Source organism: Molossus molossus, unplaced genomic scaffold (assembly GCF_014108415.1).
Source record: "Molossus molossus isolate mMolMol1 unplaced genomic scaffold, mMolMol1.p scaffold_m16_p_8, whole genome shotgun sequence".
Classification (NCBI taxonomy): domain Eukaryota; kingdom Metazoa; phylum Chordata; class Mammalia; order Chiroptera; family Molossidae; genus Molossus; species Molossus molossus.
The window spans coordinates 106,163,440-106,306,921 of NW_023425402.1; the positions used below are offsets into that span (position 1 = coordinate 106,163,440).

A 143,482-nucleotide genomic window follows, 5' to 3' on the forward strand; every position below is an offset into this window, starting at 1 on the left:
TTGTCCCCGGCCCTGGTTGGTCGTGCGGGTGGCAGCCACTCGATGTGTTCCTTCCACATCGATGTTTCCCTCTCTCTCTTCCTCTCTCTCCCTCCCACTCTATCTGTACAAAAAAATTGAAAAATGTCCTCGGGTGAGGATAAAAAAAAAAAATAAAAGTGATTTTCTAAGGCCTCGTGTGTTCTCCACACTCTCCACGGTTCAATGGGATAACAAAGAGGAACGAGAGTTTGCTATCAAGCCAGGAATAAGAACATGTGATGATAAACCGTGTGGTGCTGACCATAAACTCTAAAGGACTTTGCATGGGAAAACTCTTTGCAGGTCTAGTCAGGGAGGGCTTCCAGGAGGAGGTGGTATAAGATTTGAACACAGGTGTGAAAAGCATTTGTTGAAGTGAACTGATTAGGTGAAGGGAAAGTGAGTGGGCCTTCTAGGTTAAGGGAGGTGTGAGAGAGTGTGCAGAGCAGGGGTGGCCTGGTGGAGCAGTAAAGTGGGAACCCCTTCATCATTTCCATTCACAGGGTGCTACACAGAGGGCCCAGTGAAATGCAATGAAGCTACAAATGGAGTCCGTCCTGGATGGGCCACTGCATAGAATTCATTAGCTGCAATATGCCATATTTTATGAGTACACAAGGACACTTGCCATAAAAGCAAACCACAGGGTTATAATCGAGCTAAAAACGTGCTCAGAGGCAAAGGATACACTGACAAAGGGCACCAGAGGTGAGGGCATAAATGAAAAGGGCAGGCAGTGGAGGGTAGGACATCATGTTCCGTGACCCTGTGGAGCAGTCATGGGGTCTGTGCAGGTGGTGTGCCTTCCACAGCTGCATCGCTTCATCTAGAACAAAGGTGTGTGAGCTTGGAGTAAAGATTAGAGGAGAAATTAATCACTGATTGGTGAACCTGGGGGTTTGCACAAAAGCAGGAACACCTATCTTGAGTGAATGAAAAAATAACAACAAATAGCATGGGATGTTCCACACCACAAGGACTACATGTCCAAGCTTACACGTCCTTCTGCGGAGGCCATTTCTACCAAGCTAGTACTGCTGAGTACAGAACATCCTTCAGCCACTTGTGCATGCCTGCATGCACGCGACAGACATTTGCGGGGCGCCTGAATGAGTCCAGGTGCTATGCCAGGTCCTGCAGGAGCCAAACGAGACACGGTCCCCACCCTCAGGGAACTCACAGGCCAGCTGTGGTCCTGTGCAATGAATATGCACACAGGGAAATGCGAGACAGGCAGCCGCGAGAGGCACTGCAAAGTAAAGTGTGGTGCTGTGAGCGGGTGCAGGGGGGAGTCTGAGCAGCTCACAGAGGTCAGGGACTTTGCTCTGAGCAGAGCAATGAAGGATGGAGAGGAAGGCATGGGGAGCAGGGCGGGGATCCGCGGGTGTCAGGCCTGTGGGAGGAGGCGGAGTGGGGACGGAGAGGGCACTGCTGGACGCGGGGCTGTGGCAGCCAGAGGCGCTGGTGAATCTGTGCGGGGGAGGGGCAGAGGGCTGCCACTGCCAAGGAGATGGGGGAGGAGTGGCCGGAGAAACAGGAGAAGCCAGGACGCTGGAGTGTCACAGCAAAGGAAAGCACGCTTCCAGAACGTGGGCCCTGAGGCTGCGGAGCCGGCACCGAGTCCGGGCTGAAGCAGGGACAGAGGAGCAAGGTGCCCCCTCCCAGAAGGGAAGTGACCCACAGAACAGCTCAAGCGCACTTTTTCTTTCCGAGGGCATCACATAAATGACGACTACATCGGAGCCCTGAGTTCTGTTGGAGAAGCACGTGGATTTGATGGGTATGAAGCCGGACTGTTCCCTCTGGGTGTAGTTTGGTGCGGATCGTGAAGGACGCAGGGCAAACTGGCCGACTTCGCTTCTCAAGTGCGGCCCGAGGGCGTGGGGTTCGGGGCCGGAGCAGAGAAGGGCGCCTTTTCTAAAGTCAGGAAAATCTAAGTGTAAAGCAAGAGGCCTCAGTCCGACTGCCTCCTGCCCACAGGTCTTTGCTGTTAATTCCACACCGGGAGCTGCTCTCCCACGGCGGGGCCTGCAAGAGCACCGCGAACCAGCCTCAGGCTTCTTCCTGGCTGCGGAGCAGGGCCTGGCCCAGAGCCTCGCGTACCGGACGCCGTGTCCGCACTCCCGTCTCGGCTGGAAGGAGGTGATCAGCTCTTCCCTGGAAGGAATGTCTGATGGGCAGGGGAGGCAGGATGCCAAAAGCTGAGTAGGGAGCTGAGTGTATGAGAGAGGACAGCACCCAGGAGGAGAGGGGCTGGGGTCACACTGACAGACTGTCTTTATCACCTTCTCCAGGTCCGGCGACGCTGAGCAGCACGTTGCTACGGCCAGAGGGGGGTGTTCTTTGGGGGAGAAGGGTCCTGCTGGGCACCAGGATTTCGCCAGGCCTGTCTGTGGCGTGCCTGGGGCAGCCCCTGAGTGCTGATGGCAAAGCTGTCAATGGGCCTGGTCTGAGGCATGTGTGTCTGGTGTGACATGCTCCGCGCCCAGCAGCTCCGTGCCCTGTGCCTCTAGAGTACCCACCAAGCAGCCGCAGGGCTCTGCTCTCCACAGGAGGGTGGGCGGTCAGGCCGACGCAGGCTGGACGGCAGCCAGACGTGTGTTTTCCTAGCATCAAGCCTGGGCCAACTTCTAAATCTGCCAACTGCAACTTGAAGACTGTATTTTGAGATCTCGTCCCACCCTGATTTATTAATGCCTCCTCCCCAAATCGGGCTTTTTCATTCCACACCGTTAGTGTGAATGCACCCTAATGTCTGCTTGTAGAAGTGCACACGCTTAAAACCCTCCTGGGGAGAAAGGGAAGTAAGTGAAGACATAGGCAACATTGAGAACAACTCCCCTAAGATTCGTGGCTGATCACAGCGAACTACACTTCAGTCTCTTTTTTTCTTTATTTTGGTGTGTTTCTCTCTTTCTTTGATTGTGAGCTCCTTGAGGCAAGGGCTGCCTGAGATCCTAACTCATTACTTGACATAGAAACAGGTGTTCTGTACAGTCATGTAAAAGAATAGACGGATGGACGATTTCTCTCGCTGTGGCTCAAGCCCTGTGCCCGTGGACAGCTGGCAGATGACAGAGCTGTTTCCATGTCTTTGTGACCTGGGCCACTAGACAGAAAGCTAGGACGCAGGTCTGTGGGCTTTGGCAACATTCTCAGTTCGAGTCCTTAACAATTCACATGCTGAGTTAGGTGTCTGACATCTTAATCCTTTAGGTCTCGCTAGTTCCCAGTGTGTTTACTCCAGAGACATGTCTCGGCACTGCCTTACAGTGAGACAAGTTCCAACTTCTGTGCAGAGGAGGCACGTTTCGGGCAACGGTGGATTTATGGCCTTTTTTTTTTTTTTTTTTTTGAGGAACATGGTTTCTTTCCCACACCTTCCAAATCCCGAGAAGATGAATGATGTGATACTGAAGTCTTGTGCCATTGTTTGCTAAGAAGGATCGCTCACCATGTGGGTGACGAGGAGCAGCCTCTGATAAACCTGTACTGGACACCGGGCCTGAGAAACGTGCCTGTGCCCCTTGACCCCGCTGCTGCCCTTGAGGACTGACAGGGGATGTGCCGAGTCGCCAGGGCAACACCCGGGCGTGCACTTGGAGTCGGATGGTTTGGACTTTCACCCTCGCCAGTCCCTGCTGTGGGATGCACAAGCCACACAAGCTCTCAGAGCCTCGACGTGCTCCCTGGAAAATCAGACTGACGCCTCTGATCGTGCTGTGGAACCAGAACAAAACGACACTGCTCAAGAAAAGTTTGGTGAACATTATCTTATTCTATTGCTGGTGGGAAGTGATCTTGATCTTCTTTCTCACGAGTCGAGGTGAAGTTTACATGTCTACCCCTGCTTTCTGTCTTCTTTTCCCTGTCCCTTGTTTACGGAATCCTAGAGACTGTTTTCCTCCAGATCTGAAGTGTCTGAATTAATGGTTTCCCCAGTCACCCAAGCACAGTGGGTACTCCCTCTCATTCTCCTTCTGTGTGGTCCTTAAGAAGGTGTGTGCCCATCGCCATTACGTGTGAGTCTTGCATAACATCTTGCTGCTGTCACAGTATATAGATATATTCAATGAGGAGCTTAAAAAGTACTTAAAGAGCCCTGGCCGGTTGGTTCGGTGGTTAGAGTGTTGGCTCATGGACCAAAGGGTTGATTCCTGTCAAGGGCATGTAGCTTGGTTGCAGTTTGGTCCCCAGCCCTGGTTGGGGTCATGTGGGAAGCAACCAATAGATGTGTCTCTCTGACATCAATGTTTCTCTCTCTCTCTCTCTCTCTCTCTCTCTCTCTCTCTCTCTCTCTCCCCCTCCTTCCCTCCCTCTCTCTCCCTCCCACTCTATCTGAAGACAAATGGAAAAATATCCTTGGGTGAAGATTTTTAAAAAAAGGACTTAAAGGGCCACGAGAGCCCAAATGAAGCTGGAACTAGATTTGATGTCAGATGATGATATGAGACCTACACTTCCAAAACTCTGCCAGAGTTCCTCTCGGTCATCTACACTTGGTTTGCATTTCTCCAACGAAACATGAGACTAGCACTCGAATCTACCCTACCATGTAGAGATTCCATGCCAATGTGTGCAGACAGTGCTGAACAAAACAGAAGCGACAACCAGGAGCATAAGAAATTATGTGAAAATGATAACGTCTTTCAGGGCAGGGATGACACTCAAATGGACTAAAAATTGGCTAGAAGGAAGAAAACTTCGCAGAGCTTGTTTTTGAGATGGTCGTGCTCACGACAGATGACTATGGCTTTTAGGTCAGATTTTTGGAGTCTTTTAAACCTAAAAGGAGTGATCCCTTTAAATTTTCTTTCAGGACATTTTTTCTCCTTTATTGATTTTTTTTAGATAGAGAGAGGAAATGAGAGGGAGAGAGAGACAAAAACATTGAAGAGAGAGAACATTGATTGGCTACCTCCTGCATGCTCCCCACTGGGGATCGGGCCCACAACCTGGGCATGTGTCCTGACCAGGAATCAAACCAGTGAGCTCTTGGTGCATGGGTTGATGCTCAACCACTGAGCCACACCCGCTGGACTTTTTTAGGACTTTTTAAGTTAAATTTGATTACACTCTTAAATTTGTAATCAGATCAGAATCCAGACTCATAAATGTTACTGTCATTTAATATTTAATATCTGTGCCCTGGCTGGTTTGGCTCAGGGGTTGGAACATCGGCCTGTGGACCAGAGAGTCCCGGGTTCGGTTCCTGTTAAGTACCAAAAAAAAAAAAAAAATTAGTATCTGTGATTGTTCTGATCTAGATATCAGGACTCTAGAGTTAGAGGAGATTCCGCATTGTACTTCACCCTGAAATGTCCACGCGAGAACGTTGCTCTTGGACAGAACATGCTGGGAGGAGGTGGGTGCACATGCTTTTCACGAGGGAAGAGCGAAACTACCCCGGATGAGCCTTCACTGTGAGCGTCTGCAAATTATGTCCTGATGATTTTATTAAAATTGAAGAGTGAAATCCTAAAATTACAAAAATCCCCATGGAGAGCTAATGACCAGGGTAACAGCAGTGTGACTTTGCACATCACCAATTCTCTTTCTCTTCCACCCTGCACCCAGTGAGCCAGAACATCATCTGCTGGTGCCCTCAAGCTGTGCCCACGGCCTCATTAGTCCTCACCCCATCATGGTTCTCCTGGTCCAAGTGCCAGCTGCCCTCTGGGAACGTAAGAGTCCACCCGCTGGTCTCCCTGCCCCCCCAGCACAGCATGCAAACTCTGTCCGGTCTCTCCTCTGCCCAGCATCCTCCCGCGACTCCTCACACCCTCCCGAGTGAGAGCCTCCGTCCTTGCTGCGGCCTGGGAGGCCCTTTCTCTCTGACCTCACCGCTGCTAAGGTTTAATCCCTGCCGCCTTCAGTCAGATCCCCAGTGTTTAGAGCAGTGTTGGGGACCTAGTAGATACACAACAAATATTTATCAACAAATGAATAGCGATGGACCTAGAAGCATTTCCTGGAAGTGACTGTGTGCTGGGGCCGGTGATGGCCCCTTTGGGTGGCAGACAGGAAATATGGGTAGGTCTTGATCTCCATCCTCTTCAGGACGGGGCAGTGTACTGGTCAGGACTCACGAGTCACATGGGATAGAAACTGCACTCCAGCTTAGCAAAAGGGAACTTGGTCTCTGAGAACCGATCCCCAGGAAGCGTGAGGCAGGAGCTGGAGCCCAGGACTGAACATCTGCACGACTCTTGCTCGCTGTCCGGTGTCCTCCTCGTGTTGGCTTCATTCTCTCGAATGGGGCCCCTCAACGCTTCAGCCGGAGACGCAGGCCCCCCTTGGCTGCTGTCATGATGACCGGTTTGCAGGTTTAGAACCCCAGGAGTTTATTCTCTCACAGTTCTGAAGGCCAAAACCTCGGAACCAGTTCCACGGGGCTGAAGTCAGGGCTGCAGGGCTGTGCTCCCTCCAGAGGCTCCAGGGAAGTGTCTGTTCCTGTCTCCAGCTCCTCGTGGCTGCTGGCCGCCTCGGCTTGCGGCTGCATCGCGCCCATCTGTCGTCTGGGTATGCCACATCCGCTTCTCCTCCTCAGGAGGATGCAGGCGATGCCATTCGGGGCCTGCCAGGCAATGCAGGACGATCTCTCCATCTCAAGATGCATAACTGCAACACATCTGCAAGGACCCCCCCCCCCATATATGGTAACGCTCACATGTTCCAGGGATTAGGACATGGGCATCTTTGGGGGGTCATGAGTTGGCCTACCACAGCCACCACCCTCTAACATCCATGACTGACAGGAGCAAGAAGAGCCTTTTCCTCCAGCTCCAGTTGGAAAAGTCCGGACTGACTAACCAGGCGTGGGCCACTGGGGATCCTTGGACCAATGGGAAGGGGGCAAAGAGTGTTCGGGAGGCAGCACTAGAGCCACTTGGTTGGAGTGCCGGGCAGACAAAAGCCATAGCTTGGTAAATGGCAGAAACACAGCACAATTAGGGAGTGATACAGGAAAGTGTGCATTTAAACACCAACACGGGGCAAACTCCAAGGGCCCTGGGAGCTCACTGAGCTTACCAGACAAAAGCAGAACGAACCCTCCCCGGGAACCAGGGGAAAGATTTCCCGAAGAGTCGAAGAGTCGGCTGTAAGGCTGTGCCTTGAGGCAGCAGTCAGGCCCAAGGCATGGATGTGCTGTTACTTTGTTTCAGAAAAGGGATGCTGCGTTTGTTTCATTAGTCTGCAGTTCGCTGAACGATCCTCCCCTCTCTGCAGAATGGCACAGATCTGCTCAAGTCTGAGTTGTCACGATGGAGGGCTGAACTCACCATTAGGTTGTCAGCTTCGGGCAGATCAGGTCTGGGAGGAAACCCGGGCGACAGCAGCACAGTCGGGCCCGCCCGGAGCAGGTGTCCTGGCCGCCTCCAGGGGCGCTGCAGTCCACGCGGAGGAGCCCCGGCGTCTAAGGCCGGGAGCTGACCACAGACAGGTGGGATCCGGAACGGGGAGGCCGTGGGCAGTGTTAATATGGTTGGAGGAAGCACGGCCAGTCGGGTCCTTGGGCTGGACTCGTCGCGTACTTAGGGCTGCCGGTTAAACTAGTCGGTGGCTCCACTGACGCGACAGCAGGAGCCACAGTATCTCGGGACAATGAACCTCTTCTGGGTGCACGGGGTGTGTGTGGGGAAGGCCGGGGTAGGCCGAAGGAAAGGCCTTAACGTGCAGATGGAGGTGAAGGGGCCTGTCCCCTGCCCCCAACGTTGAAAACAGGTATTTATTTAAGTGGACATGGGGTTTTCGTGGGCTTGGCAGCGACTGGACGCAACGGGCCATTATCTGAGCCAGAAAACGAGAGAGGTTAGACAGCGGGAGAGACTTTCCAGGCCACTTCGTCCCGCACAGTAATCCCCAAATTTTCAGAAAGGGCAAGCGGAATACGGGGCGATCAGGCACCCTGAGCGCAGGGAGCCGCCCCCGCCCCACCCCGCCGCCCCGCCGCCGGCAGGGGGCGCCCGCGCGCGGCTAAAAGGCGCGGTCCGTGGCAGGCGGCCTCAGTGCTGAGCTCCGCGGCCGGTACGCGGGCGGAGAGGTCCGCGGGGCCGGGGCGTGGCGGGCACAGCGCAGCGCGCACGAACCCGCACGGACGGCGGGGCCCCGACGGCAGCGCCTCCGCACTCCCCGACTCCGTCCCAGCGCCCAGCCCGCCGCGCACCCCGCGCTCCCGATGGCGCTCAAGGCCGGGGCGCCCCGGTGCGCGTGGCGCCCGCTGCCCTGGGCGGCGCTGCTGCTGCTGGCGGCGCTGCTGCCCGTCGTCTCCTCGGCGGGGGCTCCAGGTACGCGCAGCCCGGCGGGGCTGCCCGGCTCTCCGCGCCTCCTCACCGCTTCTCTGTCCACCTCCGTGCATCACCCACCCCGTCTGTCGCTCTGGGGACCGCCGTCCCGCTCTGTGCTGGCTGCGTGTCGTGTCACTAACCTGTGCGTCCTCATCGCTCGCGGGTCAGGACCGCTGGGGACTGGGGACGCGGAGTCTGGGCACTCGGAGTCCCGTGCGCGGGAGGAGGGAGCAGGGACACGCTTGGCGCCAGGGGATCTCAGTACCCTCACTTTCAACTTTGGCATCGAACTTCCAGAAGTCGGGAGACGTCAGCCGTCCAACTTCCCGGGAGGATTAAGGAAAGCGTGGGGTGGGGGGAGAAAAGCGACTCTTTGGAGTTGCCGCGGGGGTGGGTTGATGCTTCCCTTCACCCAGAATTTCCCGGACATCCTTCTTCCCTGCGGTTCACCTGCCCGAGGCTGGGGTGCCGTCGGTGGCAGAGGGGTAGAGCAGACTCCAGAGGCGGGGGAAACGCTGCGAGCTGCGGGGCGGTTGGTGACTTGGCGCCCAAGGGGAGCCGCGCTCTTGCAGGGACCGTGCATCCCGGTGGGAACTCAAGAGCTGCGAGATGACATTTGTTTTGAGCACAGTGAGAGGGAAGTGGGAGAGACGCGATGGATGTTTTCTTTGGGGAATGAAATGTGAGCAAAGCTTTTCAGAAAATGCTGGCATGCTGCTGTCAGATTTCTTGTAGGTCTCCCGCAGAGAGACAACTTGGTGGTGCGTTTTTTTTTGTTTTTTATCCCCACGCCTTTGGTGGTCCTCGTTCCCACTTCCTGTGCAGGCATTTTCACACTTGAAACTGTGTGGCTTTTAAGTCATGTCATCGGTGTGCAGGGACCCAAGGAGTCGACGTTTTTGTCCCTACTCTTGCCCCTCAGCTGAGTTATAAAAATTCAGATGCGATTTCAGTGAGAATGATGCTATTCAGTGTCTCCCTTGCTCTTTTACTACAAGGGAAAGGGGAGATGTGGGGAGTCGCCTTGCCTTTTGATTCTTTTTTGGTGGGTAGTCATGCACAGTGCTTGCTTCAGGTGTGTGCCAAGTGCGGGGGTGCCAAATGCCACTTTTTCTTTTCATAAAAGACAGTACCAGTTGTAGGTTTTGTTTTCCTCTCTGTTAGCAATGTCTAGGAGAGCAGTCACTGAATATTTTGTACAGTATTGAACAAGAGTAAAACTACTTTAAAGCTTTCCGATTTCCCCACCTACAACCCATGTCTTTTTTTTTTTTTCCTAAATTAAAATTTTCTGAATGTTGAAAGAGTTTGTTTCAGAAAACGGACAAAAATGGAACCAGCGCCAACTGGCTTCATGATGATTAGAGCTTTATTCTTGTTAGATTTCACCTGCCTGTGTTTCCATGTGAGTGTGTCTGAGGTCAGGGCTCTTTGCGGCATCTCCGTCTCCGGCCTCCTGCTCTCTAGTTACTGAGCTGTGAAATGTTGGAGCTGGAGCTCTTGATGGCTCTTCTCTCTAGTGGGTTGACGTCGGATTTGCAGTAAAATGATGACCAGATTAGAAATGCACAAAGGGGGAGAAGCACATTTTGAAATAGATCTTTACTGCATTTAAATGAAATAATAGAAGGAAGAAAGACTTAACCTGCCGAGAGCTCCCCATACTGTGAAAGAGATCACGGGGCATATAATTTATTTCATCTGTTCCTCGGGAAGGCTTCCTGTCTGTATTCTGGGTCTGCCAGCAAGGCCATGGCCACGGTGCTCCCTCTCTGGCTGAATTAAGGCATGCACCCAGCAAGCTGCTTGAGTCAGGCACCCCGCCCCCACAACCGTTGGGGCCAGAATCCCTGTAATGAAATCACGAAGAGCCACATTAATAGTGGCAGACCACCACAGCTCAGAGGGACTTTCCTTAAAATAGAAGTGATTTGAAGGACACATTGAAGTCTAAATAAACTCTTCAACTTGGTCAATTAAAACATAAAACAAAATCAGCAAGTGTTCCCCCCCGCCACTCCACAATGGTGCTTTCCAGGAGACATTTTTCTGCAAACATGTGGTGACACATACATTTATAGTGGTTATCTTAGGGTAGTTATGGGTGATTTTATTTTATTTTTCCTTTAAAGCTTAAAGACACTTTCAGGGAACCTGCAAGGTCAAAACTGTTTTCAAAGTAATACTAAGATGCTGTCTGCCTTTCCATCTTGTTGACATTTGCAGGGAAGGTACACGAGCTTGGTGGATAAAACTGCTGGTGCTTCGGCATGAATCTAGACATTGGCACCATAACAAACTAGTGGTCATTGCATTTTCAGCCTTTGAAGTTAAGAAAATATATGTCAGTTTCAATTAAGAATGTCCTTGGTGCAACAGTAAAAATGATCAATATGACCAAATCTCTACTCTTGAGTGCATGTCTTTTTCATATTCTGTGTGAAGAAATTGGAAAGGCACACAAAGCCCTTCTGCGGACCACCCCAGTTCACTGGTAACCCCGAGGAGAAGCACGTGTGTGACAGTTTGAGTTGTGAACTGAATTAGCTGCTTTACCCCAAGAACATTATTTACCAGAAAGAATGACTGCAGACAACCCAGTTATTCTGACTCAGGTAGTTGGCAGACAAGGTCTCAAAAATGAACAAAGGGGGCCTGCCTCTTCCAGTAAAATAACTGCTGGTATGCCTTACTAGAGATAAAACATGAGCTTTCATGTGAAAATTAGAATTTTGCCACCTCCAACATCATAAATTTGAAAGCTTCTTAATGCTTAAGAACTTTTCTAATGATAAAACATGAGCTTTCATGTGAAAATTAGAATTTTGCCACCTCCAACATCATAAATTTGAAAGCTTCTTCATGCTTAAGAACTTTTCTAACAAGATCAGTGGTGATATAAATGAATGTGATCTTTAAATATTGTGTTATAAAACATGTCAACATTTAGGTGATCTGCATAACCAAGTGAACCAGTAAATCCAAATGAGAGAGGCAGAGAGTTACAAAATCTTTCCTGGCTAAGTGATCTATCCAAAGTTTAAGAGCATCCAATGGACTTTTAACATAAATGTGAAAATGTTTTTTATATGGTTTCAGTTTCTACCGAAACTGAAGAAACTAACCTTGAAGAAACTGCTGCTTGACAAGTTTTGGTGTAGTATCAAAGGTTTTTCCAAAATTACCCATAAGGCTGTTGTAGTACTTTTCCAACTCCATACCACCAAAACAGCACACTGTGGTAGACTCAAGAGATAGCAGGTAGACCCTGCTGTCTTCTCTTAAAGAGATTTGCCAAAATGCAGAGCAATGCCACCCTTCTCATCATTTCTCTTTGTTTCAGAAAACAGTTATCTCTTCATAAAATACAGTTTCTTTATGTCAACATGAAATGCATTACTACTGCTATTTCAAAAATAGCCCTGGCCAGTTTGGCTCAGCGGTTAGAGCGTCAGCCTGCGGTCCGCAGAGACCCGGGTTCGGTTCCCGCTAAGGGCACGTACTTCGGTTGCAGTTTGTCCCCGGCCCTGGTTGGTCGTGCGGGTGGCAGCCACTCGATGTGTCCCTTCACATCGATGTTTCTCTCTCTCTTTCCCTTCCTCTCTCTCCCTCCCGCTCTATCTGTACAAAAAATGGAAAAATGTCCTCGGGTGAGGATAAAAAAAAAATAAATAAATAAATAAATTAATCAACACAGAGTGTAACCTCTTTCTAGTTTTAATTTCTAGTCAGTAGATATGGGTAGGTAAAGCCCACATGAACACCTTCGGTAAGATCCTCGTTAGCTTAAGAGTAGAAAGGAATCTGGACAACAGAAACTTTGATAACCACTGGCTTGTAGAAGGGAAGTAGGTTCAACGACAAGACACCTGGTTTGGAGCCTTGGCCCTGCCGTTCACCTGCTGCATGGCCTGGGGCCAGGTAGTCAGCCTCCACTAGACCAAGTGAATGGGTGGATTCCTTTCATCTGGAGAAGCCCTCAGGAGCTTTCTTGTGGCCCTGATACCTCCAGCTTTGGAGCGTTTCCCCTCTTACTTCTGTTCTCCCTGAGAGGAGGGGGTGAATATATCCTTTCCTTGTACCTTGTGCATTGGAGCCCACCCAGATGAAAGAACTATTTTATTCATCATTGGAGCGCACGGTTGTAACAGGATTGCAGTTACAATTCATGTCCCTGGAAAGATATCACCAGTCAGTTTCAGAACATTATCACGGCGTCTCACCAAGACCATCCGTATCTCTAAGTCACAAAGGCCCATTCCCTGAAAACAGACAGGGGAGCAGGGGAGGAGAGACAGGTAGTATTACTTTCCGATTGCTGTTGTAACCAGTTACCACACACTTAGTGGCTTAAAACCAAACAAATTTATTATCCTATAGTTAGTCCTGGAGGTCAAACGTTCGAATGGGTCTCAGCGGGCTGAAATCGAGGGCTGCGTCCCTTTGCAAGCTCCAGGGCAGAATCCAGCCTCACCTTTTCCAGCTTCTAGAGGTGCCCATGTTCCTCACTCATGAGCCTTATCAGCGATCACTCCACTTGTACCCACACATCTCTGATGTTCCCATCCTCCCTGTCACTTACAAGGACCCTTGTGATTTCATTGGACCCATGGCACAATCTCCACATCTCCAGACCCTTAGTGTAAACCCCTACGTCCCTTTTACCATGTGAGGTCACATTTTCACAGGGCACAGAGATTAGGCCGTGCACATCTTCGGTGGCCATTATTCTGCTGTTGCAGGGTGAGGATGGGCTTCAGGGGGAATAGCCATCACTCTTTGTCGGTTGAAGGGCAGACTTTTTTTTCACTGTTCCTTATGGAAATTGGAGATCTCTTGAGTTACAATGAAACCTCCCATAAGGAGCTTCTATGTGAGTTAGAAAGCACAGAGGTGAGCATTTAAAGGTATAAAAATAAAGGAGATAAAATAATATATATGTAGATATATTTACTTGTTAATAGAATATTTATGTTAGGACACATCAGAAACTGAAACCTTGGGTACCTTTGAGGAGAACTGAGTAGCTGGGTGTGGGGAGGCACAGTGACTCATTACTTCTCTCACCAATTTAGTGGACACGTGCTAGAGCATTTGGAAGCAGGGAAGTATTGGTTGTACATACGAGTGAACATCCTCTTTTCCTTCTGGAAGTGATGCTTGTCTTAGTTACAAAGAATATAAATTAATTCATTTGGAGGGAATTGTGTTATTACTAATTAAGAAATATTCTCCAGTACGGACCATGGTGAAAATTTAGAAATTTTGAATATGGAATTCAGTGCCTTTGAGGATTAGGCCATGTCACAAGGAAAACAGACTTTTCTCCCGGTTCCTTTTCTGCTCTGCCCAGGTGGGTGGCAGCACTTGCGCCCCGCGGCCCTTAGAGGGCGCTCCTGGCCTTCCGGAGGCGTTTCCACCGCCTGCTGACCCCAGGAGCTGTGGTTGTCTAGAGTTAAGAGAATTAGGAAAACATTCAGTTGTCTGCTTTGGCTTCCCCTTAGTGTCTGTCTTTTTTTCAATATTGCTCCTTGTTATTAATTTTCCACTGACCATTGGTGAGAAAGAATTCGAAGCCTAAACCTAAAGCTGGGTCAGCAGCCCCTTGGCAAGTTCTTGCCAAAGCTGCAGCAGCTGGTGGACTGTGACGGGACCAGGGACACTGAGGCATGTAACTGCCTCTTGGGCACTGAATGTCAGTTTTGAGTGAGCTTTGATTAATCGGTCTCATTAAGTATCCTCCCTCCACCCTCAGGGGATTCTTTTCTATCAGGGAAGAGTGATGCAAATTCTAAGGCAGGTTTACAACAGCAAAATGCGTGCAGAGCTGTTCATGTCTGCGACTCATATTCGCCTATTGTGGTTTCCTGTGTGGGGAGGAAATGATTAACTTGTAATATCATCACAATCTATAAAGTACAGTCTACTTAATTCTATTTTGATGTTTGAGTTCTTTGGTGTGCATTTTAATCTCTTTCTAATAATAACTAGCAGTTAAAAGTGCCACAGAGTTTACTATTCCCCTGTGTCATTTCACTTAATTTTCACAGCAGCCTTGTGAGTTGGTACCATTCTCCGTTCAGAGGGGCAAAGTCAGTCATCTTCTAGCATGTGGCGGAACCAGGATTTGGACCCCATGGTTCTGGATCCAAACCCCACACTCTCTGGTCTGCTCAGGGGACCCTTCTAAGTCTGCGCTCTCCTCCCATTGCTGTTGGCCTCTGGGAAGGGTTGTATCAACTCTGAAGCGTGTTCATCTCAAGTAGGGCTTAACTCAAGGTGAAGGTGCAGGCAACCCTACCCCCTGTTACAAAATGTATTTGACATTTGGATATAAGCAAGATCCTCACTGTGGGAAGTGCCCTTTGCTTAGTGGGTCCTGGGACAACTCGACCTTGAGGCCAGTGGCCTGGGTCTAGTTGGTTACATAAACCTTCAGCATTTCATTCAGTGGTTGTCTGGGAATGTTTGGTCCGCCTGATGGAAGTCACAGCCCTGAACCTGTCAGCCGTGAATTTTAACCAGAAGGCTCCCAGAGCTCGTGTGTTTGCAGCAGCCCGTGTGAATCAGGGGCGGAGGGTGGGGGCGAGGATACAGAGAGTGGGTGCATGTTAGGACAGTTCTCGGGGAGTCAGACTGGAAGCTCCAGGCCAGCCAGATGTGAGCTGGGTTTTGACAACGGCTGGGCATTAGTTAGAGAAGGAAGGCAAGGAAGGACATCTCAGGTGGAGGAACCGACCCTGCTGCAGTGTGAAGGGCCAGAGTGTCCTGGTGGCTCCTGCGACGGGCCCCTGGGTTACCGTGGCGTTCAGGGTTGGAGGGGTCAACAGCAGCCAACCCAGAAAGGCCCTGGAGTTTGACCGTAATCCAAAGCAGCCGTGGCCAGCAAAGGCGTGTCTGCAGTGTGGCACGTCACTGGGTCGGTGGAAGGTCGCAGGAGCAGCTCAGTGGAGGACAGTGCTGGTGGCAGCCAGAGCGGGAGGTGATCTCCGTTCAGTGCACTTGGGGGTTCCTTTATATCTACTTACGCATTGGGGGGTGGGGGGCTTCTTCATTACGATATAGGCCAAGCTGTCTGTCTTTCTTTCAGTCCATCTGAAATGGCTCACGTGCTCCAGAAGAGTCCCATTTTGGGGCGGGTTCCAGGGCGGCAGGAGTCTCAGGCCCTCGCCTTGGGCAGATGGGCGGACTTGGCAGTTAAAGGGTATCAGACGGTTCAGTACAAGGCTTTGGGGTCTGTGGACAGAACGCGGTGTGGTTTCTCCAGGGAAGAGCTCTGTGTGAGGAATTTTAGGAGTTACAAAATCTTCCAGTGGCAAGTCACTTGGATTGAGGAAATCCGTGGATATAATTTATGTAGATTTTTAGTCTAGAGAGTGACACTCCACTCTGAAGGTCACCTAAACATTGAGTCATTTCAGGGTTCAGAAGCTGTTTGGTCGAGGGCAGATGGTGGGTTAGAGCCTGCAGACCCAGACTGGGGATGAGCCTGTGCTGTTCTCCAAAGAAGGGGGGCAGTGGGTCCCCTAAGGGCCAGCACTGCGGCGGGAACTAGTCAGCATCGCAGCGAACAGTGTGACCAGATGTGTGTCCGTGGCTCCTAGTCTGGAGTGACAGCACGTCGGTCTGGGGATGAAATCCCACTGACAGTCACCCGTGGCCAGAAGCCACAGGCCGGGCAGGGTGAGAGGCCAGAGGCCCGAATGGTGGGCGTGGCCTCCCAGGAGCTGGGGAGAAGCATTTCCTCCAGGTCAGGCGTGGCAGCCGGGTGGGCTGTGTTCTGGGGCCCGGGCCCGGGCTGCGGGTCACAACAGACGGGCGGTCTGGGTGATGGAGGGAAACTGCCTCGTGGCGGTCTCACGAGGGCAGCAGCCTTGTCCTCGTGGGTGCTGTAAAATGCAGCTCAGCCTCTCCACCCGCGGTGGCGCAGCCGTGGGGTCACCGCACTGAGGCTTCCGCACGGAGAGGCCGGCTGGGGGTTCTTTCGCAGAAGCCGCTGCTCACGTGTCCACCGTGGCTCCCTTTGGAAGGACACCTGAAGTGTCCTCCACCTGGCGTCCCTGGGGTGCGCTCTGTTCTCCCCGGCATGAGGCCAGCGCTTGTAATGGCACCGTAGGCGTAAAAGGCTATTTTCAAAATGGTTTTAAAAGTTTTTGAGATACAGAGAGATGCAAATTAAAACAATAATGAGGTATCGCCTCACACCTGTCAGAATGGCTGCCATCAACCAGTCATCAAACAACAAGTGCTGGTGAGGGTGTAGAGAAAAGGGGACTCTAATACACTGCTGGTGGGAATGCAGACTGGTGCAGCCACTATGGAAAACACTATGGTGTTACCTCAAAAAATTAAAAATTGAACTGACATTTGACCCAGTGATCCCGCTTCTAAGAATATACCCTAAGAAGCCTGAAACACCAATCAGAAAGAATATATGTACTCCTATGTTCATAGCAGCACTATTTACAATAGCTAAGATCTGGAAACAGCCCAAGTGCCTATCAGTAGATGAATGGATAAAAAAGCTGTGGTACATATACACAATGGAGTACTATGCAGCTGTAAGAAAGAAATATCTCTTATCCTTTGAGACGACGTGGAGGGATCTGGAGAGTATTACGCTGAGCGAAATACGCCAATCAGAGAAAGAGAAATACCACATGATCTCACTTATTTGTGTAATATAATGAGCAAAACAAGCTTATGAACAAAATAGACCCAGAGACATAGAAAGGAGTACAGTTCAGACTGACAGACCTGGGGGGGGGGGATGGGGATACAGCAAAGAACTTATATGCACGTATGTGTAACCAATGGACACAGACAACAGTGCTGAGAGTGGGGTGCGGCCTAGAGAGGAAGGTGTCTAGGGGGGAAATAGGAGAAACATCTGTAACAAAAATAATTAATAAAAATTGCAAAAAAAGTGAAAGTTTTTGAGATAGTTGAAGACTCACATGCAAGTGTAAGAAATAACACAACCATCCGGTGCCTTCCACCAGTTTCTCCCAAAGCGAACACCGTTCATAACAGTGGTACGATCCATTGCGTGTGTGTGTGTGTGTTTCTATGTAAGTTTACTCTGGTTGTAGAGTGTGTGACCACCACAGTGAAGACAGAACATTCCAGCAGAGGATCCCTCGTGCTCCTCCTACAGCCTCATGCCCCTCCCTCGTCCTCTCCACCTCAACCCCGGCAACTGCGAGTCTGTTCTCTGTCGCTATGATTTTGTCATTTCAGGAATGTCATGTCAATGTAGTTGTGCAATATGTAACCTTTCGAGATTGGTAAAAACCTATTTTCAAAAACCATTTTTGCTCCCTCTGCTTGAGGTCCCGGCGTTTTGTATGCTCTAGGGTATCACGGTACGGGATTCGGCAGAGCGGGGAAGTCCTGCCACTGCCCGGGTCCGAGCCACCTTACCTGGATTATTGCAGTGAGCTCCTCACTGTTCTCCCTGCCTCTGTCCTCTCCCTCACGCTCTGTTCACAGAACAGCAGACACAGTGATTCTCACGAAACATGAAGTCACAGAACCTTCTGGATGCTCCCATCTCTCTCAGATAAAAACCGAAGTCCTAACAGGTTTTCAGGACAGTACATGGGCACCTTCTACACCACACCTCCTTACTCTCAGCTTCAGCCCCTTGGCTGCCTTGCTGGTTCTCTAAGGTGCTAGGCACCTGCTAGCCCCAGTGCCTTTGCACTCGCTGGTCCCTTTGCCTGAACAACTTCCCTTAACATCTATGGGTGGACCCCTCACTGTCTTCAGGTTCTTTGCGCAGCATCATCTTCTCAGTTAACGGTGTCACCCTGTCCCTACCTCCGGCACTTTTTATCCTAGCTTTACTCATCACCGCCCGATAGTTCAGTTGCATTTGATAACTGCCTGCCTTCCTCCTCGGGAAGGTGAGCTCCACGAGGGCAGGCCATTTTGAGGGTTTTGTTCACTGCAGTCTCATTGCCTACAAAGCTTCCTGCAAACAGCACCTGCTTAGTCAATGTTGGATGGGTGATCGGATGTGCTTTCTTTGGTATCAATTACATGTGATGGACATTAAATATATTTATGTAGGTGGACGTACACCAGCAGGCTACGCGGGGGTGAGGAGTGTGGGACAGTCCCCCGCATCCCTCTCAGCCTAACCTGTGAGGTCAGCGCACGAGTTGGGAAGGGCGCTGGCTCGTGTCGAAGTCCAGTCTGAACCAGTTTCCTGGGGCCGTGCTAACGAAGGACTGCAAGCTGGGGGGTTCCAACCACAGAGACGTAGGCTTCATACTTCCGGAGGTTGGCCCCCTGCAGTCTGTACACACTGCAGGGTCACACTGTCCCTGAAGGCGCCAGAGAGAAACCGTGTCTCTTCTTGGCTTTCGGTGGTCTCCAGCAGTCCCTTGGTTTGTGGACACGTCACTTCAGTCTGTGTCCATGTCACTTGGTATCCTCCCTGTGTCCTTAAGGGGACTGGTCGTACTGGGTTAAGGCCAACCCTAATCAAGCATGACGTCATCTTCACTTGATTACACCTCCAGAACTCCCATTTCCAAATCCCACTCCCAGGTACCGGCAGCATATCTTTTGGGGGAACGTAATTCACCCACAGCGTACGGCATGCCAACCACGTGATCCCTCTTGAGTAGGTGAAAGAATTCACTCCGCGGCCAGCACTGACCCACAGCTGAGATGTGGGAGCCATGAGTCACTGGGTGGTACTGTGTGTGCTGCACTGTCACCCAGAGTTCCAGAGTCCCACGCACACTCAGTGGGCCCCGGCCACAGCTCAGGCCTGGCGAGAGCCTTCATTCACAGAGTTAGTAATTAAGTCGTTAACTCAGCTTCTGCGGGCAGCTGGGTGTGCTGGGCTCCGAGGCACAGGCCACAGATGCTTGATACTAAAGAAGTTGGATCAACGCGGCAGTAAGTAACGGCACTGACCATGATGAGTGCAGCAAGTGTTCGGTTCTGAATGTTTTTACATTGATCTACAGAGAACCATAAGGTCAGCAAGAGAAATCACAGAATGTGTCTGAGGACTTGCCTGCAGGGTGCACTTCCATGTTGAGTCCGTCCACGCTTTCTTCCTTTTCAGTAAAATTTGTCTTTCTTACGTAGATTTTCTTCTCTGGTGGAGACCTGTAGCTGCTGAGGTGAGGCAGCCTTGCCCCGCCGACGTCTGACTCTTCCACAGCACGTGGGGGAGCCGCCATGCTCTCTTCTGCTCCAACAGATGCCCGGCCCTGCTCTGTTTTAAATACCATTTCCTACCCCACCCAACCCTTTCCTTCTGTTATTTTCTGAGTGATTGGAAGAACTGAAACATCTTCTTGTGGTCATTAACTCTCAGAGTCCAAGAACCACAGCCAACGAGGAGAGAAAGGAGGGGCAAGAAACACGAAACTCCTTGACTTCCCTGAGACCTGAGCCCATCTGACGCCACCGCTGCGTCGTGGCTGCGTTTTGACTCTGACACCGACGGAGGAAAGGGTCTGGGAGACGAGACACGGGCTACTGTCTGGGCAGACGGCGTGTCTCCTGCACAGAACATCAGGGTTGTTTGATGTGGGGTCTCCGGGTTGAGTTCCAAAAGATGCTCTGAGATTGTAATGAATTTTCATTACAGGAAGCAAGTCAGAATATTCTAAGGGGGTGGGGGCTGGGTCAGAGTCACAGAGAGGGCCCGAGTCAAGGTCCTCTTCGAGTTCAGGCTGTGGAGAGCAGTGGCCAGGGCTCCTCTCTGCATCCCAACAATGCCATACTCCTGGTCATCCTAGCTGGGGAGGACTTTCCTTCCCCGCCCTTCTGACCCTGATAATGCTTGTTGTTAGGGGTGCTCAGCTGAGAGTAAATGCTGATACCCTTCCTCCTCTTTGCATGAGATTGAAGGCCACTGCCTGTCTTATGTATCGGTTACTGATTTGCTTGTATTGGTAACTCTATGTCACTGACCTGAGTAGCACATTCATGATGTTTACCTTTGAAGATGGGGAAAACATGTTGAAATCTGGGTGGAAATGTCTAGTCATAGAAGGTATTGAAGACCACAACCGAGAGGCAGATTGAAGAAGGATGGTTGGATTCAATGACCTAATAAGTTTCCTTTCAACTCAGAAGATTAAAAACAATTTTTTTTCTTTATTGATTTTAGGGAGAGAGAGAGAGACAGACAGACAGACAGACAGAGAGAAACATCGATGAGAGAGAACATTGATTGGCCGCCTCCTGCATGCCCCCCACTGGGGATCGGGCCCACCACCTGGGCCTGTGCCCTGACTGGGAATTGAACTGCTGACCTCTTGGTGCATGGGTCGACACTCAACCACTGAGCTACACTGGCCGGGCTCAACTCTGAAGATTTTAAAATTCTACTTCAAAGTACATTTCCCAAGATTGAGGAAAATGAGGACCCGAAGCCTGCACCGGCTGTGTGAGGACAGAGATTGGCCCAGGGCCCAGGTACTGGGAATCATGCTGGTCATTTTTTATTGCTTTTTCGCCCCTTTGTCTTTTCCATCATTATCTATCTCCCCCATACCATCTTTCATCTCAGCCACCACCCTCCTCTTGATTGGGTTTTAATTGGGGACGTGGCCCTTCTTCCTCCTACTGTATCTCACATTTGTCGAGTGATTTATGATTTTCTTTCACATTTTATTCTTACATCAATCCTTTGAGGGCAGCCGTAGAGAAGAACCTAATTAAGTTTGATATCTGCAGAGAGAAACTTCAGTGGTATATCTGCTTTGTTTGGGGGCTGTGAGTGGGGGTGGACACTGATCTAAATATAAGCGGAGAAAAATGGGTTCTTCTCGGCCTTCGTTTGATCTCTACTCTTTCTTCCATGATGCAGCGTATCTCCTCTTTATCACTAATATTTCCGATTTAAAATGTCTTCTCCCCAGCCATGCCTCAGACATCTTTGTTCTTTGGGTCCCACTGGAGATGTCAAGTAGATAGTTGGACAGACTGGAGCTCAGAGGAAAAGTTGGGGCTGGAGCCATCAGCATATGGATGATATTTGCAATCATAGGACCAGATGTGTTAAGTTAGCGGGGAGAAGGCTGGGCTTGGAAGCATTCGCATGTCTCGAGTTCTGGCCAAGGAGATGGATGACATGGAAGAGAAAGCAGGGAGTAGGGTGCCCTGGGAGGCAGGAGACTGTGGGGAGAGGGAATCCAGGAGAAGAGGTGCTTCCAGGAGCAGGAGCACTCAGTTCTTGTTGCAAGTAGAGTAAGTCAAGGACAAAGAGAGGAGGATTTGGCAACATGGAGTCTTCTTGACATTCACGCTTGCTGGTTCAGTGCAATGAGCTCACGTATTCCTGTGACTTAATTCAGCTTCAGCTGTTGTCTTTCAGTTTTATATCTTTAATTTGATTTCTCTCCAAGCCTACATTTGTCCCTTTTAGTTATAATCACAGCTGAGAGACAACGAAGGATAGTAGAAAGAGCATGGTTTCTAAGACTCAGATTCCCCATTTATAGAAACCGAAGCACAGCCCAGGGCTGGAGATTTAAGAGCTCATGGTTATGATAATGTGGAACTCTTTTTAATCTCCTCTGGATCCCCAGTGCCTAGCTCAGAATCTCACACATAGTAGGTGCTCAAAAATAATCTGCTGTAGAAGTAGATGAAATGGCTGGCACTTGGTAGGTGGACAACAGATGTCCAGTCTTCTCCTTTACTTCTCTATTATTTCTTTATCACAAATGACCCTGTTGCAAAACTTGACCCTTTTGCTCGTTAGGTATGTTGTGTATTTTTTCTCTTCATTAAAAGATTATTTGTCTAGCCTGGCTCAGTGGATTGAGTGTCATCCCATTGACTGAGAGGTCTTGGTTCAATTTCTGACCAGGGCACATGCCCAGGTTGAGGGCTGGGTCCCCAGAAGGGGGCGTGCAGGATACAGCCGATAAATGTTTCTATCTCTCCCTTCCTCTTTCTCTAAAAACAAAAATCAATAAAAATATTTTTTAAAAGAGATTATGTGTCTATGCCCATTCATAACCATTAAGTGATTATCTGAAATATTTTAAAATGTTGTAATATTAAAAATATTTTAAAAAGTGATTTTTGTTAGGAATCTGAGTTGTCATTGGGTCCATGTGGTCTGGCTTCTGGTCATGTCTGCATCGCTGACTGCCTCATACCTACCTCGCCACAGCACTGGTTTGGCCTTTCTTCTGAGGATATTTTTCAGGGAGCTTTCTGAGTAAGATGCGTGGTGATTTTAACAACAGCAATGCCCAAGTGTTTGACACAGTTAGACAATGATTTTCACATTTTGGGAATGGGAATGAATTTTGAGGGAGTTTTTTGATCGGCATGCCAAGCAGTTTATAAGTAGGCTGAGTTTAGGCTGGACGAGCAAACAATGGTAATTCTTTAAGAAACTATTTCTCAGCAGCAAATTGAATTTGAAGAATGTGCAAAAGATCCCACAAAAACCAGGAAAGTATTGGTTTCTTGTCGGCTCTCTGATGTTGGTCAACAGCAGGCATGAGTCCTACATTCCCTTCCCATCTGTAGGCATTTTCTCTTTAGGGTCCCTTGTTTTCTTATTGTTGTTATACATAAATATACCTATGGGATTCCTCCAATTTCATTTCCCTAACCATTCTGGGAAGCTCATGGCTTAGGTGGGAAACATTCTTGTTTTTTCTCCGGAACAGTAGCTTTTGCTTACATCGGTTCCTGAATAAAATGGCCAAGAGTTTAAAAACCTTAAATCCTAATGACCAAATTCTGCCAGCTGTGCTGGTAAATTCACTCTCATTTCTGGCTGCATCCTTCTCCGGACAGATGTACTCACTCAAGTCCATGGCATAATGACAAAGAGAGCACTGACATTGAATCCCTTAGAAACAACACGCAGAAAGAAGTTAACGTTAAAACAAAGCAGCTGTCATTTAGAAAGCGAGAGAAAGGGAGACCTGAGTCTATGGATTCAGGAACGATGACACTGGTTAGCAATGGACTGATCTGCTGAGAAGGCAGCATCTTAACAACAGTGGCTAAACAGGAAAGGGAAATGCTCATCTCACTCCCCAATAAACCTGGGAGCAGAGAGGCTCTGGGAGACCCAGGACCTCTCCGTATTTCTGCTCCTGTATCCCAGGCCAGGTCATCATTCTCAAGCTTGTCACTTCATGTTCCAAGATGGCTGCTGCCCCTCTAGGTATCATGCTGACATCCCAGAGTGGGGAAAAAGAGGAAGATATAAAGGGCTTATAGACGATATAGAATGTTTTTCAGGCAGTGGCAGCAGCAGTAACTTCCTCATAGGTGTCATTGGCTGGAATTGATCACGTGACCACCCCTAGCTGCAAGGGAGGCTGAGGCTCCTGAATATCTGCATCCCAGCTTCTATTGTAGAAGAAGGCGAGGGAGGAGGAAGAAGCTGGGTGTGGCCCTGGGGAACTCAACCCAAGTGTCTACACGGCAGTGTCTGAATTCAATGCAAGCTACTAAACTGTTACAAATTAGTTGGAAAACTTCACTTGAATGAGACTAATGAAAATGTAACTTGCCCTGGCTGGTTTGGCTCAGAGGTTGGAGCACCGGCCTGTGGACCAGAGAGTCCTGGGTTCAGTTCCCACTAGGGGCACATACCAAAAAAAAAAAAAAAAAAAAAAAAAAAAAAAAGAAAACATACCTGTCTCAGAAAACATCTTAAGAAAGAAGGCAGATTCATTCTAAGAGTATCCTTTAGGTATGAGAGTTTGGTTTTAGTTTTGCCACTGTTACTTTGAAACAGAATTCCTTGCTCCTTCATTTTATTGTCCATTTTGGTGTTTTTCTGTTTTGTAGGTCTTTCCTGTGTTGGGGGAGGGGAGAAAGAAGGTAAAGAAGGGGAATACTGTGAGGTAAACTATATCAACAAATATTTAGTCTTTCTCTCTTCACCTGTTTCCCCGAATACAAACCAACAACCTAGAATCTAGAACATTCTGGGCAAACTTTGTCCATAAGGAGCCAGTACCCTTCAGGTAATGAGAGCATTTGAACCACAGCCTGTGTTTAGCAGCATCGCAGGTTGTGTGCGCCGAGGGAGCTGGGTGGGAGTCGGGGCCAGCTGCAGGGCAGAGGGGTTTGCAAGGAGGACAGCGTTGCCCGCCGCATCGGGCCTCTTCCCTTGGGGAGTCACCGTGTGCCGGGAGCCTGGTGACCTCGTGCGTGGCCGGCCTACGAGCCGCACGGGAGGGGCAGCTCACTGAAGCCGAGTGCAAGGGTCACCTCTCTCCGGACATGTGGCCACCGGAAACCCCCAAGGTGGAGAAGCCGGCACTGCCACAGAGGGTCCGGCACTGACAGTCCGGAGGGAACAGAAGTGATTTGGACAAACTACTTACAGACAGAGAGGTGGCTGGCTCTACCACTCGGCTCATTGAGCTGATGGGGAAAGAACGTGATCACAATTGTATTCGGTGACCGTCCAGGGCGCCTAGAAGCACGTCGGCGTGGGCGCTGGCTAATCTGGCCTTTCGGTGCCCACAAATGCCGCTTTGTTGTCATGGGAATACTGGAAGAGCCTGGAGTCGGGCACAACCACGGGAACCCAGGTTCAGCGGAGGCCATGGCAGAGGTGAGCAGGAGGACGCTGAGCCCAGCCTCCAGCCGGAACCTCTACCTCTGTTCATGAGGAAACGCTAAGGGCAGAGTGACGGGTGCCCGGGCACAGACAGCTGAGGGCAGAGTGACCGGTGCCCGGGCACAGAGAGCTGAGGGCAGAGTGACGGGTGCCCGGGCACAGAGAGCTGAGGGCAGAGTGACGGGTGCCCGGCCACAGACAGCTGAGGGCAGAGTGACCGGTGCCCGGGCACAGAGAGCTGAGGGCAGAGTGACGGGTGCCCGGCCACAGACAGCTGAGGGCAGAGTGACGGGTGCCCGGGCACAGACAGCTGAGGGCAGAGTGACGGGTGCCCGGGCACAGACAGCTGAGGGCAGAGTGACCGGTGCCCGGGCACAGACAGCTGAGGGCAGAGTGACGGGTGCCCGGGCACAGACAGCTGAGGGCAGAGTGACGGGTGCCCGGGCACAGACAGCTGAGGGCAGAGTGACCGGTGCCCGGCCACAGACAGCTGAGGGCAGAGTGACCGGTGCCCGGCCACAGACAGCTGAGGGCAGAGTGACCGGTGCCCGGGCACAGAGAGCTGAGGGCAGAGTGACGGGTGCCCGGGCACAGACAGCTGAGGGCAGAGTGACGGGTGCCCGGGCACAGAGAGCTGAGGGCAGAGTGACGGGTGCCCGGCCACAGACAGCTGAGGGCAGAGTGATGGGTGCCCGGCCACAGACAGAGTGACGGGTGCCCGGCCACAGACAGCTGAGGGCAGAGTGACCGGTGCCCGGGCACAGACAGCTGAGGGCAGAGTGACTGGTGCCCGGGCACAGACAGCTGAGGGCAGAGTGACCGGTGCCCGGGCACAGACAGCAGCCCGGGGCACGGGGAGTGTTCTAGCTTCTCGCTCCTCTGGTCTGTACCCTCGCCAGGTAACTAGGACAGCACGCCCTGGCGTGGGGTGGAATCCAGTCAGTCACCGTGGCCGGGGCAGCTGCCTGGCTTTTGCGGAATGTGGGCCAGGGATCAAGTCCAGAGATCCCTGGCGGCCCCGATCACCCGAGGGACCCGGTCGTCTGCTTGCCTTGCGTCTCTCTGACAAGAGGGCCGTGCCGTGTGGCCCCCCTGTTGTGGGTCACAGGTTCTGTTTGCAAAGCTCGCTCCGCTCCCTGGGGAGTATTTTGAGTTTAAAGACTCCAAAGACCTAGATTTGGGTTTCATTTTTTATCCTGTGATCCCTGGAGAACCATACTGGGTGTGGAAAACGTCTGTCGAGCGCCACGCTTACTGGGAAAGGTCAGAAGAGGAGCCAGGCCATTCTTTTAACACCCAGACTGTCTGCCCGACCCGCGTCCAGGTGGAAAATGCAGTCAAGCAGCTGCAAATCTCACCAGCATCAGTTTTATTTCAAAAGCTTGCAAAACAGCCTCTCCTTACTTTCTGTTTTTTGTTTTTTTTTTGTCTTGAATGAAGAGTTATAATTATTTAGCAAATGTGATCCCAGCATCCATTTGAAAAATTGTTTAAAACTCAGTCATTTGGGTGTTTTGCCCACATGTTGCCAGCCTTCTGGATGCTTCTACAGTGGAATATTCTCGTGCTGTCTGGTGTCTTGTGGATTGCTGACTGTTCCCATCTTTTCTCGGGATCCTAGTCTCAAAGTTGAATATGACGTTGATTCCCCAAGCTATACTGCTGTGTTAGTACAGCTTAACCTTTCCTGGCTTATTGATTGGATTTTTGGTCAAACACTCATGGTTTCACTGAGATCTGTGTTTTCTTCATTTCAGAGTCTGGGAAGTATTTGGCGGTTTCCAGTGGAAAAGTAAAACTTGAATTTCAAACAAAGACGAAGCAGGGAGACTTACATAAACACAAGGGTTCGCTGCATTAGAGAGCCCTCCTTGGTATACTTAAATGATTTTTGAATTTTGGGGGTTTTAAGAGTCTAGCTTATTTCAAAAGCCCTTAACATTCCTTTGGGGGTTTTCTTCTTACCCAAGGCCATCCTCTCCTGTTCCCCAGTGACTGCCAGGCTGGGTGGGCTGCAGGGCGCTGAGCTAGGGATGCAGCCCCCCCCCCCCCCCGGCCGTGTTTGCCTTTACTCCTTTGGGTGTGTGTGCACTGGAAGCCTTTTGGGACCAAATGTACTGACTGCTGGGGTTGCTTCAAAAACTACTTTCGACTTTCATAGGACATCTTGATTAATAGTCCCTTCATCCGTCAGGGTCTGACTGCGAGTGAAAAACCCAAGCTGAACTGATCTAAATCCCAGAATTTCTTGGCTTGTGGGGGCGCATATTGGGAAGAGCCGGGGTTGAGCTGGCTCTGGGGATGCCTTGAACCAGGGCTTCACTGGTGGATGAAACTAGTCGGTGTCCTGAACTTCTCCTCTTTATTCTGGGAAAAAGCCCTGGACGGGGTTCCCTCTCTAGGACCACGATTGTGTTCACCCCTCATAGATAAGCCTGCACCCCGAGGCCGAGCGGCGATGTCTGAAGCAGAGCAGAGAGTGGTCAGACCCCGCGTTTCACTTCATCCTCACTCGGTTTGGAACTCACATGGACCGCCCGAGAGGCAGTGGGGCCTGTTGGTCTGGAAGGGTTAGGCCAGAGCTGGACATGTGTACGCTGTTGGTTTTGCTGGTAGTTGAAGCCCCTGTGTAGCGTCCCACACTCCCCTCCCCGAAGCCGTCCTTGGTTGGGTCTTCCCACTTCCTGGGAGCCAAGACCAGTTTTTTCCAGCATTTGAGTGTCTTGGGGGTGGTGGGGAGGATGGAGTTGGGGTTTGAGTCTTTGAGCAGAGCTGCACCGAGAGTCTCCGGGGCAGGGCAAGCTTTGGGTTTGGTCCTTCGGAATTCAGCATTCCTCTCGACCTGCAGACCTTCGCCGCGATCCCAGACCTCAGCGGGTTCTGAGCATTGCCAGAGGGCATTGGGAAGGGGTCCGGTCAGCACGGCGCTCCCCCTGGAGTCAGGTAGGCCAATGGACTGAGGCTGGCAGGCCGGCGTGTGTGTTTCCTCACACACTGTTTTTAAAAAGTTGAATTAATCACCAAGTGGTACACAATTTGGAGATTTCATACCCCCCCCCCCAAATCAGGATTTCTAGCTTCCTAGAAACTGCCCCAGAATATCGAACAATATGGGACCCGAATTCCATTTGTCAACAGGTGCCTGAAAAGTAAATCACACCTTCGATGGAGTGGACACACCCTAATGTGTCTTCACTTATCTGCTTGAGCTTTCTGGTCCTTGGAGGTGTTTGGGTTGGAGACCCTGGGTTGATCACATTACTCTAAATCCTCCTGTTTTTCTTGAATCCTTCAGCATTTTAAGTGAGGACCAGATATGTGGGCATACTGGGTGCCAAGAGAGACGCCGGACTGGGAAGATGAGGGAGGGCCAGGTGGGCATGTGCCCCTGTCAACTGTGACAAGTGGGCCATGAAGACATCGGTCAGATCAGTCTGGCCCTGGAGACCTAGCTCAGGACTCAGGCTTCTGGGGGCATTGTCAGCCCCGGAGGATCCCTCGAAGCCCCTCTGCCGAAGCTGAAGACCCTCCGAGGTCGGGCACTGCAGAGCCCCTGCAGTCTTGGTCACCAGCTTAGAGCAGAAACACGCCCATACTTTCATCCTGGAACCACACTGCTTGGGTGAGAGCCGGAGGCTGGAGCTAGGTCAACTCCAAAACTCCGGGTGCGACAGTGCCCTCCTGTCCCGTTCCCGAACAGACCAGTAGGGGTCACATGGGAGCCTTGGCATGGAGCTGTCTAGCCTGGCAGTTACCAGGTGTCTGAAAGGTCACCAGAATATCATTTTGCCACTCCGTACCTGGCAACATATTGTTGACTCCAGATAAAGGTCACTTGTGTGAAGTAGAGAAATGGCTCTGTTGTGGAATGAAATGCTCGAGTCCTAGCAGACAGCGGTTTCCTTCTGTCCGGAGCACCTTGGCGTCTGTCTCCGTTCAAGGACAGCCTTGAGTGGGGAGAGATAGGGAAGGACACGGACAGGAAATTCTTTACCTAGAATCCCTCCGGCTGCAGCTGCAGCTCATTTCCTGCTTTTCCATCCCGTGGAGGTGGAAACACAGCTTGCCACACTCTTCCCCTGTCATGCACGCGCTTTGAAGAACGCTCCAATGTTCCCTGCACTGGGCCATTGCGTTCCTGTTGTATTGACTTTGGGGTCGTCCTTTTTCTCTTTAGAGAGCCAGTTCACAGGAGCTTTGAAGAATGTACCCATTAGAAAAGATGAGAAGGCTGAACACTATTACAAAAGGTCACGGGCTTCGTTTGTCTGGCGAGAGGATGTTCGGTTGCACGTTTCTGAGAGCACTTGAACACGAGTAAGGAGCCAGGTCGCCATAGCTCATCTCTAGCTACCAGGATGTGGATCCTGCAACACAGGACGCAGCATGCGGCCTGCGTACCTCGAAACCAACTCCACGCTCCTTATGCTTTTACTTCCATTTCAGGGATGGGGTCATGAGACCCACAATGTGATAGGGAATAGAACACATTGTCATGTTTCTGGCCCCAAGAATAAGCTTTCGGAACCCGAGTTCATGCACATTGATCCGCGCCTGCCCGGATCGCTGTTCCTTAGATGGATGGTGGTTTGACGAATTCACTGAGAGCGGAGGCACTGGGGGGTCTGTGTGGGCTGGACTTCCTCTTCTCGTCCAGTCCTCTCTGAGCAAGACCTGGAGGACGTTCCCTCGGAACTAGCATCAATCACTACATCAGTCTTAAATACCAAAGCTAATGGGAACCCAGGGAATGAAAATCTCTCCTACACAAGTCACTGTAGCATCTTTTTACCTGGCCCAATGTGTGTGTGTGTTGGGGGTCCGGGTGAGAGGAGGGGGTGAGGGTATGTTGTCCTCAAGCCTTTAGAGGATCTTACATCCAGAACTGGTTTCACTAGGAGATTGGCACTAAGGTTGCCCTGAAGGTGTGTGTGGTGTCAGGGACCTCCAAAGCCTTTGTGTTCAAAATCCACCTTCGTTAGGCAACTCTGTGAGGCCTAACACACTACTGTTGGGAAGTCATTCCTAAGGCTTTGTTGTGTGGGTGCAGATATCCCTGGGAGCACGAGTCACTTACTCCGTTTCTGCCGGGGGGGGGGGGATGTGATGAGGACACCGGCACAGGGGAGGTGACTGTGGGTGGGGCAGCCCAGAGAGGAAAGAGGTGTGGGAAGGTGGGGTAGATGGTATAGGAACCGGTTCACACAGCCACGGAGACTCCACAGCTCGCTGGGAGAGCAGAGGCTTCCTGATTAATTCATTGGCAGTGACTGTGGTCATTGGTCCTTCAGGAGCAGCGACAGAGCCGGAAGGTCTGAGAGCTTGGGCAGACTGGGCTTTGACGGGGTACAGCAGCCTTGGCCTCTGGCTCCCCGGATGCACCTTGGGCAGACTGGGCTTTGACCGGGTACAGCAGCCTTGGCCTCTGGCTCCCCTGATGCACCTTGGGCAGACTGGGCTTTGACCGGGTACAGCAGCCTTGGCCTCTGGCTCCCCTGATGCACCTTGGGCAGACTGGGCTTTGACCGGGTACAGCAGCCTTGGCCTCTGGCTCCCCTGATGCACCTTGGGCAGACTGGGCTTTGACCAGGTACAGCAGCCTTGGCCTCTGGTTCCCCTGATGCACCTTGGGCAGACTGGGCTTTGACCGGGTACAGCAGCCTTGGCCTCTAGCTCCCCGGATGCAGCCACGTGGCTCTGGGCAGTCCCCCTAGCCTCCTGCTCCAGGCCCCGCTGCCTCAGCTGCAGGGTGGAGGGAGTCAGCAACACCTCCCAGGTTGTTGTGAGCACCTCCTGCAGGGAAGGGTAAGTGGGTGCGGGTGGTAGACACTCAGTAAGCCCCCCTCGATGTACAAATGCGGGTGCAGGCAGTGCTGAATGGAGACACTGCTGGCCGGTGCTTGGTCACGGGCAGGAGGAGAACGAGGACTCAGGTGGAGATCTGACGGTGAGCAGAATGGACGGATGGTCTCTAGGTCTGGCAACCCGACCGTATTGGCTCCCTGCCCTTTTCTTTGTCCATCTCGCTGCAGCTCCTGGAAGGTTCTGCGTCTCTCCTTACGCTGGGCTGATGCACCCGCTTGAATAAGGATTCTCATGTGAGTTAGAAATTACTCTGTCATGTCCAAGGATAGATGCAAAGCACCGCAGGGGAGGACACTGAGTGTATCTATAAAATGTTCTTCTGTTCAGGTGTCAGTAATGAGAGTGCGTGGTTTTCAGGCCCAGGCCGTCCAGTAGAGTGAACCCCAGGTGTCCACGGGAAAACGTGAGGGTGTTGGGGTTCCGCAGGTCCCTCGCTGCAGAGGGTGTGTCCAGGGTTGAGCTTCTCTTAGGAGGGTTGGCACTGAGCCCTGAAGCGCAGCGTTGTTCACAGATTCGTTTGTTTTCCTTCCTCGGGAGAACCGCCCGGCCGTGTTTCCTCCGTGTTTTCCGAGATTTGCCGTTTCCGCGGCCTTCGGGTTGGCGTGGAACAGCGGATTCCGGGAACGATTTCTGCTGGTTCGGGAACTAGGGGTTGGAACTGGAAAAATTAGTCGACAGATGGCAGAGAAGGAGGGGAGACTTGTGTAGTGAAGCCTTGGGAGAAACGAAGGGAACTGAGGAAGGGGAACCCCAGTCCCCTGGCAAAGAAAATCCTGACGTTGCTCCTAGCAAGGAAGGGCCAGTGAGAGCAATCGCAGTGGAGCCGTGATTGCTAATTTGACACGCCCAGAATTCACTGCGTGCTGTCTTCATCGTCTCCTTAACCATGTCCTGGCGGGCAGTAGGTGTCCTTGTCTGTGACCTCTCCCATCGCCGCTTACAGTGGTTCTCGACCTTCCTTTAATACAGCTCCTCATGCTGTGGTGACCCCCGACCATAAAATTATTTTCGTTGCAACTTCTTAACTGTAATTTTGTTTTCCGATGATCTTAGGTGACCCCTGTGACAGGGTCGTTCGACCCCCAAAGGGGTCGCGACCCACAGGTTGAGAGCCGCTGGCTTAGAGGAACCTCACCTCTGAAACTGGGGAGGGACCACTTGGTGGGTTTCTATCCATCCCCATAGCCCAATGTTGCGCTTTTGTCGCCCAAGTGGACTTTCTTTCCCTGATGCTTTGAATTCATCCTTTTCGTGCCTTTAAAAAAAATTAAAAAAATTTTTTATTCCTCGAGGTTTCCTGGCAGGGTCACGGGAGTTCCGTCCTTTTCTATTTGTTGTTTAGGGCAGTTTGGGGAAGAGTGAGTGATGTATATTAGAATCAGCCATGCCTATCTATGCAGGAGTTTCATCAGTGTTAAAAACACATACTAACCAATCTATGTGTCATCACGAAACCCTCTCCCTTCCTTCCCTTCTTTCATGAGTGTCCAAAATCATTTTTCTTAATGTTAGTAAGTTTAAAGGGTTCTGGGTTATTTTTACTCTCTCCCCACCCCCAAGAATGCCTTGCATCATTGACTAATCAGTTTCAGATGCCAGTTTGCCCCCAATCTGACCGTGGTGTGACTATTTAGCCCATATTTATGTTGTGTGACATTGCAACATCAGTTACATGTTATGTTTCCTTTGGGTTATTTTTGAAAATCAAGAATACTTTTTAAGAACCTCGTAACTGAAGATAAAAGTGTAAGTGTGTTTCTTAATAACTTGCTTTTCTTTTTCTGTGACAAAACAGGGACACATTCAAATTACCTACCTGCAGATAAAACCAGAGGTTTACCTACCTTTTAAGGTGTTGAGGATTCTGGCTTGTTGTCTTTGTGGAAACAGATGCTCCCACTATTTCATTTTGGATACGATGGATGGTCTCCCTGATCACGAGAGTTTTATGTTACTCTTCTCAGAGGTGGTATAAAGACGGTGTCACCGTACCATGCAAAGTACTAAGAACTTATTTAATCTGTAGGCGCCTCTAGAAAATATGTCAAATTACTAATTCTATATTCTTGCACCAGCAAGGCAACATAATCAAGCCAGAGAAGGGCTAGAGTTTATTTCAATTGGTTTCACTGCGGGTTTAAACGTACCACCCACAGTCATCCAAAATACTTAATCTCGTGGGTTTGGTATGTTTGCTTTGCTGTCATACTGTAATGATGTCCAAACATGCCTGTGCTTAAAGTCCTCATGACCAGACAGATTAAAAGCCATTTGCTCTTTTGCTAACAATATCCGAGAACACTGGAAGAAATTCGCTTTCCCCGTCTGCCATTCCCATAAGTTGATAGTTGCGCTTTTGCATAGCTGACCACCCACTGAAGCCAAGGCACGTGAAACTGCTGTCCACTAAAATGGGCCTGAAAGTCACGTGGGACCCACCCAAAGATGCTACCAGTAGACCCGTGGAGCATTACAACATTGCCTATGGGAAGTCACTGAAAAGTCTTAAATACATCAAGGTGAATGCGGAGACACAATCCTTCCTTATTGAGGATGTGGGTAAGTGACGCTCCGGTCTTGTTCCCCGTCCGAACTAACTGTGCACCTACGTTCTCGGTCCCATTCCTAGGATGACTACTCGTCCAGGTTCATGTGGTTGCTTGGGAAGGGGAAGCCAAGGTCACGAGTCTATTGCTTAACAGCCTTCAGGCTGCCAGTGGGCTTTCCCGGCCCGCACTTGAACTCCAGTGCTCCCGGACTCCCTCCAAATTAACGTCGGAAACAGTTTCTGGTTTCCCTTGATGTGCTTTTTTTTTTGTCTCATAGACACTTGACTACTGAACGACTCTGTAGTCAAATCTCGAGATTTCTCATCAATGAACCATTTGATAAGTGGGGATGACTCAGGTGATGTGTCCCTGTAAAGGTGTGTCTGCTCAGCCACATCCCATCACGGACATACTGTTTCCCCCACTCAATTTCATTCTGGAAGTTTGGAGTATTGTAAATTTTGCCCCAATACATTGCTGCCTAAGTGCAGGTGTGGATGGTTTTGAACTTGGGCTTTGGGTTGCCTCCTGTGGGTCCTCTGTCTTCTGCTCTTTTGACCTAGGATCCTAGTGAACCCATTTACGGTTCAGTCTCCTCATGGTCCGACCTCACGACGAGCCATGAGGAAGTCACAGAGTCGGTGTGTGTGGCGTCCAGTTCTCCCCGGGTCGTGTAGCATCCGCTCCCTTCCTTCAGTGCATCAGGGTCAACAGTGCTCCTCGGTTCCCACACTCGGCCACACGGTCCCTCGCGGTCTCTGAGTTAGAATGTCAGGCTTTCTGGGGATCAGGCAGAGGTGCACAGGACGGAGATAAAGGGGGTCAGCTTCCCTTCCTTACGGTTCCAGCTAAACACATTTCTCTGAATCTCTTCCACATCCCCACGGCCCCACAGAGCCAGCCGCAGGGTCACATAGAGGTCCTGTTGGACCAAGCGCACGAGCAGGGTCACATTTGCTTGCTCAGGGCTTGGGTTGCTGGGATTGGTGCAGAGAAGAAAGGCAAACAGAGACTTAGATCTCACCCGAGAGCAGTGTCTCCCCAGCAGCTCTGATGAGTTAACCCCACGGGAATCAGAGACACGTGGATTACATTTCTTCGAAATACAAATAAGTGCAGAAGGAAGAGAGAAAGCTCCTGGCAAAGCAAACTTTTATATTCTGTCCGAACCTGAAGCATTTCCCGGGCAGGTCGGCAGGTCGTGCCAAACCCTAAGTGCCACCAGGCCTGCGACGGTCAGACAGAAGTCATGCCAGTCTTGAGCACAGCAGGTGGCTGTGTTCCTGGCCTCTGGCCGGAGAACTGGGGTGTGTTAGAGGAACACCCCTCACTCCGAGGAGTGTACCTTCCATTAGTGCTTTGATAGAACTAACTCTAACGTCTCCCAACGTCCGTTCCCTCAAATGCCTGCCAACTATCATCTCTGCAAGGGACTGGCACCTTCACTTACCTTTCCTAAGACGATCATTCACTTTGAGGAAAACCATCACCAACAGTGTTTTGCTTTTCAAAGCGGCAAGTTCAGGGTCTACTCAGGTCAGAACCAGGAGGGAGACTTGGATTCCTTGCTCATCCCAGCAACTTCAGGGGCGCAGCCAAGGACACCACTGCCCTTTGACCTGGGCCCCTAGAGTCGAGTCAGAAAGCGAAGCCCAGTTCTTTCAAGATTAGCATTTCCAAGGTTCCAGGAAATATTTTTCTAGCTGTTTGTTGAAATAGTCAAAGGCCACATGCAGGCATAGTCATGGGAACGTTTTATTGGGAAAGGAGAACATTTCATGAAGCTTTATTTATTGCATGAAGATTTCCCATGTGCTGAGTTGTATGAGTTCCACTGACATTTTCGAATTGTTTCTGAAGATTTCCATTTGCAGCTTCCATGGGGAGATATTGTCTGTAGTTAGGGACACTGTAGGTTAAAACATCTATTCAGCGGACAGAGCCTTCCTATTTCCTACATTGATTTCACATTAAAAAGCGTCAAAGCTTTTTTTGTTGGTTGCTCATGAATCCAGGTTTGTTTCCCACTTTGTACCAAATAAATGGTGTGTTCTTTGGTCAGGTGTATTTCAGATGCATGAGAGGAATGTTAGTATTCTGATTTTTTTTTTTTTTTTAAGAAAGAAAGCTATAGTGAGATGTGTAGCTTAATTCAGATGTTTATATTTGGTTGTAACTGGTATGAGGAAGACCGCGAATCTAACTGTCGTTCTTGGAGATTTGAAACGGTGGCTTGATATAAACCATCTGTTTCAGAGCCGGGGGTGGTACACTTTGTGCTCGTAACTGCAGAAAACCACAGTGGAGTGAGCCGGCCCGTTTACAGAGCTGAAAGTCTGCCTGGTAAGTCTCACCTGGAATCAGAGGCTGTATGTTTTGTTACTTAGATTGGGAGAAACACCCATCCCTGCTTCTTCGGGTCAATACAAGTTTAGAATCATGAAAGAGTTACTGAAAAAAATGAATTAGATCTGTAGAGCAAGCTCAAAGACTGCAAACTAGGAGAGATTTATCCCTTCTTTTAAAGTCATTTAATGCAGATTGTTAGCCTTTGGTCCTAAATTTGGGGTACTCACTAGAGTAAGCCAAGTGCAAAAGAGGAAACAGATGAGCTGCCCATACAGTTTGGGTGCTGAGTCACTAAAATGGCCTGAGGTGATCCTTTTCAATCTTGTCCAAAAGACCACGTAAAGATGCGTTAGGGATGCTCTGAAATGTGGAAATCCTCTAGTCCTTGTTTCTAACTATCAGGTTGCGTTTTCCTAATTTAGGAGGTGAATGGATCAAGATTGATGGTTTTCCCATTAAGGGTCCAGGACCATTTAATGAAACCGTCACAGGTACTACTTGCTCCTTCGGTTCATGTCTTCACTGAAGCACCATCTCGCAAGAGGGTTGTGCTTCTGTCACGCTCATGTGCTCACAAACCTTCATCCAGTCCCCATCGCTAAACTAATGCACATGCCACACAGTGTTGGTCAGTCTGCTGTGCGCCTGGTGGACCGGACTGCGGCCAGTGTCGTTCATTTCTCACCGTTCTGTCGTGTTCTGGTGTGGGGACCTGTCTGTGTCTACGTCTGGGGGTTCTGTTGTGCTGTCGGTAAACAAATGTGAGGGCTGAGATGGCAGTCCTGGCCTGATGAGGACATTTGCCGCTGTTATCCGTGGACGGCGCAAACAAACGGGACCCACCGAGCGGCGGCTTTCATCGGCTGATGCTGCATCTAGTCTTTCTCTCTTTAAAACCAAGGGCCATTTGGTGATACATTGGCTAGCCTGCCTTCCATCTCTGCTCCATATTTGTCTACCTGTTTGTTTTATCATTTGAATGTTGATGTTGTCCGATCATGATGTTTTACTTGTTGAGAGAAGTATTGATACTTCTGTGTGTTCCTTGAATATATTTAATCAATGGTGAAAAATAACGCAAAAAGAATGCAGTGATTTTAGAGGGTGCTGGTGACTCTCCCAAGGCAATAGGGAGAGGAACTGTGTTTTATTTGCATGAACCGTGTTTTAAAATACATCAATCTTGTGTTGTTGAGAGGAAGGTGAGTATGTTGAAACCAATGACTGTTCAGCTTCTCAGACCTGAGCTGATGGGTGTAGGCAGCATTCAGAGCTCTTTTGTATGCAGAAGAAGGGAGGAGCAAAACAACATCTTCTTGTGGAAGAAAGGTGACATCTTCTTCAACAAGGTTGGATTTAATGTGAACTCGAGGTGTCGTGATGGAGATGTCTGTGGGTGATTGGAGATGAGGGAATGAAGCTGGGAAGGAAACGGCAGAGAGGGACAAGGATTTAAGAACCACGCTGTAGAGTGAGAGTCGAAGTAGAGAGAATCCACGAGAGGACAGCAATTAGGAGAGACGAGCAGGAGGCTAGGACCAAACTTCGGAAGACATTGACAGCAAGGTAGTCAAGAAGGTAGTACACCTAGGTAGTGTGCAAAATAGGACACGTTTGTTTCAGAGGTTGTCTACCCTGAAGACACAGATGTAAACATTCTCAAAGACGGATAAACCTTTACTGACAGATGTACTGTGCCTTGCATTTGAACCTCATATTTTGTATTTTAAATGACCATTTCATTTTCATCATCTTCCTGATAAGCCTTTTTAAAAATTATATATTAGTTTTATAACAGGTAATTTTCTTGCTTTTTCTTAAGTAATTGATTTTGTATGCCTTCTTTAATAGAAATGTGTGTGCGTGTGTGTGCGCGTGTGTGTGACCTTTCTGAGTAACCACGTGTTGTAGAAACCCTGGGAATCGGGAATCACAGACAATCATGTTCTAATTCAGTATTGATTTTATGCACTGTGAAAGCATTTGCTCTCCCTCTGCAGAAGCCTGCATAGGCCCGGTTGCCAAAGAGCACTTTGCCGTAATACATGATACCGTACTTGTCATACATTATGATAAAAATGATACTGGAGGAAATTGCTGGCTGAAACCATTTGCAGCATCTGATATAAAGCAGACTTAAAAAAGAATGCATAGAATTGCTTACAGTGCTCCAGAAAGAAATCACATTTTGTTTTTAAATAAAAAAATAAGAAGAATGTATGAGAAATGAACAGTTAGTAACCAACATGTATGCATATTTTTTATGAAACTTGGAAAACATGCTTTGTTATTGTCATGAGGAGTGGTTACTAGATGATAACCCCGTCAAACGAAAAGAGGATTCTTAATTCCATGCATCTTCATTCACAGCTGGGATTTGTCCTGAAACGCAGACATTGGTGTCAGCACCTGGTGTAAGGCCCCAAGAGTTTGCTTTAGTGCCTTGACTCTTAACACCTCATGTTCTTCCAGTGTTTTATTTGAAACCAGGAGGAAATCGACTCTGAAACAGTGGCTTCAGTTCAAATTCTAGAAGGCCTCCTTTTGCTGGCAGAGACTATCTTGACCTCGTTGTCTTAAAGATAGGACTGTAATTGCTTAATTCATTCAGCACCTGTGGTTTTCCAGGCACAGGTCGAGGTGCTAGAGACAGATACAATGGTGAACAAGATGCGCAAGGGCTCGCCTTAGTGAAGAGCGTATTCTTGTGTGAAAGAGAGGTAATAAGCATGTAAGCGTAAAGTATGTGTATAATCTGTATTAGTTTGCTAGGGCTGCCATAACAAAATACTGTGGACTGGGGGACTTAAATAACAGAAATTTATGTTCTCACAGTTTGGAAGCTGGCAGTCCAGGATCAAGGTGTCAGTAGCTTTGACTTCTCCTGGGGTCTCTCCTGGCCTTGGAGATGCCTAGTTTCATTCTGTGTCCTCACGCGGTCTGTCCTTGAGAGCACACATCCTCGGTGTCGCTTTGGGTGTCCAAATTTCCTCATTTCATAAGAACAGCCATCAGATTGGATGAAGGCCCCCTCCTAATGGCCTCATTTAATTTAATCACCTCTTAAAATGCCCAATCTCCAAATACAGGGTTAGGATTCAACATATGAATTTGAGGCGGGGAGTACACAATTCAGCCCATGTCATAATCATAAATTCTTTGAAAAACAGACAGCACTGTGATAGATAGCAGGTGTGTGTGGGGGGCTAGAGTCCTGATAAGATAGCAGCACCTGCCACCTGGGGACCGCAGGGGTGAAGCCACGTGAGAACAAAGACCTTCCAGGAGTCCCGGAGGCTGGCAGGTTTCCCAGTGTGAAAACTCTTAGAACGTAGACTATGATGGGACTAAGTGAAAATGTAACTCCACAGCAGAAACCTTGGCTTCCTCTTTGGGTAGCTCATCTCACATGTTCCCGTTAGGAGGTTTTCTTTGTATGTAAATGTGAAATCCCTCCTGTTGAGCTGTAAATCCAATTCTCCTGGTTTTGTTCCACAGAAGAGATGCCTAGGTCCTTTTCCATGTCAGAATCCCATTCTTTACCTTTTCTGTCCCTGGATCGGGGCTAATCTGTTATGCAGAGATGGGCACTGGGGGTCAGGAGGATGACAGACGCCGAACTCTGCTTGCGATCAGCCAAGGATGTGGCCACCCCTTCATTTGATTTGGCCAAGTTCTTATCTGGAAAATTTTAGTCCTCGGTGGGGTCATAGGTGGTTTAAATCATGCTGCCTCTGGGCAGCATCAGCTAATACTGGAGCCTGATCATGGGCCTGCTGCATGCCAAATTATGAATCAAAGACTGTCTCTTCAATAGTAGATTCATTGAAGTCTTTGGCCAATGGGGAATGAATAACATCTGTGGCATTATTTTATTGTGCGATTTTAAGTTTTATTACGTGTGCAGTTTGCAGGGCAAAACTCAGTTTCTGGTTTGTGGCCCGGATGGCGAGCCCCTCAAGGGCAGGGCACTTGGATTTACTCAGCGCTGCCTGTCCAGGGTCTGGGACAAGCACATGGCACGTGCTCAATAAATGCCTGTTTGGCAGAGATGCGTTTGGAGGCTGCTTCCGCTGCGTGAGCGCCTGGTGTCTGGCCGGGGAGATGGGTACTGGCCAGAGTTGGGTGCTGAGTGACGCAGAGCTGTCTGCAGAAGGTCAGGGTCACCTGCCTAGTTCAGCTGCTGATTCTGGGCTGGTCCTGGGCAGGCCAGGTTGTCGGCCACAGAGTGGTGCTGTTATTAATCAGAGATCCTAATTCTTGCCTCTGGTTACTTGGAGGGGCCTGGGTGAGGAATGGCGCTCAATGCATTTGTGAATGGGAATTCCTCAAGGCCGATGGGCTGTGAAGAGGAGGTGTTGGCACACTCAGATCTGTCGGTGAGAAGTCCGGGTCACCGGTGATGTCTGCAGGTGGAGAAGTGGGCGTTGGTCTCAAACCAGGGCTGCAGCAGCAGCCTGTGTCCAGCGGAGTGGAAGTCCGGCAGGGCTCTGAGCGAGACCAGTGGCATAACCAAGCTCGAGCCCTGGGGGGTCGGATTTCTGAGTTCTTATGGTCCACAAGGGCTGGAGGCCCCTCTCATCGCGCTGTCCAGATGCAGTTTTATCCAGTGCCCAGTCTTGTGGTTGTGGGCATTCTGGGCCCCTCGTAAGGGCATTCCCATTATACCCCATTTCCTCGGTCTTGACATAGCACTTGACATAACTGTCATGGCTGACAGTGACTCCATATTGGATTGTCAAAGGGGTCCAGAAAGTCCAGTCTGCTCTTGCTCTCTGTAGTCAGGCAGCCAGGCTGTCGGTGTGGCTGACCGGTTCTTCCTCCAATGGCCTTACCTTGGAGCATGAACACGGGTCAGGGGATGAGTGTGACGGTGGATCCGAGGGGCACACGGACTGACTTCCCCTGACGAGCTCCAGGCCCTCGGCTACTTAGCCGACGTGTCCTGTAAGTGGTGGTCCGTGGCCCAGAAGTCTTGGACGGTGCTTCTAGGTGCTGCAGACCAGATCCCTCACTAGAGGTGTCTGTGAGGCCCGGGGCACCCTCCCAGAGCAGGCACATGCTGGGCCACAGTGTGGTGGCCTATGACACCAACTCCACAGCCAGGGTCTGTGACGTGGAGGGAACCCGGGCTGCAGGGTCACAGGCTGGTTCTAGCACCGGCTGATGCCCACCTGCCGGGCTCAGGGTCTCCCTTAACCTTTCTGGGCTTCACTTGCTCTGTCTGTAAATGGGGTGCAACAGTGTGACTGAGGATGTTTGTCACCTGCCTGTAGCTGGTAGGGATCCGGTCAATTGTGAAGGTCAGTGATCTGACAGACACTACTCCAAAATGAAGAAAGGAGACTCCCTTCCTCCTCATGGTTAAAGAGCTGGGCCCACCCAAATAGCACGTGAAACTCAGTAAGTAGTTAAAAGTATTGGGTGGTTTATGGGAGAGGAAAATGTGGTGTTCAAGAGAGATGTTAGAGTATTGCAAACATCGGTGTGTGGTGGAAACGTTTTGTGGTTCATTCACAAATGTCTCAGGAGGGCCATGTGTCAGAACTCGCCCAGAAAGGAGCCCTTGGCAGACAGGTTGGGGAGGCGTTTGCTGACCTACCTTGGTGGCCGGTCAGTCAGCGCTGGGTCAGGGGCAGGGAATTCAGACTCAGAGTGGGGACAGCAAAGCACATGTCCTGTCTGTGTTCTAGCTGTGACAGTTCACCTTCACCCCTCTCCAACTCATACCCCCCCACACTCTCCTCTTCCTTACCATGTGGATTCACCCCCAGTGCACCTAAGCTCCGGAATCGCACCTGGCCCGACACAGGTGGGAGCCGAGTGTGTGGGTCCAGGCCGTCGAGGTGATTCTGATTGACCGTGAGAACCACTGCAGCCTCGTGGGCTGGCCTCCCTGCTGCCCATGGGCCAGGGTCCCTGGCTGCCTGAGCCTTGATGTTTGGAGGCGGGGAAGCTGCCCGGGCTGAGGATGGGGAGGGAAAGGCCAGCGAGCACGTGGCCTGCCGTTGCAGGGGCCGAAGATTGGGGCCCTCTTTTCAAAGCTTGGAGGTCAGGGCAGTGAGGCATCAGGGGCGTCAGAGGACAAACCACGTGCGCTTCTGTAGACTGAGGGACACCTCACGCTCTGCTGGGCCGGGAGGACGTCCTGCTGGCTGAGACCAGGCCAAGGAGGGGACGGCTGTGCCCTCGCCTCCCTGCCAGCGAAGAGCAGGTCGGGCTGGCTCAGAGCAGTCGCTAACTGTCAGACGCTGACGGGGACAGTGGCCATGCTTTCAGTGTGTGGTGCACAGAAGTCATCTGGAGACAGACATCCTCATATTTGAAAAGGGTTTTAATGCAAAATCTGGGACAGTAAGTCTGTCTCTTTCCCCTCATGCCTGGTTCTTTGGAATATATGTGCTCAGTGTTCCTTGTGTGCAAGGCATTGTGGTAGAATCTGTTATGTGACCTTGGGTTCCACTCTGGAGGGGGCCACCCACCCATCCAGTGAATCTGATGAGGGATTTTGTTTTTATCACGACCACAAACACAATGAGCAATCCGTGTGTGCTTCGTTTATGCCAGGTACGGTACGCAATGCTTTACGTGCCTTATATTACCACAGTCGGCTACACACTGCCTTTCAGAGGAGGAAAATGAGGGTCAGTGAGAGTCCCCAAGTCTCATAGCCAGTGAGTCATCGGTTGGGACCTGATCGGAGAGCCCGTGGAAGCCCACATCAGAAGCCACCATGTGGAAGTAGCATGGAACTGGAAATGGACAAAACATCATGTTCAATTTGGGATTTTTTTCTTTGGGAAAGAACAGATTTTGATCTTGTGCGATTTTAGAATATTTGCCAGTTTGTGTAGCTGACGATACCCATCAGGAGAGGTGCCCATCTGGCTGTCTGAAGTCTGTTCTAACCTAGGTGGTCATTCTTCACCCCATGGACCTGCCGCGTGGACGGCGTGTAGCTAATGTTGTCAGCCAGTTCTGAGTGCGGTCCACGGGCCGACGTGCGGATAGCCATGGAGGGGCTGTGTCCTCAGGCTGGGACACACTCGGAGGGTGGCGTGTGGCTGCTCTCTGTGTCGTGACTTCCTGTTTTCAAGATAAAAGACTTACCGGGATTCATTAGAAAATTTCAGAAGGCTTCTTTGAGGCTATTCCATCCGGCTTAGAGAAACATTTAAAAAATTTTTTCACCAATGAATTTGAACCATCTGGATAGTTGTTCTCAGTGCATCAGCTTAAAAGAGGATTCCCAGGTGATCTATAACAGATCTATAAAAGATCTTTGGCAGCATGCATAACCCAATGGTAAGGAAAGGACACTTTTTAAGTACTTGAAAAAAATTGTGGTTGGCTTTTCTAAACCCGGTAACTTGGAAGATAGAGGGAGGGCGGGTCTAGAGGGATGGTGTTCTCACCTCACTCTGGCTTTCGGGGTCACTGAGTGCTGAGCAGTCTGGGAACCGCTCGCCCAGGGGGGAGTCGTGGGCAGGAGGCCCTCTGTTGTTCATTTGCTACCTGCTGAGCGTACTGTCTGGTCCATTAAACTCACACACACTCTCACACATGCACACACACACATACACACACATGCATACACACGCATACACACACATGCACACACACACATGCGCACACACACACATGCGCACACACACACATTCAGTGCCCACAGTGCCAGCCGCTATGCTTACTGAAGGGGGCCTGTCCGGCTCAGACCCTTGTTCCCCATTCATCACGGAAGGGTTAGGTGGTTGCTGGGGTGACATGTGGAGTGGTGGGCAAGCATGAATGTAATGGCACTAGTTAGAGAAGCATGGAACTTGGCATCAGAGTGGTTGGTTGAATTTGGGTCCCTGCTTGGCACTTTTAGTAGCTGTGTGGCCCTGGGTCAGTCACTTCAGTTCTTTGAACCTCCGTTTTCTCAGGGAGATTATGACATCTCTCCTACTTACCTGGGAGCTGTTTTTTCTTTTTTTGTTAATCCTTATCCGAGGATATTTTTCCATTGATTTTTTTTTTTTTATTTAAGATAGAGTGGAAGGGACGGAGGGAAGGAGGAAGGGAGTGAGGGAGAGAAAGAGAAACATCGATATGAGAGAAACACATCGATTGGTTGCCTCCCGCATGACCCCGACCAGGGCCAGGGATCAAACCTGCAACCCAGGTATGTGCTCTTGACTGGAATCGAACCCACGACCCTTCGGTCCAGGGGCCGTCACTCTAACCACTGAGCCAACCAGGCAGGGCACCTGGAGCTGTTTAAGGACAGTGAACGTAAACCACGTGAGAGCTAATGACAAACCGTAAGTCTCTGTGTAAGGTGTGCTCGGGGTGCTGGCAGGGGCAGCCTCAGCCCTGTGTCCACAGCACGCTCAGCAGGCCTGGCCCTCTCTTGAACCCTGGTATGGAGAGGCCAGACAGCAGGCTGGAGCCTGGGGTGAAAGCCCATGCAGACTGAGGGGGCAGCTACTGCCCCTGCCAATGGGTGGTGTGGCTGATGTGGGCCTGGCCTGGGTCGGGACAGAGCCACAGGCTGGGCGCTTCAGGCAAACACTTGTGCCATCTGGTACCAAGCTCCTCGCCCTTGGAACCTCAGCCCTTCCTCCTCCACAGGGACCCCATCAGTTTAGGAAATGCCAGTGGTCTTTTTTCCCTGCTACTGTTTTTCCAGTATTTTACTGTTGAGTGTCAGGGGACACGGGAGCAGAGCCCGCCACACGCCCCAAGGCCAGCAGCGATGGTGCGCTCCCTAGGATCACGTCATCGCAGGACGCATGGCTGGAAGGGTCCCGGGACTGGAGCAGAGCCACGGGGCCGAGGACGCTGCTTCTGAGCAATCGTTTATTTTCCAGTCGATTCCTGCAAGACCCAAGTACAGGAATGTGTTCGGTAGATTTGCCCATTTTGATGGAGAGCATCCCAGAGCGTTGCTTTCTGCCATGGAGGGGGGCATTGCTGGGGACACAAAGGACTTTAGGACAAGAGATGCGGGGGTAGCGCTGAGACCAGTCAAGGTGAACGCAGTACCATGGGCATCTGTCCCATTTAGTGCTGCCCCTCAGGAAACAGACCTCGGCAGCCATGTTGGCTGCATGGTAACCCTGCCGGTTCCACCCAGAAATACAGGCAGTGCAAATGGTCTGTGGCAACTTGAGCAGCAGTCATTTCTCAACCCCAGTCGCTGAGGTTCTCTTGTGGTATGAGCTTTTCGTAAAAGTAAAATAAACATCGCGTGTTACTAAGAGAGATCATTTGCACCTTACAGAACTTTTTATTTATTTTTTTTTTTTTTTTTTTTTAATTTTTTTTTTTATTTTATTTTATTTTTTATTTTTTTTATCCTCACCCGAGGATATTTTTCCATTTTTTTGTACAGATAGAGTGGGAGGGAGAGAGAGGAAGGGAGAGGGAGAGAGAGAGAGAAACATCGACGTGAAGGGACACATCGAGTGGCTGCCACCCGCACGACCAACCAGGGCCGGGGACAAACTGCAACCAAAGTACATGCCCTTAGCGGGAACCGAACCCGGGTCTCTCCGGACCGCAGGCCAACGCTCTAACCGCTGAGCCAAACTGGCCAGGGCCCTTACAGAACTTTTTAAACATAGGCCGACCCCTGCCCCCAAGTGGGCACCCCTTGAACTCAAACCTCAACCTCAGGTTCATCCTCAGAGCCACACAGATAGCATGTGATGTCACTCACGAGAAGGTCTTCTGTTAAAACCGAATTTTTTGTCCGTGGTGATAGCTTGCAGTGGAGGCACACAGGGGAATAGTGGTTCAGGAGCTGTAAAGAGAATGAAGCAAAGTTTTTAGCTTCCTTTACAGTTTTTTCTCTCAACTGCTATTCCCATGCTTATGGCCCATGTAAAGTCTACTCCATCATTTTGTATAAATTGGAAAGTGACACGAACACGAATCCTGAAAAATTAAACTTGTTTATGTGTTTTGTGCTGATGAACAAACATCTGCTAACTAATATTAAAAACAAAAAAACAAAGCTTCGCTGTTGATGAGGAAGACCGCTGCTCCTTGTCCAGATTTTACTTTTCATAAGTAGTTTATACAAGGTATTTTCCCCAGGATTTTTAAAAAAGTGATTCTTACCCTGCCTCATGCAAGGTCTGTTGGGCAGTGACACACGCTGATGAGGACGTTCAAGTCCTCTCCCATGATACAGTCACCCATGGACAACTCAAACACTTAACAAGACGGGGCTGCTCGGGTCTTTCTAGAAACATTGGACATCGCATTGTTATGGGTATGAAGCAAGGGATCCCTAATGAGAACTCATAGAGAAGTTAGTTTATAGGATTACGACTGGAACTCACAGGACTGATCAACTCACAGGTGTAGCATAGGAACTCATATGTTCAATCAATGCCATTATTGAGTTGGACTCTCAGTACTGAGCACTTTGGACACGTTGTTTTCTCTTGAACGATGTAAATGAGCACATCTGTCATTTCCATAGTCACTTGGAGGTCCTAGGTTTTTACAGAAGCCAGACCTGGACATTGAGAGCTCACCTTGGAACCTGAACAAAACTGCGGTCAGTTCAGTAGAACCCCAACAAAAGTGCAAGGAGAAGTTGTATGCAGTTAGTCCATTGGCTACACTAAGCGCTACTTTATACAGTGGGGAAAATATCTGTTGAACTACTACGTGGCATTCTCTGAGAAGCTTAGGGACGGAGGGCCCAGCGACTGGTTAGGTAACTCCAGCTAGTGTACAGATGGAGATTCCCTTCGGTTGGGTCCAGAACACTGGAATCACGTGTCTGGCTTTCAGAATAACCATCTCCAACGGCTCTTTATTTATCGAGTCATTGAAATGTATACTAACTCATGACATTAGATTGTGTTTTTATGTCTTAGCCGAGCTGGGAATTTTCCATTCTAATAAAATTAGGCAGCATTGATGATGGGGTTAAGGGAAGTAACTGGCTGACATAACTAGAGAGACACTCACTAGCCTAACGGGACCCCAAACAAGAGCTAGGATGTGGTCCACTGTCAGAAATGGACAGTGTAGTCATGGTGTGGTCTATAACCCTTATTCCCAAACTTACCAGTTGTTCATCGATGGACAAGCAAAACTTTAAACACTAAGTCCTGGCCACCAGAATGCTTTGCTTTGAGAGAGCAGACAGCGAGAGTGTCTCTTGAGACTGATCATTTCAGCAAGAGGATTTCTCGAAATTGACGGATTCAGCAAGAAACTGAAATAGCAGCGATAGCGGGGCAGGAGCATGACTTGTCTGGAGGGGCAGACGTAGCCATGTCAGAAAAATCGAGATCAAAACCAGAAGGCAGTAACTATTTAGCTCGTAGTGACTCACCGGCAAGGCCAGGAAAGCCCGTCTTCACAGCTTGACAGCGAAGCAGCTCGCGGGGCAGGCACGGATAGCACACAGTGCATGTTTGCTGTGTTTGCACGCTGACCGTCCGCTCTCACCAGGGAACACAGAGTTGTGGACTTCAGGGGGCGAAAGGAAGTAGATGAAAAGGACATTGGTAAAACACTCAAGATTTCTGGCTGGCGTCTCACCCTGGGTATGTTTTCATTTGACGTCCCAGAGATCTCTTGGTCCAAAACATGAGAGGAATATGTGCACGCGGGGTCCGTGCCTTTGGGGAAAATGTTCTTACTAGAATCGCTTCCCGAAATGGGTGTTTAAGCCCAGCTGCTGATGCTGCCGCTCAGTCTTCGGGCAGACTCGATAGGCCCGCGGTGGACTCTGAGGCCATACTGTTTAATAGTGTCTGTGTCGTGTCCTCTTTAAGAAAAGGAAGTGCCAAACAAGCCCTTGCGTGTCCGAGTCCGATCCTCAGACGACCGGCTGTCCGTCGCGTGGAAGGCGCCACGCCTGTCCGGAGCCAAGAGCCCACGCAGATCGCGGGGTTTTCTTCTGGGCTACGGGGAAAGTGGCAAGAAGATGAACTACGTCCCGCTGACGAGAGATGAGCGGACACACGAGATCAGGAAGCTCGGTGAGTTGCTGTGCCCTGGAGCTCAGAGTTGGTGATCTCTCCGCCAGTTCGGCTTCGGAACCTCGTTCGTGACCGACCTTATATTTCCGTTGTAACGTTTACTTTCCAGGTATTATAATTCTTCAAAATTATGTTCTCTGTTCTGTCGTCCATCTGTGCTTCCACCCCTTTTTTTCTTAAATCCTCACCTAAGGATATTTTTCCATTTTTGTTCAGATAGAATGGGAGGGAGAGAGAGGAAGAGAGAAACATCAATCTGAGAGGGACACATCAACTGGTTGCCTCCCACATGACCCGACGAGGGCGGGGGATGAACCACCACCGAGGTACGTGCCCTTGCCTGGAATCAAACCTGCGACTCATTGGTCCGCGGGCCGACGCTCTAACCGCTGAACCAAACCAGCCAGGGCCCTCCATCCTTTTAACCTTCAGTTAGTGGCAGGACAGGGCTGCCTCCAAGTGCCCACCAGCTGCCTCCTGACCCCAGAGCCTGGATCCCTTGAGTTGGGCCCATTTTCTGGACATGAGACGGGACCTAATGCTTTTTACATCTAGGCTCTGTGTTCACCGGTTGCTCTTTAAGCCTTGTCTTAGATCCTGGGACACGGGACCGTGGGTCCCAGCGAGATGTAATGTGGGGACACCCAGTGAGGCCTGCAAACCAGGCCCGCTGTCCTCCGTCTTTGCAAACCTTATCGGATGAAGGAGGCGTTGGCTGTGGAAGCTGAGGGAACATTCGCTGTGCCCGGGAGAGATTCTGTGCATCAGTCTAGACGGGGTCAAGGCCTGACCTTTGCTGGCCTTGTTGGGTGACAAGCCTGGACATGGGACGCAGGCCCTGCTCCAGGGCTGATGCTTATCCCTCACGGCTGGTGCTTCTGGTGTGGGGACAGCGCCCGCTCCCGCTCTCTGCCCTCCTGTCCTGTACTTGATGAGTGTGGCAGGCGCATTGCCTCCGCGTGGCTCCGCCCCTTCGGTCTCCTCCTGGGGAGCCAGCTATAGAGCACGCGTCCTGCTCAGCTCCTCGGATCTCAGCAAAGTTCCTCTGATTCTGGGGCTCGCTAGTCAAAGGACACTTGCCCCGTTTCTCCGGCTTAGTTCGCGCCAGCGAATGCTTGGGCCCCACTGCTTACTCCGCCTTCCCTCCCTACCGGGGTCCGTGCTCGGCGAGGGAGAGGGTGTGATTCACTGGTAGCCAGGCGATGCTCAGCTTCTGGGACACACGCAGTGGCGGGCTGGGATGGAAGGAGGCCAAGTAGCAGGAAGGGTGGACCGCTGAAGGTCTGTGTGACATCAGCCGAGTCACCAATGAGAAGGCAGAGGGTGCCCTTTGGCACCTACTTAGTTATAGGGTAAGATCTTCTCTCACACACAGCAAGGGACGGGCAGACGGGGCACCCAGACAGGACCGGCGTGGAGAAGCAAGGGGGAAGAGAACCCCGCAGCGAGAGCCCCCGGGGCTGCAGCTGCCGCTGAGTGCGGTTTGGAGCCCAGCCTGGGGTGGTGGTGGCGGGACAGGCCCACCTGTGAAGAAGCCTGGCGGGCGCAGGCTCCTAGCTGCATGAGCGCAGACCCTGTTTGCTGAAGGCAGGCCACACGGCATTGCGGGCTCCGGACAGGCAGCTCCGGGCCCCGGGACTCCCCAGGCCGGCCCCTGGGCTGCATGGCGGGCCCTGGCCAGGGCAGGCTGGGCCCGGTGGGGCACTGGGGGGACGGCCAGGCTGCAGTGGCCCTGAGACAGCCTCCGAGGTTCCGTCCGCTGCCCTGTTCAGCCACCTGCCCAAGACTCTTGGCAAAGTCCACTGAGTTTCCATTTCCTGTCCTCGTTTTCTCGGGAGGGGCCCTGGCTCACCCGAGGACAGCAGGGTTTTTGTTTCTTGCTTGGATTTGGGCCAGTGTTGAAGACTGGTCGGAGGTGGGCTCCAGTCTCGGCCTGAGCGGCCAGTGCAGGCTCCTGGACTCCCGTTATGAAGGTCTCGGAGGTGGCCGCGAGGACCGGTCTCCCGGAGGCGGGCTCCAGCGGGCCGGAGCGTGGGGCGCAATGAGGTCCCCGAGGACGGCGGAGCGGGCCTGCTGTGCTGTGGGCCGCCTGTCCCCTGAGTTCATGCACCTGAGGATTTTAATCCCGTTTATGGCAGAGATGCCATCGGAAGTGGTTCTGCAGAGAATTCGGACCCTAAGGAAACTTGGCGAAAAGGGAGCCTGAGGTCCTGTCAGCTGAAACCCCACCCTAAGTGGTTCACTCAATTTCTCATTGGGTGTGTTGTGCCACCAGGGACTGGGTCCCCGCAGTCCCTCACAGAGACAGACAATAAACAGAGTGGAGCTCCCGGTGAAAGGAGGCCCAGGGGACAGCGGGGGGCTTGGCATGGGTGGCAGAGGACAGAGCAGACGCCACAGGCAGAGGTGGGCCCGCACAGCAAGGAAGAACAAGTGTGCGACAGCTTGGTGTCTTTCAGAAGTTACGACAGACCTTCAGAAATCCAGGCTCTCGGGGTTTCTGCCACGTTACACACTTGAGGTTGAATGAGGGGGACAGAGGTACCTGGGGGGTCATTGGGGTCCCTGGGTTGGTGATTCTGGGGTCATTCTGAAAATTTTCTCTCTACGCTACATTCATAATCGAAAGCACAGAAAGGTGTGCTTTTTATGCCGCCATGTGTTGAACCCCGCACAGCCAGTGTCGGGCACTTTCTGGGCCCTGGCTGCCCCTCCTCACCTGCTTGTTCAGAGCCTGGGGTTTGGGGCCCTGCAGACCTGCTGCTTACTCCATGACCTTGGGTGGGTCATCCCACCCTGGGAGCCGGCCTCCTCATCTGAGACAATGCGGGCAGGCAGCCCCCCTCCCCCAGCCTTTGTCAGGACTAAATGAAGAATTGACGGGAAATGCTTAGCACAGCGAGAGCTGGCCCCGCCCACGTGAGCTGCCCTTCCCATTTCCTGCAGCACAGAACCTCTCCTCCATGGTAGTCTTGGGCCAAGTTTAGTTTGGAGAGCTCAGCAAATCAAGGATCTGGGCATTAGAAAATACTCTAAGAAACACATTGGAAATATGTAAAAATGTCAATGGTCAGTTATTCATTTCTCGGGGTTCTTTCAGGTGTAGCTATCTGTGCACGCTCCTGGATAAATGGCAGGTTCTCCCGTTGTTGACTCGGGCGTAGTTCCAGAGGAACGAGCAGGTCCGAAGGGAGGCCTCTGCCGAGTTCAGTTTGATGTTCTGCGAGGGCAAGCGTGGGGAACCAACGGAGAGAACAATCCAGAAACGAAGAGAACGTTTAAACGCACCCGTTTGCTCTTAGCAAATCTCCAGAGCCTCCGTCCAGCGGATCCGGGCTGGATTTGGGGTTCGAAGGGCGCATGCCCCACTGCGCTGCTGACTCGGCACAGGGCTGCTCCCGTCTCCTCTCCCTTCCTTCTGATGACAGATCGAAACAGTCACCCCTCGTCTGCATTTTAGAAATAGAAAGAAATTGGGGGACTTAGGTGGATAAATACACTATTCCTTTCTTTTTAAAACATTGTTCATCTTTCTTTGATGCTGATGAGCTAGAAACCCATTTTTCAGGGATTCTATATAACGATCACCTTCGTGTATCCTAACATAATAGCGTTCTGGGTGAATTTAGTTCCTACCGTGTTCTCATCTTTAGTTGCCTGGAAGAGGAGGGGGTGCCCCAGAAGGAAGAGCTGGGGAGGGGGCAGGGGCAGGGGACCGAGCACAGGGGGATGTGTGTCCCGGGAAAGCCGACGGCAGAGCCTCATCGCCTGCTCCTTGGTCCGCAGCCTCCGAGTCGGTGTACGTGGTCTCCCTGCAGTCCATGAACTCCCGGGGGCAGAGCCAGCCCGTCTACAGGGCTGCCCTGACGAAGCGGAAGATTTCAGGTATGTTTCTAAGGATGTAACCCATGGTCTAGTGTGGATTCAGTGCTGTTCCCCAGCGTTGCTGGCTGGGTGATGAGTTCCTTGGATTTCCTTGCGTGTAAAGGAAACAGCAGGGCCGACTTGGACACAGCGTGTTTCTTTTACACTCAGAGGGTAGAGTATTTTTGTGGTAAAATATAATATATTTCCCTGTATATTTGAATGTCTTCACTGTGCACTACATTTGCCATAATATGAGCAGCCAAACATTTATTCCATGTAAGGGCACAGTGCGATCCACGTGGGAGCTGTCCCCCGGTGATAGATGTGAACAGAGAGAGAGAAGGGGGGACGGGGTGGCATGCAAGATTACAGTCACACGTTATTTCAGCTCCACTAGAGTGACAATGGCATAGAGAACAGAGAGAACAGATGTCGTAGTGGCATGCAGATAGCCTGACCTCTGCTCCCGTGCCAAGCGAAGGGATACTGTTTCCAGCCATTCACAGATACTTTTATAGTACTCATATATCAACAAAGTGCATACACCTTTTCTGGATCATGCTTCTTATTTAAAGAGCCAACTTATAGCATAATTATTTTCATAAGCTTATAATTCATTTGTTAATTATAATTTTATATTACATTATATATATTACATGATATTTTATAATTTAATATTTATCATAATTTTTACATTGTATAACAGAAGGTCCACATACACCATGTTTCATCTTTATTATCTGTTAATTTCTGCTCTAGAAGGTCCCTCTGCCCTTTGCCTAACAGGCTAAATATGTCCACCTTTCCCTACTTGTACCTCAAGCCACAAACAGGGTCCCTGAAAGTGGAAAAAAAAAAAGAACAGAACAAACAAACAAACAAAAACACACACAAAAAGCCCAGGAGACTCAAAAGCAAAACTGCATTTCAGTTTGCTAGAGTTGGAACAGAAACTGTCAGCTCTGTGTCTGTGGCGTGTTCTACTGGAAACCGGCAAACCGAATTCTGCTTTGTAATTTGTCTCGGAACCCCACGCTCTGGAAGGTGAAGACACGGAGCCCGATGGGATCCTTGCTGTTCGCACCAGAGTGCTCACTGCATCCCTGATCCCGAGGAGATGCTGAGCTTGTCCGCCCCTGAAGTTCTGCTCTGCGTAAAGGCTGTATTATTTCCCAGAAACTTAAGCGCATGTTGAGAAAATACCGAGTTAATTGGAATGACTTTGACCAAAACACAGCCTCCCTTTCGTACTGTGCTTCATGTCCATTGTGCTGGCAGCTTTTCTTTTTTTTAATCCTTGCCCGAGGATATTTTTCCATTTATCTTCAAAGAGGGTGGGAGAGAGAGAGAGATTGATGTGAGAGACACACATCGATTGGTTGCGGCCCGCATGACTCCGACCAGGTACATGCCCTTGACAAGAATCGAACCCACGACTCCTTGGTCTGCCCACTGACCCTCTAACTGCTGAGCCAAACCAGCCAGGGCTGGGCTGGCAGCTTTCCAAGCGAACTGCCCATTTCTTAGACTGTTTAAGAAGGGCAGGAGTGGAGATTATTTGACCAATCAAATAACTGCTTAACTTTCTATTTATTGCATTTCATCTACATCAAGCGTACGCAATTTAAAAATTGTACAGGACGAATAATGAACTCTGGAGGCCAGAGGAAAAGGGCAGGGCCTCTTGTTAGGGACCTGCACCCCACTGTCATTTCAGAAGAGGACGAACTGGACGTCCCCGAGGACATCACTGTCCGGGTCATGTCATCCCAGTCGGTGCTGGTAGCCTGGGTGGATCCTGTGGTGGAGAAACAGAAGAAGGTCGTTGCATCAAGGTGCTTTTCCTTATGTCTTTGTCTGTTATGTATGAGCGATGTGGGTTTTCTGGCCCCGAAGAGACGTGTGTATTTTCTCGAGTGATTTTATTTGCTGACGTATTGGAATGCTATCCCTGGTCTCTGGTGCTCAGCCTTATCTGGTGTCTGCAGAGGTCCTGGATCCCATTTCTTTCTTCACCTCCATTTGCATTTGCTTTGCCTCATTAATGCTCTATTCATGTGCAGAGGAGACCGGCCCCTGGGGAGGAGGGGCAGCCCTGAGCTGTGGCAGTAGGAAGGCTCTGTGCCGAGTGCCAGGCACTGGCTAATGCCTGGCAGACAGGGTTCCTCTGCAGACACTCTGCAAGCACAGGATTGCTTCGTGTGGAGTCCATTTGCACATACACATGAATCGGCATTTTTCTTCTGCCATGACGTTGTGCTGTTCTGTTTTTTTGTTTTGTTTTGTTTTGTTTTGTTTTTATGGGTTTGCAATAGCATACAGAAGAAAAGCCAATCATTAGGTTAAAATAATTTTTGTGTTAAGAAAGCCACTGAACACCATGTCTAGTTAGTGGTAGATTAAAATAGTCATCAAAAGTTTGTGTGTCACGTGACTTAACCGTGTCTACAGTCAAGAGACGGCCACAGATTTGGTGGTCTAGTCATTACATTATATGCAATTTTTTGAACCTATCTGCAACCAGGAAAAGTGAATGTGCTTTAAAAAATGAATGAGATATAATGCTGAGTAATGTATGTAATATGTATAGATCCTTTTACTTGACTTAGGTATAGTTTCTGTCACTGCCTGTTGGTACAAAACCATCTGTTTCCTCTGGAAGACCTCAGAAGGTTCCGTGTCTCTCCCCCCAGCCACATGCCCTCCTCAGCGAGGAGTGTTCCTGATTACCTATGGACTTCGGTTTCCAGCATCTTGATGAAAACCAAAGAGGGCTTGAGTTTTCTGAACAGAACCCTTGTGTTCATTGGTGTGTGCGTCTGCAACCGAGATCTCATCCAGACTTAGTAACTGTCATAATGAACAGCACATTTTTAATGCATCAAGCGCTTTCTACTGCAGAGTGTCCACAGAGGCGATTTCTTGGCAAAGGAGCCCAGTAGATGTCATTGGCAACACCCAGGGTGTTGAGGGTGACCTCTGCCTGGGGCTGCGGAATGCTGTCACCCAGCTTCTCTCCTGTCCTGCTCTGTTTGTCACACGTTTTTGCTCCTTCTCATGGTCATAAGTCCACTCAAAACCTCATGCTGCCTGCCCCTTGACCTCCCAGGAGACGTGCCCGATTTGGAACGAAGTGAGTCTTTTTGTCTCTCTTTTCTGGAAAGCCTAGCTACGCTGTGCCAGTTCTGATTCTTACCTCTCTCTTTCCGCACCACACACACGCACAAACACGCAGGCACATGTGCACACAGGTCCCCGCCGGGGCACTTGCCTCATCAAAGCCATCCCTTCTCCCCACCCCCTTCTGAGTCTCTGCTTCAGCTTTTGAGCAGAAAGACTTCGGTCTTTAAGAGTCATCTTTCCTGGTCGGCGCCAGATACCTTTGCCTGTAACTTGAGTAGATTCTTTGAGCCAGTACCACAGTCACAAGTGTAGATTTTTCTCTCTCTGGTTTCCCTGTTTCCCTCCGAAGCCATCACTTCCTGGAAGGAAGCGCATCAGGGAGCCTGGCGTCGGCCGCAGAGAGCTGGCACCGAGTGCCCTGTGGCCCTGTGCTTCCTTACAGGCAGCACACCGTGCGCCACCGGGAAAGGGGGGAGCTGGCACCGAGTGCCCTGTGGCCCTGTGCTTCCTTACAGGCAGCACACCGTGCGCCACCGGGAAAGGGGGGAGCTGGCACCGAGTGCCCTGTGGCCCTGTGCTTCCTTGCAGGCAGTACACCGTGCGCCACCGGGAAAGGGGGGAGCTGGCACCGAGTGCCCTGTGGCCCTGTGCTTCCTTGCAGGCAGTACACCGTGCGCTACCGGGAAAAGGGGGAGCTGGCGAGGTGGGATTACAAGCAGATCTCCAACAGGCGCGTGTTGATCGAGAACCTGATTCCAGACACCATGTATGAATTCGCAGTCCGTATTTCACAGGGCGAAAGAGATGGCAAATGGAGCACGTCTGTCTTCCAGAGAACTCCGGAATCGGGTCAGTATGGAAATGGTCTTTGGATTTTTCAATTTGGAATACCCCTAAAATCAGATTGAAAGACAGTTTAAGCAGCCAGTAGTGATCAAGGCCAGCATAGGCATTTTTTAAAGTGATACTAAGCCTAAGTCTTGGTAGTGTGTCTCTGCATAGACCCAGAGAAGTTAAGGAACTACTTCCTTGGGTCCATGTGACATCCTTCCTTGGCTCTTGTCATTAGCTTGTTATTCTGACACAGCACCTTAGACCCCAGGGTGGAGCATCCGTGAATCCCCCATGTATGTGAACCCCCACATTCCATGGCTCCCCAGTGTAGGGGTGACTTCTTTCCTCAGGCTGAGGCTGTATTGGATTCCAGGGGAGAATTCTGCTCTGCATCCAAAGTTACAGTTATTTTCTTTAAAATTGTGTCTTTATTTTTATTTTTTATTTATTTATTTTTATTTTATTTTTTATCCTCACCCGAGGACATTTTTCCATTTTTTGTTCAGATAGAGTGGGAGGGAGAGAGAGGAAGAGAGAGAGAGAGAGAAACATCGACGTGAAGGGACACATCGAGTGGCTGCCACCCGCACGACCAACCAGGGCCGGGGACAAACTGCAACCGAAGTACGTGCCCTTAGCGGGAACCGAACCCTGGTCTCTCTGTACCGCAGGCCGACGCTCTAACCGCTGAGCCAAACCGGCCAGGGCGTGTCTTTATTTTTAAAAGCCTGGATTTTCATCCTTGTCTATTTCAGTATTCAGCAATGAGAGAAACTCAGAATTCCTAAAAGCATTTCTCTAGATATGTCTAAGCTCACTCTCTGAGTTGGTAGAACTGATGTAAATCACTCTGTGACACAAGAATCCATGCAGAATTCTCTCTCATTACCATGAAGGTTAACACAGTCGCTCTTCAACAAAACTGCACTTAAGGACTGCGAGTCACTGATTTTTAGAATACGCAGGAGGACATTTTTAAACCTGGGATCCTTGACCTTCCTTTTGTAGCTCCGACCACAGCTCCTGAGAACTTAAAAGTCTGGCCAGTTAATGGCAAAACTACAGCTGTCACTGTAGCGTGGGACGCACTGCCTGAGACTGAGGGCAAAGTGAAAGGTAGGATGCTCGTTACTCAATGTGTTCAGTGCACAGGGGAGGGAAATCCCCCACACGTATATTGACTCTGATAAACACGGGTTCCCATCACAGGCCTGGTGACCGCACCAGAAACAGGGGAGCAACATACCTCTGTGAGGTGCTAACTCAACAGACGAGGATGGATTTGGGTGCTGCTATAGGAGGGGAGATTTTTGTATTTAATTGCATGGGTATGACATCCTAACCTTTAGCTATACACATGACCCCTTGTCTTGCATGGGTCTTTCCACTGTGCCAGTAAGATCACGGGAAGAGGAATGAGCAGGGCGCCCTTGGGACCATTAGTGTCTTGAATGGGACCAAAAATATCTTTAATGGGTTTGAAAACTCAAGTCAGGAAATCATATGGAAATTTTTTTTTTTCCTATTTGTCAGCCTTTTAAATTAATTACTTTTGGGGAGTTGAGGAAAATATGACCTTAAAATAACAATACTGTAGGTTTAAAAATAGGATAAAATATTCACAAATAGAATTCAAAAAGTCTGTTGAGAATACTAAATAAAAGCACAAACCTTTTTTTTTTTTAAATCTTCACCTGGGGATATTTTTCCATTTATCTTTAGTCAGAGTGGGAGGGGGGGAGAGAGAAAAACATCGATGTGAGAGAGACAGATGGATTGGTTGCCTCCCGCACGACCCGGACCAGGGTGGGGGACAAATCGCAACCAAGATATGTGCCTTTAACCAGAATCAAACCCGTGACCCTTTGGTCAGCAGGCTGATGCTCTAACCACTGAGCAAAACCGGCCAGGGCCAAATTTTTTCTTTTTACTGTAAAAACGTTCAGAACCTCTCAGAAGTCTGTAGGAGATATTGTAGCGGGTCGTACTGAGCTGCTTCCTTGACACCACTTTATACAAGTGTACCCTAAGGGTACTTCTATTGTTACACAACCTTGAAAGACAAGTTTAACTCTTCAGAAACTATGAATCTTAATATCCAGAAACTATGAAAAGTTTGTGTAAGCTTAAAGAAATCCAGAAAATCACCACTGATCTCCTCTGAGAATTTCTTAATTGAAAAAAAATGGATAGGTCAGGATGGCGGCGTAGGTAAACGCAGTATCCGTCCTCCCACAACCACATCAAAGTTACAAACTACAGCACAACCATCATTCAAAACCGCCTGAAATCAAGCTGAATGGACGTCCTACAGCTACGAAATTAAAGCAGCAGCCACACTGAGACTGGTAGGAGGGCGGAGGGGACGGGCTGGGCCCACACCCACGTGTGGCGGATACAAATCAGGAGGACACCTCGGCTGGGAAGGTCCTCCCTGAGGACTGAGGGGTCCCCGTCCCACACCAGGTGCCCTGCTCAGGGTTCCAGTGCCAGGAAGAGAATCCCCATCACTTCTGGCTGGAAAACCAGCGGGAACTGAGGCTCAGGGAAGCTGAGGTGGCTGGAGCCCCAGGCAGCTCCTTAAAGGGCCCTGCACGGACTTATCGGACTCTCTCCCTCTGAGCTTGGAGGGGAGGCAGCTCGAGGGGCGCCAGAGACATACAGGGAAGAACTGAGCTGTTTGGCACTGGAGCGAGGGCCGGAGAGGGGGCTTTCTCCGGGAGAAAGTGCTGTCAGAGGCCTTTGTTCCTTTGGAGAGCCCTTCCCTGGGGTGACAGACAGTCACCATATCTGGGACTCCAGCAACCTGGCTCACACTGGTAGCCCCGCCCTGGTGACTCCCTGAGGCCCCGCCCCACCCAACTTTCAGGCCCACCCAAGCTGTTGCCACTTGCTTAACCATAGGATTGGCCTGTCTTGGATCCTGCTTCAGGTTTTTCTAAAATCTCTCAAACAAGCATCATCTGGGCTCAGATAGCCCCATACCGCTCGTTAAGTAATACACAGAAACAAACACAGAGAGGCAGCCAAAATGAGGAGACAAAGACACAGGTCCCAAATGAAAGAACAGAACAAAACTCCAGTAAAAGAACTAAGCAAAATGAACATAAGCAACCTAACAGATGCTGAGTTCAAAATACTGCTTATAAGGATGCTCAATGAACTTAGTGAGAACCTCAGCGAACTTAGTAAGGGCCTCAAGAGCATAAAAAAGGACCAGTCAGAAATGATGGATGCACAGTCAGAAATGAAGGAGGCACTAACTGAAATAAAGAATAATTTACACAGATTCAATAGTAGAGTAGGTAAAGCCAAGAAGCAAACCATCAATTTGGAATAAAAGGAAGCAAAAAACACCCAATCAGAACACTAAAAAGAAAAAAGAATCCAAAAAAATGAGGATGGTGTAAGGAGCCTCTGGGACAACATCAAGCATGCCTATATTCACATCTTGGGGGTGCCAGAAGGAGAAGAGAGAGAACAAAAAATTGAAAACCTATTTGAAACAATAATGGCAGAGAACTTTCCTAACTTGGTGAAGGGAACAGACATATAAGTCCAGGAAGCACAGAGAGTCCCAAACAAGATGAACCCCAAGAGGCCCACACCAAGACACATCATCATCAAAATGCAAAAGGTTCAAGACAAAGAGAGCATCTTAAAAGCAGCAAGAGAAAGGCAGCTAGTTACCTACAAGGGAGTTCCCATTAGGCTGTCAGCTGATTTCTCAAAAGAAACTTTGCAGGCCAGAAGGGAGTGGCAAAAAATATTCAGAGTGATGAAAAGCAATGACCAACAACCAAGATTACTCTATCCTGCAAAGCTGTCATTTAGAGTTTCCCAGACAAGGAAAAGCTTAAGGAGTTCATCACCACCAAACCATTATTATATGAAATGATGAAGGGTCTTTTTGAAGAAAAAGATAAAATATATGAACAAACAAAATGGCAATGAATACATATCTATCAACAACTGAATCTACAAACAAAATGAACAAGCAGAACAGAAACATTCTCATAGATACAGAGAACATTTTGTTGGTTGCCAGATGGGAGGGGGGTTGGGGAAATGGGTGAAAAAGGTGAAGGGATTAAGAAGTACAAATTCCTTGCTAGACTGACAAACCTCAAAGGTAAGGGGGGTTTAGGGGTGGGAAGAAATAAACCAAAGAACTTATATGCATATTTGCATAACCAATGGACACAGACAACAGTGTGGGGAAAGACAGAAGGGGGTTGGGATTGGGGAGGAGGAGGTTAATGGGGGAAAAATGAGGAACATCTGTAATACATTCAACAATAAAGATAAGTTTTAAAAAAAACCAAAACACTACCTGGAAGACTTCTCTGAAGAACTGATATTTATATTAGGACTAGAAGTGGACATATGGCAAATGGTTCAGATTAAGGGCTAGTAAGATCATGAATTTGGTTCTGGGCATGTTGACTTTCCTTTAAGACTTTCTGGCCCTGGCCCGGTAGGTAACTCGGTTGGTTAGAGCATCATTATAGCAAGGTTGCAGGTTCATCCCTGGTCAGGGCACATACAAGAATCAAGCAATAAATGCATCAATAAGCAGAGCAACAAAAAAAAAAAAGAAAAGAAAAAATGAATACTTGTCTTTTGTATACAACTGTAAGTTATTTGTTGACCTAAGGACCTTTTCATGGAATAGAAGGAAGATAGACATGAGATAGTCATTACTGAACGTAATGTTTTCTCACTTTCCAGTTTTTAAAAGAATATATTGTACTTTTCTTGCTCAGTTTTTCCCCAGTGGAATAAATTAGAAACAAATGAAGAGAAGAAATATTTAGTTGGCCCTTTTAAATCATTCTTTTTCTAAAAAGTTGAACGTTGACTCCTTCTGAATTGAGTGTTGTTGTGATGTTGCAAAGGCTTCTGGAAAATGAAAGAGGACAGTTTTTGGCTCACTCCTCCCTTTAGTTATAAGAAAATCAATCATTGCTCCTTGAGCACATTGTCACCGTGCTACTGAGTCTCCTTCCCTCTCCACACCTTAGTTTCTCTCTCTCTGGTGAAAGAAGCTTCTGGGAGCCCATTTAATATTACCAGAAATAATAGCAGCTGCTGCGTTTTTATGTCCAAAAGAACTCACAGCTCTTACCCCAGCTTTAAGTAGTTCTCATAAAGGTGTAGTGGCGGGATTGAAAATTCATAATTATACTGGGACATTTTTTATGTATGAGAAATAGAAAACACAATAGAAGAATATACTTTGACATGGGTAAATTTTTTCCAAATGAACTGAATCCATAAAAAAAATAAAAATCTAAATTTCCAAATTGCATAGTGCATTCTTTTAATTCTGACTTTTGACCACTACAAATGACTAGTTTGTTCGTTTTCAACAAGAAAAGAATGTTGCTTTTTTTTTTTTTTTTTTTTTTTTTACAAATCCAGCTAAAGCATTTTTGGTGGGCAATTTTTAAATTAATATACTTTTTAAAGATTAGGTCTTAGGTGGAAGAAAATATCTTCCGTGCGCCCACAGGAAGCATGAGAATTGCTTGGTTTTTCTGTAAGTCAGTTTTTTTGGTCAGCTCCTGGCCATATTAATTTGGTAAGTTTTGTAAATCTTGAGTTCACTGGGAGGAAACAGGCACGGCTGTTTTTAGTTGAGGGTGGAATTGTGCTTTAAGGCACGGCGTCCTCATGTGACAATATTTCCATATAAGCACAGAGATATGTTAGGTCCTAGGACTGAATTTGCTCTGATTGTCAGTCAAGGGCATTAGATGTTTATAGATGGAGCCAATTAAAGATAGAAGCACTAGATACTGCATAAATCTATGACTTAGCAACTTTTCCTCACAGTTGAAAATACTGTGAAATATTCTTACCTGCATATATTCAGAAGTTTTTATCATTCCTACAAAAGGGAAATGATATTCCAAGCATGAAATTCAGTTGTCCTAACTTAGACCCAAACAGCCCAGGCTAATGAACTGGAACTTGAAGACGGCACAGGGCTTCAGAACCAGCCCCTAGCAGCCGCCACCTCTTGCTCCACGGTTTCTCCCATTCAGGGCGTATTAATTCTGTCCTAGTCAACTCCCCTGTAACTACCAAACTCGCTCTAAATGTCTTTGGTAAAGTGTATGCAGACCGGCTTCCGGGGTTCCGTACGTTGAATTGGCAGAGAGTGGACCGTGGCAGCTCTCAGCCCGGGCCGGCCCCAGGCCCCAGGCCCCAGGCCCCAGGCCCCAGGCCCCAGGCCCCAGGCCCCAGGCCCCAGGCCCCAGGCCCCAGGCCCTAGGGGAGGCTAGCACACCCCCCGCGGCTGCGCCCCGCTGCCTCCTCGCGTGCACCGCTAGAGCATGGGTCTCAGTGAGGCCCGTTCCAACCAGTCCTGCGCGCACAGTCTGTCTGCTGGACACAGGACTGTTTTCAGGTTCCGCCTTCCAACCGCCTGCCAAATCATTTCAGAATACATTCTTTCATACGCCCCGGCTCTCAAGCCATTTGGAGCAAAGTCCCTCACCTATCCCGGAGAGACGACCTCTGCCCTAGTGGACGGTCTGCAGCCTGGGGAGCGCTATCTTTTCAAAATCCGGGCCGCAAACAGGAGAGGAATGGGGCCTCACTCCAAAGCCTTCGTTGTCGCCCTGCCAACAGGTAAGCATGTGTGTTTCTCTCTTCCCCTCATTTTGCTTCAGGTGGTGGGTGTTCCTGTGAATCATGGCTCTTGGGTTTTCATGATGTTTTGGGCTAAGTTTGCTCCGTGATTTCTAGAACGTTTTATAGTCTCTTTAGAAATTAGTCTCCCCAAAGCCTAAAATGTTGATTGCTAATAACACTAATGACTATTACCATATTACAGAAACATGAATGTATGAGTTATGTGATTAATCGTACGTATGTCACTGTGTGATTTGGAGTTTCTGGTGACGGGGGAGGAACGTATTTACAAGTATAATGTGACATTTTTGACTGTTAGCTTTCTTGAATTTCTAAATAGCATTTGAAATGTTTAGTTTGTGTTCCATTTCGGTGACCTTGTTTGTCTGATCAGGATCAAAATGAAGCAAGTTAATGACCTCCGGAAAGGGAGCCGGTGCTTCTGGAGGGTCATTTCCTCTCTGCTTCCCCTCATTCACACCAGATAGCGGCAGCTCTCTCCTGCATTACATACTGTGAGATCCCCAGGGCACCCGGATAGCATGCAGTTCTGTCCTGGAAGAAAAGAAATAGATGAAGTTTGCTCTCCCTGGATTCCCCTTTGCTATACAAATTCCCCTTCCCGACATTCTCTCTCCTCACTCAGTTCTGCTCGCAAGGAAGGGTGCATTGAAGGTACACAATGTTTTGCCTACCTCAGGAGTCTTTTATTTTTGGCTCTATTTTGGAATTACAAATGTATTCATTAAAGAGATTTTTTTTTATCCTCACCCGAGGACTTTTTTTTTTCCATTTTTTGTTCAGATAGAGTGAGAAGGAGAGAAAGAGAGAGAGAGAGAGAGAAACATCGATATGAAAGGGACACATCGAGTGGTTGCCACCCGCACAACCCAACCAGGGCCGGGGACAAACCAGGGTCGGTTGCAGAACTGTATGCAACGAGGTACGTGCCCTTAGCGGGAACTGAACCCGGGTCTCTCTGGACCGCAGGCCGATCCTCTAACTGCTGAGCAGGGCCCATTAAAGAGATTTTGATAGAGGAGGAGAAGAAAAGTAAGGACATGTTAGTTTGTAATGCCTCAAAAATTACAAATATGTCACTCACCCAAGTCACTTGCCCGTCACACAACACATCCCCATGTCATTATGAGTAGAAATCATTCAACATTTTACGCCAGGTTTCTATGAATTTCCTGCTTACTTTGTCAAGAATGGCTATGATACATTTGTAACACACTGAAAATTAGTTTTATTAACAAAATCCTCTATATGATCTTGCTTTTGCAAAATCAATGGATTACTTCAAAGTACTCATATGAGAATTCCTTCAAATCATAAGCTATGGCATAACCTAAGTCAATATATAGAAATTCAATTCACACATATTTTCTAGAACTATATTTAAAGCAAAAGAGGACTTTATTTTATTTATTTATTTATTTTATCCTCACCCGAGGATATTTTTCCATTTTTTTGTACAGATAGAGTGGGAGGGAGAGAGAGGAAGAGAGAGAGAGAGAGAAACATCGACGTGAAGGGACACATAGAGTGGCTGCCACCCGCACGACCAACCAGGGCCGGGGACAAACTGCAACCGAAGCACGCGCCCTTAGCGGGAACCGAACCCAGGTCTCTCCGGACCGCAGGCCGATGCTCTAACCGCTGAGCCAAACCGGCCAGGGTGCAAAAGAGGACTTTAAAGGAGATTGCTGTTAATGTTCTGAAGAATGAGTGGTGATTAATGCCCAGTGTTAAATGCGTCCACGGCCATCTGTCATGCTTGCTTTGTGTTGCATAGCTTTTGAATTTCCTCTTCGATGGCAAATTTTTAAAACTCTGTTCTAGGCAGGACCAGCGAGTCTGATGCTCAGCAGAAAACAGACCCGGAAGAGAGCTGGAAACCGGGGACCCCGGAGTCGCCCTCTTCTCCCAAAGCCCCGGCTTCCTCAAAACACACCCCTTCGCCTGCTTCTCCCCAAGGCCGAAATGTCAAGAACCCTCTTCTTGACTTGAAAAACAAAATACTGGTCAATGGTGGGGTGCCCAGAAAACCCCAGTCGACAGAGCTCACAGATGAGGAGGAGCTGAATTCCCAAGGGGACCCACCAACCTTGCCATCGGAGACTCAGGACCAGAAGCGACAGCAGAGGCCACCCAGCAGAACTGTGCACCCCCTCCTTGCTTCTGGAAGGACTCCAGTGCGAGTCCGAACCCCAGCGCTGCCCCGAAAGGAAGGTCTGGATAAGCCTGGCTCTTCCCTTCCTTCCCACCCTCGTGTGGGGGCCTCTGCCTCTTCTGTCCCCCACACCCCCACGGAAGGCAGCCCTCGGGGCCCTGCCAACCTGCCTTCCAGCTCTACGGACAATGATTCACTGGATGAAGAGGAGGGAGAACCAGCTGCAGGCTCCCCCCACCTCAAAGACGCCTCCTTGGAGCGTCTGCGGCCCAAGAGTACATCCCCTGCCCGGCCAGCCCAGTGGCCCAGCCGCCAGTCGGCCTCCAGTGCCCCGCGCAACAGAAGCCCAGCGCACCATGGCACAAAACCGGCCTTGCCCGCTCGGAGGGCTCCCCATTCTGAGGTTGGGGAGGAAAATTCAAGGGCTTCAGCACCACCGCTCTCCAGGGGCCGTAAGGATGGTCACGATGTCCCAGCCGCTAAGCTTAGTGCGCCAACACGCCCTACCAAGCCGTCCCCGGCCTCCTCACGCCTCACCTCAAGGACGCAGGTCCCTGGGAGAGGGGACATCGATGGTGACGATGACGCAGAAGATGAAGGGAGGCAGGCCGAGGTCACGGCCCAGACGCTCCGGGCCCGGCTGCCCACAGGTCCAGCCGCCTCTGGCCATTCCAGTGCGCACAGGAACAAGCCCTTTGCTGCCCATGGTAGATACCCGAACAGGTTCGGCTCTGGCCGAGGACCCCGACTGCAATCCTCCAGCTCCCCGTTGTCCACCGTGTCTCCCCGAGTTTACGCAAGGGGGAATTCTCACCCAGCTCCTGATCTTAGGCGTGGCTCCGGCATCCACGCGGAGGAGAGCGAAGCAGAAGACGAAAGGCCCCTTTCAGCTACGGTGGTGCAGGACCACGTGCCTTCCTCCTCCAGGCAGCCTGCCTCCCGGGGCATGGACCACCTAAGAAGGGGCCCCCAGAGAGGCTCGAGCCTTCCGCGGAAGCAGCCCCTGGCAGAGAACCCCAAATCCGCGGGGACCTGGGCAGCTGCGCACCTTCCGGACACATCTCTGTCCCCTAAGGCGCAGGATGTGCAACAGAGCACAGATTCGGGTGAGGAACGGGATTCTGTCAAAACGCTGAGGTCCCCTGCTCGGCTGCCTGCAGCGCAGTCCCAGCACCACCCCGGCTCCAGCGCGCCCAGAAGGAAGCCCGCGTTCCCCCAGGCTGGGCGTCCACACCCTGCGTCGCAGGAGAGCACCTCCTCCGACCCTTACGCTCACTGGTCCAGCAGCAGAGAGTCGTCCCTCCCCACGAGCTCCCGAGGGGCGCCCCCCACGTCTCCCCAGAATCAGAATGAGGATTCCGAGAGCAAATATGGTGGAAACCAGGACGACAGCACAGAAGCAGAGGCCCAAGGTGTCCAGGCGCCCGCACATTCGGCCGGGGCCAAGGACACCACCGCGGCCCTTCCCAAGCACCGCCAGGTGGAGGCTCCGACCGGGAGCACCGGCTACAATCATCTCCGCAGACCCACGGGCTCCTCCCCGAGGCCCGGCAGGCCCTATGCCCCCGCCCGCTCCAGGGTCCCCGGCCGGGCAGGGCCCCAAGCGGTGGAGAAGAATGACAGGGAGTCTCAGGCCACACCATCCAAGAAGGAGCCCCTGACGTCTAAATCTCAGCAGTCCGTCTCCGCCAAGGAGGAGGATGAAGACACTGGGATTTTCAGAGGAAAGGATGAGGACCCACTATCTTCCTCTGTTTCAAAGTGGCCCTCCTCCGTCCCCAGGGGCAGCAAGTACGCAGATGGGAACAGTGCTGAGACAGAGTCTGCCACTGTGCCTGCTCCCCGCAGAGGGAGCTCCCCCCAGGATGAGAACCCCACTCTGAAGCATCCTCCTCCTCCAGGCAGCTCCCCCAGAGACTCCCACCTCCCGCCCAGACATCCCCCTCGCAGCCCTGGCGTCCCCAGTGCCCCTGTGGGCACCCCTGCCCGGCCACGTTACACCACGCGCGCCCCTCCGGCCTACACCTCCACCACCCCCATGCTGTCCCTGCGACAGCGAATGATGAATTCAAGGTTCCGGAACCCTTTCTCACGCCCGCCTGTGAGACCCCCTCTCAGACAAGGTATTTTGTTTTTAACTCGCTTTTTCATTGCGGTGTTCAGTAGTGTCCATAGCAATTACCCAGAAGCTCCTTTCTATCCAGCTCTGCTATACCCAAGCACCGTGTGAGCAGCTTTGCAAATGACGTGATTTCGTCCTCTTAACTGTCTGGTAGGGTTTGCAGGGTTTCTCTGATTTTCAGATGAGGGAGCGGGGGCAGAGGGACCTGTGTGGCTTGCCCGGGTCAGACAGCTAGGAAGTGACTGAGCTGCAATCCCAACCCCAACACGGATCCACAGCCCTCGGTCACTCCACTAGCTACATTGCCCTTTGAATTCCTAGGCGTATGCTCTTCGCCTGTGAAAATGTGTCCCAGACATGATGCCAAACTCAGGTTCCTGTGTTTGGGTTATTTTAGTTGTTCACATGTCAGGGTACATTCAAGGAATGCAGCAAGAATCAGATACGTCCTGTGTACCTTGATCATGTTCTTGTTGATTCTGCATGCAAATCTCAGCCGAACACTCCCTGGGGCAAACTCAGATGTCTTGGCTATGAATTGCTTAGATGTTGCACTCAGTGAATGTTGTTTAAAACCTGTAGAAAATACATGTTAAAAACGATTGTCACACACACTTGTAATAGGCAGATGTGTGACTTAACACTGAGGACGGAAAGTGGACAGCTATCATTGTGAACTGGAGTCCACATGGACCTCAGGGCAGGACTGAAGGTATTTCCCTTAAGTCTTCATTCAGTTAAGTGGCACCTTGCACTCCCCTTGCATGGAATCAGGGCTTAATAGAACCTTTCTGAATGAATGTGTATTAGTATTTGTTCATCTGCACAACGTATTGTTAGTTTAGCCCAACGTAAAGACGGAACACGTGCCTCACGTCAAGGCCAGTTTTCCATTAAAATGGACTATTTTAACAAGCCTAAGACCCTGATAACAAATGTAAAACGTGCCCCTGTACATAGCACTCAGTCAATATTTACTTTTCATTAACTATTTGAGCAAACGAAATAAGTCTCTGACCTACAAATTGTTGTCAGAGAGCCCAAGTGCTTTATCCCACAGAGGGGCTGGACCACAGAGTACTCCCAGCCGGGCCTTATCTGACCTGTAGCCGAGATGGCATGAGATGGAGAGGAAGGCAGGAGACAGGGACAGACAGACACAGCAACCGAAAGGGCTGCTAACTGGACCTCGTACTTCCTCCCTGAGCAGATACTTCCCCAGCAGCCCCATGGAGCTCAGCAAGCTGAGTCAGCACTGTGCACTTGGGCTCGGTGACTGATGATGAGCCGGCCAGAAAGAGTTGACGAGCTTAGTAAATCCGCTGAGAAGTGCTGGGCAGCAGAGAACATTTTAGAGACAATTTTCTCCGTCCTTCCAACCCTACGCCCCGCCCCCAACTTCTGACTGGTTAAAATAAAGCTACAGCTACTAAGGCCTTTAGTCTTCATCTGGGTAATTTACTGCTGCTGAACACTCCCATTTCCCCAATACTGTCAAAAAACCGTGACTTTACTGTACTCTTTTTAAAATTTAATAATTATTTTTTTAATGTTTTTAATTGATTTAAATGTTTAATTGATTCTTTTTGCTTGTTTATTGTGTTTTGTTTTGTGTTTTTTTGTGTGTGTGTGGTTTTTTTTTTTTTTTTCTTGGTACGTGCCCCTAGCGGGAACTGAACCTGGGACTCTCTGGTCTGCAGGCTGGCTCTCCAACCGCTGAGCCAAACTGGCCAGGGCTGTTTTGTGTGTTGTTGTTTTGTTTTTTTTTAGAGAGAGAGGATGGGGAGAGAGAGATAGAAACATGTGAGAGAGAAACATCAGTTGTCTGCCTCCTTCACACTCCTTACTGGGGATCGAGCCTGAAACCCAGGCATGTGCCCTGACCGGGACCTCTCAGTCCATGGGACCACACTCAATCCACCGAGCCACCTGGCCAGGCCTTCACTGTAGTCTTGATTGACATTCACATTCATCACGTAGAGGTCACAGTTTAGATTATCGTTATCTCATATACATGAGCTATTGGGTTAAAATTCTGTTTAGTGTTTCTCTTTGAAATGATGTGTTGCTGCTTATAGACTGGTATGAAGCCAACTTTGCAGGAATGTTGCATTGACCAGGTTATTTATTGTTTCTGTACTGTGTAGGTTATAATGGCAGACCGAGTGTAGAAGCGAGAGTACTGCCTGGTAGTAACGGAAAACCGAGCGGACAAAGAGTTATCAATGGCCCTCAAGGAACAAAGTGGGTAGGGTAAACTTCTTTCCACATCTCAGTTGTCCTCATGCTGTTGGGAAGAGAAAAGTGGTGGACGTTGTGTAACAATAATGAAGCAGCCTTTTTCCTCTTTTCCTCTAGTCTTAACCACTCGTCTGTCAATATGCTATACTACATACATTGCTTCCAGCAATCAGAAAAATCTTTGATTCTCCTGACTAGTTTTTCTTCTCATAGTCAATAAGCGAAGGCATGGGCCTTTGTTTCTCATTTGCCTCGACTGGCAGCGAGCTCAGACGAAGGCATAGCCTAACCACAGCAGTGACATAGAACCCGAGACATGGCCCCGCACACGAACTTCTAATTCCCCACTTTATTGTTTGTTTACTACTCAATTAATAGTACACATCTGTTCTGTAAATTGTCCCAAACCCTTTGTGAAAAGGAAGGTAAAAATGAACAAACAAGAATCAATAGGCAAACTGCCTGAATCACATGGGCAAGTTTGATCTGATCACCTTTTGAATCTGTCAGTAATTATTGCTTGTCTAAAATAAGAAAGAAGTCTCAGTATTGTATGTGTGTTTAAGCTAAATGGCTAACTTCTTAAATGACTAAACATTTTAAGATACATGTTTAGGGATTTGGGGTGCGTTGAGCAGACACTTTATAATATTCCGAGATTTAAAATAGTTTTTGAAAGAATAAATAAGTTATTCGTGGTGGAATTCCCAGTCAACACTTCCCATTTATAACCGTAAGGTTTAGGAAAACATATTGAAAGACTTCATGAAATGTTTATCTAAAGATACATCTTATCATTTCTCAAAGGAACAGAAATATATTGCAGGAAGAATGCATATTACAGCAAATGTCATGTAAACACTTGTGAATTGAACTGTAAGGGTAGAATTTAAAAGTAGGGTTTATATCAATGAGCCTTATTTTACTTACTGAGCCAAGACCCAATAAAGTGGCCTCTTTGCAGGGTTCCTTCACTGGCCGAATGGTACAGAGTCGTGGTTCTCAAATATTAGTGAGCATCACAGTCACTGGGGGTTTGTCAAATATGGTGTGGGAGGGCCAGGTAATCTGCATATCGGACAAGTTCCCAGGTGACACTGAGTCTGCTGGGCTGGGATCATACATTGAGAACCACTAGTGTGGAGCATGAGTTTGTTCTTTTTTTTTTTTTGTATGTGCCCCTAGCGGGAACCAAATCCAGGACTCTCTGGTCCACAGGCCAACGCTCCAACCGCTGAGCCAAACCGGCCAGGGCGAATTTGTTCTTTAATAGAAAGTTTTTTTGTTTGTTTTTGTTTTTTTTTTTTATCCTCACCCGAGGATATTTTTCCATTTTTTGTAGAGATAGAATGGGAGGGAGAAAGAGGAAGGGAGAGAGAGTGAGAAACATCGACGTGAAGGGACACATCGAGTGGCTGCCACCCGCACGACCAACCAGGGCCGGGGACAAACTGCAACCAAAGTACATGCCCTTAGCGGGAACAGAACCCGGGTCTCTCCGGACCGCAGGCCGACGCTCTAACCGCCGAGCCAAACCGGCCAGGGCTTTAATAGAAAGTTTTATAATTCCTTAGAATATAAGCTTTATGCAAACATACTATATAGGGCAATTTAATTACAAATTAAGTTGTTTTTGTTGTAGTAGCTTTGATGTTTAACATTAACAGTAAAATAGAAACATTTCATGTTTTTAATACATTAGTAATACATGTTCATTGCCAGAGGTTAAAACAATTCAGACAGATATGGAAAAAATAATAGCATTTCAAACCACTTTCCTTCTTTTTTCAATCCTCACTCGAGGACACTTTTCCACTAATTTTCAGATAGAGTGGGGGGGGGGGAGAGAGAGAGAGAGAGAGAGACATTGATGTGAGAAAGACACATCAGTTGGTTGCCTCCCTCATGACCTCAACCAGGTCCGGGGATTGAACTGCAACCCAGGTATGTGCTCTTGACCAGAATTGAACCCAGTGACCCTTTGATCTGAAGGCCGACGATCTAACCTCGGAGTCAAATCGGCCAGGGCTCAAACCACTTTTCAAAGTTAATCACTGTTAACAGTTTGGGATATTACCTTCCAGATATTTTTTTTTCTGCAGTTTTATACTTATAGAAACACATAAATATTTTTTATTTTTGAAAAATAATCAGTCCTATAATCTGAGTTCATATCATTATATGCCAATATATATAGAATTTTTCAGTCCTTTTCACTGGCTGCATAATATTCCACTACATGGATATGTCATAACATATTTAATTTCTGCCCTCCATAAGTGGATTGTTTCCTACTTTTCAGCCTTACATACAATGTACTAAATGGTAAAAGTATTTTTGAACATTTTTTTGTATATTTTAGAAACTTAATTTACATCCTGTATGGGTAAGCAATTATGAAATATGACTGTTTTATACTTTATTCTTATTAAACCTTATGAAGGATGCTGACAAAAATAATGTTTCCTACTTACTTTAGGGCAGTGGTTCTCAACCTTCCTAATGCCCGACCCTTTAATACAGCTCCTCATGTTGTATGTGGGTGTATCTGCACGTGGACGGACCCGCCTGGAGATGGATAGAGGAGCGGTGTCTCGGTGCCTAAGACCATTGGAAATATGTGTTTTCCGATGGTCTTAGGCGACCCCTGTGAAACGGTCATTTGACTCCCAAAGGGGTCGCGGCCCACAGGTTGAGAACCGCTGCTTCAGGGTTTCCTTCTGTGGAAGCTTCATGCATGTATTTATGTGGTTGGATGAATGTGAACATTTTGAAATGTCCAATATAGTCTTTACTCTGTGTCGTGGATTTAGGTCGTGGATCTTGATCGTGGGTTAGTATTGAATGCAGAAGGAAGGTACCTCCAAGACTCACAAGGCAATCCTCTTCGGGTGAAACTAGGAGGAGACGGCCAAACCATTGTGGGTAAGTGAGAATGGTCCTGAAGGAACAAGTGTCCTGGCTTCGCTGTGGAATAACAGCTCTTTCCCTCCTCTCCCTGATGTTTAGTGGCTACTCTCGGTCTCGTTACTTTGGGCCAGGTGCTTTTTTCTTGATATAACTGTCAGCAATTCTTCCAATACAAGCCACTGTCTTAGAAAAGGTGGTACCCAGCTCTGTTCTGGAAATTGGCAGCCGTGAGCAGGAGTCCAGACCCTGTCTGCTGCCCGTTTCTGTGTGGCCCGTGTGCTCAGAAGGGTTTTTTCGTTTCTAAATGATTGCCAAACAAATCAAAGAATAGTAATGTTCGTGACGCGTGGAAATGATATGAAAGGCATGTCTCAGTGCTCAAGCACAGAGGGTTATGGGGACCCAGGGCTTTTCCTGCCCTCAATGGCAGAGTTGGGTGGTTTCAACAGGTACTGTCTGGCCCATCAGACTTTAAGTGCTTACTCTCTGTTTTTTACAGAAAATATTTGCCACCCCTGGTCCAAAGTAATACGTTTCTCCTTAGGTGTAGGAAGGAGAAAGAGAAAAGAATTACTTTTCTTACTAAAGACTAAGAGTTATTTCAGGGTAATGGGGCCTATTGATGAACTGTTGATTAATTTAGATAAGGTAATAGAAATTAATGGTCAATATAGGAAGTCCAGAAATTTCTGGGTAGCAGCAGACATTTCGACCTCAGCTGATACCCCTCTTAATTATTTCTTTGTCTCTTTTACTAATTAAAATATAAGAATAATACATTTTATGAAGACACTTTCCACTTGTTTTTTATTTCCTCTGATCATGTCCGCTCTTTGCACAGACTGTATATGATTTTGTTTCAGATCTGGGAGGGACCCCGGTGGTGAGCCCTGACGGGCTCCCCCTATTCGGGCAGGGGCGACATGGCAAACCCCTGGCCAGTGCCCAGGACAAGCCAATTTTGAGTCTTGGAGGGAAGCCCCTGGTGGGCTTGGAGGTCATCAAGACAACCACCCGTGCCCCCACCACAACCACGAGACCCACCACCACCCCTCGGCCCACCACAACCCTGCGGCCTAGGATCACCACCCACCGAACCACCACCACCATGCGCCCAACGACCACCATCCGAACCACTACACAGACAACCACCACTACCACCACCACCCCCGTCCCCACCTGTCCCCCTGGGACTCTGGAGCGGCATGACGAAGATGGCAACCTGATAATGGGCTCAAGTGGGGTGCCGGAGTGCTACCCTGAAGAAGGTAACCATCTCCATTCTTATGGTAGCCCAGGTAACTGGCCTGCTACCTTTCAGGGGAGGGTCCCAAAGGCTGCAGGGAGCAGTAGGGTGCACGGTGGGCTGGAAACTAGGGGGTTTCTAATCCTACAAGGTTTGTTCAACAGCACTGTACCACAGCTGGGCTGTCAGATGGAGCAAATAAAAACACTGCCCGGGACATGCTTACATGATACATTGTTTGCTATTTACCTAAAATTCAAGTGTAACGGAGCCTCCCATGTTCTGTCAACCCTTTCCACAACCCGTCAGAAAATTAGCTAAAGCACGGGATGTTCGTTTGGACCAGCATTTCCGAAGTCTCCCTGGGTATTAGAGGGTTAGTACTTGTTAGATAGATAGATGGATACATATATATGTATGTATGTGTGTGTGTGCGTGTGTGTGTGTGTGTGTTTCTGTGGTTATGGGATTTAACCAAAGTTAAATGCATTTCTTACTGTTGGATCATTTGTATTGTGAATTTCCAAGAAAAGCCGTGTTTCCCAAGCACGTTTGGCGGCGGAACCCTTTTTTGATCAGCAGGAGGGCTTTGCCCTGGGGGACGGGGGCTGCACCATTTCGCTGCTTCGTGGTACCCAGTCGGGCTGTCCTCTGCCCGCGCGTGTCGCCCCCGACAACTGCCTGCTCCCCCTTAGACAACGGAGCTAGGACACTTCGGTCAGGTCGTGGTGGAGCCGACACGTCGTCATCTTTGCTGCCGCGTCCCTGTTCCAGCTGCTTCGGAAGAGGTCGCCCTGCATTTCTTCAGGCTTGCAGGAGACAAGCCCGCCTTCTGCCCCTCAGGTCCAGGTGGACCGCAGTGTCTGTCTCTAAGCTAATGCAGAGTGAAGACCCCCTTCCGCCGTCGTCTGCTGCCCAGAATTCTCACACAGCACCGCGGACCGCGATGAGCCCCAGGCGGCGTGAACTCGAAGGCCGTGGCCAAGGCGGGAATTCTGTTTGAAGTCTGTCTTTGCACGAAGAAGTTCCAACTAAAGAAGAGTATTTCACACATGAAAAATCCCCACCGAAGAGCAAGGAAACATGCTGAGTAAGAGGAGCCCTGGGGAGGCAGTTCCCTCCGTCTGTGAATGTGAATCCGAGTTCGCCTTCGGACGGCAGGTATGAACGTCGCGTGCATTTTCCTTGACCTCTTCTGCACACATTCAGGTGTTTATGTATTTCTAAAACCTGAACTATGGTTAGAATAGATATTTACTTGATAATTGGTTGTAAACAGAAAAGTGACTTTTGGATTTTGCTTTAATGACTGTTATCAATATTTTGAATTTTCTTTTGTCTGCTTTTATATAGGCTTTTAGATGTTCTTTCCATTGACTTTGTAATTTTTGGCCTTTTATTTGGCATGAAAGTTGATATTTTTCTTGGCATGTTGTTTCTCCTTTGCAAGTCATGATATATATACAGGGGTGGGCAAAAGTAGGTTTACAGTTTTGAGTACATGAAACAGTTTTTTCTTGTATTATTATCTACTAATTTTTGTATTATTTATTTGTAGTACAACCGTAAACCTCTCTCTGCTTGTCTCTGTATGTGTATTTCTTTTCCTCACCCATGTACATTCTTCGGATTCCCTAATATCCAAGTATTAATAATAACTTGCCTCTAGGCAGCATTTTCAAAATAAGTAGAAATCAGTACAAGTCCTGGGGAAAAATTAAATTTAAGGAAAAAAGTATCATTTTTAAACAATATTATAATTCATTATTTAAAAAATATAGTTGACTCTTGAACAACAGGTTTTAATGCACAGGTCCACTTATATGTAGATTTTTTTCAATAAAAACTGTAAATGTCTTTTTGTTATGATTTTCTTAATGTCTTTTTCTCTAGCTTTATCGTAAGAATACAGTATTTTATATATATAACATATAAAATATGTGTTAACCATTTATGGTATTGGTAAGGTTTCCAGTCAACAGTAGGCTATTAGTAGTTAAGTTTTGGAAGAGTCTAAGGTTATACTAAGATTTTTTACTGTGTGGGCAGTTGATGCTACTGATCCCTGTGTTGTTCAAGGGTCAACTGCAATTTGAAAATCAGAGTCAAACTTACTCTAGAAAATGCTATGCATTGTCTATAAAACACAAAAGTTTGCCATTTCTTGGTTGAACATGTAGTAATGACCTTGATGTGCCGACACATTCTATAAACGCTGCAATGACGGACACGCAGACAGAGAGAGGCTTTCAGTAGGAGGCTCTGATCTCCGCAGAGTGACAGTCGCAGAACCACCCGTCACGGCTCCCTGCCTCTACCTCTGCTCTCCAGTCTGTGTCCCCTCAGCCCCTTCTTTCATGTGTGTTAGGCGTAGATCAGTCCACGGTGCACACTCTCAAGGTCTGGGGTCCATGTATCGCAACCAGTATTTACCATGCGACATTGGCCATGGCGCTTCGCAGCCTAGTAGCCCGACATGTTTACTGTTGTAGTAATAATGACTGAGAACCAGCATTAGTGTCAGTGAATGAATACCTGCTCTTCCAAGCACCCCCAACCCTCATCTAGTCAACATTTGTCATTATATGCCATTGTCAAAGTCCTAAAATTTTGTTTCTAGCCCACTACTTTTAAAATCATCTTTTCAGATCTCATAGTCTTGGCTCCCTTGGTTAAAGCATGCCTCCTTCCCTTCAAAGCACTGCTTTGAAACAACGTTCTATCTGTATCTGTCATTCAGCCTTGCCAGTGATTTAAGTGTATTGATATACTTTTGCATTTGTTATGGATGCCACCCTTGTGTGTATCTTCCTGTGGGTATAGATGTGTATTATACACTTGTTTCCAATGTATTGTTGCTTTCTCCCCTCCCCTCCCTTCCCTCCTCCCCTCCCTTCTTCCCCTCCCCTCCCCTCCCTTACCCTCTCTCCCTCCACACACACGCATGCGCACAGATACGTTTTGCCTGCTCTGACTTCCCCATCAGATACTGAAGTCCTTGCAGTAGGGAGAATGCTGCTTCTTCACGGTACCTATTCTTTCATCTTTGGGTGTCTAAACAATACCTTACACAACAGGCATCTCCGTTTCCACCCGAGAAGTAAGAGCCAGTGCCCTTGTCTTTCAGGTTCTGTTCCTGCAGCGGATCTGATGTGACCGTGTGTTTGGAAATATGGTGAGCCAGCCGAGTATCTTCAACCGCCTGTGGCAGACTGTGGGACCTCTCTCAGAAAAGCATCAGTCACTGTGGAATGTTCCCAGCCCGCCACAGCTTGCTCTCAAGACTGAAAAGACAAAGAGAATAATGAAAACTTCACTGAAGCTGGACCAAACCCGTACACTTTGCTAATATCCTTGGGTTTCAAATGGCGGTCACTCACCTCCTCTCTAAACTTCTACTGAGATTATTTTTTTTATAGTTTTTTAAAATATCTCTGGAGCTGAGGCCCTAATTTTTTGGTGATATTTTGCATGAATATTTTAATGGCCATCTGAATAAACCACTCAAGAGAATAAACCATCCCCCCATGGCTAGTGGCTGGCATCACTTTTATATGAAGAAGTGGAGCCTTTAACATTGAGTGGGGTTGACTCATAAACATCCAGTCTTACATAGCTCCAAATGGTTTCAAAGGCATTCACATGGTTGGTTTTATTTATTTATTTATTTTAAGCAATTACACCATTACATCTCAGAAGTCACTTTTACTTGGAATCAAGATAGAGCTTCTTTAGAAAAATATGCCTGACTTGATCTTTTTTAAAAAAGGGAGCACTAAATTACTCAGTACCCTGCTTACTTTTGCCAGATGTAACTGTCACTCACCTCAAGAAGTGATCCCGGTTTGAGGTCAAAGGCATCATTTCTGTGACCGGCTGCCACGCTGGGGTATTGCAGCACCTCCAGGAATTGCACGTAACCCCCGGAATCCACCAAGGACACCCTATACTTTTCCCTTTTCTTGTTCACTCTGAGATGCAAAAATTATACAATGTTTTCATGTTTGACTTGGCCAAAAATAACAGGGAAAAGAAATGGATCTGAACCGATAATGAGGAAAAACAAGACTATGTTCTTAACAGTTCAGTGGACGAGGGAAAGAAAAGCCTGTTCCAGGGAATAATGGCCGGAGAACCTCAAACCTTCGGTGCTATGAACTTGAAAACCGCCTGATTTGAACCAGCCCAGAAGTAATTCCTCTTGGATCCAGATATATTGACACTGGAGTGACGAAAGGGAAAATCACGTCTAATAGGTTTTCGTGCAGTGACGGTTGTGAGCCCTGAGGGTGGATGATTTACCACTTCTGTCTTGTGGACATTCATTGGCCCCCTCAGAACCCGCCCAGTGTTACCACCGCCACGGTAAAGTGGACCCTGGCATCTCACAGGTCCCTGGCGGCTTCGGGCCTGCATTCTGTTCCTTGGAGGGGCTGGACAGGCAACGTGACATCCTCTGCCGGTGGGCTTTGTCATGATGTCCAGAGCAGGCTCACAGTAGGCCAGTGCATGCTTCTACTGGAATATCTCTAGGGAATGATCACTGATTTTCTAACAATGGAAAATTCAAATCGGTGCCTGTAGTTTTTGAAGGAAGAGAGTTCATACACTTTCTACTTCAATTTCCCCTTTAGTATGCCGTGGAATGAGGATTCTAGTAGAACATCTGAGGGTGTAAGAGCAATTTCATTGGTTAGTTGAACTCTTTAAAAGTGGAGGCAGTTTTATGAAGGGTAAAGTGCACAGTCTTCGGAGCCACAGGGTTTGAGGTTCCAAGTCAGTTTTAGCTCTATTCACAGCTGTGTGGCTCAGGCGCACTAGATCCTTGGTGTCCTTGGCTGCGAAGTGGGTAGAATCCTGTGTGTCTTAAGAGTTGTATGTGAGGGTGAGCTCAGAAATACAAGGGAGAAAGCGCCCGCTGCCCAGGGGCGTCTCAGAAAGTGGCTATTTCTCTGCCTGCCCCTCCCCCCTGCCTTTTAGTTGCGCTGAGTTGAGTTCGGTATAATTGCTGTGGACTTCCGGTCCCAAAGAGGGAAGAAATGCTTCTGATGTTTTTGAAAAGGAAAACTTTTTGCCACAAGATTTTACCAGCTACAGAAAGACATTCTTTTCTTTATAGCTGCTTCTACATTCCGCCAAGTAGAGAAATGATACATTGATTTCCTTGCGTCTTCTCAGAAAGACTTCTGCTCAAAATATCCAGATAATGGTGGCAAAAAATGGTGGTGTTTTGTTTTTTTGACACCAAAAAAACAGCCACTCAGCTTGCTTAACCATGTTGTTATGCATGCTCGTAATATCAGTTCCACCATTAATATAGTCATTTAAATAACAGTTCTTATAATTAGGGCTTCCTGGGACACAGAAAATAAATCACATATGAAATACTATAAGTTGCATTTCAAGGATGATTCTGCAGTCATAACAGAGCCAGTGGTTTTGTAAGTAAAGCTCAACCTGTTTGTAAAGAGAAATTTGTAATCATTGGAATATTGTTTACAAGCTTCATGTGCAAGTTCAGAAGTCTGACTAGCACAGGTTTACCTCCCGAGTCTTGGAGAGAGGGTGGGAGGTTAGAGGGACTCTTGAAGCACAGGGAACTCAGTCGGTGTGGTTTGCAAAGTTAGAGCGTAGGGGAGGCAGGAAGTCGGTCTGCTTCTAGAACATGCGAGAGGCCAGAGGGCGCGGAGAGAATGCAATCCGACGAGCCTGCAGGTGGAGGACTTGTCTCCATCCTGAGCACCAGCTCACCCACTCTCTTCCCAGTCTCCTTGCTGCTTCCCGAGAATGCCTGTTCTCAGGCCTGTGGCAGGATGGGCCAGCGGACCCCCCAGCATGCTGAGAGCCACCTGGGCAGGGCGGGGGGTGGGCACTGAGGGGGCGAGAGGGAGGTCAGGAAGCACCTGCTGTGCTGAGGGCCAGCCGCGGGGCAGGGTCTCTCCTCTGATGGTGGGAGGGCATCCAAGTGCCCTGCTCTGAGCATGAGCAGAGGTCTGGGTCTACCTCTGCTCTTCCTTCTGAGCACGCACGGGAGGCCCTGGCTTTGCGGACTTGTTCCCATGACACAGCCGTGGAGGATGAACCACTGTGCACTGGACTCGATTCTGAGACGCCTGGGAAGAAAGCCTGGGCACTGTTGACCCCTTCTCCTTCCTTCTCTAGATGATTTCTCAGGATTGGAGACCAGCCTGGCCACACCCACGGAGGAGGCCTACGTTGTCTATGAGGAAGGTACTAGCTGATTTTAAGCACATGATTTGGATAATTTCTTTCCTGATGGGAGGATCTTAACCACTAAGTGGGTGATCTGAATCTCAGTTTCCTTCATGGGTTGGGTGGCCGTACCCCACGCTTCTAAGTTACCCCCAATATATATTTGATGAAAGAAAGAGTGTGCTTGATTGACAGCACAGCTGCCGGACAGGTGCCCTCTGCTCCCTTCTGGCCCCTCCTTCCTCCAGAAATCAGGGGCTGCAGGTCTGAGCCCCCCCCCAACACCGCTCTTTGTAAAACCACCAACGTCCTGGGGGGAATGGGAGAAGGGTGGAGGGGGTCAATTGCCGGGACATCTATGATACTTTCAACAATAAAGATACATTTTTTAAAAAAAAGAACAAAACTAATCAGTGTCTCAGCTTCCCCTCTTGGCTCTTCTCATTCTTCCGTTTTCTTTCTTTTTCTAATTCCCCTAAACAATGCAATGTGGCGGATGTTTTCTATCACGGGATCTTTCCCAGGAAGGGTAAGTTTACAAGATTAAGAATACAAAATGCCTCGGGTAGCATCTGGTCCGGTTTCTCAGTGAATGGTAATGAATGTTGTTCTACTTCCGACCTGTGACTCCTCTGCGTGTTTTACAGTTGCCTCTGCAGGTGGAGAAATTCCTGTGGGCCTCTTGCCCCAGCCTAGGGCGGCCTGTGCACTTGCCCTCCTGGCTTTTCTCCGGAGCGCCAGTGGTCCTAAATCACAGACGTCGGCGCAGTGTCTCCCTTGATGTAATCATAATAGAGTTTGATGTAGTGGTTTAATCTTTCAAATAAAAGCGGACTTAAAAAAAAACCAGGTGTCAGAAAGCAGAGGAAGGTGTTAGCACCTTTGACAACACGGTGCTCCTTTCTATTATCTTTGAGTAGTTGAACAGGGAGCAGAGTTTTATTTCCTTTTTTAAATGTTAAAAGATTATTTCTCTTGGTAGAATTAATCCCTCCTCCTCCCCTGAAAAAAGCCAAAAGATGATCAAGGAAAAGAAAAATCAAGTGTACTTCCTAATGCGAATCTTTGAGGTTCTAAAACGGCAAATGATTTAGGTAGAGAATGGCCGTGGACCAGTAACCGGAAGGTACTGAACTGGATAAAGGCTGCGGCTCTCTCCAGCTTTGATTCTAAAATCTCCTTTTTCTGGTCATACCTGTTTCTTTTTCCCGTCCTCTCTTTGCTGCAGCTGCTATTCTGCGGGCACGGGGGTGGGGAAATGCTGTCTTACTAGAAACAAGTTCAGATTCGGGAGGGCACGTACCTGAGGCGTGTGAGCGTGCTGTGGTCTGGAGTTGAGTTTTAGGAAGGTATCTTTTCAGGAAGTGCCCAGTTACAAAAGCTCTGTCATTTCAGATTACGAGCTTCAGACCCCGAGGCCCCCGGCCCCCCGCGAGCCCTCCACCGCGCCGGCCCCGCCCGCTGTCATCCCGCCAGAAGGCACCATCAGCTCCTTTCCTGAGGAAGAATTCGATCTGGCTGGAAAGAAACGATTTGTTGGTAAACAGAACTTTCCTAATCAGAGACACGTGGGTTTTTAACTGTTGTTCTTTGAAGAAGAGCACAGCTGACCTCTGGGCCTGGCCGAGAAGGCCCATTCGGAGGGTTTTCCCAGAGTGGAAGCTCCCTCTGGCAGGCGTGGCTGCCCCTGCTGGATGCCCGAGCTCGCTGCCCCGTGGGCACACGGGGCAACACTGGAACCGAGAGGAGAGCCCAGCAAGGCTGCCCTGTGGGGCCTAAGAGCAAGGAACACGTGAAAACCACCAGGCCCCGGGAACACAAGTATTTTTAAATCCTCACCTGAGGATATTTTTCCATTTATCTTCAGATAGAGTGAGAAGGAGGGAGAGAGAGAAAGGGAGAGAGACATCGATGTGAAACAGACACACCGATTGGTTGCCTCCTATACAACCCCAACCAGGGCCGGGGACTGAACCGCAACCGAGGTACATGCCCTTGGCCAGAATCAAACCCAAAACCCTTCGGTCCTCGGGCCGACACTCTGACCGCTAAGCCAGACTGCCCAGGGAGAATACAAGTATTTTTATCACAGCTAACTTCTCTAAGATGCGAGTTCTTCTGGGCTTTGCCTACACGTGGTTAAAGTCTTCCCCAAAGATGAGCAGTTGGCGGAATTGAGCCGCTACAGCTTCCTACAGGCCCCCAGAGCTGAGGCTGCTTCCTGGTTATTCCGCATCTTTCTCATTGGCCCCCAGGACTTGGAACCTAGAAATTTATTTCACTCTTTTTTTGTTAGTCGTGAAAACAATTTCGAGAGGAAATTCTATTTCGCTAACCTGGGTTTCATTCCCTTTGGGAGACTTTTTTTCCCCCCCATGCCCTTAATGAACTTCACTAATGAGACACTTAGATTAATATATTACTAAGTGGAAAAAATAATATATGACTAAGTAGAGACTGGCAACAGCTTCAAGTAATGTCACACTTTTTTGTTTCCAAAACAAATGTTCTGCCACAAGCAGAGAACAGCTCTTGCCAGCCAAGATGGACACTGAGTGTCTCAAGTCCCTGCACTTGCAGGGAAGAGTCACTGACGGAGGCCGCATTCCTGCAGCCGACGCTCATGCTGGCCCGCGGCGGCCCGCGGCCTGCCTGATGCACCACACGGACTCTGCGGTCCGGGCAGACCCTGCTCTCCTTCCAGCACTATCACCAGCTGCTCCAAGGGCTCTGCTGAAGACGGAGAGGCTTACGTTGTCTGGCTCTTGTTATGTGTCTATAATTCTATAAAGCATGGGGGATTACTCCCCAAAACTTCCTGATGAGCTCCGTGGACAAGCCCTAAAGGCCTAATTTTATACAAATTACTGGAAAACAGAGAGCCAAAAATTGCTTTTTATCATAAATGGCCACCGAGAACGAGAACCTACATTAAAAGATGCAATGCAACATTTAGAAAGTACTAGAAATGTTTTACATGAGAGCAGTTGGGAGCCTTGCATGTGGAAAGCCCAACTCGGATTCCCTGACATTTCTAACTTCTTAGAAAGCGTATGTAACAAAAAGAGGGGGGGCCAGAGGCAGAGTCTCCTGCTCCGCCCCTGTTTCGTGGGCCTCTCAGTGCCAACAGACTCAGCTGGGGCATGGGACACCAGTCCATGCCCTGCCTTATTCCCGGTGCCCTTGTACCCACTGAGAGAATGTGTGTAGAAAAAGCTTCAACTTGCTCATAACTGTGAGTAGCTGTTATTGTGCTGAGCAGAAACGTTGTAGAAGGCTGTTTAGATCTGGACTTTGCAGACATTCCAGATGGTTATGGGGGTCTCTGAAGCCCTCGGGAAGGCCTCCTGGGACTGAGGCTAGAGGTTGTATATCTTGACCAGTGTATATTTCTTTTTGGTCTCAAGACTGTCTAGGAAATGAACTGTGTTGAGAAAACCCCAGCTGGGCCTGATTCACACTTTCCCAAATGTTTGGGCATAGAAATGGTAAAACACTGCAGTCCTCACTTATGAATTGCAGTTTGAGGATCTTTCAACGTTGCCTTGAGGCCATAGTCATCAATGTCAATGGGGCAACAGGATATTTTGAAGCCACCAGATTAACAGATGTGAATACATGGATCCGTTAAGGAGAGTAGGGATGTGCTTCTGAGTCTGGCATCAGGGCTGCTGGCCCTGGAACCTCTGTCTAGCAGGGAGAGACTGAATGGTTGGTCTACTCCATGGAGCAGACATTATGCTTCTGCCTCCAGAGGAGCCTTCAGCAACCTAACTGGGTATCTCTGTTCTTTTATAGCTCCTTATGTGACGTACCTGAATAAAGACCCATCAGCTCCTTGCTCTCTGACCGATGCTCTGGATCACTTCCAAGTGGAGAGCCTGGATGAAATCATTCCAACTGACATGAGGAAGAGCGACATGCCACCTCAGCATGCCCCCCGCAATATCACCATTGTTGCTATGGAAGGCTGCCACTCATTTGTCATTGTGGACTGGGACAAAGCCACCCCGGGAGATGTGGTAACAGGTGTGTCCAAAGCAGATGCCCAGAGTTCCCATCTACATGTAGGTGGGACATACAGATAATAATGGATGGACAGATGAGGGATGAGTGGATGGGTGAATGGGTTGGGTAGATGAAGGATGGATGGATGAATGGATGGATGGACGATGGATGGGTGCATGGATAGATGATGGATGGATGCATGGATAAATTGGATGAATGGATGATACATGGATGCATGGGTGGACTGGATGAATGAATGCAGATATCTTCTTTCAAAAGGATGAAATATAGGCAACAAGGGAAGCCTTGTGGGACAGTATGGATGGGAATCAGAAATCCAGAATCCTATTCCTAGATGGGTTTGTATGACCTTGAGTTACCTACTTCATCTCCCTGGACCTTGGTGTCTTCCTATGCAAAATATTGTTGTCTTTGGCATTCTATATGATCTTGCTAAATGGCCAGGAGTCCACATAGCCACTTGTAGATTAGGTCCTGTAGCATGGATGCTGAAAGAGCTCCCACTGTGTGCTACCTTGTGACTCTACTTTTTCCCTTCTTCCCATGTCTGCTGGGTGCTTCCACATCAGTCTTAGCTTATGAATTCCTTATGTGGGCATTGGATGTGATGGAAAAATGCCCAGGCATCTTGAGCCTCCTGGGTTCTTGGCCTGTGAGATGCTCATGAGTTCATCTGACTTTGTCAAGGCTATATTTGAGGAGAAATCTATTGAAATAAGTTTTTACAGAAGAGAATTGGTATTTTATTTGAAAAGACCCATCCTTTGTGAATGATTTCTTCTGGGCCTGCAAATTGTATAAGAGGAAGGAGTGTGTGTGTGTGTCTTGGGCTGGGTGGGTTATGGTGGTATAAGTCCAAGTTTGGCATTATCTGCCATTATTATGCTAGTGTAGTTCATCAAAGTCAAATTTCTAGTGCTTTTGCTTTATGTCCCTAGTATTATCTCTTAAAGTGAGAAAACTATTCAAGAACATTCAAAGAGCAACTGTTCTTATGGAGTTTGCACAGTGGCCCAAAAGCCGGGATAAGGGACATAGGAAAGAATGGCTGGGGTATTGTGCCAGGTGAGGTTGAAAGGCCCCGAGGAGCCAGAACAGTGCAGGATCAAGGGATCTGAGTCTTTGTCACTAACAATGCTGGTCACTCCAGTGTGCATGCTGCGTGGGCTGCTGTGCCCAGTCTCTACGAAGTCCAGTGTGCTTCTCACAGAAAACAAATAAATTAATGGAAGAAGGTGAACTTGGAGTCAAAACATCCAGAAAAATCTTTTCTTCATTAAATGTGGTTTTATGAACGGCAATTTAAAAAACCAAGCAAGTAAGCCAACAGAAGAATAATTAAAAACCTTACCTTAAGCTATTTAGCTTTTGATCTCTTGCACAGCAGATGTTACTTAACAGAAGTATACCGCTGAGCCCTGAGCCATGGGGCGTCCGAGAAACACGGCTGAAGGATGAGAGTGCTGGCCACACACTGAGCCTCAAGGGCTGATGCACGCTGGAGGAAACTTCTGAGAACTCCCGACAAATTTGTCTGGCTTAACTCAGACACGACTCCTGCATCATCCAAAGAGGGAGTGCTCCTGAAACACGTGCTCTGGTTAACTGCGTCCCCAGCTACCCAGAGCTCCCCCAAAACGTACACTTTGGTGCCGTCACATCATCAATACCCTACACCAAACCCGAAACCAAACCTCAGTGCCCTCATCACGAGTACTCATGTCACTCGCATACATGATTTGGATGAGGTCTGTATAGGGATTGGGGCACTTCCAATACACAGTTGTGCCCACTCCTGAGAAGCTGATTGCCCTGCAATACCCAGGAAAAGCAGCAGACCTCCAACGGCCAGAAGAGGAGACCGTGGCAGCTGTTATTAGTAAATGAAACAAGCACCGACTCCTTTACCTGCAGAACAGCAAAGCGACATGGATACGCAAACACCTCCTGAGCCTGAACCGGACATCCCACGTTAGGACCCACGGTGGCGCGTGGATTCCGGCAGCTGTGTGCGGCGTTGAGTGCGGTGCTCATCTTTCCCAGGAGTCTGTCACATGCCGTAAGGCGGAACCCACACCACAGGAAACGTCTGCAGACGAACACGCCTGAGACCGGTTGCTTTCCTTAATCTCTCCTCATGAGTGCAGTGGTCTCTCCACGGGGACTGGTGCTGCGGGAACGACAGCTGTGGCCTCTCAGTTTTTCCGGACCTGCTATTTGCCGTGCAGGACCAGTCTGGATAAGAACAGAGAAATCTGGAGTTCCGCACACTCCGCAGGGACATTCCTAAAACCCTGAAGCTCTCACAATCCAGACACAGAATAAGTGGAGAAACCTGCGTATCACCTGGAGAGAAGCACAGGTTCTGAAGGAAGCTGGAGGTTAAAAAGGATGAACCATGCCGACCCCATCAAAGCCAGCGTTCCTGGGACCCCTGTGTGAGCCAGATCCACCACTGGGTGGCCTTTGTACATACAGCATCACAATGAGCACGTGTGGCTTGATGTCACTGTCATCAGAGGAGAGAGTAGCCATCCTTCACACGTTCCCACGCAATACGTGTTGAAAAGGGAGAACAATTAATTACTCCAGGAGCTGTGCCGAAAGGGTTTCAGGGCCAAGTACCTGCCTCTGCTCCCAGCATGCCCACTGCCTAGCTGCGTGAATCTAATTCATTTTATTTATGTCACCAGAATAGCTCTTTGAAGGTAACCAGCGACCACGCGTTGCTAAGTAAAGCGGGTTGCCTCCTACATGCACTGGACGCTGTTGACCTTCTGCTTCTTGACTTGTGATCTGACTCTCAGCCTCTGAGTCTCTCTCACAGGCTTGGTCCTAAGTCCTCTTTTCTTCTCGCTCCATCTAATCTCCTCCAGGAGCTCACTCAGGCACATGGTTTTATTTTATTTATTATTATTATTTTTTTATCGTCACCCGAGGACATTTTTCCATTTTTTCCCTCAGATAGAGTGGGAGGGAGAGAGAGAGAGAAACATTGATGTGAAAGGGACACATCGAGTGGCTGCCACCCACACAACCCAACCAGGGCCGGGGACAAACTGCAACCAAGGTACGTGCCCTTAGCGGGAACCGAACCCAGGTCTCTCTGGACCGCAGGCTGACACTCTAACCGCTGAGCCAAACCGGCCAGGGCTAGGCACGTGGTTTTAATTCATCTTAGAGATGAATCATTGATTCATAGCTCAAGGTCAAGCCTGCCTCTGCTCTGCACCTCAAAAAGTAAAATCAGATGCCCACTTGACATCGTCACAAGATGTCTCCAAACTATCCCAGTCTCAGTGTATCCAAAACCAGACTCAGGATCCTTTGGGTCCCCAAACCTGGTCATCTAGGTTCCCTCTTCTAGAGAACGGCCTCACTTCCCACCCATTTTTGCATTCAACAGTTTCTTTGTTTCGTGCGAGGGAAGGTTGTATGTGACTCTACCAGGAAAGTCTTAAACACTTGTGTGGCGGTCATCGCTCTTGTCTTCTGCTCTTCCCTCTGTGCGGTCCAGACGAGGTGTGATTAGTCCTGAGGAGATGGGGAGGCCAGGCCATGTGGGAGATCAGGAGAAGGAAGAGGAGCAGGGAACTAGCGAGTCTCAGGAAGTGTCTTTAATTGTTTTATCTGCATCTGGATTCCCCAGAGGATCCCAGCGTTATGCCCACCCTCATCCAACATGCAGCTGTTTCTAGAACCTCTCCCACAGAGCCTCCTGTGTGCCATCACCTCGTCCTCACCACCCTCCACGGGGTCACACCTCTTGTGTGGTGTGCTTCCTTGGCACTCACTGGGTTCTTCCTTCTTCCCACGCGCAGGTTACTTGGTTTACAGCGCGTCCTATGAAGACTTCATCCGGAACAAGTGGTCCACACAAGCTTCAACTGTCACTCATCTGCCCATTGAGAACCTGAAGCCAAACACAAGGTATGATGTGTCAGTCACTGAAAAACCCCTACTGAGACCTGTGTACATGGTTCAAGACATCCTTAGGCTAAAAGTGAAAAGCTCACTCGGTGTTTTGGTGACTTCTCTTGCAGTCTCTGCTTAGTTCTCATAGAATATAAGTGAACACTTACCATGTGAGACTTATTTTTCTTGGAAGAAATTACTGTATGTACTGTAGTCTATTGTGCTGATATTTTGTTCCCTAGTTTCCAGGGACTGAACACTGACTACTATTGGGGTAAGAGAAGTTGTTCTGTGTGTCTAAAAGGAACTGACCCATCAGATAGCACAACCTTCACATGTGACATGGATGGAGCAGCAATTGCGGGACATTTCAGTTAACTGGTACTCAAACTGTGATGCAGAATTGAGATCATTTCTAAGAAAGATGCATTTTACACATTAATATAGGTTATAACCATGGCTTCCTGAGCTGGGCGAGCGGCTGGCTGGCTGGAGAGCCGTCCGGGAGCCAGAGCTTACAGCCCTCAGTGAAATATGCAAAACTTGTCCCCAGAGGTACAGAGTGGGGGAGTGTGCATTTCTGCTTTCATGCTACCCAGTTTTTATGGTAATGACCGTCAGGAAAGCTTCCCTGGTGGATGGACATGGCCAAGCACCAAACACAGGATGGTCGAGCTGTGGTGTGTTGTAAACCAGCTAGCTCTCTGGGAGAAAAACAAAATTCCCCGTTTTTGGTGTTTGCCAATTTCCGGAGTGCAAATACTCCCCCCACGGCCAATTCCAGGCTACCAGTGAGCATTCAGAATTCTAAATACTTAACCATCAGCTAGCTCAAGCTGACAAAATGACTCCAGGACGTAATCAGGTCAACCCACCGTATTTACATGGCAAAGAGCGCCGGGTGACACGGCTGTGGGCCCAGGGTCTCCCGCTTTCTGTACAGAGGAACACGGAGAAGGTTGCAACAAAATACTGTCCTTACACAGACACGTGCTAAAGGGGATAGGAGCTGGGCTGCGGCCATGGTACCGAGAGACTTGGAGCCAGCTGAGGACTCTCCTCGGGGCATTTTAATGGGCCACCTGGGCTCACTCTAACTGAGTTTTTCTTAATCTAGTATGAATTTTGGGATTTGGCAGATAAAAAGCAAGTGCAAAACAAGAAATTGAGAAGACACTTAATTTTTCCCTAATAGTGATGAAATATTAACGAATGCAAGGAAACAGAAAAAGAACAAAAAAGGTTGACGCCCAGCTTTGTGCAGTGACAATGCTGTACACAGCCACGCTGTCAAAGAGCTCAGAGGCCTTAGCCAGGCCTCACTCAGCCCCCCCCCCCCAGTGGAATTGAATCCAGTCTTCTGTGCCCCGCCCCCACGGCCGGGTTCTACCCACAGCTGTCAGAATGATGTTGAGTTTTGATAACGTCAGGAGATGATGGTTCTGCAAGATGAAGGTTTGTTCATTCTTTCAACAGGTGTGAAGGAGCCAGGGTTCACTGAATAAGTACGCGCTGCGCACTGAGCGTGGCTGGGTGGAGGAGGGGTGGGCCGGTGGAGGAGGGGTGGGCCGGTGGGGGAGGGGTGGGCCGGTGGGGGAGAGGGGTGGTAAACCACACCATGGCCCCGTCCCATGTTGCTCACAGCCTGGCAGAGGAGAGACTGTTCTGACGCAACAGGAACGGAAACGTTCACTGGTCAGTATCCTCAGGGAGAAGCAGGCAGTGCTGTGAGTGCACAACAGGGACTATTTTCTGAGCTTGGGGCCGGAGGGGCGTCAGATCGGCTTCTGGGGAAGTAGGATAAGCAGCCACTGACCTGGAGAAGGCGGCGGGGCAAGGCCAGGTTGTTCTGGGCAGTGGGCAGCAAGTTTGTTCAAAGAGACGGTGTGTTCTAGGCAGGAAGGGAGGCTGGAGGCTGGACCCAGAGGGCCTGCGGAGTCCCTCATGGCGTCTGTCCTACCCTCCACCCAGGTTCAGCTCCCTGCTGGACAGACAGGGACCAGCAGCCGCTACCGTGGCCTCCCCTGGAGGCCCTCCCGTGTTCATTATTCCTCTGGCTGGGGGTGTGGCTAGGGTGGGAGCTGGCGTGGCTCCTCCCACACAGATTTCCTCAAGACCCCTCCCAACAGCTGCCACGTTCCGGCTGGGAAAGGGGCGCTGTGATGGGCGGATGCTCCCTTTCCCTGCATGACCCCAAGGCAGAGTGTCTCCGTGGACCCTGTAGGAGCCTGTGTTCCCATTCTCATCACCGTCCCCAGGGCTTCCCAGGCGTCGACTTCAGAGCCCCTGCAGAGGAGTCACAAGGCGTCTGTGGATTCAAGAGGAGCCACAGTGTAAAACACAGCTGTGGTTCTTTATTACTGAATCTTGCTTTTGATGGTACGTGGCAGTATTCGCCCAACTCAGCGCCAACTCACTTTCTGGAGTTAGCATGTTTTAATCCACACTTAAAGTGCAAAGATTTGTCACCGTGGAGTCTGTTCAAAAGACGGGGCCCGATGCTTATCCAAGGAGGCAAGGCGTGGATTGCTCCCGTTACTTGGATGAGGCAGAGACTATTCAGAGTTTGAAACATATATTTTAGTTCGTAGAAAAAGCTTAATGTGGTTTTTGAAAATAGGAACTTGACTTTTTTCACAATTCCATGTTACTTTTCAGCTCAGCATATTTAAATTTACTTTGACACATTAGGTGAAGTTCAAGTGGAAATATGTCTTTGGAATCGGGCCACGTGGGCTTTGCGGAAGATGGAGTAATTGTGTGGACAGGGAAGGTGGGTTTGGAGAGTACTTGGGTTTCAGTGGTGAGACACACGGATGCAACAAAGAAGCTGGAATAGCTACTCTTAATCGACTGGTGGTCCCCTCGCCAAGTCCTCGTTGCTCCGGAGCTGAGCTTGGAGCTCGGGGAACAGTCTCAGGGCAGCCTTAGTGGCGGCTTGGGAAACATTCCGGAGAAATGTCCCATGTAGCCTCAGAATGGAAGTGTCATTCCTTAGGTTTTGGTTTCCTTTTTTTTGATTTAAGGAAAAAAGAAAGTATCTGTAAAGTTTAACCAATCCGATAACGTATGCCAAACCCACCGCTTGAACAGCCTGCAGAGCTTCGCCTTAAATAACTCCACAACCACTGAGAACGGACAGGAACTGCTGAGCAAATCGAGATGTGGAGACCCATGTGTTCTTAATTGTGCATCTTTTTTTTTTTTTAAATGAAATTTTAAAAAGAATTCTCTCCTTAACGAGATGGGAATGACTTTCTCGAAAGGCTTGAAAGAAGACTAATTTTACCAAATGGCTTAATTATCTCAGCCATTTCAACTAGCTCTGTTTAATGACACACAAACTCGTGTACTATCTCTGTGTCACTGGGAGGCCACAGGCTCCTTGGTGACCCCAGAAGCTCAGAGGCTTGCTGCCTGGACAGCAGCATGACAGACACATGCCTTTGCTCTCTGTGTGTAACTCACCTTTTAAACATTCAGTGCATTTTAATTAGTGCATGTAATCTCTGTGCCTGACTTAATGAGAGAATTCTGTAACCTTGAAGTGTAACTCCTGCTGCAGAGCCCTGGAGAGAGGCTCATGAACTCCCCAAAATGGCCAAGAGCCACCCTCCAGAACTTTACCCCCTTCGCCTCTGTGCGTAGCCAAGGACCAGGAGGGCGCGGAGGGGAGGGGAGGCCAAAGCTTCACAGAGCTAGAGTGGGTCACAGCTGTGTTGGGCTCCAGCCTTTCCCAACCTCCGCTTTTTGTCCTGTAGCTCCCAAGAGTGCAAAGCACAATGTTCTGGGACTCCCAGCCCAGTTGGCCTAGGAGCCTCCCTCTGATGAACGAGCTCATGCAGACGGCGTGCTTGCTGGCCCATTCTCTGTTCCGAGACGGAGATGAATCCTACAGCAGAATTTCCCCAGGCCTGGTTTGCACCCCTTCCTGGACTTGCTTCTCGGTCCCTGAGGTGCAGAAGCTCAAACCTCTTCTAAAGCTTCAGATCCAACCACAGTGCTTGTCGTGCACTCAAACACTGCGGTCGTGTCGGTTCCCCTGAGGACGTCCCTCTGCACTGGTTCACCCTCTCTCTGCTGACAGGCGTTCCTGGGTCACGCAGCCTGCTCTGTGCAGCTTCTTCCTCTCCAGTGGGGCCCTCCAGCTGGGACAGCAGCTGGACAGGAGGAACACTTCCCCCGGGAACATGCCTCACGGGGCAGAACAGCCCGGATGCCCTAAGGAACACACACGCTCTAAGTAGCCTCCTTCTGCCCCAATAGCCACATGTCTATACTGTTAATTGTATTATTTTGAAAAGTTATTAGAAAATGAGAAGGTTCAGAAAAAATATGAAGATATAGCAGAGATGTATGCATTAGTGAAAACAAAAATTAGGACTCAAAACTGCCACAGAGTAGGTGCTGAGTAATTTGGGAATCTGTCTTATTACACAGAACTTAAACGAACTTCTCTTTCAACATGTGTTTTCTTCCAATTTCAGGTATTATTTTAAAGTTCAAGCCAAAAATCCTCACGGCTATGGACCCATCAGCCCCTCGGTCTCATTTGTCACAGAATCAGGTACGGCTGACTTTGCTTCTCATTATTTTCCTTTTCTCAAAAACAAGTAATTTGGAATAATGACTACAATAGAATAGAAACTGAAGAAGTAGAATCCTGACTTTTCTATTTAATAAATTTGTATTGGATATTGCTTTATAAAATAAACATTATTTTCTTTCTGCTGGTTAAAACTTGGATAATAAAATTGAAAGCAGTCTCTATCGGAACTGCCTGGGAAATGGGAGGTCACATTCCAATGGAAGGGGAAAGAGCTAGTTTTCAGCCATATGGGAAAGATAAGTCTGAATCTCTCTGTAAAAGATTTAGTTGCAGAGATAATTTTATTTTTATTGCAAACAGCTGAAGAGCATAAATGTCATGTGGCCTGAGAGGCAGCTGCTTCTAACAATTAGTTAAGTCTCTAAGATGCTTCTTTTATTAGGAGATGAAAAAAAATTCCTTACTTAATGTGGAGAGTTGGGTTTTTTTTGTTGTTGTTGTTAATCCTCACCTGAGGATATTTTTTCATTGATTTTTAGATAGAGAGGAGGGGAAGGCGAGAGAGAGAGAGAAACATCGATGTGAAAGAGGCACATCAGTTGATTGCCTCTTGCACAACCCTGATTGGGGCCAGGGGCCAAACTTGCAACCCAAGTACGTCCCCTTGACCAGGAATCGAACCCGCAACTCCTTGGTCTGCAGGCTGACATTCTAACCACTGAGACAAACTGTCCAGGGCTGGAGAATTTAAGTAAAATAATGTTCAGGCCCCGGCCAGGTGGTTCAGTTGGTTGGCGCGTCATCCTGATGCGCCGTTGTGTGAGTTTAATCCTGCGTCCGGGCACATGCACGAACCGACCAGTGAATGCGTAAGTGGGTGGGACAAAAGATCGATGTTTTGTTTTTTTCCCTCTCTCTCCCCCCCCAAATCAATAAATAAAAGTTAAAAAATACATGAATAAAATCCTAGTCAGTCTTACAAGCGGTATCACTCAGAGGACATCCCTGTGTTGGGGGTGCTGGTGTGCAGAGCTCCGGGGCCCTTCTACTCGATGTGCCTGTGTACTGGGTGGGAGCAGCATGGCCCTGGAGGCAGGTCCTGGGTCAGCAGCCTTTCCACATGGGCACCGAGCCCGAGGGCTGGGGTCTGAGGCTCTAAGCCAGGCCACCTTCGGAAGCCCAGCCAAGCCAGCTCCACGCTGAAATAGGAGCTCTAGCTTCCTTTTGGCGATACTATTACCTACATGTAGCTTGATCCCAGAACATGTGTCGTTGGAAGATATTTTGAAATGTAATGACTTAAAATCTACTGAATCAAGATATGTGGAACAAAATTAAATCTTTGTGAGACTATGCTTTATACTGGAAATGGAGGCAAAGGGCCCCAAAAGCATTTTCACCGGTGTCGTCTAAGAAGTGTGTTTCTCATTAGAAATTGAGGAGTAAGAGAGTAAGGAGTAAGAGAAAACCATTGTCTGTGGTTAATGTGCTACAGTGGAGAATGTCTGTGTTTATGGCTGCATTTCCTAAAAATAAAAGGGATTTTCGGCAGAATTCACATGATAAAGATCTATAGGAAGAAACCAAGTTATTCAAATTTAAGCATCTATCAAGAAAATGAGGTCTGAAATCTCTCTGAGAGTGGGAAGCTACAAATGTAGCTCATTCTCTTTTATCCCCTGGCAGCATTCCATGGTACGGCGGTGCCGTCAGTTACCCATTCACCTGTTGGTGGTCTCTGGGTTGTGTCTGCTATTTGACGATGAAAAATAGAACTGTTATGAACACTCATGTATAAGTGTCAGTATGGACATGTTTTCATTTCTCTTGGATACATACTCAAGGGCACAATGGATGGATTGTGTAGTAGATGCATGTTTACCTTTTCACGACCCCACCAAACTGTTTTCCCAAGATGGACACATTTTAAAACATAATGAATTATTTTGTATTACCTGATGTCAAAATAGAACCATCAGAGACCCACAGCATCTATATAAACAGTGAAGTAGTTCTCAAAAGGAAATGCTTGGAAAGTAAAAACTAAGGAGAAATGTTGGCATCTGTCAAATAAAGCAGACATCTGTCTTTACCTATTCCAGTTTGGTTAGCCCTCTCGATGGTAATACACGTGTCAACAAGTGCACGGTTGTGAAATATAATCATGAAGTCAATGATTTTCTTTTCATTCTACAGACAATCCTCTGCTTGTTGTGAGGCCGCCAGGTAAGTCTTTCTTTCTTGACGCACTTGACACTTTAGTAATCAAGTTGAATATTGACTCTGAGATTGTTACAATTACAAGTGGAAATGCTGGACCAATTTTGCATTTTTATAATATGACAATGTCTGTGGTTCCCTTCATCCTAATCCAGGGAAAAGAATGATCTAGGAATTTTGTAAAGGGCCATAGCAGCCAATATCTATTAAAAAAAAACACGGGTGGCCAATATCTATGAGAATAGATAAGTGGATTTGCATTCAACCCCCTTTGAATATTTTAAATTGCTGAGAAGGTAGCAAAATGCATTAAGTGTCTAACAAAATTTTACTTTGTTCTTTAAACCACCTGAGAAGCTCTATTGCTTAAGTTCAGGACAGGTCTTACGAGTGTCAAGAGCAGTATGGGGTCTATGCTGAGGGCCTTTGTGGGAAGGAGGTAGGAGGGCATGCTCTGCAAGATCAGATTTGCCATTAGAGCTTATTTTCCTGGGGTCTTCAAGCCTTTTTCTTACCCCAAGAATCCCTAAACTGTGTTCAAGTAAAAGGAACTCCCCAACTGTGTTTCAGTCCTAAGAAAGAAGAGGAAAGGGAAAGAGGGTGCCCTTGGGAGGTGGGAAAACTTTGGTCCGAAAAGCCCTGAGAAGAGGAAGGCCCAGCCAATAAGTCAACATTTCTGGTACTTTGTGCAAGAATCAACACTGTGTCGCCCTGGCCAGTTTGGCTCGGCGGTTGAGCATCGGCCTGCGGACCAGAGAGTCCCGGGTTCTGTTCCCGCTAGGGGCACGTACCACCAAAATAAATAAATAAATAAAAAATGTTACTTTAAAAAAAAGAAGAACCAACACTGTGGAATGCCATGACTTGGTGTGTTTCTGTTGTCAAGGCGGTGAGCCCATCTGGATCCCATTTGCTTTTAAACATGACCCTGGCTACACGGACTGCCACGGCCGGCAGTATGTGAAGCGGACGTGGTATAGAAAGTTTGTGGGAGTTGTTCTCTGTAACTCACTGCGGTACAAGATCTACCTCAGTGACAACCTGAAAGGTAGGTCTTTGAGAATGGTTGCCTGTGATTTTGTGAGATACTAACTTGATATAGCAGGTGTATAAGAATATATTTAGGTCTAACTCAAATACAAACCGATGCTGCAGGCTCTATTTTAGGGGGACTAATTTTCACACTGGCACCCAGAAATATATATACATATATATTTCTACTATATTTTAGGAATGGAGCCCAAAATTCTGTCATAAACTGAAAAGCAGTTTTTGCCATTAATTCATTAATAGGTATGAGTATAAGCTAGAACTTTTGAGGAACCACTCCCCCCTTCATTCCCTGCTATTGGCACAACTTTCCAAAAAAAAAAAAAATTTAGATAGTGAAACATACATCACCAATACTGTTTGTTCTGTGTCCAAATAAAAATTACATTGTTTTCATCATGGGTGGGGATTAAAACAAAGAATCACATACACATTTTGAACTACCAACATTTCAAAATGCCATTTTGACTCAGCTGGCTTTGATTCACCCACCTACGCAAATTTGTTTCTATTTTTTTAAATTTTTTTTTTTTTTTGGTTTTTGGTTTTGAGTTTTTCCCTTTATTTTATTTAAAAAAATTTTTTTATCCTCACCTGAGGACATTTTTCTATTTTTTGTTCAGATAGAGTGGGAAGGAGAGAGAGAGAGAAACATCGACGTAAAAGGGACATGTCGAGTGGCTGCCACCCACACGACCCAACCAGGGCCAGGGACAAACTGCAACTGAGGTACGTGCCCTTAGCGGGAACCGAACCTGGGTCTCTCCGGACCGTAGGCCAACGCTCTAACCACTGAGCCAAACCGGCCAGGGCTTTCCCTTTATTTTTATTGTTGACACTATTACAAATGTCCCTTCCCTGCCCTTTGCCCACCTGCAATTTGGCTTTATTTCAAAATTTGCCCCCAATTTGGCTTTATTTCAAAATTTGCACAACTTTTAATTTTTTAGTACATACATTTTTTTCAACTTTTTCTCAGCTGGTCTATATTTTATTGTGGGCTTTTCTGTTGTTTCTTTTTTTTTTCTTGCTAGTGGTATTTCAAGATAATGTCAAAATAAAGTCTCCCTTACAATCCCCACTCTGGTAATTTCTCAGTATATATGTCTTTCCCAACAGCTGCTGTCTGTTTGTTTTCTCTGCTCATTCTTTTCTCTTCCACCACTGCCCTCTTCCTCCTGTGATCCAGAAGTCCTAAGAGAGGTCGCACAGCCTTCTCCAGAATCCCGGGGTTGAGAAAAACAACTCTGCCCTACTGTGCAGCTGCGGTTCAGCACCACGGACAGTGTCTCACACCGCAGACACATTACTAGTTATATATGAAAATAGGTTCTATTTTTATAGATCTTGGTGCCTTTCATAATTATTTCAGAATGCATTTTCTGACTAGATTAGTTTCATCTATTCTTTTTTCAAACCAAGGAGTAAAAAGGTCTACCATTCATAGGCTGAAACTGCCTGTAATATTCGTAGTTTCCATTTAATGAACATTATAGGTTGGTGCCATTGTCACCATTTTTCAAACATGGAAAGTATGACACACAGAGTTTAAGTAATGTACCCAGTTCAGATAGTCTCCAAAGCCTGTGCAAACTCCTGATTCAACTGTGGCAGTTTTTGAACAGTCACTGACTTACCTTATTCCTTCCTGAAGATACGTTCTACAGCATTGGAGACAGCTGGGGAAGAGGTGAAGACCATTGCCAGTTTGTGGATTCACACCTCGATGGAAGAACAGGGCCTCAGTCCTACATAGAGGCCCTCCCTAGCATTCAAGGTAACGAGAACAGAGGTCTGACACATCATTACACTGCATGGGGGACTAACGCAAGGAGAAAATTTTCTGTGGCCCTGCCTTCGGTTAACCATTTGAAGAGGTGTTGGCAGCATTTTGGATCATGAAAATAAAAACATCAACAAAATACACCTACCATGTGCTGGAATTGGGGTGAGCCTAGGGAAAGTAGGGATACAGTGGAATATAAGACCTTATCCCTACTCCCAGGAATATGGCCCTTACTGGAAAGAGAAGATACAAATATGAAAGGCACTAACAGTGTACAGCTTGAAGTTTAGGTCATGACAAGAGAGATGTCACATGACTGTCCTCTTGTCAGGTGATTGTACAGATTACAGTCACTACCTGAGTTCAAGGGAGGCAGGCCATCGGGTGTGTCAGGGCTCTTAGGAAATCCCAAGGATTTCAGGAGCTCTGTGCCAGGAACAGGGATGAAGACCAACTACATCTTTCTCAGTATAAGCTGCAGTATCACAGATGCATTTTCTCTCCCCCCATTTCCTTTTACCCTTCCAGGCTACTATCGCCAGTATCGCCAGGAGCCCGTCAGCTTTGGCAACATCGGCTTTGGGAGCCCCTATTACTATGTGGGCTGGTACGAGTGTGGGGTCTCCATCCCAGGGAAGTGGTAACACAGGACGAGCATGCCGAGAGCTGGCCCTGTCCGGCCCCCTTGACTAACTTGCACTAAGGGCTGTGAGCAGGAAAAGGAAGACGGTGTCCCGAGCCCCTCTGCCCTGGTGTCAGCAAGGCCACGCGATGGACACTGGATATTTGGAGCATGTTCAGACTGGAACTCAGCCCCGCTTCCTGGCCTGGACTGCACACAGGACTCAATGTTGCCGTTAACTTTGCTTCTTCACACGTTTTGCTTGGAATTGCACGCCCAGAGACAACCAAAACACGCGGCTACAGGAGATGCCCACGGATTCGGGGCGACTTTCACACTTCGTAGGCACCAAATTCAGACCCCTCGGGTCTCCAGGGAACAGCAGAAGCTGGCTTCATGGAATGCTGCACGCTTTATTTCTTCAGTGGGCTCCTCCAAAATGAGCTGACTTTACGCTTCAGGTCTCTTTCTGTGTAGGACTGAATTACTAAAATCACCCCCAAAGGAAATCCATCCTACTTAAGATTTATCCCGTGGACTTACCCACTGCTAGACCAAATGTATCAATCTTCTTTGTAAATTCCAATTTTGATATATATATGTATATATGCATATACATATCCACACTTGTCTGCAAGAACATTGATTAAAATTGCTAAGTTTGTACCTATTCACTAGATAAATATATGTGGGACTCTTTGGGCCAAAGGTGCTGTTTATTTATTTTTTAAAATCCTCACCCGAAGATACATTTCCATTTTCTTTTCAGACAGAGTGGGGGAGAGGGAGTGGTAGAGGGAGAGGGGCGGAGGGGGAGAAAGAGAGAGAAACATTGATGTGAGACACATTGAGTGGCTGCCTCCCGCACGACCCCAACTAGGGCCAAGGAAGAATCACAACCGAGGTACGTGCCCTTGACCACAATCGAACCCACGATTCTTCGGTCTGCAGGCCGATGCTCTAACCACTGAGCAAAACCACCCAAGGCCAAAGGTGCTGTTTATTAACCTCTTTTTGAAGTGTCCAAAGCATGCTTACTGTAGGCGGTATGACAACCATGAAAAGCCACACCTCCTAGCGGGTGCTGCCGCACTGGTGACACACTGGTTGCAAACTGGGTATTTTGTCTTCCACAGCACTTGGAAAAGGTACACTCGCCTCTCTGGGGACATATCCAATATGTTTCCAGATGAAGAGTTTAGGTCCTGAATGATTTGAGAGTCCAGTCTTAAAAAAAACAACTCCTTTCTCTTTCCTGCCTGTCTCGGTATCTAGTCCTTGAAATATAAGCATCTTACCCTCTTCGTCACAGCAACAGCGGGTTTATTTAAAGACGCATTATTCAAATTCCTCTTAAAGCACAGTGTCCGTTCCATGTGCCTGGCTCCTCGTGTCCTCCGGCAGCTCTGCGGAATGAAGGGTTTGTCTTCGTGCATAAAGATTTCCACGTGAGGGAAGCGGGCGTGGGAAGGGGCGAGAGGCAAATGCTGTTTCTCTGGGGCCCGCTGGCTCTACCATTCACACAAGTGACGTCACGCAGAACACAGCCCAGGCTCCTGGGGTCAACCAGTGTCAGGGCCGGCGGTGCACTGAGTGAAACTGAGGTCTCTCGCAGGCATGACGGTAAGCTTACCAGCAAACAGGTGACTTCGCAGGTCTTTGGCGGGGCTGTCGTGGCTGGCACTTCCCTTGGCTGCCACCATCCGCTTGCACAGTGAACAGCAGTCCAGAAAGTGCGAGCATTCAGTCGCCTGGGAGACGCCAAATTCCTTAGGCCAGCGGTTCTCAACCTGTGGGTCACAGGGGTCGCCTAAGACATAACGGTAGCAAAATTACAGTGACGAAGCAGCAACAAAAATAATTTTATGGTTGAGGGTCGCCACAACATGAGGAACTGTATTAAAGGGTCGCGGCAGTAGGAAGGTTGAGAATCGCTGCCTGGGGCGCACAGGCCAGATTCCCAGCTCACACGTACTCACATTTTCATTTGCAAAATAAAATAGGAATCTTTAAGTAGCTCTTGGGGCTCTTGTACATGAAATGGGGATTTTTTTTAAAAAAAGAAGGATGTCTAAAAAACACCTTGTTTTTTACTCTTATTAACACTAAAGTATACTTCACAATGCCAAGCCAAAGATAAGATTTTTCAGAGTAAGAGAATTTTCCTAACAAGCCCATAACTTTCTTCCTTTATCTCTGCTCCCTGCTCCTCCACATTTCTGCCTGGGTTCAGCATCCACCAGCAGCCATCGGAGAGGACACAGATGCCAAGCTGAGGCCCCGCCGGGGAGAGCCGGCAGGTTGCAATTTCCTGGAAGTGTTTCCTGGGGTATAAATAACGCATCAGCATGTACGGGACAAGAGCCTGCTGTGGTCTCCCGGGCCTCCTCTGGGAGAGATGGAGAGTGATCAGCACAGAGGAGCAGGGGCCCTCTGTCTCCTTCTCCTGCCTGAATGGTGTGTTAGTGCTCACTTCACACACTAAAGGGTTTCATGCTCACTGCCCAGAAATACAAAGGATTCACTGCTGTTCACTCATGCAATGATTTTTCCAGCCCTGCCTGGTACCTTAGGCTGTACTGATTATAGAAATCTGAACTTCTAAAGAGCTTATGTGCACATGTGTATAGCCCAAGGACACAGACAATAGTGTGGTGAAGGCCTGGGGTGGGGCGGGAGCTGGGTGGAGGGGAAAGAAGGGGGGGGGGAATGGGACATCTGTAATAATGTCAACAATAGAAAATAAACTAAAAAAATTAAGTGTGTGCAAGTTTTGATGGAAATGACTACAATCCCCAGATGCTAGAGCAGCCGAAACAAAAACACTGCGTCCAAGCCAAGGTGGTATTATGACCAGTCTCCTGTCCAAATGAGGTTATGTCATGGTTCACATGAGTGCTCGTGGTCACATCCAGGCTCCGGCACTGTGTCAGCTCTGGAGGCCACGTTTCGGGAACGCCACAGGTCTGAAAACCATTCCATGTAGAGTCAGGAGGACATCAAGGGGATCGTTTTCCCAAAGAAGTCTTCATCTATTTCAAAGAAGTTTGCCAACTCTAGAGGTCAGAAGTACACGTAAGTGGGCATTAAAGGAAAAGAAAATGTGGCTCAATGTAGCAAAGAGTGAGGCTCCTGGGAAACGGGGTGTCCGTCACTGAAAAGCCTGAACTCTAACTGGAAACATCTGAGCTTGCCATTGGAGACCCTGGTCTGTTTTCACACGGCTGGTGAGCTCAGAATGATTTCCATGAATGTGAAGGGTTTTCAACCAAACAGACAAACAAACAAAACCAGTAATATTTGAAACAACATACAGTTCCTAGGCCTGAAATATGTGCTATTTTATTCTATAAGAAAAAGTTTGCGTGGCCAAGGGTTAACGTTTTCCTGAAGTTTAAAGACAATGTAAGCAAAGTCCTAACTTGAAAACGATCGCGTACTACCTCACAGATGTTTGTTTGCTTTTCTCATCCTTGGGTTGTATTCTGTTCTTACGAGTCAACCTGACTCTGTTGAGGGGTTGGATCCTGGAGCCCCATTTACCTTTGGGCAAACCCATTGTCTGTGCTGTGGTCTCGGGGATATTACACTCTTTAGGTGGCTTCATGCATAATTAATATCACCATTTGGTGAAAACAGATGAGTTGTTTTTTTTTTAAAGGAGATTTGATGTTTCTTATTTATTTGTTACTCTTAGAAAAGCTCCTTTTTGACTTAGAGGTAGAGGCTCCCAGTGAGGACAGCCCACGTCTCTTGGCATCTGTTCCTGGTGCTCTTCCTTCGCCTCCTTCACTCTCTTGGCCAAAGTTTACATATTCTGCAGCCTCTCTCTTATTCTTCTTAGTACGTTGTTTCTTCAGAGCCGTACGCCGACGTTTGCGTTGCAGGACACGTGGAGGAACCAGGTGCTGACCCTTGGGTGCTTTAGTCCTGGGTTTCTTATTCTTTGTTGAGGGGCTTCCTCACAGCATATTGGAGGACATCGTCTTCTTTAGAGAGACTGAGAAGTTTTTGGATTCTGCTAGCTCTTTTGGGACCCAGGCGATGAGGCACAGTAGTGTCAGTGAGACCAGGAATGTCTTTCTCCCCTTTTTCACAACGACCAAATCGAGAACCCTGAGATCGGCACCCACAATGCAACCCGAGCAGACGTGTGCCTGCTCTCTCCAGTCCCCCTTGGTCTACAGCAGGAATGCCCCGTACTCGGAGCAGGCGGGCACGGCCATGGGTCGACGCCCTGCTTCATGGGGAAACCTTGTCTGTCGTTCCCACCGCTGATTCGGACCACAGAGCCCTCCCATTCTTCACCCAGGGCGTCAGCAGCAACTTGTGGCCGTACGCTTCTCCTCAAAGGCTCGAAGTTTGCGGTCATCGTCCACGTTGGTGAGTTTCTGGTAGCCCGTGGCCGGGAAAGAGACGTTCCGCTTCATCCCGAAGCAGCCGACGCCTCCGAGGCCACGGAAAAGAGACAGATGAGTTTTTGACTTATTTTCTCCCTTTTGACCTATTCAAGCCACACACCTTGGTAGCTCACGAGGGTGGGGGACTTGAGAGCGTGGTGATGAATGGAGTTACAATGGATTTGCCTCTCCGCATGGGACACGGGTCTCAGTCACAACATGTACATATAGAACGATTCTACTGATAGAATCAGCACACATTTCTGTAACATCTTACACATTGTAGGTGCCCTAAAATCATCTCCTTGAGATGGAACCACTTTGCAATTGGAGGTGAAAGGTGAATTTATTTTTATTTATTTATTTTTTTATCCTCACCTGAGGACATTTTTCCATTTTTTGTACAGATAGAGTGGGAGGGAGTGAGAGGAAGAGAGAGAGAGGGAAACATCGATGCGAAAGGGACACATCGAGTGGCTGCCACCCACATGACCAACCAGGGCCAGGGACAAACTGCAACTGAGGTACGTGCCCTTAGCGGGAACCGAACCCGGGTCTCTCCGGACCGCAGGCAGACGCTCTAACCGCTGAGCAAAACCGGCCAGGGCTAAAAGGTGAATTTAAAAGTAAAACGTCTTCTTAATTATCCCATGTCCCAATTCTCAGACAAGGCTGAGCTCAGCGAAATTGTACGGAAACATGTTGTGAATGGAGGTGTGGTTTTACATCTTAGTTGTAAGATTATTAATGTGCAACATTTAAAAATCATAATGAGCACTATGCTCATAAGGGTTTATGATAAAAAGGAAAATAACATTAATACAGAAATGGATGCCGATAAATTTAACACACACACACAAATTCTTGGTCCAAATCGGGAAAGCAATACTCTGGCAAGCAGAAACTGTTTGTTGGCCAAGAATAGAAATGGCCCAAGTGTGCAGGGCAGGGTTTAGTAAGGCTGGCCGCGAAATCTCAGGACAGGAAATGATGTGGGAGAGGGGCGGCCGGGCCTGCGGTGACCAGTGCCTGGCTCCCTGCAAACTCAGAGACTCATTTCCTGCAGCTGCGCGTCTCTCGCTTGAAATTTGTCCCCAATATTCAGACATACTCCAGTCTTTCTCATCTTAAAAAAATTTTATTTTTAATTTAAATTTTAAAAAGATGTTTTTTCATCACCCCAAGTCCCCTTTCAACTATTCCCATCACTCTCTCCTTTGAATGAGTTCCTGAATTAGTCACCTCCATTCCGTCTCCTGCCCTCGCCCTCATCCCCCCCACTTCTCACGCCCCACATGCTGGCCTGCCTCTGTGCCCCCTGCCTCTGTGCCCCCTGCCTCTGTGCCGGCTGCCTCTGTGCCCGCAGCCTCTGTGCCCGCTGCCTCTGTGCCCGCAGCCTCTGTGCCCCCTGCCTCTGTGCCCGCTGCCTCTGTGCCCGCTGCCTCTGTGCCCGCAGCCTCTGTGCCCCCTGCCTCTGTACCCGCTGCCTCTGTGCCCGCTGCCTCTGTGCCCGCTGCCTCTGTGCCCCCTGCCTCTGTGCCCGCTGCCTCTGTGCCCGCAGCCTCTGTGCCCCCTGCCTCTGTGCCCGCAGCCTCTGTGCCCGCTGCCTCTGTGCCCACTGCCTCTGTGCCCCCTGCCTCTGTGCCCCCTGCCTCTGTGCTCACCTGCCTCTGTGCCCGCTGCCTCTGTGCCCCCTGCCTCTGTACCCGCTGCCTCTGTGCCCCCTGCCTCTGTGCTCACCTGCCTCTGTGCCCGCTGCCTCTGTGCCCCCTGCCTCTGTGCCCGCTGCCTCTGTGCCCCCTGCCTCTGTGCCCGCTGCCTCTGTGCCCGCAGCCTCTGTGCCCCCTGCCTCTGTGCCCGCAGCCTCTGTGCCCGCTGCCTCTGTGCCCACAGCCTCTGTGCCCCCTGCCTCTGTGCCCCCTGCCTCTGTGCTCACCTGCCTCTGTGCCCGCTGCCTCTGTGCCCCCTGCCTCTCTACCCGCTGCCTCTGTGCCCCCTGCCTCTGTGCCCGCTGCCTCTGTGCCCGCAGCCTCTGTGCCCGCTGCCTCTGTGCCCGCTGCCTCTGTGCCCCCTGCCTCTGTGCCCGCTGCCTCTGTGCCCCCTGCCTCTGTGCCCGCTGCCTCTGTGCCCGCTGCCTCTGTGCCCGCAGCCTCTGTGCCCCCTGCCTCTGTGCTCACCTGCCTCTGTGCCCGCTGCCTCTGTGCCCCCTGCCTCTGTGCCCCCTGCCTCTGTGCCCCCTGCCTCTGTTCCCCCTGCCTCTGTGCCTGCTGCCTCTGTGCTCACCTGCCTCTGTGCCCGCTGCCTCTGTGCCCCCTGCCTCTGTGCCCCCTGCCTCTGTTCCCCCTGCCTCTGTGCCTGCTGCCTCTGTGCTCACCTGCCTCTGTGCCCGCTGCCTCTGTTCCCCCTGCCTCTGTGCCCCCTGCCTCTGTTCACCCTGCCTCTGTGCCTGCTGCCTCTGTGCTCACCTGCCTCTGTGCCCGCTGCCTCTGTGCCCCCTGCCTCTGTGCCCGCAGCCTCTGTGCCCACTGCCCCTGTGCCCCCTGCCTCTGTGCCCCCTGCCTCTGTGCCTGCTGCCTCTGTGCTCACCTGCCTCTGTGCCCGCAGCCTCTGTGCCCGCAGCCTCTGTGCCCCCTGCCTCTGTGCCCCCTGCCTCTGTGCCCACAGCCTCTGTGCCCACAGCCTCTGTGCCTGCAGCCTGTGTCTGCTGCCTCTGTGCTCACCTGCTTCTGTGCCCGCTGCCTCTGTGCTCACCTGCCTCTGTGCCCCCGCCTCTGTGCCCGCTGCCTCTGTGCCCACTGCCTCTGTGCCCGCTGCCTACACACTCAGCTCTCCAGCCCCAATCTCTCCTGGCAGCTCAGTCCAGTGGGCACTGGTCAGTTTTTGTCAGTTGGACTCTGGGCCAGCTTGTGCCCTCGCGTCCGTCTCCTGCCTGGATGCTCCCTCCCAGCTCCCAGATGGTTGCCAGGACATCTCATTTCTCGTTGACGGGGGTTTTGTGTTTCAGGGACAGACCCGGAGTCACCTCTCTCCTCGAGGGCGGGGAGCGGGCACTCTGGCCCCTAGAAGCCCACGTTGGGCACAGTGTCTGGCACACATCTTGGGTTCCGTTGACACTTGCTGAGTGAATGCAAGGACTGACATGTCCCTCATGCTGTGTCCACCGCCCAGGCCTCCGGGTCCCCTAAGGCAAACACGCTTTGCCCCAGGCCCTGTGGGGGCGGGACTAGGCTCAGATTGGGGTGAGCTGGAAGCCTCCAGGCGCCCAGGTCCTGCCTCACTGCTCACCGCCGTCATCCTCACTCCACACATCCTGGGGGTTCAGGGTCCTGCTCCACCTGGAACCCTGAGTAGTATCTGCCCATCTTGGGGGAGATGTCTCCATCACTGCTCCTACATGTCTCCCCAAACTCCACAGTAACCCCAAATCACTCACCGACCACTACCCCACTCTACCCTCAAAGAACCTGTACTGGCCCTGAGACGGGGGCAGAAAAAGGAGCGGTTAGCAGCGTCCAGGGGGTCCCAGGGAGAAGAAGTCCAGTTTTAGGGCGATGAGCTCACTGAAGGGCAAGCTGGCTGCAGGCCGGGACCCGGCTTCCTCCTCACTCTCGGTCCTTTCCCTCCCCCTCCTCTTCCTTCCCCCTCCTTCCTGCCGGTGCTCCCCATGCCCACCCCACCCGGCAGCCGGAACGGCTCGGCCCCTTTGGCAGAGAGCAGGGCGAAGGGAGAAGACAGTGCAGCTGAGAGACATCCGCCAGCCCCGGGAAGACACGGCCGTTTTCACGATCGCGCGCCGCTCCCGGCCCAGGTGATACTGTCAGGACGCGGGCGAGGGAAGGGCCGTTTCCAGGGCTCAGTTAAGCAGAAAGGGCCTTCAGGCCGCCGTCTCATCCTGGAGCAGGTGCAGAGTCTAGAGGCACTTCGCTTGATCATCACATTTCCCGAACCCTGGAATCACCTGCCGAAGGCGCGCACCTAGTTCCAGGCCCGGCTCGTCCCGCCAGCAGGGTGACAGCTGGGCCACGAGACACACGGTGCCGGCAGCGAAGGCTTCTCCCTGTGGGACCTGCGCTGGCCCGAGCACCCGTCAGCCCCGGACCCTCCGGAGTTCTCTCTGGGTGAGGAGCGCCAGCCCTTGAGTTCAAACCTCCTCACCGTCTCTGCACTACACTGCCTCACCCTTGGAGGTGTCTCTGAGGTTTTGTTGTTGTTTATTTACATCGTCTATTGTTGACATTATTATAGATGCCCCCCGTTTTCCTCCCCTTTGCCCACCTCGGCCCAGCTCCCCCTTGGTCCTCACCGCACTATTGTCTGTCCCTGGGCCACACACACACGGTCTTCATGCCCTTCACCTTCCTTCATCCTCTTATTTTCATTCCTATAAGAACTAACCTTATACCCCCAGGGCACTCGATATGTGGTCAGAATGGAGGAGAAATGATCCTTAGAAATAAATCAGAGTTGTCCACCCAGTGGAATCCAGGTTGGGTTGGTTGACAAATTTGGGTTCCAAGTCCTCTCTCTGTCTAGTTGATCAGGGTTTCTAAAGCCTGTGCTGGTTGCTGCTGAAGCCAAGGAGCGAGGGTGTGCTTGTCACCCTCAAAAGTTCAGTCAGGTTTGGGGGAAGCGTTGACACAGATCCTCTGTGCCCGGGCTGGCCGCAGGGTCAGGACGCTCAGTGGCCCCCTGCGGCCACCTCCTGTGCACCCTCCCAAGTCCCTGCCTCAGTGGGGACCCAGGCCCCTCTTCTCTCCCCACTTCGATGTGGCCCTGCACACTCCTGCTGACAGACCCCCGTTGCTCCACAAGTCCCCAATGGCCTCGCCCTGCTGCCACCTCCTGGGAAGGTCTGGGTATTTATGGGTGAGCTTCAGGGTGGAAACAGTCAGGGAATTCAGTGTGTGTGTGTGGGGGGGAGGGGTGTTCAAGGATGGATCTGAAAGCTCTGTGTGGGAATTAGTCCTGCTCTCGAGAATGTTCGCGAGTCATTCAAGGCTGGGCGTCTGCGCAGAGCTCCCCGGCACGACCCTCGGGCGGGCTCAGCACCCGTGGGCCCCGACTTCAGAGCTAGGGGAGCCGGGAGCGGGGGTGCAGCCCAGCTCGTGCCGGCAGCACGTGGAGCCGGGCAGAAGCAATGCCAGGCGTCTTCGTGGCTCAGCATGTATCCAGCCTGTCGTCACTGCAACCGACGTCGGGGGCCGTCTGCGCCAGGGAGTGTGCTGACACGTCCACGTCCGTCTCGGGTCCACGCCGCACTGCGCAGCACTTGACGAGGGGGCTTGTTTAGCAGCGTGGGGACGTCGGACCCAGACGGCGACCTTGGTGTTGACTCAGCTCTGTGTGCCCTGAGCCCAGCTGCGCCCAGACCGGCTGAGTTCCGTTCGCACTGCTCGGCTGCCTGTTGTATCGGAAATATTTGTTTGGTGACCACAGCTCCGATCTGTTTTTGATGCCGAATCGGAACATGCCGTTTGTCCCCCGGGATCGTTCTAGTTAATGAGAAACAGATGGTGGTTGGAGAGGTAGGAGACTGGTTGGCCAGTCAGAAGAGTCTCTTGGTGTGGGTTCAGGGCTTTCTCTGCAGTCAGAATATTTCTGAAGTGATTTGTAATTATTGAGTGGGAAGTGGCTCATATCCTGGTTCACAGTTCAAGCACGAGGTAAATATTATTCATGCATCCATGTATGTACACCTATAACAGACAAGTTTAACAAGTCCTTCCAAGGGGCCAGGGACCCCTCCAAGTACAGATTCATTCTTTGGGGTGTGTGTGTGTGTTTTAATTATTTTATTGAAGTATGATTGGCATACAAAAGGCTGTATATAATAAATTATGCAGCTTGATGAGTTTGGAGATAAGTATGCACCACTGTCTGTCCCATAAACACACCCACTGTTTCTTCCAGCCTCTTTATTTATTATTACTTTGCTGCGTGTGTGTGATAAGAACACAACACAGGGCGAGTGTTAAGTGCATAGTACGATGTCACTCCCCGAGGCACATGCTGGGCAGTGACCTCTGGGCCGTACCCATCGCATCTCAGAGAATAGTACCGCTGCGTTTCCCTCCCCCACCTGGCACCCACCATTCTACTCTCTGCTTCAAGAGTTTATTTTAGACTCCACATGGAAGTGGAATCATGCAATATTTGTCCTTCTGTGACGGGCTCATTCTACTTAGTATAATGTCCTCTGTGTTCGTCCCTGTTGTCACTATTGGCAGGATTGTTCTCTTTAAAGGCTGAATGATATCTATTGTGTGTATACAACAGGTTTTTATTCACTTTTCTAAAATTCATAGTGTACATTTCTAAATTTTGACCAATTTATAGTCATGTAAGCATCACTATCATTAAAAGAGACACCAGTCTCACCACCCCCAAAATCCCTCTTCCCCATCCCAGCCCTGTCACCAATGGACCTGTTTTCTGTCTCCGTAATGGCACCTTGTTCAGGCTGTCCTGTAAAAGAACAGTTCTCGGTCTGCCTTTCTGATCCGTACGCGTCTCACTTCCTTTTCTTGCCTATCACTCTGTCTAGGACCCCTCTGTGAGGATAAAAGAAGACATTTTGCCTTGTTCCTGATTCTAGGAGGAAAGTATTTGGTCTTTCACCACTAAGTATGATGTTAGCCACAAGACGGCCAGGTTGACGTGTAAAACGAACCATTATAAATGGGACTCCGAGAGGCCAGGGATGTGGGGCGTGCTGAGTGTCCGGAGCAGAGTCCGGCACACAGACGAAGGAACACCAGTCTCTGTTCTGGGCCACGTGCGTGCACTAGACCCAAGGCTGAAGATGTTAGGTAACTTCCCACAGTCACACAGTAGGAAGGGGTGCCGTGAGGTAATTACTCAGAAGACCATTGTGCGGACTGAGCAAGACGCTTTGTTTAAAGTGCTTAGACAGCCCGGCCGGTGTGGCTCAGTGGTTGAGCATTGACCCCTGCACCAGGAGGTCACCAGTTCGATTCCCAGTCAGGGCACATGCCCAGGTTGTGGGCCTGATCCCCAGTACAGGACATGCAGGAGGCAGCCAGTCGATGTTCTTTCTCATCGATGTTTCTATCTTGCTCTCCGTTTCCCTTCCTCTCTCTCTAAAATCAATAAAGAAAAAAAAATTTAAAATAAAGTGCTCAGACAGTGCCTTGCAGATCATCAATATTCAATAAACTGCAACTGTTATCTAATGAACAACAGTCTATCCTCAGCTCTCTGGTCTCAGAGAGCCAACCACGTGCTCATAAATGCTGTTTCCTGTGTCACTTGCCATGTTATGGTGGATGAACCCCGTAGATTGTTGTGGGCTCATTAATTACTCAGAACATTGTTCATGTGCTTTGGGTTTGATTAAAATGTAAGTGTGTTTCTGCCGCCTCTCCCACAATGAGAAAGCCGTCCACCTGGTCATAGAGACTTGATCTTTACGTTGATGGTCTTTCCATATCTCACTGACTAAAATTCTATGCGGTTGGAGCCAAGAAGCCTGTGTTTTCCTTGTGGAGAAAGCAAAAGCCACACCCTGGCAACTGAGGAATAACAAAAATCTGAATTCAGTCTGAAATCCTAAGCTCACTCATTTTCAGTGGCTTCTGATCTGGGCCAGTAGGGACAGTCCTCGGTTTATAAAAGATGCACGCTTCTTGGTTTCTGCTGTGATAACCGGTGCAAAACAAACATCTCTGGAGTCATTCCCCTCGAAAGCCACCAAGATGCTCTAAGACCTTTCCAAACGTCTTATCGCACATTGCCGATGGAACCCCCTGAAAGAAAACACCTGTGTTTTTGTTTCTGTTTTTTGTTTTTTTATCCTCACCCGAGGACACTTTTCCATTTTTGGTTCAGGTAGAGTGGGAGGGAGAGAGAGGAACAAAGAGAGAGAGAGAAACATCGATGTGAAAGGAACACATCGAGTGGCTGCCACCGCACAACCGACCAGGGCCGGGGACAAACTGCAACCGAGGTTCGCGCCCTTAGCGGGAACCGAACCCGGGTCTCTCAGGACCGCAGGCCGACGCTCTAACCACTGAACCAAACCGGCCAGGGCAACACCTGTGTTTTGACACTATTATAAAATGATTTCTTAAATGTGGAAAGAAAATATATGTATAGGAGATAGGAATTATAAAGTTATGTAGGCCAGTTTCTATGGGAAAATCAACTTCATTACACAGTGTCTTTTGGAGAAAAACCCTGCGTGAATACCACGGTGTAACTTCTGGCGACGTTGTCACCCAGCATGCAGCCGGGCCTGAGGCTGGGACATTCTAGACACTTACATTTCACGGGGGCTGCTTAAGGCAGCCTGAACGCAGCTGCAGGGCCGGGGGCTGAGCTGCTACAACTGTGCCTGTAACAGCGTGTCCAGGCTGCACACGGAGCAAGAATGTGGGGAGAAAGAGGATTTTTAAGAACTCGGGGTCTACTTTACATTAGTTTCTGCATATTTCAAATAATCAAAATCGGTTGCCGAATTTGAAATAAACACTGCTGACTTTCACTTATACTAGAAAATGCCTTTTGCTTATTAAAGGTACCAAGCACCTCACATGCCCAGAGCCTCCGACTGCTCGCGTCTCCTGGGGGGCCCAGATGCCAGGACCCCGTAAGCATGAGCTGCATGCGACACGGACCCTTCCCAGTGGAGACCTGGTGAGGGAATGAACTCATCAACTCCGAAGTGTCTCTTCTCTCGTGGAAGGAGGAGAAAATCCAGAGATACTAAAGCACTGAGAGTCTTCGTGGAGACATGGGAGGCTGCAGAGGCAAAAAGGCGAGGAAGGAGGGAAGGTGGGAGGACGCTGGCCGCGGAGATGCGTTCATTCTGATCTGGGTCTGTGGCTGCAGAAGTCGGCCTGGGCCTGTCAGTAGGGTGGGTGTAAGGTTGGCATGACCATTGCAGAAAGGTGTCCGTAGGGTCCAAGGCTCCTCTCTGTTACAGACAGTATTGTCTTTATGATAAATGGACAGTGGTTATCGTTAGGGCTCTTCCCAAATAGTCTTGTTCCAAGCACTTGTCCTTCCAGCAACAGCGATGTGTGTCACCTGCAGGCAGAAGCTCTGAACTGTCCATGTGAGGCCTCCAGCCCCCTCCTCTGCTGCTCTGGCATCGTGAGGCAAACGTGCTGCCATGAATCTGTGACCATCCTGGATCCTGGTGACCACAGTGAGCAGAGCTGCCCACCAACCCACGCTGTATGTGTGGCGGGAGCAGGGACCCACCTCTGTTGTGTTTCTCCTGGGATTGGGAGGTTCTTTGTTACCACATATCCATCTAGTCCATCCTGACTGCCATCTGCTGTTTCAGCTTCTCCAGCAGATGTTTTCTATTATTCAGATCAATGCCCATTTGTTTTCCCTCAAAGAGACCCACCAGGATCCCGCCAACTGCCCATCTGATGTGGGTGGAGCTGGAACGGGTAAGTGAGAAGAGCCAGGCACATGATAGTTCACCCCTCAGGGTCCAGAATGTCCCTGGTTCAAGTGGGCGAATGAGCATGCCTGCCCTGGGGTTTATAGGTTGCTAGGGCATAAGTCTGATCCTGCTAGTGGCCACCTCGCCACCGACTGGCACAAAGAGCCTGGCACATCCCGAAGCCAACACAAAAGAAAACAGAGCCAAGAAATAAAGAGAAGTGGATTCCCAGAGACGCGATTTGAACACCTGGAATTCAGCCATGGCTAGAAAAATACCCTCTATGATGTCCCAGTTACACTGGTCACTAGCCTAGCTTTTGACCACCCATCAAGTCGAGTTGGGTTTTTGAGACTGAAACTAAAATAGTCTTGACTCATACGCTCAGGAAAACCATGAACAGTGGGAGAACTCACAGACTTCCCCATCCCTTGGGCTCCCCCAAGACAATTTCCAAGTATGAATGAAGAGAGGCAAGTAGATTGCTGCAGTCAGTGCTGAGTGACTGGCAATGGAGTGGATCTAAAGTTTTATGGGCTGGATCAGTGAGCGAGGGTGCTGGGGCAGCTGAGAGACAGGAGAACCTTTGTGAATAACGCGGCAGTCTAAGACCAGGTGTTCAGATCTTTAAGGTCCCCACAAGACGTTGGACGAAGATGGAAGTCCTTTTCCATGGCACTTGGGTTTAAACTGAGCTCCTTGAACCTCATATTGCTCTGTTCCTGGGCCGTTTAGGGCTCTGGGTCTATAACCCTTGTACACCTACTTGTGTGGCACAGTTTGTGTGGCTGCTTAAAGTAGAATACTTTCTTCCTCCTCAATTTTAATACCTCTGTGTATAACTTTTGTTTTGACTTGAGAGATCTTCAAAAATCTCTACCAATTTTATGTTTGCCGAGTATTAATATTCTTAGAAAATGATAAAGTAGAATTAGGAAAGGACTAATATAAGACTCTAGAAATGTCAAAGTTTTCAGTATAATTTTATTTTAAAAACAGACTAAGATAAAGATTCTGTTTTATCCACAGACTGCTTTTACTTTTTTAAATCCTCACCTGAGGATATTTTTCCATTTATTTTCAGACAGAGTGGGAGGGGGAGAGAGAGAGAGAAACATTGACTGGTTGCTTCCTGCACAACCCAACCAGGGCCAGGGAACTGCAACTGAGGTGCGTGCCCTTGACCGGACTCGAACCCCTGACTCCTTGGTCTCCAGGCTGACGCTCCAACTGAGCGAAACTGGCCAGGGCCACAGATTCCTTTTAGAAAATATGTATGTTGCACTTCATAATGAAATCAATGCCAAACAAAGGTCCCTTGTTCTTTGTTGTCTTAACTGGGTTGGATGAATTTCTGGAGTTTAAATTCAGTTAGCAGTACAGACAGATGACAGCTAAGTCATGCACTAATTATCTCAGAAATGTAACATGACTCTGGCCAGTGCACGTCTGCTCACCAAGCGAAGACCATCTCGGCTGATAGTATTATGGTTACTATTACTTTTTCATCTTATTTTGACATCCTGAACTTAGAATGCTAGTGTTTAGGAGGTTACACATGAGTAAATGCATAATAATCTAACTAGTATAAATGCTATTTGAGAGGTAGTAAGATCAAGATATCCAGTTGCCCAGAGTTGAAAAAGAACGGAACAGAAAAGAAAGTTAAGAGTTTTTTTTAATTCTTGGTGAAAACCTTTCCAAAGCATTGAGTCTAGTTTTGATCTTGTCCCTTTGGAAGAGATGCAGAAAGAATTCGGGGTGCGTCTAAGGTGAGTCTCAGAAATGGGAATATCTCTGTGGGAGAGAAGGGACAGGGGGACACAGAGACCGGCCCTGAGAATCTTGTGGGTGGTGAGAACAGGCTGCCAACCAGGCGTTCTCTCTCTCAAGAGGGACAAGCATCAGCAGGTGAGCTATGATGCAACTAGAAAGATTCAGATTCGAGCAAAGAAAGAATGAAATGGTGACAGCTTTTTCTGAGAAGTGCTACGTTCTGAGCCATGAAAATATTTGAACACAACTGACTGTCCTCTTCCTCTAAGGCTTCAAGGGAAAGGACGGGGCAAGATGGCTTTCGGAGACGAGCCTTTGGTGGAACCCCAGCAGGACACTCCTTGCCTGTCATGGTGCCTCCAGTTCCCTAAAGGCACCCACTGTGAGACTGTGGAGACCCCAGCATGGGAAACAATGGGAACATGGTGGGACCACAGAAGTTTGGAGCTGGGTGGAACCTTGGTTCCTCACAGTCCTCTGTGTCGCTTCATCACACTCAACAAATGTCGTAGCTAGATGTTTGTTTAATGGCTGCCATTCTCACTGTACCTGGCCAATGCCAGGAGCTCCGAGTGGTCAGCCAAAATTGGTGGAATCAACAAAGGAAGATTCCAACTCTCTTCCTTACCAGTGAGGACTCTGAGCCCAGGGAGCCACACAGCTGGTTAGGAGTAAAGGTCTTTTTACCCAATCTCCTGTATTTAATACATGACCATATAAAGGATTAGCACTTCAAGTAACTAAAAATCCCAGTCAACAGGAAACTATATTCTAGGCAAGGTCTAATTTATTTTAAAAGTGTAAATTTAAATAGCAGAGACTTGTTTTTGAATTGTTGACAAATTCAGGTCAAAGAGCATGTGGCAGGATAATACTTTGGAAATGTAACCTAGGCCCTCCGCCGCCCTGCCCAAGATTCCTGTCTCCCCATCTTCCTTCCACGGTCGTGGTTGGTTCCTCGGAGCTCGCCGTCTCGGGAACAGATGTTCACGCGCTTAGTCAGGTCTGAATTCACGTCCTAAATGCTCACCGAGCTCCGTGCCTGACACAGATCTCGGTCCTGAAGGCCACACTGTGACTATGGGGCCCTCACTCTCTTCTGCTTTGAGTCCCCAGCATCTCGATTGGGAGTCAGCGAGTTCGAGCACCAAGATGCTCAATGGCAGGAGCTTTGAGGAAACTGGGTGGACTTCTTCCTCCCTCCCCTGGGTGGGGGCCCTCCACCTTGCCTCCTGGCAAGGCAAAACATCCTGGTAGACCAGAAAAATCTGAGGGGGGTCTATGTGGTGGCCCCTCTAGAACCCTGTCCAAGTGGCTAGACCTTGGGGAGGGACCAGCAAATCCAGGTAGACAGGGCAAGTCTCATCAAGGTGCCCAAGCCAGGAGCAAAGTTATCCTTGTACCCAGGGGAAGGGTAGAAGTAACAGCCGAGGCCCTGGGTCTGCAAGGGGCCTGGCAACAGCACCGATATGGACTGATACCCACAGACCCCGAGGAGACAGAGCTCAGCAGACACCTGCCTGGACAGACAGCATCAGGGCTGTTGTGTCCCCGTCCCCTCCCACATACACAGTGGCTTGATTTAACATACGCCTCACAGAATTTAGCCACAACCCCCGAGAAATAAACAGACACCTAGTTTTTGCCACTGAATAGGGTCAGGGCGGTGAGGCTGAAAATCTAAGTTATATTTTTGTCATATGTGGAACTGAGATTTATATCTATTAGGCACAAATAAGATTTCTTCCCAGAGTCATTCTGTGCTTGAAACCCGTGCTACAAACCAGCAACAAATCCAACACATTCGCATGTCCGAGTAAGCCAGTCCGGTCAGCAGTCACTGGCCGCGTGGGACGGCCCAGGGAGGTGCTCTAGTGCGCCAGCCCCACCCGAGGAGGAGGGGGGGACACCGCGCCCTCCCGGCTTCCTCTCCCCCTGTGACCTCGCCTCTCCTGCTCTTTAAACGAGTCAGGCAAGGGTAGGCTGACCCCAGGGCCAGCCCTAGAGTCACCCCTCTTCTCACACTGCAATGGACTAAATGTCGGTGTGTCCCCAGAATTCATATGTTGAAACCCCAATTCCAATGTGAAGGACATGGACCTCTGGAAGGTGATGAGGTATGAGGGTGGAGCCCTGGTAAGAACAGACACCAGAGGGTTTGCTCTCTCCCTCGCCTGCCATGCGAGGACGCAGCCAGAAGGTATCCGTCTGCAAACCAGAACCTGGCCATGCTGGCACCCTGATCTGACTTCCAACCTCCAGGCACGTGAGAAATAACGATTTGTCGTTGAAGCCCCCCGGTTTATGGTCTCCTATCTGAGCAGACAGAGCTGATGCAGAAACATTCTACTCTCTGCTTTGCTTGGAAAGCAGGAAGCTACTGAGGAGAGCTGAGAGCAAAGGTCTCTGGGAAGAGACAGTTAACTCAACAAGAGAAATCTCATGATGCCTGCAGATCTCTATGGTTTTAGCTCCTTCCTGTGATCTAATTCATTCCTGTTTCTCATCAATCTTTTAGAAGCGTCTGAGAATCAGTTTCTCATTATCTACATCTCAGTTTTTCATGACTACTGAGAACTCAGCAGCCAAGGGCAGTCCAGCGACAAAATACATTTAATTTTGTTTAGATTTCATTTTGTTCCAAGGCCCTATGCTTTGATACCCTACAGACAAACATTTTTGGGAAGCCCTGTGCCAATTTAAACTAACTTGTTGGGAAATAGTCCCAAATAAAATTAGAATGTTTTTATTTTTAAGTCCTGCTGCAAATATTTTTGGCCTCTGGGTCGATGTGTGTTCCCTGTTAAATGTTTACTTTGATGTTCGGTGGGAGATAAACCACTTAATTTCATTTATTTCATTTGATTTGATTTAGTGTAACTCAGCTCAATTCCATCACACTTATTAATCATATTTATTAATACCTACAGTTATATATAGCAATTTGCTAGGCATTTCGGTCTCAGCCCCTAAATTTGAAAACTCATAGTGTAATTGGGAAGAGGGGAAGATTCTAAGATAATTTGTAAGCCACAGCATGGCACTTAGCAGAGACCAGGGCTGACAAAGATGAGCAGTTGTACCAGACTCTCCTTCCACATCCACGACAGACATCGCTGGTCATTGTGCGTTCTCTCTGTGGCAGGGGTCTTTCTCAGTCAGTCACTGTGCATTGATCAGCATTGGTACGTTAACTAAGCCTCTTTTTCATCCCTGGAATAAATTACATCCATGCTCAGATGGATTCCAAGTTGGAGAATTTCATTTGGGTCAGTGCCTATGGGCTCTGTGCTGAAGAAAAGAAAAGTAGTTGGGTAATTACAAGGATTTGTTGCTCGAGAATGAATGAAAACAAATGAATCTTCGCCGAATGCTTTCCAGTCTACTCACAGAATGAATTTATACACTACAAAGAAGCATCTGAGAGGTTAATGAGAGTTTTGAACTCTGAAATTGAGATTGAAATTTCAAAACCTGCAGAGGATTGAGAGTCAGACAAGCAAGATTTCGTTGTACTTTTCCAGTAATTAATTATGTGATCTTGGGCAATTCTCAACCCTTCTGTACATTTGAGCTTCATGATGGGTTAGAGAGTGTAATGTTTTCAAAGCATTTTTTTTTAATGATCTGAATTCAGCACCCTAATATAAATAACAGATAAAAATGCAATGTGTCTGGTTGGAGATGAGGCTTAGAGCCTGGGCCCCGGCCCCCATTATCGTCCCCTCAGCTGCTACCTCAATCCTATGGAATCCTCTGGAATTTCTGCAAGGAACGTTAGCAATTAAGAACAAATTTTGAAAACTAAGCAAGAGATTCTTTAAATACTGTTCCAACTGTCTCCATGCTAATGAATGTAAATCAGCTAGATGAGATGCAATGCAGCTGTGCTGGGCATGGATGACAATGACGACTGGCAGTCCTGGGTCTTGGGGGAGCCTGAGCAGAGGGAGCAGACAGGCCTTTGGGGGTGAGGGCTGTTCACCTCTGCACTCGCTCGCTCCCGAGGTCCTGGTTTTGGAACTTCTGTGCAGCTCATCTGATTGCTTTCATACTGCTCTGTTCCCACTACATGTAACAGGGTGAGGTCACCTCTGTGTGTTTAAAATCGGAGGAATAAATAAACTTCTAATGGACTTGGAGGCCAGATTTTTAACTTCAGTCTGTTTTTAGTATTTTGACATTTTCTTCTTGACACCAGTTCAACAACACATTAGAAGACCTTCCAAGGGCTGCATTTATAACGCCACAAACAGACTCATTGGATCCGGGGCTCCATTGGGCCATCAAGGTCAGAGTCAGGGCTTCTGAAACTTACTGTGTGGCTATCTTCTTTGAATCTGATATATATGTGTATGAGTACAACAACTGATAACGGTTTGCACTCCAATGGTAGCATGACAGGTGTCTGCTGGTATGGTTCTTTCATTCCGGGGTCTCAGGTTGCTCAGGCCTTGACCTGGCTGGGGGCATGCTGGAGAGAGTTTACAGGTTCCTAACATCATCCCATTCGTGGGTTCTGTCCTGCTGGATTTGAAATTGAACTCACTCAAGGTGGGAAAAAGCAAATTAAATCAGTTAACAAAATCCTGCTTTTATAAAAAAATTTTTTTCCTTTTTTTATTGATTTGAGAGAGAGAGGAAAGGAGAGGGAGAGAGAGATAGAAACATCAATGAGAAAGAACATCGACTGGCCGCCTCCTGCATGCCCCCCGCTGGGGATCGGGCCTACAACCTGGACATGTGTCCTGACCGGGAATTGAACTGGCGACCTCTTGGTGCATGGGTCAATGCTCAACCACTGAGCCACACTGGCCGGACCGAAATCCTGCTTTTTGATTGCTCACTTATCAATGGCTAAAGAGACCTCTGGAACGTCCCTTCTGGGATAAATTTTCACAACGAATTTTGCAAGATCTGGGTTTCTAAAGAAAATGGATCACTCGTAGGGGACCCAGGGCCTCAGACAGATACTGGTAAGTGGCAAAAGGAACAGAGATGAAGAAGCTTAGCCAACAGCTAGCAGGGCTGGAAACCAAGGTTAGGAGCACCCACTTGAGCTGCAGGTGATGAGCATTAGACATTCTTTTAAATGGAAATTATCTTTAAAAGGAGAGGAGTCCAAGAAAATGATACAATGCCGGGCTCCCAGCTCAGGAAGACAGGTTTTGGAGCTAGAGGTGCAGATCAGACTTTCTCTGCATTTCCTGTCTGGTCTCCACACTGACATGCTTCCAGTTCTCTGGCCCCACATACTTCGTCTCATGGAGACAACCTTCACTGGTCATTGCCTTCCCTCCTGTAAGGGCTGCACAATCTCAGCCGGTTCTCAAGCATGCTTTTAGGAAATCCACCTTCCAGGCCACCACAGACCTCCTGAATTAGAATATCTGCAGGCAGCTCCTAGAAAGAAGGAAGTTTTTTAAGCTGCCTTTGTGGTTCTGACACTTTGCTTAGTGAGCTCCTACTTGTCTTTCAGAACGTAGCTTAAGCATTGCCTCCTCAGGGAAGCCTTCCCTGACTTTGCTATAGAATTGACTGCTGGTTGCAGATTTATTTGCATGATTGTTTGTCATTATCTGTCTTCCCCACTGAACCAAAATTCGACGAGAGCAGGAACTGTGTCATTCTTACTAAGCACTGAATGCCAGGTCTTAGCACAGTACCAGGCACATCGTGGTCACGGAATAAAATATCTGCTGAGTGAACAAACGAATGTCTAGGCGGAGAGCTGAATGAATGAAATGAGTAACGAGCAGCCAAGTTTGGGAAATGCTTTGGGGGGGCGAAAGGCCTCTTTATAGGTTAGCTTTTGTGATCTCTGCTAGCATTGTACTCATTGCTACGGGATGCGCATTATGCTAGGAGAAGGAGAAAAGAGAGTCACTCCTCTGTGTAGGGATCACTTTGTCACATTGCCAGCTCCATGTGGAGAACAGATGTCACAAAGAGACCCATATTGCCCAAGCTGCGAGCCAGGCCCACCGTCTTAGCCTGGATCTCAGAGGAAACCAGAGTTCCTGAGGATTCTGTGTGATAATTTCATTATGCACCAATAGTCAACTAAGTCGGCACTTTTGATTATGTATTACTTACTGAGTTCCGTCATGAGTGATGTTTACAAAGCACCAAAGCAGTTTGATACTGAGAGGATCAGTCAGGCTGGATATTTGACATGGTGTAGGGTCCCAAACCCAACTGCTGAGCAAAACTGGCTATTTTTCACCTGGCTCTCTTTAGGTTGATGTACACAGGGCCAGCACAAATGTACAAGGTCTTGAACAGTTTACAAATAACCTAATTAGGGCCCAGAAAATGGCAAAACAAGTCACCGCAGGACATGGGCTGACTCTTCAGATGCGGCTGAGATGAGCAGGAACAGGCAGTGGTTCAGGTTGACAGCAGGCAAGGACCCCATCCTCTGCAGCAGTCAGGGGAGGTGAGAGGTCTGCAGGCTGAAGGGCCGCAATCAGAACAGACATCAGAAGCACGGTCTAGTAACTAAAGTCCAGAAGCAGACACCAGAGGTCTGGGTCAAACCTGTCGGCAGGAGTCTAGGGTCTCCATGATCGTGACCTATCTCAGGGGTCAGCCCAAGTTCAGAGTCAACCAATGCTGCACACCATAGGTGCTAGGCACCTGCACCCCACAATCCTTGCCACAAAGTTATGAGGTAGGCATAACTCATCACTATAGCTGGGTGACAGTTCCAGATAATGGTAGAAGAGTTAGCATTTATTGAATGTCCCATATTAACATGTATTGGTTCACTTGCTTCTCACAATTCAACAAATACCTACCAGATGCCCACTATAGACCCGGGATTCTGCTGGGTGCTAGGAATATAAAGACAAATATAACACTGTCATCACCCTCTGACCTTATAGTCTAGAACAGTGGTCCTCAAGAGGGGCAATTTTGCCTCCCAAGAAACATTTGTCTGACAACAGTTTTGGTTGTCTCTACTGGAGGGGAGCAGTGTGCTGGTAGCATCTAGTGGGCAGAGGCCAGGGATGATGCTAAATACCCCACAGCACACAGGACAACTCCCACAGCAAAGAGTTATCTGGCCCTTTATGTCAATAGTGACCCGTCCCGCAGGTCGAGCAATGAGGACTCTAGAGGGGGAGTGAGGATGAGGAGGGACAAGAGACACGAGAAATGGAGACAAGACAGGATTCTCATCAAGTCTCGTTTATTCAGGGGGAGTTCACATACTATATAGGGGAAAAACAGGTGTAACAGTTAATGAGTATCCCACCTGAAGCAAATTCCAGTAAATACCCCAGGTGGAACAAATAAGCAAAGAATGGAGTAAACAATTATCTAGAGGAATGCAGACACTGCACGCAGAGAGACCCCGCCCTGGGGCCGGAGACAGCAGAGCAGACTTTAACAAGATGGATGCCATGCAAATGGTCTCCCACAAATAGTATAGAGACCGAGAAACCCTGGTTGAGAAAGTGAAATCCACATGTAAGACTGTACATGCAGTAAAGTGTTAGGTGTGTGATGGTGTCAGGATTTACAGAACGCAATGGGGATTCGATGACAGGATGATCAAATCTACTGCAGTGGGGCCTGGAGGGGCAGGCAATGAAAGGGGCTCACAGAAGACTCTGGAAAGGGGGTCTTGGAAGATGAGCAGGTGTTGCCCTGGCAGATGGCGAGTCCAGGGAAGCAGCTCGCAAGCCAAGGCCAGGGGCCAGTAATGCTGTGGCCTCTTAGGATCTGGGAGATTGTCAAGCCCTCAGTGTTTGGTTCCATTCCATTGCAAAAATGACTTTTTCAGGTGTCCAGACAAAAAAGATAATTATGCATCAGTTTGCTCTCGTATTATCTGTGACCAGTCATACCTCTAAATCAAGATGATTCCTCGCCAAGTTTTTTGTTTTGCCACAGAAGTGAGAAAGCATTATAATTTAAGGGAAATCCCTACATCGATTCTGAAGCATGTTGCAGCCGCTTGCTATTTTTGATGCACTTTGAAGGGGCAAGGTGGAGACAATGAGACTGACTTTCCCACTGGAGAGCTCGGAGTTTGTCTGAGCAGCACAGAAAAGGTGTATCACCGCACAGCAAGCCTCCTTGGCCAAAGAGGGCATAATGAGAGCAGCAGCCTACAAAATATTTCTGGAATTTGCTAGAACTTCATGCATTTTTACTGGGGGCTGTCACTTTGCTAACAACCCTCACTTCTATCCTATCCTGCAGGACTAAAGTCAGCCTAAGCAGGCAGCCCTCTCTGCTGTAGGTCCGCTTATGAACAGAGGCTGCAGAGTTGTTTCATGGCAACGGTGCCTGTGTAGTCAGAACTTAAATGTACTCTAATACAGCAGAAAACAACAACAAGAAACAAAAACAAAAACAAATCCAGTAATGAGATGTCAGGATCAATGAAAGAGGTCAGAATCAGAGAACACAGGAGAAAATATACTAAGTGGGTCCCTGAACCGGAGGTGAGTTACATAAAACTCTGGCTGATGTGGCCAACATACTTTTCTGAAACCCCGGCATGTGTTTGACCCTCTTCTTATGGCATAGGATAGAGTTATAGGAACATCATGTGCTGGCTAATCGATCAAACCATTAGAAATAACAGCTTAAAAGTTCAGAGCTCTGCCAGGCTTGTTTCTTTGCAGAAGAAAGCCCTGCTTGCCGATGTGCATCTTTGCAAAGGGCTGTAAAACCGCGGTGAGGAAGGGAAACGTGTGTTGGAAGGCCTCCACCCGCCAGCGGAACTTCCATTGTCCTGCTCAGTGAGACTGCATTGTCCTGCTCGCGACGCTCCCCTGCCCCGCTCGCGACTCTCCCGTGCCCTGCTCCCGAGACTCCACTGCCCTGCTCGCGAGACTCCACTGCCCTGCTCCCGAGACTCCACTGCCCTGCTCGCGAGACTCCACTGCCCTCCTCGCGAGACTCCACTGCCCTCCTCGCGACTCTCCACTGCCCCGCTCGCGAGACTCCGCTGCCCTGCTCGCGAGACTCCGCTGCCCTGCTCGCGAGACTCCGCTGCCCTGCTCGCGAGACTCCACTGCCCTGCTCACTAGCCGGCCTAATCGGCTGCTGGCTGAAAGCGCCGAGGGCTAGGGAAGCGCCCAAATGCAGGCGGCTGCACCTCAGCCCACTGCTGGGCGGTAGACCCGAGGAGGACCTGGGCCAGGGAAGGGAAGACACGCGCGTGATGCGGGCGGAAGGGTCGGACGGGTTTCTGAAGGACAGAAGGCCCTGCGTCACTGGATGCATTTTCCAGCAGCAGAGACTGGGGTGGTATTGTGAGCAGGAGCAGGCCCGATCCCGCTGTGAGACAGAAACAGGAGCCGGAGGGCCCTCCTGGGTGAAGAAGGGCAGCCCGAGCCGGCAGGGAGCCCCCGGTCTAGAAAAGCAGCGCCCCGCGGGCCTCCGCAGAGAACACATCGCCCTGCGCTCCCCTGTCCGCACGCGTGCGGCTGAGCCAAGCGGACTCCTGGTGCTGTCGTAACCACCAGATTAAGGGTGCTTACGTAAAAGAGGTGGAAAGTGTGTCCCGTGATTTGGAAAACCTGGGCTGTTATTTTTTAAATCATTGCCTCTGTGTCCGTCTTGTTTTACTGGATTTTCCGTTCACCCATTAATCTTGCGTTTCTTCTCCTAGGAGCCTGGTATCCTGGGGAGGAAGGAAGAAAGAGACTGTCACTGAGGTGTCTGCATGCTCTTGGCCAGATTCCACCTGGCATGACAGTGCCCTGGCCAGTGGCCCCTGGGGGCCGAAGTCCTCTCCCCACCGCCGCAGCTCTGCCTCACCCAGATCCCTGGCATTGATGTTGGGCAGCCTTTTTCTCACTCATCCCACAGGCGTGATCCGCCCACCTGGACGGGGCACCTTCTCATGCCCAAAAAGACACTATGTGCGCGAGTTCTCATGTGGAAACTAAGAGCTCGCAGCGGGAAAGGCCCTTTCCACGGACCTGACCGCTCTTCAGGGACATGCCGCTCGCCCTGCGGATGCGGCCTTCACTGGCACAGCTCTCGGTCCGCGGCCCCGGGACCTCCACCACGGGCTGTGTGGACAGAGGGGGCTGCTCTGCTTCTGTGTGGCCCTGAGGCCTGTGAGCACAAGCCTCCCATTCCGTCTGCTCTGGCCCTGCCTCAGGCCGGGGTCCTCTGCCATCCCATCATGCCCGCACCTCCCTCTCTAGCAGAACTTAGGTGGACTCTGGGAGTCTTCTCTTCCCAAGGGAGGTGGTGCCATGTGGCAGTCACGGGTGGGCATGGTGTCCCCTCTCCTGGCTGCACCCCCCTCCTCTCTGCCTAGTTTCCTTCCGTTCCACTCTCAGCTCTTTCCATTCTAGACATCAGTCTGTTCTCACCCTTCAGCCATCTACTACTTCCCTACTCCTCGCAAACCACAACTAAAAAGGGAGAAAACATATCGACTCGTTTTTCTCCCCCAGTGGACCTTTTACATAGTGCTTCCAAGGAGAGCATGTCTCCCCGGGGCCACTTAATGCCCACTGAGAGTCCCTACTTCTTTCTAACTCAGCTGCTGGGGCCACAGTCATCTTACCTGGAGGTCAGGTCAGGATGCTGTACCTGGTGACATGGCCCAACACCACCTTTGTGTCCTCTTTGATCTCAGAGGAAGTGGCCTGCAATGTGGATGGTTTTACTGACAACTGGGGACAGGTAGGCCTGGCTCCTGGCTTGAGCTCTGCACGAAGATTTCTTACCTGTCCGCGGTGCCTAGGACAACTTATTGCAAATACCAGCCCTTTATATTCAGCTTATTCAGACCCATGAAACAAACCAACGCAAAAGTGTGTCATGACTTTTTCATAAATAATAGATGTTCAGGCATATGAATAATGGCGCTTGATGTAAAAATGTTTTATTAAAATATGAGATATTGAAATTTTAAAAGTAAAACAAATGTCTTGACTTTTAAAAAACATAATTGCAAAGACTATTTCATAAGAGCAATTCACATGCAAAAATATTGATGGCAGTACTAGCAAAAGGACCTAATGCTGTCTAGACAAATATAAACTTGGAATGGCTCGGATTTGGAATAAGTAGAGTCCTTCTGTTAGTGGTGGAAAAAACGGCACCAGGCATTAGCCTTGGTTCAGCAACCTCAGTTCTTGAGTTCTGGCTCAGAGAAGAATTCAGAGCCAAGACTCAAATTATAAGAGAAAGTTTATTTAGAAAGTCACAGAGGTAGAAGTGAGCCATAGAAGAAATGGGCTCAGGAAACAAATTATAGCCAAAGAAGGGCCCTTGGAGCTAAGGAGAGAAAGAGAGAGAGAGCCTTGAGAGATGGAAGAGGGACGAGAGGGGAGAAGTTTGGGAGTGCTGGGGGTGAGGGTTGGGAGAGCTTGCTTGAAGGAGCCCTGGGGAAAGAAGGGGGTGGGGAAGGCACTGGCATGTTCCACAGAGAAAGCTGAGCTGGGCCCTCGTTCCTGAGGGCTTTTGTAAAATGTTCATCAACTTCCCTGGTGTGTCTCCCCAGGATCATGGTCTCCACTGATTGGTCAGCAACAGGGTGTCATTAGTCATTATGGCTGGTCCTGATGTCAGCCATGGCATTGCCCTGCCTGGCCTTGCTGCTTTTCTGGGCACGGAGCTGAAACACAGCTGAGGTCTAGATGTCATCTCCAGGATGTATGGCTTAAAGGATGGTCCTGCGAGTGCTTGTAGTTTTGCCCATTGCTAGGCACCGGGGCTCTTCCTCCTGTGACTGTTGCACCTGGCCCATTATTCCCGCTCTGCTGTCTAACTGCCTGCTGTGCTTCTAGAAATGTAATCTCCAATCATATATGTCCAGAAACAAGCTGTTACTTATTAACAGTTCAAAGAAAATATAATGCCCTTGCTGTCTTTGATTCAAGAGGACTTTGTTAGGACTATCAAGTCCACCTCAACCAAGATAATCTGCTTATCAAAGATGAAAGCATGCATCTCTAAGAGTCTGTTTGAGATCTAACCTAAGTGGACCAATGATTACAGAAATAATAGTTAAGTGAATCTCAAAGACTTCACTTCCTTCCAGAATTCACCTTGTAGAATCATCAATATTATGCCAAATAGACTAGTGGTCCCCAAACACTGGTCAATGGCTCCCTGATGGATAGAGGGCAAAGGGGTCCATAAAGCCATATGGACAATAAATACTGCATGTAATATTTTCCATATGTATATAAATACTGTTAAAATTAGTAAAATAAAAAATAGTTTAAAAGTGTTGCTTTTTGACCCATTTCTGACTCAGTGGATACAAGAATATACCCAGGGATGGGGAGTGATATCCTGAAAAGTGTTTTATGTTACAAAGTTGGGGATCACACAAGTAAAGCTTTTACTTTAAGATATCTATTCTTTTAAGTGTTTATTACTAATGTTAGAACTTTTGAGGTCTTTCTTTTGGCATTAGTCACTATAAAGGAAATTTATCACCAACTGTGTCCTACTTGCTGTCAGAATATTTTTGAAAACACTCAAAACATTAAGTTCTCAGTATTACTTCAAGGATGACTTTTTTTAAAGTTCCAGTAGGTCTGATTTTAATTGATGCTGATTCATGCTTTCTTCCAGCCACTTCTAGCCATCTCTGTAGTGTTCAAATAAATGAGTACTGACTTGGTAGCAATGAGGATTATGATCTGGTATCAGTTAGGGAGAAAGACCAGTTAGGAGCAGTCTTGGAGCATAGTGCCACCTAATGATCGCAACAGCTTTGTTCAACGAAATGAGCAACATCAGTAGACTGGTGGACGTGACTCTGGCCCAAAGTTCAGCAGGAGTTACTGGAGAGCTGCTTCTGCTAAGAGTGGCAGGTGGTGCAGTGACCGGTGTTGATACAGTGGTTGCCTGTGGGTGAAAGCACTTCTGCAAACAGACGTTTAGGAGCAAAAGCAGGATGGAGGAGCTAAGGTGTGAGCTGAGCCACGGCAAGGTGTATCTGGAACCTTCCAAAGGTACTGTAATGGGAACCAACGTTCGGCTGCCTGCCACCATGAAAGCCAAACGGAGACAGATGCTGGTGAAAAGGAAAAGTCGTTATTCAAATGCCAGTCACCCAAGAAGACGGGGGACTCGTCGCAAAGCCCATCTCCCCACCTCAGTGCAGGCGAAGGTTTTTCTAAGGAGGGAGAGGAAAAGCAGAATAAAGAAATCAAGAAGAGGGGGTGGACAAGTTCTGTGTGTGCAGACCAGCACAGTCCATTCCAATAGGATCTCGAAACTGGTCAAGTGCGTCATCCTGGTCTTCATCATCCTGGTTCTACATTTGAAGGTCAGCAAATCTCCTGGAAGTGGGATCATTGAAGGTCAGAGCCTGCATCTTCTGAAGTTAGGTCCCAGGTTTCTTATACAAATATGCAGATTATTTACAAGCTACATACCAGCCTGGGTCAGCATTTACAGAAGCAATGTCTAAATGGTGGAGTGGGCTACAATCCCCCCTGTTACAGTACCAGCACAGAGAGCTCAAGGTCTGCTGCAGGTGCACAGGGAACGAGAAACACACTGCTATTGCCAGCACTCTGTCTCGGGGTAGGAAGACAAGGAGACTTTTCTAGGAGCCAATGCAATAAAAAATCTAATCCCTGTGATTATTTTAATGTTCCAGCCACTCATCCTTCCACAACTCTGCTTCATATCTCTCTAGAACTGACCTCTACAAATGTAGAGTTCTCGATGTATTTTGTGAGGCAGGGAAGGAAGGTTGTCTTGGACATTGATAAACAATAGGATAACAGGAAGTGTTTTTCTGCTGGAATAATGTTCCTTCCCTCTCAGATAAAGACCTTCCCGATGTCCCACCCACTCTTTGATCTTTCCTTTTGCCTGGATGTTAGAGTGATCCATCCAGATCATGGTGCTCTATGGAAGGCTCAGTTGGAAGATGTCTGGGTTCCGGTGCCTCATTAAATCAAACAAATGTTCTGAGCAGTTAAAACACCCTTAGAGACACTTTGTTTACATGTCTAATTTCTAACAACAAAGGAAATTGGAGTGAGTTAGACTGGAGGTCTGGGCCTCATTGTCATCAACATTCCCCGGAGTTCTCTGACAGTTCAGAGCCATTACTTTTGTGTTTTCTGTCACTTCTCTCAACACAGACTTTCCTCATTTCCAATTTCCTGGACTCCTCCTTCCTTGATCTTTCTAATTCTCTCACTGGAATATCCATCTGGCCTCTCCAAGAAGGCGGTTGAGTGTCTGGAACCTGACACCTCCCTGGTCAGAGAGAGATCCGGTTACTTTCTGCAGCAGCCGGGGTCCTTACAAAACCATGAAACGTTTTCATTCTTCTTCAACAGGGAGAGAACTCGCCGCAAATCTAGTTTTTATTATTCCTGCAGAAAGACTTAACTGTCTACTTTTTCTACTTGGAAATAGTCCTTATATATAAAGAAAATTGACAACAGAGTTATGTCCCCTCACTTCAGAATTACATGATGCAATTAGTTTGGTTGTGAGATGTGACAGCAGTTCTACAAGTAGTGGTTTTGACCCAAGATTATAAGGTGAAAATATACACCCAGAATTGGCCCAAATGTTTGCCAAATACCCTTGAGGTTTTATTTCTTAGTTTCTTTGTTGGGAATTGTATTAACCAGATAGTTTCTTTCCCCATGATTTCATGTCTTTGAATTCCTCAGAAAAAGGAAATCTCCAAGTGTACAAAGTCTAAGAAAAGATGGAAACCACTAATAACTAAGGGGCCAAATTCAATTTATAAATACTTTGGACTTGTTTTTTTTTTTAAAAAATAACAGCATGCTATTCTTTATAGCTGAATAGTGGAGGACTCATCAAACTCCTTCCCAGTTCACCCTCTGCCCTCTGGGCTTAGCCTCTGCTCACTCCAAAGTGAAGGGCTCTCCCTGTCTTGGGATGTCCACTTCCAACCAAGATGGAGTACCAGGGACAGATTTAGCCACCCACCTCAAACAACTAATGAAACAGAAGCAATATATGAAACAAGTTTTTTTCAGCATTCTTTGCATTGACAGTGCTCCCTGAGAAATGGGAAACAAATGAAGAAAGGCATATGATTTCTCTAACTTACTGCCCGAGAGGCTTCAGGGTGTAGGATAGAGAGAGGATCGTAGGTGGAGTTTGGAGCCAGCCTGAGTAAAGAGGTTGGAGTTAAAGCCCAGGTTCTCAACCTTCCTAATGCTGCGACCCTTTAATACAGTTCCTTATGTTGTGGTGACCCCCAAACATAAAATTATTTTTGTTGCTACTTCATAACTGTAATTTTGCTACTATTATGAATGGCCATTGGAAATATGTGTTTTCCGATGGTTTTAGGTGACCCCTGTGAAAAGGTCGTTCAACCCCCAAAGGGGTCACAACCCACAGGTTGAGAACCGCTGAGGGAGGCCAAGGTAGTGAGAGCTGACAGTGAAAATGCTAGAGAGAAGAGGACTTCACAGAGGGAGAAGCCTAGTAATCTGCAGAATCAATTTTAGTATTCATCAGAGAACTGATCAATTTGTGCACGTGAAAAGAATACAGGATGATGCCTGGCCAGTGTGGCTCAGTTGGTTGAGCATCGTCCTGTGCACCAAGGGGTCACTGGTTAGATTCTCGTCAGGACACATGCCCATGTTGCAGGCTCGATTCCCAGTAGGAGGCGTGCAAGAGGCAGCCGATCAATGTTTCTCTCTCAATGTTTCTATCTCATTCTTCCTTTCTCTCTAAAAATCAATAAAAACATATTTTAAAAAAATACAGGATGCAAGGAAAAGAAACATCCAAAAAGATCACATGGAATTAAATTTGGAATCAATAAAGAAACTCATCTGGAAAATTACCAACTATTTGGAAAATAAATAACATACTTCTAAATAACCAGTTGCTAAAGAAGAAATAAAAGGGAATATTAGAAAGTAATTTTAGCTGAGTAAGAACAAAACCATAACATCAACATTTGAGGGGATGCAGACAAAAACAGTACTTGGAAGAATATTAATAGCATGAAATATCTATATTAGGAAATAAAAATGGTTTCAAATCAATTATCTCAGCTTGTACCTTAAGAAACTAGAGAAAGAAGAGAAAATTAAACTTAAAGTAAGTAGAAGTCAGAAATAGTTAAGACCTAGGAAGAAATCAATGAAATAAAAAAGAAACAAAAAAAACTATATGAACTAAGAAGCTGTTTCTTGAAAAGATCAATAAAATTGATTAACTTCTAGTCAACCTGATGACAAAGAAAGAGATTACTAATATCAGGAATTAGGTGATATTACTATAGAATCTACATATATTAAAAAGGATTATTAGGGAATATTATGAATAAATTTAGGTCGATACATCTGACAACTTAGATGAGGTGGAAAATTCCTTGAAAGACACAAATTGCCAAAGCTCACTCAGGAAGAAATAGATAACCTAAAAAGTCATGCTTTTTAAATAAATCTAATTTTTAGTTAAAAACCTTCTCACAAAGGAAACTCCAGACCCTAGTATTTTCTCAGGTAAATTATACCAAACTTTTAAGGAGGAAATAATACCAGCTCTTCAGACATTCTTTCAGAATGTTACAGAGAAGAGGATACTTTCAAACTCATTCTATGAGGCTAACATTACCCTAATAATAAAACCAAAGACATTACAAGAAAAATATAGACAAATATCCTTCATGAACGTAAGTGCAAAACCATTTAAGAAAATTTTAGCAAACTGAATATGGTAATATATAAACAATATATGAAAAGATCATGACCACTATGACCAAGTGTGTTTTATACCAGGAAAGTAAAGTTGGTTTGACATTCAAAAATCTTTCTATTTATTTCACCGTATTTACAAAGTAATAAAAAAGAAACATGATAATCTGAATAAATGTAGAAAATACATTAGAAAACATCTCACTTCTATTCACGATAAAAACTCTCAACAAACTAGAAACAAACAAACAAAAAATGTTCTCAACTTGACAAAGGGCCTCTAGGGAAAATGTAATGCTAATGTTACACTTAATGGTGAGAGGTTGAATGTTTTCTACTCAAGACCAGGAACAAGACAAGGATGTTCACTGACACCACATCTATTCAACATTGTTCTAGCCAGAGTAATAAGGCAGGAAAAAGAAATATAAATCCTCCAGAGTGGAAAGAAGGATAATCATCTATGTAGAAAATCAGATGAAACTCACAAAAATGCTGATAGAAGTAGTGAGTTTAGCAAGCCTGCAAAGATACAAATGAATGTATACAAAAGTCAATTGCATTTCTATATACTAGAAATGGGCAATTGGAAATTGAAATTAATTAACAATTATTTATAATTGAATCCAAATATTAAATATTTAGGATAAATATAACAAAAGATATGCATGACCTGTACACTAAAAATTGCAAAGCATTGCTTAGAAACATTTTATAAGACTTAAATAAAGGAAGAGATATACTGTGTTCATGGGTTGAAAAACTTAAAATAATTATAATATCAATTCTCCCCAATTCGATCAGTGCAATTCCAATAAAATTCCATCAAGATATTTTTCATAGAAATTCACAAGCTGACTCTAAAATATGTAGGGAAAGTCAAAAGACATAGACTGGCTTAAATACTTTGAGGAAAAAAATTTGTATATATATGTCAAAATGTGTCCAGTTATATCCTTTAAATATATGCAGTTGATGTAGCTTGACAATTATACCTCAATACAAGCTAACTGTTTAAAAACTTGAATACTGCACTGAAGACCAAAAGACCGGAGCTAAGACAATGCTTCAAGTTTCCTAGTGCTTTGCAACCATTTCAGAAAAAAAGTAACGCCAAGTGTTAGTGTGGATAATGGTCAGTGGACTGTTCTGTGATTTTACACATATTGGTCTAAATACCCTGTGATTCGCTCCCAGCAGTTACAGAGCAGAGCAGTGAAGGTGCCCTTGGCCCTAGTGCTGGAGTGAGCTGAGAGGTCAGTTAGGGAAGGTTGGTTTGAGAACTCAGAAGCCAAAGGCGAAGGTGCTCTTTTTACAGCCTTCCATCTGCTAGGTGTCTCACGGCCTGCTGCGGAGGGCTGTGTGCCAGGATTGGGGGGCGGGCCATGTGGACTAGGGCTTCCCCAGCAGGGACCCTGCTTCCTGCTCCCCTTTCGACACAGAACTGTCACAGGTGTCATCCGTTTCCATGGGATTTCTGCAGAGCCTGGCTGGATCTGGCCCGACACTGGTATTGGCTGGCAGGACCAACAGGCCATTCTCTGTGTCAGCCAGCTGGCTCACGAGTGGACGGTGCTTGTAGAAGGTGGGCTGAGATGAGAGGATAGAAATAAATGGATCTAAATCCTCTTCCATTGACCACGAGTGGGTATGGGCTCAGCCAGTTTGCCCAGAACTTACGGGATTTAAGTACCGAAGGTGCCTTGTTCCCAGAACCCTGCGGGCCTTGGCAAGTGGCATGCTGTCCGCTCCAGAGCTCTCTGTGTGGTGGGCTATCCTGGCCTCAGGAAGCCCGGGAAGGGCGCTGTCCGGGGTCAGCAAGACTGCGAGGTGGGGGCCCCAGCACACACTCGCTTCCCCACGCAAGAGCAATGTTTAATAACAAACAGACGACGTCCGGTTTGACAGAGGAAACAGCTGCAGAAACCCTTCCAGCGGAGGGTCGGCCTGTGCCGAAAGCAAACCCCCGGCGCGGCCTTGGCCCATCCTTCCTCCTCCTTGTCCTCGAACAGGAGATGCAGGCCTGTGGTTCGCTCTCCCTGCCGCTGCGGTCGCTGGTCACCCTGACACTTCTTTTGAGAGGGTGGGCCCGGTGCTGGTGATGGCGAAGGCACAGTTAACAGTCTCCGCCCAACCTTGACGCCTTGTCTCAGCAGCCGTTCCCGTTAGTTCACGTGTTGAGGAAGCGAGTGTCCCTGGGCTGTGGGTAGACCGGGCGGTGTGGGGGGAAGTGTCGCCTCGGCCCCGCTCCGGCTCGGCCTCGAGCTCCTCAGGCAGCTCGTGCCTGCCAGCTTCGAGCGGGCATGGCATTCGGGGGATGGCACCTGTTTCACTTTCAGACAGAAGAGCCTCAAACCTAATCGACCGCCCGGCTTCATCCTGACGCCTGAATTGAGGGTTGAGTAGTCGGTGCCAATGTGCACAAAGCTCCCAAATTTGAAAGGTGCCGAGGAAATGGGCAAAGGGACAGGCAATAAGGGAAAACATCACGATTCTTTCCTGTTACTGCTGAGCCCACACTGTGCTGCTCCCTTCCCGCCACCTGGGGACGGGCTCCCCAGGATGGCCGCTTGTCCCTCTGAGCGGCTGTGAGGACAGGCGGAGGCAGCAGGGAGAACAGGAAACAGGTAGTCTTCACTTTCCTTAACTACACATCGCCTTTAAAATGGTCAGGCATTTCAGACTGAAAACTAGAAAAAGGAAAGCTTTTTGGTACAGTAAACAAAGGTTTAAAATGTTCTGGAAGTTTCAAGGGAGTCATGTGGCTTCGGGTCTCCCCTGCTGGGGCGGCAGCTCCCTGACAGCATCTCCTGCAACCTGCTGTGGGTCCAGGGCAGCAGGGCAGCCCCACCCCCACCCGCCACTGGCCCCTCTAGACAGCGTGATGGGAGCGGATGGGCCACCGTCCTGCCAGCTCCAGGACTCGTAACTGAAAACCTGGTTCCCTGGGAGGGAACCTCCAAGCAGGAGGCTCAGTTCCACCTTCTGCTGCTTCAGCAGGAGTTGGGTTAGTGCAACCGCCCTTCTGTGGGGGCCAAGAAACACAGGTCCCAGTGCCAGCTTCCAACACAAACTTCCTGAGCTTTGTCTTCCCCAGACGGGCACGTTGCCTCTGCGGACGCAGGCCTGTGGTCCTGGGCCTTCCGCTCCAGAGAATCACTCAGCACACAAAGGCTGCTGTGGGCCTCATGATTGCATCAGGGTCGTCAGTGTCCCTGGGCCAGGCCCCTTCTTCCCGTAACACAGTCCACTTCTAAGAGCCACTGCCTGGGCCGCGCTGCTGGGCTGGGCTCTCCCGGGGGCCCCGCGGGTGTTTGTAACACCTCCTCACCCACAGGGACCCGAGGGGCCGGCTCGCTCTGTGACCCGCAGCCAGCGTTTCCCAAAGAGCAGAGGGGGATCCATGGACACTGGACCGTTTTCAGGTTATAGTGTCTCCTACACTGCTCCTTCCTGTGCAGCAGAACACTGGACCTGGCTTTTACTAGTAGTAGACTAGAAAAAAATTAGGTAGGCATGTGATTCTTTTTTTTTAAATCCTCACCCGAGGACATTTTTTCGTTTTTTGTTCAGATAGAGTGGGAGGGAGAGAGAGAGAGAAACATTGACGTGAAGGGACACATCGAGTGGCTGCCACCCGCATGACCAACCAGGGCCGGGGACAAACTGCAACCGAGGTACCTGCCCTTAGCGGGAACCGAACCCGGGTCTCTCTGGACCTCAGGCTGACGCCATAACCACTGAGCCAAACTGGCCAGGGTGCAATTCATATTTTTAAACTTACCCTGCTTCGTCGCTTGTCTAAAATATAAAACAATCGGAGACAAAAGGCCACAGCCTCATGGAGAAATGAGCGCTACATAACGTGTGGCTGACACTGCACCAGAGAGTCACTTGGGCCATTTCTCACTCCGTCCTTATAACTGCTCTATGAAGTGGAGGAACATGTGTGACTCTCCTGGCCCTGTGGGTGACCTGCCCTAAGCCACGATGATGTAAGTGCAGAGCCCCAAGGAGAACCGGTTCTTTTCCGCCTGGTGCAGTGCTGGGTCCGTCTGGGGCCAGACAGGCTTCCCACAGCCCCGGGTCTGGCCTGTCGCCAGTGCAGAGGTTTGTTTTCCTTGGTTCCCTGCACGGATGGTTGTGAAGATCTGAGGCAAACGGTCCTTACAGACAACAGGACCAACACCGCGTCGCGGCAGGAACTCCGTGCGGACGCGACAGACACAGGCCAGTCTCCAAGTCTGTGCAGGGAGGCCTGCTGACCCACGCAGCTGCGGGAGCTGACTCCAGCACCCCAGTGGCTGGGTGGTTCCCCATCAGCTTCAGACCAGACCGAGCCTCTCAGCCCTTGGTCACCGTGAGGCAGGACCTCAGCTTCCCAGCTGGACCCTCCTCCAGGGGACAGGAACTGCGTCCTGCTGCCGACAAGAGGAGGAAGCTTTATGCCCGCTGCACTGCAGCCCAGTCGGGGTCCCTACCGGGTATGAAATACAGAAACGCACGTGGGTGGGGATGCTGTGGAACCAGTGTGATCCTCAAGTAGGTTTCATCAAATGTTACAGACTGTTACTGATATGGCCCCCAAATAACACAAAAGGAAACTTCTCAGCATGTAACACAACTTTTAAAATGGTGTTTTAAATTAAAAAACGACCTGTCCCCTGAAAAATCTGAACGAAACGTCAGAATAACTAAGTAACAGGGCTGCACGCCAGCCACGGTTGTTTTTTGGTTCGGCGCCAAAAGTCCAGATCAGATTCCCGGCAGAGTCCCTCGTCCCCTGACTACAGCCGGCGGAGGGTCACCACACACTGGTGAGCCGACTGTCACTGGGCCTGCAGCTCTTAGAGATGGCCGGACGGGAAAGGGAGCGTGCGACAGGAAAGGAGGTGTGTCCGCAGTGAGGGAGCTGAGCGGAGGTGTGGTCTGGGGTCCGAGGCACAGCCAATCAAAGTGCAGAAGCCCAGAGCCTTGCTGGTCACCTCAGCTGTGGTTTTCAAATGTGTCTTCATCAGCAAAATCTTTCCCTCAACAGGATCCTGATAGTTACGGGACAAAGCTGGGGCTCTGCCCTGACCCTTGGCTTCAGGCAGAGACACGTGGAGCCTGAACTGGCGCCGGAGGGCCTGGAGGGCCAAGGTTGCTGTGCCCTTGATAGCTGTGTGAGTGTGGGCCAGTTCCTGAACCCCTCTGGGCCTCCGTTTCTCCGCTGCTACTGCAGCCCTGCCTCAGCCATTTGCGGAGGCCTGGAGGAGTTCGTGAGGGTAAGGCACGTCCGGGCACGGGAGATGCGGCCCATGTGCTGTGGCGACATATGGCTCTGTTTCCCGAGTAGGGAGCTCGGTGGCAGTCACTGGGGATGAGGCAGGGAGAGCTGCCTGTGTGTTCTCAGTCCGTGTGGTGTAGGTCACCATCTTTGTCGCTTAGGTTATCTTTTTCTCTATGACAGACCACCCAAACCCAAGGGCTCACGGCACAGCCGTCTGGCTCCGGCGATCCTGTGCTACGGGGGTTCGGGCAGGACGTAGAAGGTTCAATCTGCCCTCGCGGGGTGTCCATCGGGCGACTCAGTTCTCATCCACCGGGCCTCTGTCTTTCCCTGTGACCTGTGACCTCTCACCATTCACGATCTAGACCGTTTCCAAGCTGCCAGGTGGCTTCGAAGGGGGCGCCAAGGGAAGCTGGGGGGCCCCCAGGTCCAGGCTCAGAGGCTGCGGCGTCCCTGCTCCACACCGTTGGTCAAACCAGTCTCCAGGCAGCACCGCATCCGGGGGAAACTGAGTTCACCTCTTGTCGGGAGGGGCTGCGCTGGGACCCAGGACGGGGCGCCGTTGGCACAGCCCTCAGCACGGCTGCCCGTCCTGCGGACCAGGACCTACCGTCCGGCTCTTTCTGAACGTCCTGCGCGTGTTGGCTGCGCCTTTCTCTTCTGCGCGTTTGTTCCCTTCTTAATCCAGGTCGAGGCGAGTGTCCGTGTCCTCGGGCAGAGCACACAGGCTGAGTCAGCGAATAAGGAAGCGGTTGTGTCTCGGTTTTACCTTCACTTGACAACAATAACAAGAGTAGCATATTCATTTCTGCAGTAAACCACTCAAAACCTTACGACTTTGAAATGCCAGATTTTCCTTTTTTAAAAAAATTTTCATGCATGTCCTCTCTCGTTCATTGTGTCTTTTAGTCTTTGGGCACCATGAGTCGGAAAAGGACGGTTCTGGAAGAATTCGGTCAGAAGACGTGTTCTTCCCTCCACCTGCAGACAGAGAGGCTGGAGACGGGGAGGGACCGGACTCCGAGGGGCCATCTGCAAACCGCGACGGGGGAGGCGGGCCTTGAATAAACAGACAAGTGAGGAATGGAAATTTCACAAATGTACATGAGTTTCAGAGTCAAGTTTTAGCAATAAGCGCAACCCCGTGTACCACTCCTAGGGAGCCTGCACTTGGGCCTGAGACATTCTTACCGAGACCTCCGGGAACAGACCTCTGTCCTCACCGAATGCTCTAAGGCAGACCCTGCTCGGCATAAGGAAGCGTTGGCATTATCTCTGCATTGGAGCTGGACGGCGGGGGTCCCCGCGTGTGCGCCGAGCTCCCCAGCGGTGGACGGAGGGTCTGCACAGGCAGCAGCAGGGCCAGCGGGCTGGCCGGGCGGGTTCCCACGCCCCAGCCTGGCTCTCACACAGGCCTGGGCCTCCCCGCGGCCAGCAGCACCAGACGCCTGCTCTGCTTGGGTGGCAGGGACTCCTGCACTATGCCCCGGGCCAGGGTTTGACAGAAACAAGGGAGGTGATGGGGATGGGGCGGGGGGCAGGGGGCGGGGTCCAACAAACTTTCCGCTTGACAGTGCACTTGGAACAAGGCAAACCCCTCAATTGTCACTGCAGTTTAAGTAACCCCAGCCATGTGGAAACTCGGGAGAGGCCCGGAGCCAGGACCACTTGTCAAGCGTATTGGGTTTCAAACATGAATCGTAGCAGTCACGGTGAAAACTGTCACAGAGCAGCGCGGTCCTGCGGGGAGTCAGGCAGACGTACTTGCGTTCACTGCACATTGGTGTGGGGTTGCGGGGTCAGGCAGACGTACTCGCTTCACCGCACGCGTTGGTGTGGGGCTGCGGGGTCAGGCAGACGTACTCGCTTCACCGCACGCGTTGGTGTGGGGCTGCGGGGTCAGGCAGACGTACTCGCTTCACCGCACGCGTTGGTGTGGGGCTGCGGGGTCAGGCAGACGTACTCGCTTCACCGCACGCGTTGGTGTGGGGTTGCAGGGTCAGGCAGACGTACTCGCTTCACCGCACGCGTTGGTGTGGGGTTGCAGGGTCAGGCAGACGTACTCGCTTCACCGCACGCGTTGGTGTGGGGCTGCGGGGTCAGGCAGACGTACTCGCTTCACCGCACGCGTTGGTGTGGGGTTGCGGGGTCAGGCAGACGTACTCGCTTCACCGCACGTGTTGGTGTGGGGTTGCAGGGTCAGGCAGACGTACTCGCCTGCACCGCACGCGTTGGTGGGGCTGCTAATTTCATGAGCAGTGCCCTGGGGACTGGCAAACCCAGGTTCCCGGCGTTAATCCCGGTCATTCCTTGCACAGAGACGCCACAGGCTGTGAGGTTGGGGGCTTCGTCTTGGTTCCCTGTGGGAAGTGGTGCCTTAACCCTGCAAGGAGGGGTCAGGACACAAGCTCTGGGGTCTGGCACCAGGGAGGAATCAAACCCAGTGTGGCCACTGATCAGCTCTCCAACCCTGAGGCTCTATTTCTCTGCCCCAGCCTCTCAGCTGCTCCTCCTAGAACAGAGGAGCCGGCCTCCTGGGAGGCTGGGGAGGGCTGCATTCTGGGCGCCAGGCTAGGGCTTTAGACATACACTCTGGCCAGTGACTCAGGACCCTGTGAACCAGAGCATCCCTGTATCCTGACCATTCGCGGCAGTTCCCCACGATTGGAGCTACATGCACACAGCTCTTCACTTTATAGCAATCAGAACAAAGAGACCAGAGGAGGTAAGAAGGATATCTGAGCTCATGGGTTTAGACCTCCTGGGAATCAAGCTAGCAATTATCAAATGCCAGTGTTTTTCCCCTCACTCACTAAATGGAAACTTTAGAAGAAAACTCTTTACTCCACGGGTGGCTGTCTTCATGTAGAACAATCTCAAGGTAAATTTGTCATTAAAAGACGTTCGTGTCCCTGCACAGCGTTTTCTTGGGAATGTGCTCTCAGAGTTTCAGCAGGATGAATCTGAAGATGCCCAGAGAAGTCCCCGGAAGGGACCTACTGAATGCCTTCCACCTTGGCATATCTTTACCCAGTAATTTTCAGGAGTGTAAACTCTTTTTCTCCTTTATGCAACAATAAACAATGATTTTTTTTGTAATATGAAAAAATATGTACTTTAAGTTAACTGATAAAGAAACTAGTCTTCACATTCTTGAGAGTGATTTTATTTATAGAAAAGGGAGATTAATTTTTGGCCCTTTCTTTTGGTTAATTCAATGACACCCTTCCAGTCAAGGGTGGACTCAGACCTACTCGGAAGCTGTTAGGTTGGAAGTATCCAAAAGGGCTGATCAGACCGTGTGGCCACCCCTGGGTGAGCTGGGCCATGGAGGCCGTTGTGTCCAGGAGAGGCTATGGCCCAGGGGTAGAGACACCAGCCTGGGCAACCAGCAGGGACAGAAACAGAAAGGACCGCAAATCTTCCAAAAATAAGTGGACCAGGGAGCAAAGCTGCCATTAGAGAGACCCCTAACGGAGGTCAGCTTTATTCCAGACCCTTTTAGCCAAGGTTCAGATCAGCGCTATTCAACTGTCCCTGAAGCAATGACTCTTTTAAAGGGCTGAAGTCAGACGAGGCCATTCTGGGTCTCTCAGGAGAAGGAGCCTCTTTACCAGACCTTCAGCTCTGTGCATAAAGAGAGAACACACCCTAAGCCCACCGAGAACCTGCCCAGATGCCTGGGCTTCCTCCTTCCTGGAGAGTGTGGGTTCCGGCTTGGAAAGGCCGGGGCATTACCAGTTGTCCTTACCGCTGCATATGGGAATCTTCATCCTTGACTCAGTCTACCCTAAGACAACAGCAGGGTCCCAGACCCACTCCACTGGGGAGGCGAGGCCTGGTTTGGCCTGATGCTTCCAGCAGTAGGATCAGGCAGTTCGCCCGAACCTTCTCTGTAGGCCCTGGTCCTTCCTACCTACTGGTACAATCAGACCCGAGACTCCAGAACAAAGCTGATCTCGACTTCCTCACCTTGGTCCACCTCGTCTGAAGACCAACACGCTGACGGAGGGTAAATCTCAGAGACAGCTTCTTTAAGGTTTTAAAGGAGAGAGTGGATTACTGGAAACACCCACGAAAAGCGGGGTCACAGAAAAGCAGGCTGATTCTCCGCAGGACCACGTGTACCCCAAGGAACTCTCCTGCCCCTGTCGGAGCACAGGTCGACCAGCTCTCCTGGCCTGTCTGCTGATGCCTCTTGGTGGTCTGTGGAAATTACGTCACCAAGGGGAGGGCGGACTCTGAAAAGCAAAACTGACAAGCTAGAAGTCATGTGTTCCCAGGGGACGTGAATCCCAGGAAGGGCTTAAGGAGAGAGGTTGTTCAATGAAGACTGTGGACTGAGGTCTCTTATTTCAGCCACAGTCAGCCACACACTCAAAGGTCAGCCATAAAAGCTCTTCCATGAAGAAAAGTAGTCTTCTCTCTAGGTCACTATCATTAGGAGAAACTACATCCTTTGTCTGAGGTGGAGGCTTCCCAGGGTGAACTTGGTTCCAAGAGGAGGGTGGGAAAATCAAAACGAGCTCCCTTTTCTCTGATTTTGAGTAGAATCCCGTGTCCCTTAGCTCGCCAACCAGGTGGCAGGAGACAGGAGTGGGTGTTCCCTGGTTCCAACCACAGGGGTAGCTTCGTCTTGGTTTGCAAGGATGTGAGAAGTTCACTCCAGCTCTTGCTTCCAGAGATAGAAGCTCTTATTCTCATTCCATTTCTGGCAAAAGATACTCAAGAAATTTCAACTTCATCCAAGAGGCTTTGGGACTTGGGAAAATATTTCAAGAAATAAAAGATGACCTGAAAAACTACAGATTCAGCTCAATTCACAACATAATTATTTCCATCTTCTTTGTTACTTAGTGCTGTGGGAGCTGAGTACTTCACATGGGAAACAACAATCAATTTGCAAAACACAGGGTACATTTAGAAGTTAGATGTGTCTTAAAAATAGTTTCATTGAGTTCTGTGTTTATGTGCATTTCTAAATATATATTATACAATCATTTAAAATAAAGTTAACAAAAATGTCTTGCTTTCCAAAGCTCATCAATCAGTGTGTGTGTGTGTGTGTGTGTGTGTGTGTGTGTGTGTGCAATTTTACAGAATTGGTCCATATCAGAAAATTACTCTTAGAGTATACAGATTATTTCTTCTTGTTACCTTGTAATTCTCTTTGTAATAGGTTTAAAAATTCCTTCCATATAATTATATAATTAATTGTAACTTTATACTATGCCTTCAAAAACAGTTCTGATGAGAACACTTTCGGTGTTAAACGTCTTTCTTAGTTTCCACCTCCACCTAGGAGGTAGAAAGCTGGAAGAGTATTGTCCCACTGTAATTATGAAAAAAATCCAGAAATAATATAATATCACAGCATTTCTTGAACATACTAGACAGCTGGCTTCACAGAGCAATCAAGTAGCTCCAGACCCAAGAAAGGACAGGCTTCCCCAGGAGTGTCATGACGTATAGACTGACTCATCTGTGAAAGAGTGTGGGAGGAAGGTAAAGTTACCACATAAGTGGGTAAGAAGAAATCAGATAAAATACTAAAGAATTTCTAAAGTCCAACAGTGGGCTAGCACGACAACACGGAATCCATAGACATCTCAGGCATGAGGGGAGTTTGCACTGACTCACAGGATCTTTTCCACAGACCTTCAGTGGGTGCTTCCAAAAAAGCTTAGGAACAGGGAAGGAAACAAGGAGAGCTCCCCTTAATGGTGCAGATGTTGGAAGCAGACCAGCTGCCATGATGAAAAGGCTTGAAGCCCTGCCCCTTGCTTGGGGATCTTCTCTCACAGAACAAACATCATGAGTTCTTGAGGAAGGAAAGCAAACTTTGCCATCCACGGGGCACAGATGAGATCCTTCTTGCTATGGGAAAGAGAACATCAATAACCGAAACCAAGAAGCACCTGTATCCCTGTGGAGGGAGAGAAAACAGCCCAGGGTCCAGAATCCTATACCAATATAACTAGAGATCTCCTACTCCTGGCTGAGGGTCAGAACACTCTCTTCTAATCAATACCTGCCACAGATACAAGTCAAATTTTTGTTGCCAAGGGTTGGGTGAGAAACACTGAGAAAGTCTCACAAGGTCCAGGAACCCAGAGTCTTCCTAATACCGACACTTAGGCATCCTCAAAGCAACAGAGAGCACTGCCTGCACCCACCAGCATAGCAAGAACAGACTAACAAGCAAGAACAGCCAAACTCCGGAGATGGTATAAGAACATAGAGAGATACTCTTTGTGGTACAAGTACGCAGGAATGGCTTTTAAAGCTAATGATGGAGCATGAACACTGAGAAAAACCACACAGAACTTCAGCATTGCACCAAAAGCACAAGACATCATTAGAGGAATTTGAACCCTGTGGTGCACTGAAGTTACAACAACAACAAAATCCAAACCCAGCTCAGCCCCTGACTAAATTGACCCACATGTAAACGGCTTATAGATGAAAAGGCATCAACCCTCAAAAAGAGTTTCCAGGCATAAATATTGACTTCAGTCTTTACTGTGCTACACACAATGCTCAGCATTCAATTAAAAAATTATAAGATTAAAAGAGAGAAAAGTAAACTAACCCATTGTGAAGAGATAAAACCATCAACAGAACCAGACTCAGATGGCCCAATATTGAAATATTTAAAATAACTATGATTACTATGTGAAAAAGATCTAGTGAGAAAGATGAACAATTTTCATGAATAGAGATATTTCAGTAGGGAGATGGGACCAATACGAGTCAAATAGAAATATTTTGATGGACTCATTGGCTAGACACAACTAAAGAAAGAATCAGAAAACTTAAAGATACATTTTTGGGTGTCAGGAAAATAGCAGTTTTTACATTATCCAAATTGAGACACAAAGAAGAAACAGACAGAGATAGAGGCAGAGAACATAATACCAAAGAGTTGTGAGACAATACACCTAATCAGAGTTCCAGAGAATAAAGATATAATTAAAGAAACAATATATATATATATATTTGAAGAGCTAATAGCAAACCATTTTCCAAAAATAATGAAAGATATTAAGCTACAGATTCAAGAAGCTCAGAGAATCCCAGGATAAAGAACAAGTAAAAAAATAAATAAATAAATACACCTTTACATTTATATTAAAACATCATGAAACTAAAGGTAAAGAAAATACATTGAAGGAAGTTAGAGAAATAAAACAATACATGCAAACAACAAAGATAAGAATTAGAGCAGACTTATCTTCAGAAACTATGCCAGCCAGAAGACTATAGACTAGCATCTTTAAAATACTGAAAGAAATCACCAAAGCAGAATTCTCTACTCAGAGATTTTTTTTCCCAAAAATATAAGGTAAAATAAAGACTTTTTCAGCAGAGAAAAGTTGCGTTCACTTCCAGCACACCTGCACTACAATAAGTATTAAAGAAGGTTCCTCAGGCAAAAGTAATGCAATTATAGGCAGAAACTCAGATCTACACAGAGAAAGGAAGAACCCTGGAAGTAGGGCAGGTGAGGGTAAATTTAAAATACATTGTTTCTTATTTTTGCTCACTTTAAATATAGTTTCTTTTCTTAATCCAAAGTAGTAACAATGTATTGTTGGGTTGATAACATCCATGAAGGTAAAACATATGGCAACTGTTCAAAAGATGAAACAGAGGGATTAGAAATACATTGTGAGATTCTTACAGTATGAGTGAAGTGTTACAATATTATTTGAAGATAGATTGTGATAAAGATGTATATTTTAAATCTTAGGACAATCACTAAGAAAAAAAATTTTTTTAAAGAAAGCATTACTGTCCTAGCTGGTGTGGCTCAGAGGTTGAGTGTCGACCCAAGCACCAAGAAGTCACTGGTTCGATTCCCAGGCAGGGCCCAAGCCCAGGTTGTGGGCCCGATCCCCAGTGAAGGGCATGCAGGAGGTGGCCAATCGATGTTCTCCTCATCAATATTTCTCTCTCTCTCTCCCTCTCCCTTCCTTTCTCTCTAAAATTGATTAAAAGAAAAAAATTAAAAAGAAAACCACAAAAGCATTACTGATAAGTTTTGAATACAAGGGGGCAGGGGAAAACGTTTTGATATGTTTACTTGTCATAGCATTTGTAAAAATTTATAGAACTGTACACCTAAAAAGGGTGAATTTTACTGTATGCAAAAATATACTTTGATAACTGACTCTCCTCCAGAATCCTGAAGGGGGGGGGGGGGACTGGGTTCACCTGAGGGCATGACATTGTACAAGAGTTAGGGTAGTTCTTTTAGAATACTGTTCAATATTTAAGCCCTTTCCACCTCACCCCCTGAGAATCTGGGGTCCCAGCCACAGGGACAAGTGCATTCGGGCCTCCTCAGCACACCTGGTCCCTGAGGGGCCAAGGGCCCCTGGTCCAAGGGCTCTAGCCCTGCTCTGCCCTACTCACTCCTGCTCAACAGGCACCCCCACTGTTTAGGGGGCTCATGTTTGCCAGAGGCTGGACTTGCCTCCTCCATCCCGGATTCACTCCTTCTGCCAACTGATGGAGTAAATATTGCTAGCACTTTACTGCCGGGGGTGGGCTAACATTAATGTCAGAAATACAGACATCAGGGGAACAAGCACACACCTCCAAATATGTCATGTTGTGTTTGGTCTCGATTTCACTTGGTAGAAAAGAAACCACTGATGGATGTTGAGTATTCAGTTTGCTCCTCTGACTGTGCTGCCCCCACAGCCCAAGAAGTATTGGCCGACAACAGGGTCTGCACTTGCTGGGAGCACTTTA

At 48.8% G+C, this 143,482-nt stretch overlaps 1 protein-coding gene and 1 pseudogene across 1 annotated transcript; one reads left to right on the plus strand and one right to left on the minus strand.

Annotated features, from left to right (window-relative positions):
- Window positions 1-33,131: 33,131 nt before the first annotated feature.
- FNDC1 (fibronectin type III domain containing 1) lies at window positions 33,132-97,852 on the plus strand. The gene is made up of 22 exons (XM_036248552.1): window positions 33,132-33,318; window positions 35,565-35,651; window positions 36,080-36,148; window positions 47,444-47,650; window positions 51,437-51,535; window positions 53,235-53,352; window positions 55,302-55,489; window positions 56,483-56,590; window positions 61,925-62,113; window positions 63,962-66,415; window positions 68,562-68,662; window positions 71,469-71,580; window positions 72,429-72,833; window positions 78,974-79,042; window positions 80,420-80,563; window positions 82,823-83,053; window positions 86,875-86,983; window positions 91,456-91,535; window positions 93,714-93,743; window positions 94,624-94,785; window positions 96,442-96,564; window positions 97,102-97,852. Exons 1-22 carry the CDS (start codon window positions 33,171-33,173, stop codon window positions 97,215-97,217), a joined length of 5,349 nt encoding a protein of 1,782 aa, XP_036104445.1. The 5' UTR covers window positions 33,132-33,170; the 3' UTR covers window positions 97,218-97,852.
- A 3,282-nt stretch (window positions 97,853-101,134) lies between these two features.
- LOC118621848 lies at window positions 101,135-101,625 on the minus strand (annotated as a pseudogene).
- Between the last annotated feature and the right edge of the window lie 41,857 nt (window positions 101,626-143,482).

Bases quoted from the DNA above. Each gene is read 5' to 3' on its own strand.
- FNDC1 (XM_036248552.1), top strand. From the start codon at position 33,171: ATGGGCCTGAAAGTCACGTGGGACCCACCCAAAGATGCTACCAGTAGA. The intron at 56,591-61,924 runs GTAGGATGCTCG...AAATCATTTCAG, and splicing joins GACTGAGGGCAAAGTGAAAG to AATACATTCTTTCATACGCC. The intron at 96,565-97,101 runs GTAACGAGAACA...TTACCCTTCCAG, and splicing joins GGCCCTCCCTAGCATTCAAG to GCTACTATCGCCAGTATCGC.